Source organism: Trachinotus anak, unplaced genomic scaffold, assembly GCF_046630095.1.
Source record: "Trachinotus anak isolate AG129_WGS33_773 ecotype Australia unplaced genomic scaffold, CSIRO_AGI_Tana_v1 ptg000009l, whole genome shotgun sequence".
NCBI classification, from domain to species: domain Eukaryota; kingdom Metazoa; phylum Chordata; class Actinopteri; order Carangiformes; family Carangidae; genus Trachinotus; species Trachinotus anak.
In genome coordinates, this window is record NW_027273860.1 from 21590917 (window position 1) to 21735095 (window position 144179).

At 44.5% G+C, this 144179-nt stretch overlaps 3 protein-coding genes, 3 long non-coding RNA genes and 1 other non-coding gene across 13 annotated transcripts; 4 read left to right on the forward strand and 3 right to left on the reverse strand.

Moving 5' to 3' along the window:
• Positions 1-1628: 1628 nt before the first annotated feature.
• Positions 1629-6601, forward strand: cunh11orf65 (chromosome unknown C11orf65 homolog). Of its 4 annotated transcripts, XM_071485823.1 has the most exons (9): positions 1630-1774; positions 2837-2951; positions 3032-3124; positions 3199-3252; positions 3327-3536; positions 3686-3816; positions 4761-4931; positions 5090-5145; positions 6131-6601. In XM_071485823.1, exons 1-9 carry the CDS (start codon positions 1761-1763, stop codon positions 6211-6213), a joined length of 927 nt encoding a protein of 308 aa, XP_071341924.1. In that variant the 5' UTR covers positions 1630-1760; the 3' UTR covers positions 6214-6601. The 4 variants fall into 4 exon arrangements, with proteins under 4 accessions (XP_071341926.1, XP_071341924.1, XP_071341925.1 ...); XM_071485825.1 differs by lacking the exon at positions 3032-3124 and having other exon boundaries at positions 1629-1774; XM_071485824.1 differs by lacking the exon at positions 5090-5145.
• A 979-nt stretch (positions 6602-7580) lies between these two features.
• On the reverse strand, positions 7581-7652 carry trnac-gca (transfer RNA cysteine (anticodon GCA)). Its single transcript has one exon. It is a non-coding gene; the product is annotated as a tRNA-Cys (tRNA).
• A 130-nt stretch (positions 7653-7782) lies between these two features.
• pomp (proteasome maturation protein) lies at positions 7783-9941 on the forward strand. Its single transcript, XM_071485827.1, has 6 exons — positions 7783-7932; positions 8215-8312; positions 8752-8812; positions 9307-9408; positions 9507-9600; positions 9685-9941. The coding sequence occupies exons 1-6, from the start codon at positions 7930-7932 to the stop codon at positions 9750-9752; spliced, it is 426 nt and encodes a 141-aa protein (XP_071341928.1). The 5' UTR covers positions 7783-7929; the 3' UTR covers positions 9753-9941.
• Positions 9942-26143: 16202 nt separating this feature from the next.
• On the reverse strand, positions 26144-30591 carry LOC139625724 (uncharacterized). The gene is made up of 3 exons (XR_011691994.1): positions 30454-30591; positions 26687-26902; positions 26144-26606 (listed from the first exon to the last, which is right to left on the reverse strand). It is a non-coding gene; the product is annotated as an uncharacterized lncRNA (long non-coding RNA).
• Positions 30592-31229: 638 nt separating this feature from the next.
• Positions 31230-33608, forward strand: LOC139625725 (uncharacterized). The gene is made up of 3 exons (XR_011691995.1): positions 31230-31365; positions 31474-31564; positions 32640-33608. It is a non-coding gene; the product is annotated as an uncharacterized lncRNA (long non-coding RNA).
• A 22889-nt stretch (positions 33609-56497) lies between these two features.
• Positions 56498-65326, reverse strand: LOC139625652 (uncharacterized). Its single transcript, XR_011691955.1, has 4 exons — positions 63717-65326; positions 61771-61845; positions 60794-60952; positions 56498-57105 (listed from the first exon to the last, which is right to left on the reverse strand). It is a non-coding gene; the product is annotated as an uncharacterized lncRNA (long non-coding RNA).
• A 236-nt stretch (positions 65327-65562) lies between these two features.
• On the forward strand, positions 65563-120741 carry LOC139625651 (matrix metalloproteinase-16-like). Of its 4 annotated transcripts, none has more exons than XM_071485810.1 (11): positions 65573-66051; positions 83132-83280; positions 84284-84298; positions 84750-84872; positions 88720-89024; positions 101958-102119; positions 105623-105840; positions 112141-112279; positions 113947-114097; positions 115318-115433; positions 118594-120741. In XM_071485810.1, exons 1-11 carry the CDS (start codon positions 65926-65928, stop codon positions 118926-118928), a joined length of 1839 nt encoding a protein of 612 aa, XP_071341911.1. In that variant the 5' UTR covers positions 65573-65925; the 3' UTR covers positions 118929-120741. The 4 variants fall into 4 exon arrangements, with proteins under 4 accessions (XP_071341912.1, XP_071341911.1, XP_071341913.1 ...); XM_071485812.1 differs by lacking the exon at positions 65573-66051 and adding an exon at positions 82843-83020; XM_071485811.1 differs by lacking the exon at positions 84284-84298 and having other exon boundaries at positions 65563-66051.
• Positions 120742-144179: the final 23438 nt, after the last annotated feature.

Genomic DNA, 144179 nt, shown 5'->3' on the forward strand with positions numbered 1-144179 from the left:
GGATGGATGGATGAATAAATGATGGATGGATGGATGGATGGATGGATGGATGGATGGATGAATAAATGATGGATGGATCGATGCTACAGCCAGTGTGAACTGGTGAATCCTGGGCTCTATTATCCCGACACACTGTACCACTGTGATCAGTGTTTATCTCTAAACACTGTTGTATCTCCCTCTCGTCTTTACACTGTTGAGCTGTGCATCAGTCTCCTGCTGCCCCCTACTGTTTAAGGCACGTTTTAACCTCCTCTGTTGTGAATGGGACGTGTCCCCCTGCAAAAGCAGGGACCTGCCCCACACCTGCCCGTCCTCAGGGGGGTTGGACTGTTAGAGCTGAGGTTGTGATGTAAATACTGTGATATCTGTGAAAGATATTTCTGTCTGTACATGGGGGGTGGGGCTCTCCTTGTTAGGAGTCAACATGACAGAGCCTCCAGGCTGTGGTGAGGAGCTGCAGCCTGTATCTGTATAATGGACATCTGTCTACTTCATTCATATCAGATGTTGTGGTTGTGACTCTGGAGCAAACAGGACTGTGTCCGGGGTTGTCTCTGCACCACACCTCTGAACATCTGAAGATCCAGCAGCTACTGAGTACAGAGTCTGGTTTACAGAGGGTCCTGGACCTGATAGTGGTTTATATGTCTGACAGTATCACAGCTGAGAAAACTGTGTGTTTCTGCCTTCACCTGCAATGTGTTTCACCTGGACAGGTTTGGCTCAGGTGTTCTGATTAATATAAGCTATTTTGTTTAGGCAGACTCTCTCTCTCTCTCACCATCATCATCATGGTTTTTCCTCTTCACAACATCATTGTGTGATAGACTGACTGAGAGGGTGGAGTGAGTATGGAGGTCAGACCTGTGTAAATTTACCAAGTTCCTCACTGTCTGATGCCCACTTGCATATGAACACTTTGAATTATGTGAGTAGTGAAAAGCCACAGGTAAACAGCTCCATCTACTGGCCAACAGTATGACAGATGTTTTTTGTTTTTTTCTCCTTTTTGTTGACCCTTCTGTGTAAATAACAGAAATGAGGCTTGTTCTGGTTTTTGATTAATTCGTTGTTTGATTCTATTATTGCTGAAGTTTAGTGTTTTATGGTGTATTTAGATTTAAATGCATTCAGAAGTAAAGAAATGAGAATCAGAACACACACACACACACACACACACACACACACACACACACACACACACACACAGATGTTAGATACTATGTGGACTGTGATTGATGTCTACTGATGTGATGATAGAACAGGCTCAGCAGCATCTGGATGGCAGAGTAAACTCACCTGCTCACTCACCTGTTTTACCTGGTGTGTAGACTGATGCACCTGTAGTTTGAACCCCTGCTCTTATTTTATGTAATATGAACCTTTGTTAGCTGTGGAGTGTCACTTTAATTTATTTAAAAGTTTACATTTATTGTAGAGTAATTTTAGTTTTATTGAATTAGAACTGAAAATTGAAATGACTATGCCTTCAAAATAAAAGCACGCATCCTTTTTGGGTGTTTAACATGTGCAGTCTGCTGACGTCAGACAGTGAGACTGCCTTTAAAACAAGGTCTTACTCTAATATCATTTAGTGTGTATCCTGTATTTTGTGAGTTTGTCTCTTGTACAGTTATCTTTACTCGCCTCGAACGCTTCTGATGCGTTTTATTTTGATAGCCTTGTGTTCTCATCCTGGCCACGTTGCTAGGTAACGTAATGAAATAGTTGGAGGACGGAGTTCTTGGCAGAGGGAAATGAGAGACGTGGGGTAATGTGTTGTTTTCTTTTTTGTGAGTTTTTAAACGGCACAGAACTGAAGGTCTTTAATGACAGGCTGACTTTACTTCATTACCCGGGGAGCTTCCCCTGAGTCTGTTTGTTTGTTTGTTTGTTTGTTTGTGTCTTTGTCAGCAGGATTACACTATAAATTTTACTTTTTTTCTCTTAAGTTTGGTGGATGCTGTTTGAGGCCGGTGGACGTCTTTTCTAGTTTTATCTCTTTTTCTACTTATTATTTAAGACACAGTGAACACAGCAACAACATGAGCTCTTCAAGCTTTTCATCTATCGTTAATGAATCAGTCAAGAGTTAAATACCTTTTAAATTATTTATTTAAAGAAGCTTATACCTCCAGTTGGTGAATATCACATGAGTCAGAGGCTGAAATAGCAGTTAGTTACTGCCATGCTAAGCTAAGCTAAGCTAGCCAGAACTTGTGGAGCTGTTTTTATTCTCCATGTTTATGTTAGTGAGCTCAGTGTCTCTCAGCTGGTTTACTGTGAGTGTGGTACACTGCTGAATGTTCACATCATGTGATCATCTCATCTGACCCCGTCATTTGACCCCACACTGGGTCTAGACCCTGGTTCACACAGTCCTGGTCCTGGTCTGAAAGAGACAACCTTTACTTCAGAGGGTTTAATAACAGCTCACTACAAGAAAGGTCCTGCTTTTATGTTATATATGATATTAAACTGTTTCTGATGTAATAATATGAAACCAGCATTTTTTAAAGTGATCATGTGTTTTGCATCTAAAATCTGTCTGTCAAACAGCTCAGAAGTGTTCCTGTTTAATGTAGTGAGGTAAAAACTATAACAATATGTATATAAAATGAAAAGACTTCAATAAAGTACACGTATGTACCTCAACACTGTATTTAAATATAGTACCTGGGTGAATGTGTTTAAGTTCCTCCTCTGACTGTCATGAATTAAGCTCCTGTCACCATTCACAGTACAATCATTAAAAAAAGAGAAAATCTGAGTGCATCTGACTATCTGCCCTCTCCTCTCCTTATCCCCGTCTCTCTCCTCAACACACCTCCAGTTTACAGGAAGAGGGTACCCAGGAGCCCCAGCAGGAACCCCAGCAGGAGCCCCAGCAGGAGGCCCTGCAGCAGATAGCAGCCAGAATAATTCAGAAGGCCTGGAGAGGATATGTGGTGGGTACTCTGCTGCTGCTGTGGACACATACACTCCCACACTGGCACAAATAAAACTCTGTTTCCAAATCAAACTGCAGTGCAAAGAGGTGTTCAGGTACTTCAAAGAGCTGATCAGCCACTGCAACCAGCAGGATCCACAGTCCATCCTTAAAACGGTCAATCCTCGAGAGGTAACAGCAGCAGCTTCTCATTAGATAAAAGTATGATATGAAAGAAAAGGTGAGCTGAGACCTTCCTGTTGCAGGCCGAGCTGCTGGATGCGGCTGCTGGGGTGTTCATCAGGTTTCGACTTGGAGGGGTAAGTGTGTTCAGTCACTGGACAGCTTTGAGTACGTGATGACAGAGACGCACCTGCTCACGTCTTGTCTTCAGATCACCTTTCCTCCAAACATCTACTACAAGATCTTCACCCACCGGCCCATCGCAGACATGTGTGCCAGCAGCCCAAAGAACTACACCCAGACAGGCCTGAGGAAGCCTGGGGACCGGCAGACCAACAACAGCTGGCCCCTGGTGCAGGAGGACCGGTCAGGATGGTACCAGCGTATGGAGAACAACAGCTGGAGGCTGTTCTGCAGCAAGGTGAGAACATGATGTGTCTGTGCAGCGTGATGCTCTGTGTTGTGGTCTTTGACCCACCAACCAGCAGCTGCTCACCCTGGCCTGCAGTGGTCCACACTCTCAGACTCTGGTGGTTCAGTTCAGCGCAGACGAGTGTTTCTCTCTGACAGGTGGTTCCCATCGCTGAGCCCACGGAGATCGGAGCAAACAAAAAGATGGACTTTCACTACTCCAGGTTGCAGCGGCAGCAGGATGTGGACAGGTGGAGGAAGAGGAGGAAGATCGAGTGGCTGAGGCAGATGTGAGTTGTAGTAGCTAAAGGTAGCTAACCTTAGCCCTGTGGTACCAGACCAGAGTGATGCTGCAGCAGAGAGAGTCAAACTGAGCTCACAACAGCAGAACTAACGGTCTGTGCTCCAGGTTCATGGTTCTCAGGGTTGTACTGAGTCTCTTTATCAATCATGGCAGTGTTTTTGTTGTAACATCCAACAAACCAATCAGAGAGCCAGCTCCCATCCCCTTTAAAAGACAGGTGAGCTGCACCTGGTGGATTGTCATTATAATGGTGCAGTGATTCACACAGAAGTAGATTCTGCTTGTGATTGATCAGAGAGTCCTGACCTGTAAGTCCAGTCCTGACCAGAGATTCCAGTCCTGACCTGTAAGTTAAGTCCTGAGCAGAGAGTCCCAACCAGTGAGTCCAGTCCTGATCAGCTCTGTGTCCTGAGGAGAAATGAAGGCATGAGTGAATCTACAAAGAAGCAACGGTACAAATCATCTTCAGTGTTTTATGATGAGAAGGGCAAATACATTTTCAGTTCATAATGAAACTGTGGACACCTGTAGTCGAGGTGCTGAATTAGAAACACTGTGACGCACTCAGTGAAACACACACAGATTATACAGAGAAGCAGCATGAACAGAACAACCATCTGTTTCTGTTTGGATCAGTACCTTTATAGTTACATGAGCTTTACAGAGGGAAGACAGGTGAACAAGCAGGAAGAGCGTTCGGTTCTGTGACCAAGATAATGAAACTGTGTCAGTCAATCAATCAATCAATCAATATAAATTTTACAAATGTTGCCAGAACATGGGACTGGAGGTCATTGTAACTGAAACAGAAAGCCACCTGCTGTGTCCAGATCCTTCCTCCATGGATCAGTTGTGTCACAGTCTTGGTCGTGGTTGTTATGGTGATGTGTTCTGCTGTATGAGGAAACGTGCTCTCTCCCATATGTACAGGTATGACCAGGGTCGTCTTCAGACGGGTACAGAGCATCGACACATGGTGACCCTGGTGGGGAGTTCAGCCTCGGAAGTGATGGACGCCGTTGAAGAGAAGGGGGACGATGAGGTAGAGGAGTGGGAGCTGGATGAGCTCCTGGCCTGGACCGCCACCCTCAGCTTTGATGAGTAAGACCGTCTGTTACTCGTACACACAGACCGTCACAGAGGCTCAGACGCAGTTTGTGGGTCAGAGTGTGTGTGTTGGTGCTGCCTTCCCACTCTGTAAACACCTGACTGTACTGTTCTGTGACTTATGTTCATGTTGTGCTGTTTTACCTGTGCAGGTATATGCAGGAGTGGAGACATCTGGCCTGCAGTCTCTCCTCTGAGCCGAGCAAAGGTCAAAGATTTTCTTATTCACAGAAACCTCTTCCTGTCACATGACCTGTATTTAGGACTTTGTGTGTTACTGTCACTGATACCTGTCACTTATTTAAAGAGGCAGTGGACAGGTTTTACTTATCATTATGAAGTTAGTGTTGACTGCTCAGTGTGATGGCTGCAGGACAGTGACCATCAGTGTTTAGACTGGTTCTCACTTCCTCTGCTACTGGACATGAGAAGGTTTGATTTACAGCTCAAAGGAAGTGTGTCTGTCACTTTCATCCAGGTGTTAGTTTTCCCTGATGGCTGTCAGTGCTGTGGAAACTCCACCGGCTAAAGAAAAGAGCCCTGTTGTCAGTGGAGGCATCGCAGACGAAGACAGACTTTACCACTGCACTGAGATCAGGATTTCTCTTCTGACAGCTGCTTCTTGCTTGACTGTGACAGTGACAGTATATTCTGCTGACTCTGACAGTGACAGTATATTCTGCTGACTCTGACAGTGACAGTATATTCTGCTGACAGTGACAGTGACAGTATATTCTGCTGACTCTGACAGTGACAGTGTATTCTGCTGACTGTGACAGTGACAGTATATTCTGCTGACAGTGACAGTGACAGTATATTCTGCTGACTCTGACAGTGACAGTATATTCTGCTGACAGTGACAGTGACAGTATATTCTGCTGACTCTGACAGTGACAGTGTATTCTGCTGACTGTGACAGTGACAGTATATTCTGCTGACTCTGACAGTGACAGTGTATTCTGCTGACTGTGACAGTGGTGCTGACTCTGATACCACCTGGAGATGCTGGGTTGAAAAGCTGCCCACTGCCACTTTAATGCTGTGTAGTATGTTCTGTGCTGCCCCCTGCTGTTTAGGTCTCGGACTACTAATCCATCACTATGTGTCTGATAGACTGAATGAAAACCTGCTGTCGACCGTGTCTCATTCTGTTTCTTTTCCTCTGCCTTCATCGTCCTCCTCTTCTTCTCCAGATCTTCATCCAGATCCAGCCTGGTCAGGACCATCTGGGTTTGCTGGTGTGGCTGATGAAGACAGTGAGGTGCTGATGTGCTAACAGAGCAGCCACATTCATTTCAGCATCGTCTCCACAGCAGGTCTGAGCAGAGGAGTCATCATTTGTGCCTCAGTCTCATAAATAAACAGTCAATGTGATGTGAGTCTGTTCACTGAGTCTCTGTCCTCAGTGTCTAAAGCTCAACAAACTGATTCACACACTTCAGGCTGTTCCACAGAGATCAGCTGGTGTCAGTGTTCCCACTCAACACATCAACATGCAGCGCACATGTTCAACTAAAATCTGTAACCTTGGATGTTGTGTGTGTTTGTTGTGTCACAGCATGTGTTTGTGCAGGTTTAATGACACTCAGCAGACAAATGTCAAATCACAGTTCAAGACTGTGTCTGTTTCCTGTCTTATATCAATAAAGACACCAAGTTTGAAATAACTATATTCAGACTTTACACACAAACTGAGCACAGCCGTTTACAGTTCATCTCCTCTGATGAATAAAGTGACACAGCACAACACAGATTTGTGATGGACACAAACTTAATTACGAGTGAATGAAACAAAGTCATTTGTGGATGAACAGACTCAGGTACAATCTGTAGTCCTGACAGAGAAGTGGAGCTGATGTGTCTCAGGCTCAGCTTCCCCTGAGAGTTTCATCTTCAAGCTGAATCAATCATTAGAAACGGAGAATAAACAACACAGAGCCAGATAATCTTCAATACATATATTGAGACCTATATCAAATCAAATATGCAGATGGCGATGTACTGTGGTGACCCCTCACAGGAGAGTTTAGAAAGACACTCACCTGTGTATATTCACCTGCAGGTCAGGACAGAGACCATGAAGTCCAGTGAATTCTGTAGACCTCTGTGATCAAACTGTGATGAGACAGATCAGGACTAAAAGCTCTGAGTGTTCCCAGGAGAACCAGGACTAGAGCCCAGAGTCCATACAAGCCAGGAAAGAAGGACCTGGGTCAGGGAGGAGGTCCCTGTAGTCCTCTGCAGAGACAGAGAAGCTGCTGAAGGATGAGGCTCACAGCAGCTCTCCAGGTCTTCATGGTGAGAGAGTGGACAGACACTGAGAGGAAAAGACATGAGACAGTCTGACAGAGAGCAGGAGGATCAGGACTGTGGTCTGATGAGACAAAGCCTGCACCCTGTGGTGGAGGGGCTCTTTGGTGGAGAGGATCTGAATGGGGTGTTACAGCTGCATCAGAGGCTCCATGGGATCCCCCCGATCTCACATGGAGGTTGGGGACAATGCCTATGGATTGGCAGAATGGTTGGTGTGGTCAAACTGTATCACAGAGCTCAGCCTATGACTGGATGCTGGAGAAGCTGAACTGCTGGAATACAAGAGAAAGTAGTTAAACCCTGTTGGTTTAATGGTGCGTGAGGAAAATGAGGGGGCACCCGGATTTGAACCGGGGACCTCTTGATCTGCAGTCAAATGCTCTACCACTGAGCTATACCCCCCTTCGGTTATAAGCCGATACAGCTTCTTATTAAAGATAACTACCTAAGGTGTTTTTATTACTGTAGCAGCAGAGTGTGATAAAACTGTGATATATAGTACTCTTTAGTTGAAAACAAACTAACTACACAAACTTATACGTCAGTATTAATGAACCTTTGTCTCTTCTTCTCCCGGTAAATATTTCCTTCCGGCTCACACCGGATGTGTCGCATTGAAAAGGCGACTTTACCGGAAACTGAAGCAGATCGAAAAGAAAGTGGAACAGACTGAATCACAATGGTACGGTGCAACTTATATCATCCTCATACACCATCATTTTTCTCATCCCCAGCTTGTCTGCGGCGGTGCTGCTGTTTTCTGTAGATATACTGTCTTTATTTCAGGACTTTATCTTCTCCTCTAACCCCTGCGCAGTGTATGGGGCTGGATTTGATTAGTCACCCGGCTAATGCTAGTTAGCTCCGCCATGACTGAGGGAGTTAGAGAAAGTCGGTCTGTGATTGATTTATTGTGGTGTAATGTGAGTAAATGTTCAGGTTGTGTGTCGTCTGTACCTGACAGAACACCCGGGGACTTCGCTCTCAGCTGAAAGACAGCGTACCTGTGGCCGGTCTCTGTCCGCAGGGACAGTATGGAGTCCAGGACTCTCTGCGGAGCGGGTGAGGCTTTAACCTGGGGATGTATAACTCTGTATAACTCTAGTTGATATACAAATAACTATATGTATATCTCTAATGTATATATGAATAACTATATGTATAACTATAATGGTATATATGAATAACTTTATCTATAACTCCAATGTATGACTAATGTTTAGTACCGCCGTTCATACAGTCGTGTCTTTGATTCTAATGCCAGTTAAACTGACACTGCATTGTTAAAACCTGATGGAGGAAAAGTTGCAAATGTACTTCATGTGTCAGTGTTTATATGCCAGCATTTAATATAAATATAAACTTACAGCAGTGCTTCACTTGTGTCAGGTGTGTACCTGATTACACAGCACGAACGTTATAAAGCCTATAAAAGTCGTCTGAAGCACATGAACTGAACAAGCACTGAACATGGTATGTTTGTTGTTCTGTGTCTGAGCAGCTTTACCAGTGTAAAGAATGAACTCCTTCCCAGCCACCCACTGGAGCTGTCAGAGAAGAACGTGAGTAACTCTGAGCTAGAAGAGATGAATGAATCAAATGTTAAAGGTTCCACACACATCAGTGTCAGACCTGTGCAGGTGGCTTTAAAGCACCTGCTGGGGCCATAGCTTCCACCTTTGCAATGCCTGTTTGTGCACTGAGGTTGGTGACCAGAACAAGTGGAAACACCTCATGACATTTTCCAGGGCCTTTAATGAACAGGAGGCTGTTCATTTTAAACCCCAAGAAACACCAAAAAACATTTATTAGTAAAATATTTAGAAAATATGATTTTTTTTTAAATCAATAAACCAGAATTAACTACATGTTCACAGTCACTGATATTTTTTTTTACTCCCAGTTGTACAACAGGTTTGATTTGTGAAAACTGATCAGTGACCCTGATTGTATCATGGAGAACAAAGTAGGAGATGAAATGAAAGTTAAGTGGTGGAGATGATGAATGAATAAGTTCCTCGGTGGCTGATAGCTGTTGTCTCTCTGTGGTGTGCAGTTCCAGCTGAACCAGGACAAGATGAATTTCTCGACTCTCAGAAACATCCAGGGTCTTCATGCTCCACTCAAACTGCAGATGGAGTACAGAGCAGCCAGACAGGTGACTGCATGCCCCCCCCCCCCCCCTTTATTCCTCCTTTTTTTTATGCTTGTTCCTCATTTCAGTCCCAAGTCCTGATTTCTGTCCTCCCTCCCCAGATCCAACGCCTGCCGTTCTTACAGAGTTCAAACTTGGCTCTGGATACGCTGCGAGGCAGCGACGAGTCCATAGGCTTCGAGGACGTCCTCAACGGTGAGATCCTCTACCTGTCTACACCACCTCTGACTGAACTGAACTGTCTGATCACCACCCTGTGTTTGTGTTGTCACCTTTCAGATCCTGCCCAGAGTGAAATGATGGGAGAGCCTCACATGATGGTGGAGTACAAACTGGGACTGTTGTGAAAGAAAATGGACTCAGGTCCTTGGGTTCTGGGAGACTTCAGTCTTCTGGGACAGGGCTTAATTGGTGGGGGGTGGGGGTGTTGTGACCTTGTAAATGACGTGGATCTGGAGTCTTCTGAAACAGGCGTTCAGTGCTGCTTTTGTATGATTCCAGTCCAGCATGTGTTTCTAATAAACTTCATGACCTTCTTCGTGATGTGTGTTCTTTTTGTGTGTAGCCTGCAGCTGTGGTCTGTTGTGTTACAACTGACTTTTCTGATCAGTCATAGAACAAGGGCCAGTTGTTGCCAGCTGCTGTAATAAGGAGACTACTTCAACTCTGTAAATATTAAACAGAGGTAACTGATGTTGGTTTGATTGTAATCAACAGGAGACCATTATCATCGTTGTTGTAGTTTAATTCAGCAGCAATGGGACAGCTGAAGTGGAGGATACAGATTACAGTGTGAACTGAACCAAGTCAGTAAACACTGAGCCTATTTTCACCTTTGACTTTTACCGAGGATTTGGAGGAGACTGATTTTTACCTTTTGGATTAATTAGAGACAGGGGAGCCTGATGAGAAGTCAATGTACTGTTGTAAACTTCTTCACTCAGATGAAGATAGGCACCTGGGATTTTCGAGGTGAGATGTGTCAAGAACAGGTTCTTCATTCTTTCACAATCCTCACAAGCCACATTAAGAAAAGGGGCTGGCTTGACACCAAGACTCATGGTAAATTTCATACCTACTATCAAAATAAAATGTTTAATATTATGGACATTTTTCATATATGAGAAAACAACACAAAACTCTTTTTAAAAAGTAGACAGTTTAATGTTGCCATGTCTTGACCAGTGCACACAGTGGGCTGCGGAGAGCTGAAACAAATGCAAAACAGATTCTTCCAGAAAAAACATCTGGCTGAGAGACAGTGCTGATTTTATAAAGTAATCCTATTAATTTGTTGTTGTAGGAGGTCTATTGTCCTGTCAATCTGAAAGGAAACATTAAATTGACAATTTATTGAATGAAGTCTGGTCTCTGTATCAATAGATGCAGAGTTAGTGCCAGCTGTAACACAAACAGGCTGATCACTTTATAAAACAGTGTGTGTGATGGCTCAGCTGATGCAGCCTACCATGTCTGCAGGCTGCTCTCTGTTACGTGTAGGGGCCGTCATAGTGATTAATGTCAGCTCTGATTGGCTAATTAAAAACGTGCAGAGGATCATGAGACAAAAGGCTAGTCAAGGTCGGCGGTGAGGGAGGGGAGAGAAGAAACGTAGAGGTTCTGTAACTCACTGTAGCAATCAATTGAAATCTCACCGCCATCGGACCAGCCGATAGACCTCATGGTGCTTCCGGGTATTTAAAGCCCTGACAGGAGGTCGGTGTCTCACATATGGTGGTAATCTTAAACGGGACACTCGATGCTGCGTCTGTAGATTATTCAAACATCCACAAACAACATAATGTATATCACAGATAACCATATTACCGCTGTAAAAAAGTAAAAGCCTGAATATGTCCAATAAAAGACAAACACTGGGCCGCAGGGCATTCTGGGAAACACGTCAGGAGGGAGGGGTTAAGTCAAATGGAGCCGAGCCCGGGGAATAAGGCGCGATCACAACACCTCCCGGTCTGAACCTCTTCAAATGCAGTCTCTTTTCTGGACTGGATTCTGCACCTAAAACACGCCGCTTCAACGTGAGACAGTTCAGCCTTTCCAGTGAGAAACACTTTAGATTAAAACACGCCCACTTCCGCATTGGGTAGGTTCGTGATCGGGCTTCAGCTATCTACGTGAGCTTTCGTCATACGGAAGTGGGCGTGGTTTAATCTAAACCGCGGTTAGACCATGGGTATAAATAATAAACTGCAGCCTAATACATCCATGTTAGACCATGGATGTATTAGGCTGCAGTTTATTATTTATTGTACAGAAGGAGAAAAGAGGTTAAATATTAATAAAAAACCAGGGGGAGGATTTAAAACTATTATTTCATTTAAATCCGTTGTCACAGAACAACACTAGGGATTATTTTGAGGTTTTTTTATTTCATCTTCATTTAATAAATCTGACTCCAAACACATGAAGGCACAAGCTGCAGCAGGGGTCAGTGGTGTCTGTGTACTGACAATAAATAAGATACTTCTGATGTATGTATCACTTTTCAAACACAACCTGTTTGAGGAGTATCACATGAAGCAAAGACAGGCATTTAAGGCACTTACTTACAGTAAGTTGTGATTGCAGGAAGAGAGTGTGGTGGAGACAGTAACCTGACAGTGAGCATGAGTCAAACCTTTCTGCTGCCCCTCCGTCCTCTCAGAAGTCAGATGATGGTGATGATGATGATGAACCCGTCACAGGTTTTTAGCTCTCAGGTCAGACAGCTTCATCCTCTGCAGTGTGTTTGTTTCAGGTGAACATGTGAACCTAAGTACAGCATTGGTGTGGTCAGTATTGGCATCCGCAGTTCAGCCACAGGATGGCAGCATGAGTCCACACTGAGATGCTTATGTTGGTTCCCAGTTCCCTGCTTACCCCCTCTGACCCAGCACACCAGTGGACAGGTTCTGTCCTGGTCCAGGCTCAGCTCTGGATGGCTCTCGGCCCCCTTTGATGACAGATTACACCCCCTGTCGGTGAGCTCAGGGGCGGGGGGGCTAATACACACTGGAAAACACAGAACAGCCCTCAGTGACCTGCACACTAATGTTAGACATAGTTGACTGGAGCAAATCCAGATCTCACAGCATGTGAATGTGATACAGTGTCTCAGTGCACAACACGCAGTGCAAGTTTCGAGCATCAGTCTAATGTTTGTATTAATGCATCATGTAGTTATTAAAGAGACAAAAGCTACAATATTAATGCTGGAGCTGAGAGGTCATTAACACCAGGATGTTTTACAAACTGTCAATAGTAACAGGGCTGCATGTTAATGAACAGTCTGTGGAGAGCCAGCTGATCTGACTCCTCTGAACCGGCCACATGTTCACATGTGTTTGTGATGAAGAGAAAGACGTGAATACAATTATCTTTAAACATGTTTATTTTTCTTAGCATCTGTGAATGTTCATCCTGATTTCATCTCCACATGTACGCAACATGTTGCTGTAACATTATGTAGAGACACTAGAGCCCCCTCCCCAACTCTGCTGATCCTGACATTCCTCCTGCAGGACACTGGGTCATCGACTGTCACAGATGAGACTGTTCTGGTCTTGGGTGCTGTGATGCAGTAACACCCCCTCAGCAGGTTTATTTGTTCAGATGCACCTTGTTGCGGTGTTTGGAGATGTGTGTTGTTGAGAACGATCCTACACACTGACACTGACTAAACTGATGCTGCAGGCTGCTGCTCACTGAGCCACAGCACTATTTTTAAATCCCACTTAGTAACTCAGCATGACTCTCACCTCAGACCTGGTCCTCCTCTGTCTTCTACTGCAAGGTGAACCCTCTTACCTCTGTCCAGGTGACAGATAACATGTGAGTTAAAGGTCCATACAATGGTTTCTATGAGTGTTTACCTGATATCTGCTATATTTTTATTAGATCACTTCGAAATAAAATCAGATCCTCCTTCTGATTGGCTGACTGACCTTTTATTACTAGAGCTCCAGAGAGGAGCCTGCGAGAGGAGATGTAAAACTACACTGAGATGGTTTTTGGTTCTTAAAACTACAAATATATCTTCTGATGGAGATCAACACTTCAGATAAAATAGAGGAGAAGATAAAATGTGGAGCTTTAACTCTCACTCCAGACTCAGGTGCTCAGCAGCACAAACACTCACAGACACCATGAGGATGTCACGCATTAGGTGGGAAACCAGCTCATCTCACTGCTGTGTGGTAATTGCTCCACAAATCAGAACAACTGGCGGAGGAAGTGGGGACGGGGACTGATGCACAGACGCTCTTCAGATTTGAGAGAGAATCAGATTAGAGCTAATTAATGACAGCTAATGATCAGCTGTATGTTTCACTGCACACAGACTCACAGCAGGTTTCCTCCATCACCTGTTACATGATTTAGATTTTTATCTGTGGTCAATAATCACACGTTACCTCCCTCTCATTTACCTTGCCATGTCTGTGTAGTAAACAACAAGAAAGCTAAAGCAATGAAAGCTTGTCTCCACTCTGCAGAGCGTCCTCCTGCCTTGAACCCACACTCTCTGCGCTGCAGGCTTTAAATAGCTGCTGTCTGGAGCTCAAATAGCTGCAGATCCTCGGTGGGTGGTGGATGCTGTTCACCATGATGCTCTCCCAGCATCTCTATTGACGGTCTGTGCCCACAGAGGCTGTGCTCCTCTTCTGTCAGGCAGTTTGATGGTGTAGATGCTCCTGGAGGTTTCCATTGTGATGAAGCTTCAGTGTCAACAAGCAGAAAGATGCAGGTCACAGCACGTCACCACGTCATCTGTCCCTCTCAGTCTGACAGTCTGAACCTGCACCCACACCTGGTGGAGGACAGGCCCCCCTCCCATCATCTAAAGCCTGTCTTTGGTTTCCACGCTGCTGCTGAAAACATTTCAAATCCACATCAGTTCATATCATACTGGTCTCATGGTCCACACCTGGTCAAAAGTGGATCAAGACCAAGTCAAACCCACCAGAAGAAGAAGCAGCTTTACTGATGCTGCTGTTACAGTGATGTGATTACTGTCTGCAGTAGTTACAAATATAACCCTAGAAACACTCTGATATGAGGGGTCAGCTGAAACATGAAGCATCAACAGTGAGGAGCTAAAAGCTGCAGTTCCTCTAATGACAGTAGAGACAGTGAGTCAGTCCCCAGAGACTCCCATGTTCAAATGTCCAACTTTACAGCAGAAAGAAACATGTTTACAGCCTGGTACAAAAGCTGTTCTGGTCTCTAGAGACAAATTCCTCCTTCATGACAACTGTACGGGCTGAATTTTATATAGCTCACCTGTTAACATTTTATCATGGTTATGGAGAATTGATGGCGTGGCCGCTTTGAGTGACAGGTGGGTGAGTCTCAGCTCCACACACGCCCTACCTCTATGACCCTTTTTGGATTAGCTGGGAGTTAGGGGCGGAGTCAGGCACTGCCAAGATGGCAATGGTGGAGCAGCTCACTCTGAGCCTCAGAAACCTGTGGTGATGTCACAGAGGCTCCGCCCATCTGTGGTTGGTTCTATCTCTCTGGAAGTCTGATCTCTGTGATGTGACTCCTTCTAATGAGTAATTAGTAAAGTAATGTAATTACTTCATCAATGTTTCAGATTTGAGTCAACATTCAGGAGTACAGTTAATCATTTATTTTCCATGTCAGCATTTTCTTCTGCTGCTGTGAGAACCTTTCAGCTTCTCTGCCATTGTGGTTCTCTGTGGTTTTCTGTGGTTCTAGTTCTTATTGTCACAGTGACCCTCAGACTGTGTCAGGTGGGAACCGTGCTCAGCAGTGCTGTAGAGGTTCATTCACAGTGACAGATATTGTTCTGTTGACTTATCACTGCATCAAGAACATGTGTGTGTGGGTCTCATGTTCCTTTGTATAAAATACAGACAGAAATTGATGTGTGTCTGCAGCAGAGCCCGGCCTCAGTGAGCGACAGTCAGGAGACGAATCAGACGACATAAATCTCTGTGACACTCGAGGAGGTTCCTCTTCTCATCAACTGTTGTCTTTTTAATGAGATGGAAAAGAGCTGCTTTGCTTAATGTGATGTGCTGATCCATCTTTATCAAGCACAACATTAGGAGCCACGCCGCCATCCTCCAACACTGAACCACTGCCAGTAAAACCAATCAGAGCGTGGAGAGGCCCCCCCAGGCAACCAAGGCATGGTGGGAGGAGGAGGGAGAACAGGAGGCAGAGAGAGAGAGAGAGAGAGCAGGATCACATAGACAGGCATGGAGGGATGAGGAGAGCTGAAATTAGGGAGCGGGGAGGAATAAAGTCTTTAAGTCACACTCCATGATGTCTCTGAAGGACACGGGCTCAGAGACCTGCCTCACTGTCAGAGCTCACTGCACCAGGAGAGGTCAAACACGGAGGAGGAAGATATGACAGCGCCAGTCTTAGTTTACTGGAGGAAGTTTAAGGTGAACTGAGCTTTTACACTGATGTGTTCAGAAGCTGTGTGGGTTTTAAAAGGCTGATAAAAACTTTCCCAGTTCAGGGGCCACATCCTCGGAAGACTCACTGTGACAGTCCAGAGACTGTCCCACTTCAATGGCTCCCACAGGTGGATCCTTCATGGTCCTACATATCCCAGGATTCATTGCATGCCAGTAATGAAATCAAACAGCACAGAGTCTGAAGATCACACAGTTAAATGTCAGTACTGTGCTCCAGCTCAGTTTAGCGGTAACGGTACAACTGTTCAAACCACGGGCTGCCTACAAACACATACACACATCACTCTGTATTTGTCAGGATGAAACCACCAGCACACCCAGAGGCTGACCTTCGACACTGAACTGTTTCTGAAATAGATTCTTGTGACTTGACTGGGACCAACACATGTAGATGGCAGCAGGAGATGTGTACCTCATCATAGAAGAAGAAGCCACCACTCAAACCTTTATACAAACCCCTCTAATATCCTGAAGACTCACTGGCTGCTCTGTCAACACATTAATTCTGGGTAATGAAGTTCTTAAATTTCACATGTTTACAATGAGTATATGGCAGATGGTGGAGCCAAAATCTGTTGGCAATATTAAATATTATAAACAGTATTAATATTAATCTCAGTTTGTATAGATGATGTGTTAGCAGTGAGGTTGTCAGTCTCAGCTGCACAGTGTAGGTAACAATCACTGTCAGTGTTTCAGACACACGTGTCTCTGCTTCAGTGATGTCACCTCAGTCACCCGTTATTGTCCTCAGGTAAACAGCTCTGGACAGCTCCAACTCACAGGCCCGAAACCAAAGATGTGTCACACAGAGGCGTGTTTTAATGAGGGGCACAGGTAGGCCACGCCCACTCTTTTCAGTCTGTCACCTGCACCTTGAAAATCAACTGGCTGGTGACAGATGTGATGACTGAAACACCACTGAAGAAGAATGTCACTGTAGGAGGTCCTCCACCCTCCTCCTCCTCCACCCTGTGGACCTGAACTGTTTGAGTTTGTATTTGTTTCTCATTTGTTGTAAAGTTGTGTTTTATTAAATCACTTCTTTTTTTTCTGAGTGTCAGTGATTATCAGATGGAAACCCTCTGAGGTCGATGTTGAAGAAATATTCACAGGTGAAGCTGGAACCAGAAAAGTTTTCAACATTTCTGATTAAAAATGTCAAATGAACCAATAATCAGATTCAGCGTCACTGAATCATTTCAGCTGTAATGTTCCGAGGTTAATGAGTTGCATGGTCTCTTCTTCCTGTGCCTGGATGTTCACTGACCCTCTGCTGATCCTGATGATTCATCAGTACATGATTAACAGACAGTCTGCAGCTCATGAGTCTTACTGCAGTCAGTCCTGCTCACAGATCTGACATCATTTAATCCATATACAAAGTATGAGTGTCTCTTTCTCTCTGTATAATCACCATTTATTTTTCATACTTCACATTAAAATGCAAATAAAATTAAGAAGAGGCAGAATTCTTCATCAAAATGAATCCAGGTAATGTCTTATTTTGAACATTTGTAATGTAAATGAAATCACTCGACCCAGCAAATGTCACTGTGGGGCAGTGTGGGCAGGGCAGACCCACACAAATCCCATGTGGGCCCCATTTGGGTTAGTCCATGTGGGGACCAGAGTTTTGCCCTTTGGGGCCCCATGAGGGTTCACTAAGAAGAACACATAGTTAAAACAATGTTTTAAGATTAGAGATGCTGTAGAGGTAGAGGTACACAAACTTTTTCAATTACAGTCCACATGTTTCTGTTGCTTGAGTGGTGGTTTTAGGATGAAAGTTTGGCTCATTGAGAGAGAAATCCTACGTTAGAGTCTCCTGTAAACTCTGTGCAGACAGATAGAGGAGCAGACACACAGCTGATGTGAACACACATTAATTTCTCACCTGTACCTGGTCCTCATAAATCAACCAGACCTCTGTTCTACATGTTGTTGAGTAGTGTTCTTACATCATCACAAACATTTCCATCTATTCTCAAACAGAGAAATCTGTGACTTAAATCATAGTAACATTCCGTTTGATTGGTTGCCTGTCAGTGATGTCATATCCTCTCTGCTCATGTCTCAGTGTTGTGTTTGTCTGACAGAAGCTCAGATTGACTTTGGTCCAGTTTGAAGTCTCATTTTTTAGATTGTTGCAGTTGAACGTCTGGATCTGAAGTGGCGAGAGCGTGAGCTGCTAGCCTCTGTGCTAACTGATAACTCAGGTCTGTGGCGTCTGTTGTTGCTTCTGTAAAAGAGTCGAAGGCTTCGTGTTTATATTGACTTATATATATAACTTATATTGAGGCTGAATCCGGAATCCGGAAATCCGGATGACCGGTCGTTCACCCTGCATAACTTCCAATTACCTGTGCAATAAAACTGGGCCTAAAGTGCAATAATCGGGTTTCATTCATACCACGTGTAAATATATCTGTACATATCACTTGCCTTTTTATACCTCCTCTATTTTTAATTCTTGTGTTCTCTTTAGGTTCTTATTTATTTTATTTAATTTCGTTGTACTATGTATAATGACAATAAAGGCGATTCTGATTCTGATTCTGATTCTGAACTCTGACCTCATTCACTGATCACCTGTTTCCACCTCTGTGTTTACCTGTGTGTGGTTTGTTTGTCCCCAGTTTGTCCTTCTGTCTTTGTTTTAAAACTTGATTGGCTGGATGTTGGTTCAATTAAAGACAGAATTGATTAGCTTATCCTTGGTATCCTGGATGTTGAATCTGAATTATTAACTCGAACAGTTTGACCTGTTGAATTAGAGCAATCTTAATATATATGATTTGAATTTTTTAAAGCTTGAATTTTTTTCTGACTTTTTTTTCATTCTGAATTTGTGAACATTAAAAAATTAGCTCTTGAAAAAGTTACAAGTTGAATTCACAGTCAAAAAAATTCAGATACATAATTTCAATGCATAAACTGACAGACTGAGGCTGTGATCACCTGATCATTACTCTGATCAGGTGATCACCTGGTTCTTAGAGCAGCCAAGTTAAATATACAGTGAAGTGAAAATAAAGAGGAGACACAGAATTTACCATCAAACTAAACTGCTTCACTGAGCTTCATTCATTATCATCATTATCAGATTTAAACAGTGATGAACAGAAATAATTGTGTTTGTGTTCTCATTGTGTAACATCATATCCTCATTATTTATTGTGAGTTGTTGTGTGAACTGTTTGTATTTGAAGATTCACTGATCACAGTCTGAGCCTGTCTGGGCCTGATGAAGACTCTGGTCTTGACTGATGAAGGTTAGAGTAAAACAGGACTTTACAGTTATTGATCTAAAGTTCACTGATCAGCTCCTGTTTGCGATCCACCAACTATCAGTCCACTTGTGTGTCTTTGTTGTCGTTCTTTTCTGTGTCTGATAACTTGTGGCTCAGACAGTGTTGTTGTCTGCAGACTGATGATGAAGGAGAGTCTTCATCAATCCACTTTAATATTCACACCTGTTCAAGGTGTGATATTAATTGATATTCACACCTTGAACAGATGTAAACATGAAGGATGCAGGTTTTCTTTTACCTACAGACTCACTTTCCTCTGAGTCCTCCAACAGAAATATTGTCCATTCCATATGAACCATCCTGTGCCCTGGTGAGACCTGAAGCACCTTGTCCTCCATTAACTAGGCTGAATGACTGTTTGTCAGTCACCATCGACCCCTCCCTCTGCTCTGTGGGACATTAATGACCTTTCTGTGAGTCGTGGAGAGCGAGGGTTTAATGATTCCTGTCTCCTTTTTGGATCAACGCACAGGTACAGGTTCTGTGTGTGTTTCCCTTTGGTTCGTGGGGGTCGTGATCTGTTTTGTCATATCCTTGCTCTGAGACACCCCCCCCCCCCCCCCCTCCAAAGAAAAATCAATCCCCCATCGTCCTAATCCAATTTTCCTGAGGCCCACGCTGCGAGGAGCTCAGCAGGGTCAACTCTTCTTCTTCTCTGTCAAGTTCATCACAGAGTTCTTCTGGGAGCTTCAATCGCCTTTACCTTCATGTCATCACTAATAAAAGTGAAATGTTGTAAAATGAGTTTGTTGTAGCCACTGATGGTTGAGATGAAATACACCTGGAAAAGCAGGTGGTCAGAATTCTTCTTCATTGTTCATATTTTCAGTTGAGCATATCATGTAGAGAAAATAAAGTCCTGTTGGGCGGAGTCTCACACCTGAACAGCTGTAACACCTGTTCAGTAACATTGTTCACCTTCAGAGACACTGTTCAGCTCCTTGCAGGTTAATGTTTGTATTTTCTGTTGAATCCATCCTCCTCACTACAGCCTGCTTCACACATAAATCAGTATCAGTGTGTCACTAACAACAAAATACAGATTAGGAATCCAGAGACAGGTACTGCACAGTCATACCTATGTGATAATAGACCACAGCCCCACATTTCACAGTCTGTAACTTCTGCTGCTAGGGGTCTCTCAACCAAAATATTAACAAAAGATAACATTGGGTGACATTATGAAATAGCGTGGGATCATGGGAGTTGCTGTCTTCACCACCATTGTCGTAAACTTCTCCCGGTTTGGATTTGTTCTGTGTTAGTGGTTCAGGAGGTTTTTACCTGGAGCTGAATTATCCACTGAGGTCTCCTCCTCTCCACAACAAACAGACCCACTGATTATAACCTTTAAAAGCCCTGAAAGCAGTTTCACATTTAAGGTACACTTTTCATGGATGCTGTACAGTGGACACAGGACACTAGGGAAGGGTTGGGAGGTCAGACTGCTAATCTACCTAACTACGTGCTAATTGATGAAGCAGAAGTTCAGGAAGTTTCTACCAGCAGCTGAATCATCCACAGAGGTGTCCTCCTCTCCATAACAAACGGACCAGGGGATTAAATCTGATAGAGGGGTGATCCCATAGCTGAGTGGTCAGGATACACACCACGTGGGTGCTAATCCACCAAGCTGCATGTCATTCCCCTTCTCTCTGTCAGGTTTTTACTGGCAGCCAATCAGCAGCATTTCCTCCTCTCCATAACAAACGGACCAGGGGATTTTTTCACTTTAGAAATCAGTGATTCTCGAAATGCCCTTCAGTGGACACAGGACATCTCAGAGTTGATGTATGGACATCCATGGGTGATGGGACCTGAGTTGTCGTTTACCTGTTTTCTCTAAGAACTTAAATCCAGACGTCTGATGATTAAAATCCTTTTGAGTGAATCTTAAAATGTGATTTAAAACAGAATACAAGTAAATTTTGAGCTTCTGGCAAACAAACAAAGCTTTTAAAAAAAATCTTTATTGAAAAACAGTCAGGGAAACCTTGACACTGATGCTGACATGTGTGTATAGAGGATATGCCATCACTGACAGGTGACCAATGAAACGGATTGTTACCATGATTAAAATCACTATTTCTCTGGTTTGGGAACTGATGGAAACATTTGGAATAATGTAAGAACACAACTCAAAAAATATATAACATAGGTCGAATCATTTTTAGACATTTGAATGTGGAGAAGTTACAGATTATAACTTCAACCAGAGGTGTAGTGCTTTTTGTTTAAGCAGCTTTGATGTGTACATGTACAGTTAAGTTGCAGCACATGTCGAAGGTTGTGTAACCACTGTTGCTATGGTGACGAGTTTCCATCAGTGAGCTCTGATCACATGATCAGATGTTAGACTGACTCTATGAACAGTTTGATTATATTGAGAATATGACGCAGCATCAGACAGCTCAGTGACGTCAGATGACACCACGATGTAGTAGGTTGTATTCAGCAGCAGGTGAATGAACACAAGTAGTTTGTGTTTGAATGAATCAGTTGCTGACTCCTGTTGAGCAAATGAAGCCACATTGGACACATCCATTCAGAGGAGAAGCTAAGCTAACCGGCTAGGCTATGAAAATGTAGCTAAGCTTACAGGTTAGGCTATGAAAATGTGGCTAAGCTAACATGCTGTCCTATGAAAACATGGCTATGCTAAAAGGCTAGGCTATGAAAACATAGCTAAGCTAACAAGCTAGGCAGTGTGACTCAGTCATGTTTGTGTTTGTTATGTGCTCACATCAGAGGGATTATAGGATGTTTCTTTTAAAAACGTAACATCAGCTGATAACCTGAATCCTTCTCCAAGTTTTTAAATATCTGAATCAGTTGGTGGGTTCTGGAGTCCACACTGTAGTTCTGGTCTTTGTGCTCAGACTAAGAAGAAGACAGCACCCTCAAAACAGCCTGATACACTTGCTGGCTCCACTGAGCAGTGGTTACAGATGTTTTCATTGCTGCAAACAACGAGGCATTATCTGGTTTTGATGCAGCTGATGGAGCGTCACTCGTCCTTTAACAACCTGCTGCGTTGGAGCCGCTCGGCAGTTATTAATGGAGCAGTCTGATTTCTGATGACGTGACGTGTGAAAATAGAGCTGAGCTGACAAGGAGAGGTGTGCACAGGGGATGGGAGGGGGGCGGACCCCCTACTGTACACTTTAGTGATTCACGTCCGCTGTCGCCCTGACCTTTATGCTAATGTGTAATTAACTCATCAAAGACGTCAGCAACAACATTCTGAGTCAGTGTATCAGCACATCTAATCTGACTGAGCTGGAAACAACACCCAGGAGACAGAAGGAGACATGAGAAGACAGAAGGAGACATGAGGAGGCAGAAGGAGACATGAGGAGGCAGAACGAGACAGAAAGAGACAGAAGGAAACATGAGGAGACAGAAAGAGACAGGAGTCGACAGGGGGAGACAGAATGAGACAGAAAGAGACATGAGGGAGACATGAGGAGACAGAGGGAGACAGAAGGAGATATAATGAGACAGAAAGAGACAGAACGAGACAGAAAGAGAGAGGAGGAGATATGAGGAAACAGAATGAGACAGAGGGAGACAGGAGGAGACAGAGGGAGACAGAAATAGACAGAGGGAGATAGAATGAGACAGAATGAGACAGAACAAGAGAGGAGGAGACAGAAAGAGACAGAAAGAGACAGAGAGAGACATAAGGAGACAGAGTGAGATAGAAGGAGACAGAGGGAGACATGAGGAGACAGAGTGAGACAGAGGGAGACAGAAGGAGACAGAAAGAGAGAGGAGAAGACAGAAAGAGACAGAAGGAGACAGAAAGAGACAGAAGAAGACTGAGTGAGACAGAAGGAGACAGAATGAGACAGAGTTAAACAGAAAGAGACAGAATGGGACAGAAAGAGATGGAAGGAGACAGGAGGAGACAGAATGAGACAGGAGTTGACAGGAGGAGACAGAAAAAGAGTTTAACTACAGGCTGATTCAACTGCAGCTGATCATGGTTTATCCACAGGACCAGACTCAGTGCAGCTGTAATAATGATTATTAGCTGTAGTGGTGTTAGCAGTGTAGCAGTATCTTCAGTGGTCATTAGTGATTAGTTTGTTTAGTTTAGTTTATTGATTAATTAAAGCTTGTGTCAGTGTGGTTTGTAGTGGACACACTTCAGAGACCTGTGTGCTAACACATTATACTATCACTAAAACATTAAGGTCTAACTAGTCAAACTAGTTACACTTCCTCAGGCCAACACATTAACTAGTGTGCAACATGTAAATGACGTGGCCGGGATATGACAAAATCCTGAGTCCTGTCACTACTTCAACCAGCTAACTTGTTGATGGTTAAGTCAAAATGTCTCTCACTAGTGGATATTTTGAACATCACTAGGTAGCAAGTGCAGAAAATTGTAGGTCACTATTTAACCAGTGAGGTGAATATAGGTGTTAGCTCACCGACTAGTTAGCTCTCTGGTTAACTAGTAAGATTTTCAGCATTACTACGCTGGTCAAGAGAGGGTTTGTTGGTAGTTTGGATTTTGGTGATATCAGCACGGCGCCTGGTGTTAGTAGCTCAATTTGAACTCTTTATGTCAGACAACCAGGGTTAGGGTTAGGTTGTTTAATCCACCAGCTCATCCTCACGACTGCACTGTCACATTTTACTAGTTTCTATGTGACTGTGTAAAGTCAATGAATCTGCTGGAGCTGATTCTGCTCAGACTCAGACCTCAGTTGTCTTCTACGATGAGGTTCTTCAATCAGAGTCCTGGGTCTTTGGGTTGGGACCCCACCCCCTCTTTCTCTCTCTGGCTGCAAAGTTCAGACCAGTTATGCTGTGGTTGTTTCAATACTTACATTACTTTCATTACTTCAAGTTCAATGTTATCCATGATGCACAGCCTCTACTCTGCAATATCCTCATGAGGGGCAACCAAAATTTCTGACCAGTTTTAAATCCATCCAAATGTCTGATTGCCGGTCAGGAGTGGCTCATGGTCTGTCATTACCCCCTGTACACAACACAAAGACTGATGCACAATAAAGCTGAAATCCAGCCCGAATCCAAAAACAGTCGTACAACTCAGAATTCAGCTCATTACCGGACCAAAATCGTACAGTGTATGCCCAGTCTAACACACCTGAAGACATGTATGACATGACCTTTCAATACACTGAGTATGTGTGAGCCAGTGTAAACAGGAAGCAGATTGTCTCCTCTCAATTGGTTAGTTCCAGTAAATCCTCTGAAGGAGGAACAGCAAAGACAATTTGTGGAGTTCAAATACAGAATAGAACTGAACAACAGCTGCTGCAAAGACAACAAGGTCAGTGACACTTTAATTCATTATCCATGTTGTTTCACCACTGGTAGTCCAGGCTGATAAGAGCCAATCAGGCGCAACTGTGGGCGTCTATGTCATCGTTTCCAAAGGTCTGCGTTTCTGTCTGTCCAGACTACAACACAACCCTGGGTCCAGCAGCGTTTCTGAAAATCTCTGTTTTAGGGGCTGAAGACTCTGGAGGAGAGTGGACGGAGGAGGAAACAGAGAAGAAGAGATGAGTTTAAAACTAAAATATAGAAGAAGAGATGAGTTTTAAACTGAAATGTAGAGGAAGAAGAGTTTAAAAGGTATCAGAGTGGGCAGAGCCTGAGTCTGTCCCCTACTGAGCTCCGGGGCCAAATCAGTCAGAACCCTTCACTTAAATGTCACACACAGCAGCTGGGATTGATGCTGGCAGGTAATTTGTGTTTGTGGGAAGCATTGTGCTGGTGCGTGTGTGTGTGTGTGTGTGTGTGTGTGTATGCTGTGAGCTCTCAGCTCATCAGTCTGTGGGCAGAGAGGCTGCAGAGCTGCATCAGGCCTCTCATCACTCTCTCTGAGCCTCATGTTCTCTCATAAAGTCACACATCTGTCTCCTGCAGTCACACACAAGCCTGTTGAGTTATACATGACATTAATTCAGGTGCCAGTCTCACTGGAGGGGTGAAAGCAGGAACACAAATGATTACCATGTCAGGCCGATTCGACGATGAAAGACAGAGATGATAAAACCTTCTCTCCACCTCTCAAACATCACTTCCTGCTGATGCAAACAGAATCAAACCTGTTGCTCTCTCCTCTTTCTTCTGCCTTACAAGGAGAGAGCTCATTGAGACCTCATCATGGTGGTGGAGCTGGCAGATTGTGAAGGCATCAGGGCTGCTTCCATCTGTGGTCCTGGAGTGAATCACACACATCAAACAGCTCTGAGCACAGACCACCACAGCACAGGACGGATGGTGAGGGCTGAAGCCTGGCTGAGACAAAAGACAGGCTTTTAAAAGGATTGTGGGTGTGCATATGCATGTGTGCATGACTGTGTCTGTCTGCATGTGGGCACATTTGTGTGGGCACACTAACAGCCATAATGAAAGTTTTGGAAGATGTGCGGATGACAACGTCTTGACAGGCTGACAGCCAGCACATTAAACAATCTGACAGGAATTCAATTAGAAGACACGTCTCTTGTCTCTGTGCTGCAAACGGCCGTCAGTCTGGGCGGCAGCAGTGAAGCTCTGCTCTGAGCTGTGAGATTTCCTTTTACCATTTCTGTTTCCGTCAGCTGCAGACGCCTCAGCTGAGCTGCAGGTTAGCCTCTGTGGCAAGATCAAAGGGACCCCTGCTTTGATTCAGGCCTCCCCAGGGCTGACCAAACACATGTGAGTGGTTGTGTGTCTGTGCAGAGAGGCGGGGGGCTCTTTATTCTCATCTGGTTTCACTCCTGTGACATGAACTAACTGTTAAAGTGATGTGTGAATCACATCACTCGACTGGAGAGAAAATCCCAGCTCAGAGATGCCGACATGTCAGACACAAACAACGGAATATGTTCATCCTGAAGCTAATCTGAGTCAGATCAGAGCTGGAGCAGGTCAGGGTGTGTTGAACACAAAATCACAAATCAAACAGAAGTGTGTTACAGGATGTGTAACCTGCTGACAGAGCATCTTTTATTTCCTGCTTTTATCACTGTAAGTCAGAAAACACACAGTCAGATGTTTTGTGAGGTGCCGGGTGTGAGGAGGGAAAATGTGCCGCGCTGAGGTGAAATCAGGTCAGACACTTGATTGTGTTTGTCCTAATGACACAGATTGTGTGCTGCTGTCCACACCACAGGCTGTTCAGGGATCAGCCGTCCACTCCAAAGTGTTACTCTTAATCTCATCCAGAAGTCCTGATGAGATTTAGCTCCTCTCTCCTCAAAATGCCCGTGGCAGCAGCTCAGGGGGAGGACAGCGTCTCCACATGAGGAGATTCAGATCAGACAGGGATTAAAGTCATGGAAACTCTGACTGTGGACGCTAGACCAGAATCCACCAGCAGCAGAACTCTCCTGTTCTTCATCCCTCCTGCTGGAGAGTCGCTTTGTGGTTTCAGTCGTCTGCTGAAGCTGGGCTGTAACTGAGGGAGGTTTGATAGAGTGTCAACTACATTTATACACACCTGTGTTATCAACACATCAACACACAACAGAGATTTACCTGTGATTTAATTTTACTAGTTATTTCATTTCACTGGTCAGTATCTCCTGTTTTAAGTTGTAAATATGTCCATGTATATACTGTATATAATTTATTTTGGTGTAGATGGTTCAGGTGAGACGTGAGGGTTTACATCAGCAGAGCTTTCGGTCAGAGTCATGGTCATCATCCTGGGAGAACAGTCTCATCTGAGTAGCTCTTTGATATTGGTGAAACCTACAAGAGAACAGCCATTCATTAATGAGACAAAACTACAACTCCCATGAAAAATCTACAGTGCAGTAGTTCAGGTCCTGGTCTTCAGGGTCTGGTTTAGTCCATGTCCAGACTGAATGCTCTCTCCTAACACCTAGGGCTTATGGGAAATGGTATATTGACAAAACAGTGATATTAAAGAGTGACAACCTCATGAGTTATTACAGTAAAACATCAGTGTGATGTTCTTACTTGTGGAACTTCACTGTTTCTTTATAGAACAGTGTTGTTCAGCTGATAACCGGTGCCTGTGAGGGTCAAACAGATCAGACTCTCCTGTACTGTGTGTCTGTCCAGCTGCTGCCAGCTGATAACAAAAAGAAGCAATAACCACAAACACATCATAGCTCTACACACACGCTGCAGTCCATCATTTTAAAGTGCGGGGCTCAGTCAGGCACAAACTGATCCTGAGGAGAAACAAAGACCATAAAACCAAAGATAGAAACACAGTGGATGATGGGGGGGGTGGGGGGGTGGGGGGGGGCAAGCACCAGCTTGGCACCAGCTTGGGCCCCCGGGGGATTTAAAAGAAGAAAAATGGTTTTCCCATATGGACCGAAGTGGTGTTCTTTGTAAGATGTTGGATGTCCACTGCAGCAAACTGCCTCATAAAATCAACCCCCATCAAAACAAACAGCCATAAAACAAACAAGGCTAACGAAGCTAACGAAGCTAACTGCTGTGGGCCAAATCACACAGTTACTGTTTGTTTCAGGAAGGTGACTGACTCCGTTCATTATTAAAACATTGTTATTTTAATTTTTCCCTGCAGCTGTTGATGTGATGTGCTCCCTCACATTATCCTGCAGATAAACATGGATTACTGCAGATAATCTGATCAATTATTGATCACTAATGACGATTAATGACTGAATGAAGCTTATAGTTTCTGTAGGTTCTGTCTCTGTCACAGGGAATCAGCCTGTTACGCTTTATACAGAGTCAACATCCTGCACTACTCCTCCTCCTCCACCTCCTCCTCTCCTCCACCTCCTCTCCCCCAACTCCTCCACCACCTCTTCCTCTCCTCCTCTACTCCACCTCCTCCTCATGTCTCTTCTCTGTCAGAGGGAATCAGCCTGTTACACTTTATATTGGGTCAACATCCTCCACCTCCTCCACCTCCTCCTCTCCTCCTCTCCTCTCCTCTCCTCTCCTCTCTGTCAGAGGGAATCAGCCTGTTACACTTTATATTGAGTCAACATCCTCCACCTCCTCCTCTCCTCCACCTCCTCCTTTCATCCTCTCATCTCCTCTCCTCTCTATCACAGGGAATCGGCCTGTTATGCTTTATATAGAGACAAGTTAACATCCTGCACTACACCTCCACCTCCTCCTCTCCTCCTCTCCTCCTCTTCTTCTCTCCTCCACCTCCTCCTCTCCTTCTCTCCTCCTCTTCTTCTCTCCTCCACCTCCTCCTCTCCTGTTGGAGAATGAGCCTGTTACACTTTATATAGAGACGAGTTAACATCCTGCACCACTCCTTCACCTTCTCCACCTCCTCTCCTCCTCTCCTCTCCTCTCTCTTCCTCTCTTCTCCTCCTGTCCCGTTGAGCTGACCTTTTCCTGCTGATGACTCATGCTCTTATTTTGGTGAGTCAGCAGACAATCACAGCTGATCGTTCCAAATATCACTTCCTGTCAGCTGAGACAGAAACAGAAGCGGAGGAGGAGGAAGATGGAGGACGGTCACAGACAGATGAGACAGAAAACATCTGGTCTGAGCTGCAGGTGGATTGAAGCTGACTGACTCCTTACACAGTGTACCTGCTCATTGGTCAGCTGTGTGTGGGGGCGGAGCCTGGGGAGTCTGAATATGTGCATCATGAATAATAATGATAATAATAATAATAATAATAATAATGATAACAGGAGAGGAGGGATCTTATGTGTTGTCACTGTTATATTTCCAGGTCCTTGTTCCTGTGAATGTATATGCGGCAGATTGTGTGATGTGTGTTTTTGTAATCTTTGTCACAGCCTTCCTGAAACAGAGTCGCTCTCCTCCTACTCTCTGTTTTCTTCTTCTTTTCTTTACTTGAGTTCACACCTGTCTTCATGCAGCTTGTACTGACGTCAGTGTGTCTTCTTTCCAAGAATAAATTCAGCTCTTCAGGGACTTGAAAGGCAACATGTCAAAGGCAGAGATCATTTCATCATTTCATCATTTCATCATTTCATCATTTCATCTTTCCCTCCATCATCTGTCTTTTCCTCTCTTTGTGTCGACCAGTTTTTGCCATTGTTCTACTTTTCTTTCTTTGATCCACCGTGTTTTTCTCTCAGCAGCTGACTTTACAGTTTCATTATCACAGTCAAGTTAATTTGATGTTACAGTTTCTCAGTGCTGCTAAAACACATTTGTTGAAACCTTCTGTCTAAATAGTAAAAACAAACTCAGCTCTCAGACTTCATCCACCAACAATCACCTCAGAGCAGTTTTATCTGAACTCAGAATCACTCACACACACACACACACACACACACACACACACATACTTGTACTTCTATCTTTCACTCATTGACATAATGCATTCCCTAGCCCCTTACCCTAATCTTAACCATCACAACTGAGTGCCTGACCCTAACCCTGACCTTAACCTTAACCTAAACCTAATTCTAACCATAACTCTAAAACCAAGTCTTAACCCTCAAAATGTGATTTGAAGGTGTCTCAAAAAGTGTCAAAATGTCCTCACTTTCCCAAAATGTCCTCACTCTGTTAGTAAAATACTTTTTTTGGTCCTTACTATGTAGCAAGTACAAGTACACACACACACTGTTCAGAGCAGGTAGCTCCACAGGTATTTACTCTTTATAATAAAAGCATTTTATGTTTTCTAAAAAATATTCACAACTCAGTAACAGTTTCAGTTTTACCTCATGTACTGTACTGTTTACTGTATATATAATGTTTTATACAAAAACAGTAAATGAGATTTGAACTTGTGTCTATGAGGTGAAAAGTGTTCATAGTTTCACCAACAGATTCAATAAATGAACACAGATTTAGTATTTTAGCAAATGATCAACATGATGTAATCATGTCTAAAATACAACAATTTAAAATGAGCACACACACACACACACACACACACACACACAGAGCGTGGACTGTGTCGATAGAGCTCAGAAATGAGGCACAAATCACCGGAAATCTTGCGGAAATTCAAAGTGAAACAGAAAAAGTAAAGTTGACATTCTTCACTGTCACTGTGACAGTGGACACAGCTTCATTCATCTGTGTCACATGTTTTCTGATTCTTATCAGTTTGTGTTATTTCCTGTTTTATTTTGTTATGTCTAACATCTCATTTCAGATATACACTTCCTGCCTGTGTGTTTCCTGTGTCTGTGATTGTTGACCCTGCTCCCAATGTGTTACACCTGTGTCTAATTGTCTTCCCCTCCTAGCGTGTTTAATCTTTGTTCCCTGTTAGTTCGTCCCTGTTAGTGTCACAAGTGTTCCAGCATTCCTTCATGTAGGTTATGTATAGTGTGTTCCTGACCTGTTTCTCCGGACCTTGAGTTTTACCTAGCCCTCTTGGATCTGGTTGCTTCTCTTGGGCTGATCTTTTTTGTTCTGAACCTGTTTTTTGGAATAAAGACCTCCACCATGAGTCGTACATTTGAGTCCAATCTCTGTGGCTCTGATAACATCATCCTCCAGCCTCAGTCTGCACCAAGAGAAACAACAGAGAAGACCTGACTCACATAGATGTGACTGAAACTGATCTCATGTCAGTGTGAGTCGGTGCTGGTCCTCAGAGAGGTGACGTCCTGCAGGAAGAACCTGACACTGGATCTGATAATCACTGGAACCTGAGAGCTCAGTTGCCTCACAGAGCATGAAGTCACTGTGACAGCGTTAACCCTCTCTATCCCTTTGTGGACCACACAGGGTTGAGTAACAGGTTAGAGCTCATCATTACGTGGGTCCTGAGCCAGAGGAAGTCTGCATCAGAGGAGGGATGAGGACTCTAACAGGTCTGATCTGGACTCACTGCAACTTTAGTACAGTTAGTCCAGATCATTGATGTCTCTGTTGTCATGACAACGGAACAAGTTTGAAACAGTGACTGAACTGTGGTCTTTTAAGGTTGTTATTATTATTATTATTATTATTATTATTATTATTATTATTGAGCTGGGACACAGCTGTGGTGAAGCTGTCACATGGCGTCACTGAGCAGTACAAATGGAGTCATAAGAATACAGGACAACTGAACCACACCGCTGACATCATCTCACCAGCAGCTGCTGATGATCAGTGGGACTGACGGAGGTCAGGCCAGTTTCAGACACTGTGTGAACATTAGAAATGTTGATCACGGGTTAACTGCTGAAGAGAGGCGGAGTCACAGACCAGGTCCAAATCCAGACTCTTTCATATCAACTCTCCTAAATCCTGGGAGGAACAGGTTGACGTTGCTTTAACTTGTTGTCGTCTAACACACTTTCTGTTCAGATTTTGACTTATTGTCCTTCATCCTTTGGTCTTGGTGTTATATTTATCTACCCTGTGACAGCTGCTCCACCTGGGACAGATGAGGAGGAGAGATTCTGAGTGTGTTTCTGTGGACGCTGATCATCTCCTGCTCCTGTAAACCTTCAGCTGAGGTGAGAGACACAGTCATGACACAGACTGAAGGTGTATTTTCCATTCATCACTATAGAGTCCTGCCTCAGTTAAACATGACCTCTTTATTTCAGATGTTATGATGTTTCCCTCCCCGACAGCAGCAGCGCAATGCTCCAGTTAATGAGCGTCAGTCAAACTTCAGTTCACACATTTTCCTCCTGTGATTCATCAGTCTGTGAACCACCTGACACAGACTAAAGACCTTATTATAACATTACCTGAGAGCTCCAACAACAAGTAGTCTACCTGCACTGGTGTGTGTGTGTGTGTGTGTGTGTGTGTGTGTGTGTGTGTGTGTGTGTGTGTGTGTGTGTGTGTGTGTGTGTGTGTGTGTGTCTGTCTCCACCTCCTCATCTGAAACGCAGCTGAAGTTCAAACAGGGAGGACAAACTTTCACTGTGAGCACAGATCTGCTGCTAAGCATCCATATGCCTGACTAACCCTCCGACAGAGGAAACAGAAAAACAGCTTTGATCACATTGTTGTGAGGCACTGTTCTGTGTTTCAGAAATACATCAATAAAAAAGGAGAAGTCTTGTTCCAGTCTTACTCATGAGATCACTGCTCTCTGTTTCTGGGTTCAGGACCTCTGGACCCAAACTCAGACCAGAGCAGAACTGGTGCTGTTCAACGTTCATTACACAAAGAAAAGAGTCTGACTGTGAAAATACAACAATATGAGCTGAGGCGACAGGAAATCAAGGACCAAAAATTGAGTCAGAAATTGAACAGGTGAAAAAACACACGAGGGAGGCAGGTGTGAACAGACACAGGTGAAACACATGAGGGTGTGGCTGACAATCACAGCAGAGGGAAACAAGGACAGGTAGTAAAATCATGAGACACGCAAGTAAAACTGGAAGTCAACTGAAGTCTAAACAGGACAAAATGTTGGGCTGAGTGAACCACAGACACATTCACTGTACAGCTCTCATCTGAAGTCAGTTATCCTGAGGATCTGTAGGCTCCATTGATCAACCTGACATGTTCATGTTGTGGCCACAAATTTTAATTATTTCCACTTTGTTTCTGAAAAATCTGGTTTTATTTCAGAGGACGAGTCTAAACACTACACTACCCATGAGCCTCAGCTACTGCTGCCATGGAGCTGGAGCCAGTGAGAGGAGCAGGAGTGAGTTAACCTCTTTGTGGTTACAGCTGTTACAGTTTTTGGACGTTGAACCATGCTGAGCTGGATGTCCTGACCACTCAGCTTTGATCGACTGCACACACTCCTGTGCGTGTGTGTGTGCTCCTCCTGGCAGAGGTTGCTGTAGCTGATCTTCCTAATGCAGCCTCCTCTGCAGAGGTCATAAATTAGTCTGAGAGATGGAGCTGCTGCTGCCAAACTCATCTGCAAAGTGAGTGAAGTGAAGCAGGAAGCAGCTGAGCTGCAGCGTCAGGCTGTTCTCAGAGCAGAGGGCGGCCATGTCTGCAGCTTGGGCCCTGCTCACACACGCTGTCAGCTCAGAGTCCATCCAGCTCCAGCTGCAGATGCGTTGACTGATTGGCCTCGTTTTACAGACCAGGCATTAATTAGAGTTTCTGTCGCTAATAAAACGTATTGGATTTCCATTATTATGGAGGGAAACAGATAAGGAGCTCTTTTGTCTGAGAGGATTTGCTTGGCTTTGTGCTGCTTAAAGCGTGAGCGACTCTTGAAAGTAGAGATAAGATGTGAAGCAGTCGCTGCTTTTTCTCATTTTCTATTGCAGTTTCATGACCTTTGAACCGTTGTGGAAATTAAAAATCAGGCATTCCAGAGAAAATACTAATTTCATTTTAGCCCAAAAGCAACCTTTTATCTGCGTCTGTCTATTATGTCCCCAAACGGTCTCTTTGTTTGGTTTGATTGGAAGGTAACTGTGCACTGGTCTGTCCAAGTCATTTCACCATCAACTACAATAATTAACAGGAAACTGACTAAATTAATTTTGTATCTACCAACTGCACATATCACTGTTTCAGGACCGGTTTAAAGTAGCTGTTGTTTTGTGATGTGTGTGTGTGTGTGTGTGTGTGTGTGTGTGTGTGTGTGTGTGTGTGTGTGTGTGTGTGTGTGTGTATGTGTTTGCCTCAGGAGAAACAAAGATATGTAAACAAATCTGATCAGCCTCCCTGTTTTGTGCCTGAACCAAACATCAACCTGCAGATCTGAAACATGAAGCATCAACAGTGAAGAGCTATAATCTGCAGTTCCTCGAATGACCACTGGAGTCTGGCTCCAGCAGGGAGTCAGTCCCCATAGACTCCCATGTTCAAATGTCCAACTTTACAGCAGAAAGAAACATGTTTACAGCCTGGTACAAAAACTGTTCTGGTCTCTAGATCTGATTTCCTCCTTCATGACAACTGTACGGGCTGAATTTTATAGAACTCACCTGTTTACATTTTATTGAGGACTAAAGATGGAGAATTGAGGGTCAACAAGTGACAGGTGGGTGAGTGTATGTTTGACACAAACCAGCTCCACACACGCCCCACCTCTTTGACCATTTTTGGATTAGCTGGGAGTTTGGGGCGGAGACAGACACTGCCAAGATGGTGATGGTGGAATAGCTCACTCTGAGCTTCAGAAACCTTTGGTGATGTCACAGAGGCTCCGCCCATCTTTAGTCTGTGGTCAGAATAACAATTGATGTTGATCATGTGTATAAATCAAAGATTGTTAGGGGGTGTGGCTCTCATACACTCATAGAATTTGTTGGACAATAAAACATGTTTGAGTTTTTCTCAGTAGTTGAAAATGTATTTGTTCTGAAGATTAGCTCCTTGAACCTGAATGCTGTATCTCTAAAAATATGAACAGCAAAAAGGTTTGCTTATGAAACTAAGTCTTTGCAGGAAGAAAGTCAAAGTCAATTATAGCTGTTTCTATAACTGAAGCTACAGTTTAAAGTTAGTGGAGAAGGAGTCAGAGAACCAACATTCATAGAAAAACATGAACAAGGTTTATGTTAAAGAGCCTCTGATGAAGATCAGCTGTTTCCCCTGGTTAACATCCACATGATGTTTTATATAATAAAGACATATGATGAGTGAAATATTCAGTCAGCACCATGACTGAGTGTTTCCACCTTGAACTGCAGTGAACCAATGACAGTCTCATAAAAACAGATTCAGACAGTCAGGGATTCATACGTCACAGAACCTAAGGAACCAATCCTGTCAACTTGTGGGGACGGGGGGCGGGGCTAAATACACCTGACACCTTGTCAGTACAGAGAGCCAGAATTAGCATTAGCACAACATCTAACACTGTGTCAGCCACTGACAGTTACAAGCTAACAAACAACATAATCAAATAAAAGATGCTAACTATGCTAACAGTTCTGATCCACCTGTCAGTCTCTGATTCTGGTCTCAACAGACTCTTCATCTGAGTCTGGGTCTGACTGAGGCTCCAACATGAGGCTGAGTCTCTCTGATGTTTCCTCCTCTAACCATCTTCATACACTCTGCTCTTTCACCTGGACACCTGGAGCCAGCAGGTGGTGGGCGGGGCCAAGGCCTGATCCAGGTTTCTTAGTGAGGAAGTCAGAGTAGATGAGCTTCAGACCAGTTTTTATGAAAAATAAATATGAATCATAGCAGAGGATTTTTACAGAGTTTAAAAAGTTTGATGGTCTAAACAGGAACTATAACGTCACCATGGATTCACTGAGTGAACAGCTGTTAGCTACAATTTGATCCATCAAACAGATACATCTCTCAGTCCACACACACACACACACAGACACACACACACACACACACACTCTTCCTGTCTTTTTTAGCAGCAGATGAAGGAAGCTGCTAGATGAGTTTAATCAGCCTCTTCCTGCTCATTACAGCTACGACACCAATGTCTGATTCACATCAAGGTGCACATCAACAGGTGAGGCTCATCATCCTCAGGAAGCTCTTCATCAACTAATCCAGACCTCACCTCAGAGAGAGTCAGCAGGACACCTCACACACACACACACTGCAAATCAAAACAAAGAGGAGACATATAATATTGTGAAGGAAGTGGAGGTGAGGTGACTGCACTGAGAACAGGAGGCAGCTACAGTCATCTGTATTACAGACCACACACAACATATACTTACACTGAATTTCCATATATGAAAAAAAAATTATAATAAATAAAAATATATAAAAATATATATATATATATATATATATATATATATATATATATAAGAGTCTGTAGCTGTGTCCCAGTTCAGGGGCCACATCCTTCAGAGGCCCTGGTCTACAAAGGTGTGGCCCCTCATAGAATAAAGGCTGAACTGAACTGAGACAGTCTGGTCTATGGTGGATTATGTCTTTGTGTCACCAGCTGTTCCCACCCTCACCGTTGCATCACAAAGCATGGCTCCTGTTGCCGAGCAACCTTGAAAACAGGTAACTTCCCTTCACAGTAACTTGAGGTTTTCAGGTCCTTGGTTTTAAGTTAACAGTTTAACAGTTGTACTGTTCCTATTTAACTGAGCTGAAACACAATACTGACATTTAACAGTGTGATCCTCAGACTCTCTGTCTGTGTTTGATGGCAGATTATTGTCATTATCGACGTGCAATGAATGTTGGGATATGTTGGACCATGAAGGATCCACCTGTTGGAGAATATGATTAGACATGTGACCGATGAAATGCACTGTGATTCACTGAAATTCATGTCAGGAAGGTGAAATGCATTTTGGGAATTGTATTTCATTAGGTTTTTTTCTGCTTTTATCCCACAAAAAAGTTGCACTTTGGACAACTGACAATGACTTAAGTGAGGGGATGAAAACAACTAAAATAACCACTTAGAAGATTCAGTCACTGACTTTAACCTGTTAAGCTGCTGACCAGCTAGTCAGGGCTCAGGGTGAGAGCCAGTGTTACTGCCAGCTAGAGATAAAGATTCACCTGATGCAACGCTGTCACTAAAATCTTTATTTCTCAGCCTCTGAAGCAGAAACATGAAATAAAAAGCATCCAAAACATTAAACCTTTGGCTTTTTAAACTCTTGCCTTTAATGTTTAATGTTTAAAAAAAAGAAAAAAAGGATAAATCTTAAAAAAAGTTTAACTGAACTGAAAATGTTGACAAATGTGCTTGTTTTTCCAGCCATATAAAACATCCAAGGTAAAACTAATGAATTATATGAAAAAAAAGGTTTAAGCTTATTTCATGTTTCAACCTGCTTCAGAGGCTGTGGAATAAAGGTTTTAGTGAATATCAAAAACCCCCAGGTTTTAGGAGGTTGTTTTCACACAGGCTGAGGTTGTAGAGCGAGAGGACGCCTCAGGTCTGAAAGGGTTAAAGAATGTTGCGAGTAGCAGCTCTAATTAGTGATGAGACACGTGATGGGTGGTGTCCTGTGAACACAACCTTGTTACAGTATGTGCCTGTTCACCATCCTAATCTGACTCATTAACAGTCTCCAGAGAGCTCTTCCCTTTAGTTTGTTTCAGCAGTCCTTCCCATCATGCATCTGAACACTCCCCGCTTACTGTCTGCTGCAGACACACTTAAGATAATGAATAGCTGGAGGAGGCTGGCGTTCTTTTCTGCAGCCCAGTGAAAGGCCACTCAGTCTGGATCCAGCAGGCACAGAGCAGCCTGACGCTGACTCTCTCTGGATGTTGTGGTCGTGGTTAAAGACGCTCTTGTGACAGCTTTTTGAAAACACTGCCTGAGGGACGACAAAGTGTCTTTATTCACTTCATTCCTCCATCTTCTCCTCTTGGAGGTGAAGGTCTCTGTCTCACAGACCCTCACTGCAGCTGGTTCTGCTCTCTACCAGGAAACAGGTCAAACTGGGAGGAGCTTTAGAGGAGAAAAACAAGGCTTCATAAAGAAATGATGACTGACTGAAACTGTGTTGAGAAAACGTCTATAGTTTTGGTCTCTCAGTTTATTTCATACATTAGCATGTGTTCTCAGCTCTTCAGTTCTTTAGCTGTGTCACATGGAGCAGTATCTCACAGCTGATTGGCTCTCAGTGTACGACCAGTCGATGTGACCTCCTCCCTTCATGTTCTCAGTCAGCAAGGTGTCACAGAGCCGAGTTAAAGCAGCCATAAAAACACACAAGAGGCACAGCTGAAGAAAGTTTCCCTGTGGACACAAGGGCCAACAAAAAACAATCCAACACAACCATTAGCCCACACGAGCACTGCTGTGATATGCTACAGCAATGCTGACAGTTAGCCAACTAGTGATAGCAACATTTGCCAAACACATTGATTATATTGGTAACAGCAGGTTAGCTAACGTTAGCACGCTACTGTAGCTGTCACTAATGAAAACAGACATTAACATTATGTAGCATCATGTTACTGACACATTGAGAAGAAGAAAACCAGTTGTGAGTCCAACTGGAGCCTTTAGCAGCTCGTAGGATTCTCCATCTCAGTAAAGACAGACCAGGACTGGATCCAAGGTCGGACTGGAGAAGAAATTCAGCCTTGGACTTTATCCGCGGTCGCACAAACAAACTTTCTGTATGTTTTGATGGTCCACCTGGATTTGAGCCTGTAGTCCTCAGTCCAGTCCTCCTGTACTGGTCTTATCTGTTCCTTTGTCGGAGCCTTTTCAGATGAAAACATGTTTTTCAAGTGGGGGAAATTCTGAAGGTCACTTTCACCTGAGCAGTGTATACTGTACTGTGTCAGCTCAATTGTGGGCAGTGCCTGTGAGTTTAAACATGGGGAAGGCCAACGGTTTAACACTAGAACAGCCATCGCAGTCTTCAAAATACAGCACTGCTGGTTCCTGACTTTTCCTAAAAGTGTCTGTATTTTCATTTAAAATTGTTTTCATGTAAATTACACAAAAGGCAAAGAAAATATGATAATTTTTACCTATTTTTGGCCATAGATGGTCATATTCACTGCATGGAATTTCACACTATTCTATATATTATGTGCTGTAGGCTTGGAGATGCTTCAGCACTTGGACAGTGATCATTCTGATGCAGGTGGTCTGTCAGAGATGGAAACTGATAGTGACCTTTCCTGGGTGGATGAAAACAATTCATGATTCAAAATCCATATTGATCCACATCCTTTTGTTTATAATGAGAGATCATAGAGTTTGGAGTCTAGTGGTCAAATTGACCATCTACCGCTGTTCCAGTAGTTATGGAATTCTGGGGCTTCTAGTGTTAACAGGAGGGACCCAAATGCATGAACATCTAGACCAGACCAGTTACCAAAACAAAGACCAGAGAAACTCAGATTACAGCACACACAGAGGGGGTGTGGCTTTGTTCTCAGCTCAGGACGCCATGACTCCTCTATATCTTTACATAGAGAATAGTTGTTTACTGCTGTGTTATTGTTAAAAATCTAATTTACAGAACCTTTAATGATATGAAGTCTTATTGATAATTAACAGCAGTGATGATCCACAGAGCTGCAGCTGACAGTCCAGGTCACTAATGAGTTCATGATCAGTCGTTTTTTTTCTAAATGAATCAAACCTCAGTTTATTGTTGTTGAGTTTGTTCATGTTTTTTTTTCTCAGACTGACTCAACCTTTATTTCTAATCAGAAACAGAGTTAGACATGTTTACACTGCAGGCTGCATCTGTGTGACTGTTTACATGTTTGACATGTCTGACACACATCTGTCACAGTTGTCTTGAGTGGATGGTTGTTCATCTGTTGTCAGTGAAAACATTTTAAAAATGTTTTGATGTTATGTTGTGTATTCTGACCATTTTGAATCTGGCTCCTAAAGAATACCACATACTACAAAAAAACTAAAACTAACACTGAAATTAATAAAAACTGAACTAAATCCTGCTCAAAAACTAATTCAAACTAAACTGAAATTGAAAACAAAAAGTCAAAATCAAATAAAGACTAGTGAAAATCCTAAACAATTATGGCCTTGGTCACCACCCCCAGCCAAAGCCCACTTTAACTTTTACACCTGCTTGTGCACCAACTCTGAAAAGTGCTCTCAGAACACTCTCAGACACTGAGGTTTTGTATTGTGAGTGGAGGTTCTGTGTGGTGGCTGGAAGTGAATGTGTAGCCCTGACTCTGAACCACAGAGGGCAGTGACACTCTTTATAAAAAATGATTTGTCATCTTGTTTGTCACTTGTCATCATGGTTTTCCCTGACAGACACCTTATGTTTGGACTTTAGATTTGATTCTCTGTTTGGACTCTTGGTTTAGGCTTTGGGTTATTTCTTGTTTTTTTTATATTGAAATTACTTCCTTGTGTGTCTCATGTCAGTTTACTTCCTGTCTTTGTCCTGATTTCCCTCTGTGATTGTCTGCCCCACTCTAATGTATTCACCTGTGTTCAATTGCCCTCGCCTTCCTCGTGTATTTAAGTCACTGTCTTCCCCTTTGTCTTTGTCAGTTCGTCTGCTCTGCTTCCCCTGTGTCATGCTCCAGTGTGTCCTGCCCCTGTTGTTTTCCAGTTAAGTTTCCGTTCCTAGTGTCCCTGTGTTTTTTGGATTTACTGTTTTTTTGTAAGTTTCTTTTGTTTTCAAAAATTTGAGAGATGAGAGTTGATGAGAGATGATGAACAATGATGAGAGATGATGAGAGATGGGGAGAGATGATGAGAGATGATGAGAGATGGGGAGGTATGTGTTGCATGACTCCTGTATGACAGCTGGTGAACATTCAAGCTAAATTACATTTACCAAAACAGCTCAGGTAAGAGATGAAACACCTAAACTCACATCATTAATAAACCTGCTGGCTTCCTCTGAATCCTCTCCTCTTCTCTGTGCTCAACACTTTTCTTCATCTCTGTAAACACCACTCTGGGAGCTCAGACTGTTGACACTATCACAGCGACGGCCCAGACTGCCTCACAGTCTAAACTGTCTCCAGTGAAAGCCTGAAGTGGGTCAGGGGATATTTGGGGACAAGACGGCGCTTGGGGAGAGAAGGAGGGAGGATTCAGAGGGATTTGAAAAGCTGCTTGTTTCATCACCACTTGTTATTGAAGCAGAGGGGATTATGGTGCTGGGTTTGCTTTTTTATCACTGTTTTCAGCATCATGGAGGGTGGATGCTTCATATCACAAGGCAAATTAGGCCAAAAGGCCAAAGCACTGTAAAATCCAGGAGAGTGGTGGAGGCTGTTTACATAATGAGCTCTGAGGATAGTCAGTGTCCCAGACTCATACATGAGGCTGTGGATGTGACACACTCTCCAAATGTTGTAATGTAGAAGTCCAGTCTGATCTGATGAAGGAGCTCTGGTCTTCTTCATGAAGGACACAATGAGCTGTTGCTCATCACTGTAACTGTCCGTCTGCTCCATCAGATCAAAACCAATGTCTGAGGCTGTTTTCAAATATTATTATATATAACTGAAGCACGGTGTTAATCTCTGTCTGTGGAAACGTGCAGCATGAGTGAGTCTCTGACGAGAGTCAAATTCCTGACATCATGTAGATACAAATTTTGTTTAAATTAGATTATTATTATGTTATTATTAAGTTCTCATTTTCTCATTCTACACAAGGGTTAAATTATTGAGCCTCCAGCTTCTGACATGATTTGTTTAGATGACAAGGTCGAATTTTGTACAGGCAAGGTAAAAATATTAATTTAACAGATCTCCTGTAATTACCTTCCTGAAAGGTTTCAGTCTGTCAAAGCTGCAAATATCCAATCAGATTTTTCATCCTTAAACTTCTTATTGGACATTCACCACCCTGTATAACATCTAACATACTAACTGTCTCTTCAAGTCCTGCTGGTTTATCTTGAACTTGGAAAATGTGTGTCTTTAATCCCTCCTTTGATTTATTTGATAGGGATAATGTATTTAATGATGAATAACTAATAATGAAGCTGATGCCTGGATGTAGTAACTATACAGCAGCTGTCAGATAAATGTAGAGCAGTAAAATGTCTGAAGTGTTGTGAAGCAGAAATAATCTGAATAACATAAATCAGTTTAATCAACAACAGAGTCACTAGAAGCTGTAGAATAAATATGACTCAAAACACATTGATAAAAGCAGCATAAACTGGACAAACTCAAGTACAAGTACCTAAAAGTGTATGTGAGTACAGATACAGTACCGTGTAACACCGTTCTGCTCATCACCTTCCAGCCCTGGGACTGAACAGACTGCCTGCCTTATATAAAGGTGTCTGCTCACCTGATAGGCTGGTGTGTATAACTACTGCATTTCAACACATCCATATTTATCTAACCCCATTACCTACTTTGATTTTTTTACACAATAACCAAATATATATATATATATATATATATATGTGTGTATATATATATATATATATATACACACACATATATACACAAAATCGTAATAAATATTTACATACATTTACATACACTAATAAATAGATTACATAAATAAATATATTTACACAATACAAATACACAAATACGCTCTTTTGATATTACCTGGAATTACCTGGAACTATAGTAGGTGCAGGAGCCCCTGGGGAACTTTTTTGCCTGAACACCCTGGGAGAAGGAGGCAGGCAGAGGTAAGTTTGTGTGTCACAGATGGTTTCAATTCAAGAACTCACAATTTTCATGAAACAGCTGCTTAAACCGTCTCTGTGAGAGGCAGGAAGGTACATGCACCTGAAATTATTCCAAAATTATTAAAGGTCCATCCAGTCTAAAGGTAGATGTTATATTATATATATATAATATATAATATATTCTATATTAATAAGTATCAAAGCCTCAGTCCACAGAGAAATGCACACAGCCTGTATTCAGAAACTGAGCCTTAAAACCAGCCGTCAGGACTTCTGGAACTTTGTGATGTCACAACAAAGCAGATGCTCCTCTCAGCCATGCCCCAAACCCCGCCAAATGGATCCACAACCCAACCTTGCATTCTCTGATTGTTTACCTGAACAGTCAGCCAATCAGAAGAGAGGCTCAGATCCTCTCTTCTGATTGGCTGACTGACCTGTTGTTACTAGATCTCCAGAGAGAAGCCTGAGAGAGGAGATGTAAAACTACACTGAGATGTTTTTTGGTTCTTAAAACCACAAATATATCTTCTGATGGAGATCAACACTTCAGATAAGACACAGGAGACGTTTAAATATGGACCTTTAAAAAGAAATGACTTTCATCATGTTGAGAAACAGGTGAGTTAATTATTCTGTGCTCATCTGGGATGTTCTGTCACAGATGTGTCCCCGCTCACCTCAGTACCTGGACACTGTCCTCACACCCAGAGCAACACTGCATCACACACACTAACACACACACCCTAACTGTGTACATGCATGAACTTGCAGGCAAACACAGAGGAGTAGGTGTGTACTGTCGCTAAAACACACACGTGCAGCCTTGCACACACACATGTACAGGGCCATTCTCTCACTGGCGCTCTTCCACCAACTAACACACACACACACACACGCTGAGTGAGAGGCCAGATGGAGTCACAGCGTGGGCTGTTGGCCTTTCACACTCTCTGTTTCTTCTCCTCACCCTCACCTCACTCTCACCTTCTCCTCTCTCTCTCTCTCTGACCTTTGTATTTGTTCTCTGCGACTGCAGCCTTTTCATTTTGCAAACATTACATGACAATGGTCGATTGTGTCGAGCAGATTGTTCACTTCACAGTGAGGCGAGCGTCTTCTGCAGCCTGCCTCCAGTCGTGCAGTGGAAGGTCAGGATCACTCTGCGGTGGAGGGGAGATCACAGTTATCCTGGGGCTGCAGTGATCAGACTCCTGGCTTTGTTTGACTTCACTGACTGTTGAAGTCAAAACTGTTTTGATAAACAGTTTTTATTCTTTAGTTTGTGAGTAGAACCTGAGCTGGAACCAGGAAGTACTCTCTCACTCCGGCTGCCGTCTTCATTAATCAAACCAGAGGCACAAGAAGAGGGAGAAATGCTTAGTCCTCCAGCCGTCGGGTTTCCTGAGCCGTAAATATTGATTACAGGTTAAAGGCAATTAGAATAATGAAGCACAAACCCTGCAGCCTCTGCCAGATGCTCTGGCTTCAGTGTGCAGTTTGCAGAATAAAGATGGTGGAGAAAGCTGGTGCTTCTGATTTAAAGAGCTGGAGTGTCTTACCGAAATAAGCCCTTAATACGTCTTACGGAGGATAATGCACATTATACACCATCCATCAGCCTCAGAGCCAACTCACAACAGCTGAACCTGAAGGAAACTCAACATCAGAACAGGACGTGAGGAAGGAAACCAACTGAAGCTCTGACTCATCAAAAAAGGTGAAAAAACTGTTTAACGTGCAGTCACCTGTGACAGAGAAGCAGAGACCAGATAAAGACCAACAAGTTCCAGCAGGCCAGAGGTTCTGATGATCCTCCACAGCCCAACATCATCAACCAACCTGGGTCTCAGTCAACAGTTTATCACATGACAGTCAGTGTTTAAGTCTCTGGTGCACTTTGTTTTGTACAGTCCTCTGGTTCTGTGTCACAGTGAGGACTACACAAAGACACAGACACACAAAGACTGTCACTGCTGTTCTGTGTTGTGTGTTGCTAACAGTGGGTTTTTTTTAAATTTAGTTTTATTTAGTCCTCAGTTTCTTTGGTTTCTTTAAAGCTACTGGGGGAAATCATACATATGTACATACAGTATATTAAAAATAAAAACAATAAAAAAACATCCCTGATGGCGTATCATGACAGCGTCTCTCACGGAGGCCTCTTGATGGCGGGCTGCAGATGGCAGACACCCCAGGCCCCTGAGTCAAAGCGAAGCGGTCCAGCTCTGTGCTACAATGTGGTACACAGCTCAGGGCGGAGTGTGTATCACCCCCACACACTCGCTCTCTGTGTGTCCACACAGGCTCGGTGTCTCAGCATCTGATCAGGGGACAGTTCCCACAGGGGCCCAACTCCCATTTCTAGCTCTGAATGGAATCCATTTTCTGTCTCCACACACACACACAAACACACACACGCACACACACACACACACACACACACACACAGGAAGCTGAGCTTGGTCAGATTTTATTTTGTTAAATGGAAACTTCTTCCTTCCTCACTTCCTGGGTCCTCAGGTGTAAAAAACGCATGAGAGATGCGTCCAACTGAGAGGGACTCACTGACCAAATACAGCGTCGTCATGACGATCCTCCATGTCCATAGAGCTCAGCTCACCTTCTGAAAATAAACCTGTCCCTCTTGTCCATTCAGTCGAGATGTAAACAAGGGGAGCCCTGTGGCCCCGTCCCACCCCATGATGGACTGATACATGGCTGCTCTCAGTCTGACAAGGGAGTGTTCAGCCCCCCAATGCCTGGACATGTGCATATTTGCTTACATTAGTGTGTGAACATGTGTAAACATGTGGCAGTGTGCATGTGTGTCCTTCGTGTGTGTGTGTGTTGTACATTCATGAAATCAGTGGTCATCATCATTTATTTAACTGTGTGTTGACATACGTTCCTTTCCTGTTGACACTCTCATGTCTGAGCCAGGCTACAGGCAGGGTATCTTAGCTTAGCATAAAGTTAGCCTGGCTCCCAGCACCTTTACAGTTTAGTCACTATCGGTCCAGGTTAATCACCTGCTTGGAGGGGGGGGTCATTTTACCACCTCCCACCTTTTGAATGTGTTTCTGGTTGATGACTGAAATCACGTCTGTGTTTACCACAAGCACAAGACATTTTCAGGTTTTTTCTCTGACATCAAATCCATCAGTAAATCCCTCAGTCCTGATTCTTGAAGCTTCTCCGTCTGTTAAAAAAGGCCGGTTGCTAACTAGTGTCTGAATAAGACAACAGAGGTTGTTGGGGACATCAAATGTCATCGTTTCTGCTCACTCTCTTTACAAACTGTTACTAACTTTGCCAGAGGAAAGGATTTTGTACAAGAGCTCAGAGCTAAATTAAACTACAGGTTGAAGTTTAGTGGTGGTGACGGTGAAGTCATGTGACAAAGGTGTAGTTGGTTTAGAGCCTAACATGAGCTTTTTACTGCCACTGATTATATTTAGGCTTCAAACATCATAAAGAGTCATTAGTGAAGATGATCCTGCTGAACAAAACCTGTCAGGATCAGAAACTGTTACTGATTTACTCTGATCATCCAAATCATCCTGATGAAGTGTAATAAAAGCAACAATCACACTCCACAGAGAGCTCTGATAGGGGGCGCTGTCATCTTTAATAATGTGTCTGCAGAAGATCACAGTCAAACTTTACTGTCAGTTTCTAACCAAAAAAAAAGAAAAGGTAGAAGAAAAGAAGCTGCATGCAGCATGATTCTGAACGAGTCTGCAGGAATCAGGACGAGTCTGCAGGAATCAGGACGAGTCTGCAGGACTCTGGATGAGTCTGCAGGACTCTGGACGAGTCTGCAGGAGTCAGGACGAGTCTGCAGGACTCTGGATGAGTCTGCAGGACTCTGGACGAGTCTGCAGGAATCAGGACGAGTCTGCAGGACTCTGGATGAGTCTGCAGGAGTCAGGACGAGTCTGCAGGAATCAGGACGAGTCTGCAGGACTCTGGATGAGTCTGCAGGAGTCAGGACGAGTCTGCAGGACTCTGGATGAGTCTGCAGGACTCTGGACGAGTCTGCAGGACTCTGGACGAGTCTGCAGGAATCAGGACGAGTCTGCAGGAGTCAGGACGAGTCTGCAGGACTCTGGACGAGTCTGCAGGAATCAGGACGAGTCTGCAGGACTCTGGACGAGTCTGCAGGAGTCAGGACGAGTCTGCAGGACTCTGGATGAGTCTGCAGGAGTCAGGACGAGTCTGCAGGAGTCAGGACAAGTCTGCAGGACTCTGGACGAGTCTGCAGGAATCAGGACGAGTCTGCAGGACTCTGGACGAGTCTGCAGGAGTCAGGATGAGTTTGCCAGATTCTGGGCGAGTCTGCAGCCCCGTTCACATCTCCACAAACCTTGGACATGTTGTGTTGATTTGTTCAGCTGAGCAGAGATGGATCAGCCTGATGTCCGTGGTTACACATCAGACTGAAGCTATTTCCTGTTGCTGGTACAAGACCAACAGACCAGGTGCAGGTCTCTCTCTCCTGCAGCTGCATGCCAACCACCACCCGACCATTCAGCCTCACCCATGCTCCGCCCAACTGTGGAGGATAACATCATCCAAATGATTGCAGCATTTGCAGCGTGTGGACACAGCACGTGGTCCATGAGGCGTTAGAAGGTGGCTTTGGCGCCAAACAACCTGAACAGTGGTGTAATGAATTGGTACAACCTGTATGGGTGGAGGAGGCTGATTTTTCCTGCACTCTGGAGATGAGGGAATCTGCCAGGAACTTTCAATTCTTCCTGAACCACTTTTCTTGTGTGTTCTGGTAACCGACAGGGCCCTGAACGCACCGTCAAACCCAGCAGAATCTCAGCATAGTGCTGTATGAGGTTTGTGCAGCCTGACAGCATCTAATCTCTGGAAAGGTGTGAGCTGGTCGTCACATAGGAGTGAGACGGGGGGGGGGGGGGGGGGGGGGGGGGGGGGGGGGGGATCAGGACCAGAGTGTGAGCTGTTCTGTACTGTCGACCTCTGAATGAGGTATGAGGTAGTGTGTTTAAATGTCCAGGGTCTGGACATAAAAACACTCTAGAGGGAATAAGCAGCCTGATTTTTATACTGTGACTCTATAAACTCCTGGTGTCCTCTCATAACTGGCTCTCAGCAGTGTATTAGGTTTTTATTGATGATGATTGGGTGTCTCTCTGTCGCGGCTCCTGCCTGCAGCAAACCACACAAACTGTAGGGAGTTAATGTCTTCTCATAACATCCCCTTCTTTTCTCTGCATATTAAGATTAGCTTTATTATTATTGCTCTCACAGGAGCAGTGGCATCGTAAAAGTGAGTTCAGGGTTTCAGCCTAAAGGGAAGATAAACATGATGGAGGAGAAACCTGTGGCTTTATGATCCTCCTCATCTTCCTCTTTGTCCTAACTTTGGATGAGTCTCACTCTGACACATCGTCCACTTAATGCTTCATAACAACTGTATATGGACACTGGCAGCAGTTTGTTGGCTGATTGGTTCTAATGAGCTGATGATCTAGATGAGGTGGAGGTAGCACCCTGCAGCACTGAATCGTCACACTCCCAGAATTCATAGTGTTCATGCAAATATTATATTACTATCATATTAATTAGGTGAAGTACATGTTCAGTCCCTCAGCAGAAAAATACTCATGTTTGAGTTATTAGAGTGTGGTTGTGTTAGTGTTTATAAGCATTGCTCCATTTAAATGAAGAAATCTCATTATTATATCTACTGTATGTCTACGTGTGTCCTCTTCATCTGCAGCTGAGACGCATTAGAAATAATCATCTCCTCTCAGCTTCCTACGAGTTCACTTCTTCTTATCAGCCTGAAATAAAACCTGTAGAACAGGGTGTCAGTGTCAGGTGAAGGTTTGAGGACACCACTGACCATGATGATGATGATGACAACAATGATGATGATGATGCAGCGACCGAACTGGAACGTGGTTCAGTGCAGACATTCGTCAACATGTATAATAAACATATGAACATATTTACAGCAGGTATCACAGGTGCTGGAGGTCAGGTGTAACTTCTAATGTCAGGAACAAACTTCTGTGGTTAAACTCTATCTGCTCTCTACTGGACACAGATCACTGCTCATGTTGGTCATTGATATTTTCTCTGCCCTGCAGCAAATTTAGAGCACACAGCTAAAGCTTTCTTCACCTGCAACAACTCCATCCGGGCCCCGAGGGACAAGTGGGTGGAGAGAGAGAAAGAGAGAGTGCAAAGTGCCCCCCCCAAGTCAGATCTGTAACAGAGACAGATTGCAGTGGGAGGGACGTGTCCCATTTCTGAGTGTGAGTAACACTGAAGCAGATGACAGCATGATCTCAATCAAAGAGACTGTCAGGGATGGAGACACACACACACACATACACACACACACACACACACTCTTAAAAAACACAAACCTATCTGGTGGGATCTGTGTGTTGTGGTTTATTTGAGGATTACTTTGCTGATTGAACATGCTGTTCAGTCCAAAAATAACTTCCAACTGAAATTTGAATTCTCTCACTTGTATAAAAAAATATTAAACTTCCTCCAGACGAGTTTCAAAGTCTGTAAAAATCCTCTGCTATGATTCATATTTACTTCTTATTTAGCTAGTTAGCATGCTAACAGTTGAAGAAAAAAGCTCGAAATAGAAGCAAAACAAGAGTTAACATTACCACTGCTTTCCACCTCTAGTGACACCTCTTGGCGAGTAAAGGAATCAAGTTTTTTGTAGACTGGTATGTAAACAGCTGTTGGCTATTGGAAGGGATTAGGAACTGAGCAAGGGCCAGAATAAACTATATTCAGACAAGTATAGACACAAATATAGCCTATGGAATTTCCTTTATTGTTTCTACATGTATGTGTGTCTGCCGTGGTGTGTCGCTCTAAATTTTGCCACGGCAAGGAATTGTCAGCATATTCTCTTTCCTTTCATAAATGAAAGTCCAGTGTTTCCTTATCATTTGGAAAATTCAACCAGTTCTTATCATGGCTGCCACTTAAATACTAACGGGTTATTTTCAGTTTTCAGTTTTAAACTCTGTTTAAATCCTCTGCTCTGATTATTTTTTTAACATGTTTTCACATAAAAACTGGCCTGAAGCTCATCTACTCTGACTTCCTGACTGAGACCCCTGGATCGTGCCTTGGCCCCGTCCACCACCTGCTGGCTCCAGGTGTCCAGGTGAAAGAGCAGAGAGGATGAAGATGGTTAGAGGAGGAAACATCAGAGAGACTCAGCCTCATGTTGGAGCCTCAGTCAGACCCAGACTCAGATGAGGAGTCTGTTGAGACCAGAATCAGAGACTGACAGATGGATCAGAACCGTTAGCATAGTAAGCTTTTTTTATTTGTTTGTGTTGTTTGTTACCTTGTAACTGGCAGTGGCTGACACAGTGTTTGTGCTAATGCTAACTCTCTATCTCAGTACTGACAAGGTTTAAGGTGTATTTAGACCCACCCCCCCATCCCACAAGTTGACAGGATTGGTTTCTTAGGTTCTATGACGTATGAATCCCTGACTGTCTCAATCTGTTTTTATGAGACTGTCATTGGTTCACTGCAGTTCAAGGTGGAAACACTCAGTCATGGTGCTGACTGATTATTTCACTCATCATATGTCTTTATTATAGAAAACATCATGTGGACGTTAACCAGGGGAAACAGCTGATCTTCATCAGAGGCTCTTTAATCAACGATACTGCAGCTTTTTTAGTCTCTCTAGAGATTCTGATTTCTAGACATATTTGTGGAAATAGTTTCTAGACCTCTGTTTGTCCATCACTGAAAACTTGTGCCCTTCTTCATCCAGTCCACAGTGTCAGCTGTCAACTCACCTTAACTGCACCTGTCTGCAGATCCAGACTCCAGATGTTTTGAGAGTGTGACCCTTTCTGACCTCCCACTAACCCCCCACACCAGGACCCATGTGGTCCAGCGGCACCAGCAGAAAGATTATAATGTTCCTACTTGCACTGTTGGACATGTGCTGCGTGTCATCACTGTGTCTGATGGACACTGATTCAGCAGAGACAGAGTGAGACTGACGGCAGCAGCAGAACACTGGAGCAACTGAGCTCTGTTACTGTCAAATATCACTGTTTGCTTTCGGAATTGGGATTAATGATTACAATTAACTCAGCAGACCTCCACCAAGTGAACAAACACTGACACACAAACACACTGATTACATATTGATTATATTGCATATTGATGAGAGGAGTTCCTGCTCTCAGTGAGAAACTGAAGAGAAAGCAGGATATACTCTACTTCATTTTTTCCATGGTTGACTCCGCTGCTCCAAACCTTCAGCCTTCAGCCTTAATGAGGCTGAACGGGGCCTCAGGCTCACAGCCTGTCAATCTGCTTTATTATTGTGGATCTGTGATGTTTAACCGGGTCATCGATGACCTAATCACATTAGTGAGAAGCAGCATAGCAAAGACAGAAATGATTAAAGGTTTGTTAGTATTAGCATGCTACACATCGTTAGCTCAGATAAATGATCACAGTTTAACCTCTAAGTTCATTTCTCAGTTATAAATGAGCACTAAAGTCTAATTCATTCAGATTCAGCAGCATCATAAACCAGCAGGACAGTGAGGGTGTTGACTGCCGACCTCTGGTGGTGAAGTCCGACTGTCTGTCTGTTCCTCCATTATTTATATTCCCTCAGTCCAAAAGAGTCCACAGATCAGCAATCAGAGGGTTTTAATTAAAGTCCAGGTTATCACTACTGTCATGTGAAGTCTATTACAGACTGCCCAGCTATATTTCTGCCCCTTCCCTCCCTCCTGCCTGACAGTGGGTACACTTGTTTTCTGCTCCAGTCCAGCTCCTGAAGGTGGATCAGGTCTACTCTACACACTGTGGAGGATGTAGTTTGAAAGCCTGTTGACATTCTGGGGTCCACCTGTACTCTACTTTAGGACTGGTGAGACTAGTCAGAGGATCAGCCACGGCAAAAAGATTTCTACAGAAACTGCTATAGTAGCCTGTCATGCCAAGGAAATGCCCAGGTGTACACCGAATGGTGGAACATTTACAGCACTAACTTTTGCCTCAACGGGACAAACTTAACCCTGGTCCTCTTGACTACCTGAGGGTGTTACACTAGCTTTCCTAAACTCACTAGACCAGGGGTCGGCAACTCGCGGCTCTGGAGCTGCATGTGGCTCTTTCATCCCTCTGCTGCGGCTCCCTGTGGCTTTGAAAATAAATAATGAGTATTTAATTTAAATGTATTTTATTTTAGTTCGTTAGTATTTTAAATGTTATTCTAAATTTGAAGATTATGTTGATCTTGTAACATTAAAATAAAACGTGTTTAATTTTTTGTTGCTCACAATATGCGTCACAACCATTGATGTGTGACACCCACCGGCACGTGATTTATTGAGCTTTTCGACCCCCAGTAGGCCAACCATGGATAAATCCAAGAAAAGAAAAGTTTTTGAAGAAAACAAAACGTTTAATGCTATGTGAGCAGATTCATTTGCTTTCACTGCTGACGAGGAGAGCTCAAATAGACACTGAGTATTTCATTTGAAAGTAACCTTCAACCCAACGTCTTTTTTTTTGGAGTTCAAAAGGTTTTTGTTGCATGCAGAAATAAAATTGCGTTTTCTCTGTAGCAGTTCATTGATTTCATAAATGCAACACACTATAGTTTTTTTATACATAGCATAAAGGTCAAAAACAATATATGCAGTGTTATCTTCATTTTAGCTGTCGAAAGGGTTTTGTGGCTCCTGGTGTTTTCTCTTCTGTGGGAAACGGGTCCAAATGGCTCTTTGAGTGTTTAAGGTTGCCGACCCCTGGTCTAGACTGAGGGAGTGAGAGGCACGCACAAAATGAGTGAACACTAAGGCCTTGTAAGAGTTTAACCCAGGAAGCACATTACAAAATCACATCATCTAGGTTAAGTGTTGCAGTTGGTCATTCTGGCAAGAAAGGTTTTTATTGGCTGCTGTAAAGTGTTGCACATAGTGAATTCCAAAACAGGTCCCAAATTGTCCATGAAATCCACCATTCATGGCAATGGATATGAATCTGGTGCTGTAACAGTGTTTAATTTTAGAATATCAGCAATAAATCTTGGAATAAATCTGATTTAGCCTCCAACAGACACAGTGAGAACTAGAGCTGGGGTTAAGCTGAACTGATAGAAACTCTCTGCGCTGCTTTACTCCACATGAACCTGGCCAACAACTCAGACACATTCTGAAACTCATACGAGGTGCGACCAGCCTGGTCTGTAGTCAGGTGGGTCGAGGTGTTCGATCTTCATCCTGTTCAGACTACAGACTAATCTGTGCTGACAGCCGAGCTATTGCTGAGAGTGAAATGGGCTTTTCTAGTCTTATCGATCACTCAAAGTGCCTTACAATGTTCACACACAGTCATAGAGAGCTAACATCTAGACATAGACCATTCACAGTCATACAACTGCAACAGCCATCAGAGGCAGTTTCAGGTTCAGTATCTTGACCGAAGACACTTCAACACCCAGACTGGAGGAGCCTCTGTACCTCCTGAGCTACAGTCACCCCCTCTGGTGTAACGTATCAATGATCCATATGCTAACTGTGACTGGTCTGAGCATCAGTAAGATCTACACGTGACACCATCTATCTGTCTATCTATCTATCTATCTATCTATCTGTCTATCTATCTATCTATCTATCTATCTATCTATCTATCTATCTATCTATCTATCCCACCGTGTTGAAGGCTGGAGAACCTGACAGCTGCTGGATCCCAGCCCCAACTTCCTCCAGTTCATCTCTGTGGGGGAAGCAGATGAGCCTCCTGAAAACACCTTGGATGCCCTTGCTGAGTGGCTGTACCGTGTCTTGACACATGGTGTCAAAGACCTCAGACTCAAGCCTGTAGGATGTGACATAAACCAACCAGTCCACAAACACAAGGACTACACCCTCCCCCTTTAATGGTCAGTGTCCCCCAGGAGATGAATAAGGTTTGCCATCATTGGCCTTGACAAACTGAAGTCCTCAGGTCTCCTCCTTCAAAATAAAGGCACAAGAGGGCAACATGAGGATTTACCCTGCAGTATGGCCCTCTCACACCAACCTGTACAGAATATCAAGGATATATTTCGGACTGACTATTTATCATATATTTATTAAGTTATTTGTCTATTAAATAATTAGCAATTAATATTTATTGTGGTTATTAGTTACTTGTTTGATTATGTATACATGTCTATTGATGATAAATTTCTATGATTACGAAATAATCATTTGCTTTTATAAATGTATAAGATACGTTTCATGTGTGCTGATTAAATGATCACCTTGAAGATGAAGTCATAAGAAATCTCTGTAATATAAATATATATGTCTGTGTGTGTTTATATTACAGAGATTTCGTATGAATTGTAAATACATGAATTGTAAATACAATACAATCATATGAGAGAGATTGTAATTTAAGGTGAATTTCTCACATTCTCCCACCTCAACTTTTTACATCACATCTACATCCTGGGAGCCAGCGAGCCAGTAAAAACTAGACAATGTGCTAATACGTCTGAGGTAAATCCAAAATTCACGTTTCTGAATTATGTCCTGCAGATGATGAGCTCTGTTGTCTCTGCGTTGACACACGGCAGCTGGTAAGAGGCATGAAGCGCTGCTCTGGACCCAGGACGTTTAGGTACAGTACACTGAAATGGTAGCAGCAGATTTACACTGAAGTTGACATGGTTACATTCTCACCTGACAAATATTCAAACTTAAGAAAGTGACTTATTAACAATGTTAATAGTGAATAACAACTTTGAGCCTCCTTTAAAATCACTGTCAGTCATCACTATTGCTGTTGGATCATGAGGAATGCATTCTTGGATAGTAGATGTATTCTTAAGTGTCAACAGTCAAAACAGTTCACTTAGTAGGTAGTAAGCTGTAAATTATATGTAGTAGGCAGTAGGTTAGTAGGTAGTCCAAACACAGCCTGTGTTTTTCAGTTGTGCGTCACCGGTCTGTGAGTCACTTTTTATTAAATTAAATTTTGCACCTATCAACTTTAGTTCCTGTCTCCATCTGGGTCCAGGTTGTGTAAACCACCACTGCCACCAGATGTTGCACTGGTCCACCAGCATCTCAGACCAGAGAAAACTCTTCATCAGCCACACCTCCGGCCTCTGATTGGCTACAACAATTGACAAAAGTAAATGTGAACATGAGAGCCAATAAACAACACAGTCCATTCACAACTATTAGATCATATTAGCATTGCCATGATGTGCTCCACAGCAATGCTGACGGTTAGCACTAGCAACATTTGCTGAACAAATTCATAATAAGGGTAAAGTAAGTTAGCTAGCATTATCATGCTACTGAAGCGGTCACTAATGAAAACAGAGTTAACAATGTTCAGTTACTGACATATGGAGGAGAAGAAGACCAGTTCTGAGTGAAGCTGGACCCTTTAGCAGCTCTCATCCTTTAACCTTGTGATTAAAGGTGAGAGATGGACGTGGCCACTGCCTTCTCCAGTGCTGTAAGTGTCTCCCATTGTAGTTATTAACAGCTATGTTAAGGCATCAGTCTGCTTTACTCCCACCAGCACAGTTTTCAAAAAGAAACTGTTGGTCACACTGAGCCAGAGAGAGGGGGGGTTGGGTTTGGGGGTGGGGGTTAGAGAGAGAGAGAGAGAGAGAGAGAGAGAGATTTTGCCAACGGCTCCAATTGACCTACTTCCAATTTTGCATTGAGGATCAGTTTCAGGTTTTTGGCTGGTGGGTGGCTGCACGGTACAAATGTTTACCCCACACAGGAAGGGTGGAAACATTTCAGAGCTGCTGTAACCACAACCAATCACACGGGAAAATATCCCCAAGGCCGTGTGTGTGTGTGTGTGTGTGTGTGTGTGTGTTTGTGTTGCTGAATCTAACAGTTTCAGTCAGATCCATGTGGAGGTCACTGGAGCTGCAGTGACCTTCTAGAAAACACTGGAGATGATGAGTTTAAACATGATGTGTGAACCAAGTGCAATCATGTTGTGACTTTTCTCTCCACATTGTGTGGACAGACCCATATCATTACCAGGCTCAAACATTTTTGTGTCCCTATGTTATTGATTGGCCCACTATCCCCATAATAAATCTCTTCACATTGGCCTGTTGTGCAGGTTTTGTCTGATCAGATTTGATTGTTCTTGTAATGTGTAACATGCCTACAGCAGCGTTAGCTTTGTGTCCCATCTCAGACCAAGAATCAAATTGTTTTTGTTGTTTTGTTCTTTCCTAAATCAAATTATGCGTTGGCCCTTCAAAGCGAAATGACTTACAGTCCCTGCAATAGTCTAATGGATAATTAACCAATGTTTCCATGAATGTCATTAGAAGACAAAGTGCTGCTTCCAGAAGCTCAGGCAGTCTGATACCTGCTGTGTGTCTTTCTTCAGCTCAGTCTGAGAGCAGGATTTAACATTTCACATTTAGATTTTGTGATGTTTTTCCTCAGAACCGTCCTCGTGTTGACTTGTGCTGACTGATGAAATAAAGAACTCAAACTGAGGGATCCTCCTCTTCAGTACAGACAGGAATAAACCTTCATAGGCCTGTAACGATGGTAGACCCCTGTCCAGTAAACTACAATAGCTGACGTCTGATTGCAACCATACCTCAGCTACCTGTGATGACCTCATCCTCTCCCTAACCTGAACTATACCTGAACCACACCATACACTGATGTAGTCACAAAAAAAACTAATCACTTTCTTCATATGTATCAGAATCGTCCATCACATGACTTCAGTTCAGTCTTGAGGTTATTTTGAATCCTGGGCCGATCCGTACCCGCTGTTTGTCTCAATTTCTGTGTCCAGAGTTAAAGAGGCAGCACCTGGTGGCACCTGGCGGCACCCGGCTGCGCTCCATGGCAGATACGGGCATCATGGCTGGGTTAACAGAGATCACACTTCCTAGAAGGAGGTGCAGTCACATTGCTGATGGAGCCAGAGACCCAGATGTGCTGATTTCCTGTGTTAGAGAGCTCAGCCAAACCATGGTTCAGAGAGGGCTTCTCCTCCATGCAGGCAGTGCTGTGTTGTGTTTGATGAAATGACTTCACGTGTGGGACTGAAACCTGCTGTGGAACCGTCTTTACCTCCGGGCAGCCCTGCATCAGCTTCTGTCAGTGTGACAGGATGCGACATAAGCTGGAAACAAGGAGCCTGAACGTTTCATCTTTAACTGAACTGAAATGTGCTTTGACAGACTTGAAATCCAAACTGCTATAAATCCACAGAGAAGGGAAAAATGAGAGATTTAAAGACACATATCACACAAAAATTTCAGTGTACTGAAAGTCATTTCTACACAACACAACACACATTACTACACAACACAACACAACAAGCAAGAAATGCTTTTAATGAAAATAACTTTATCTACAACCTTGTGAGATCCATTAAACATCTGGGAGTGAAGTAAACAAAATGTCAAACTGTTCATGGTTGGGAAGAATTTCCATGTGAAAGAAAGTAACTGTGTCAGGGTGAAAAACACCCCAAAGTGATTCTGGGTCCAGACCCAACTGAAGTGGTCCAACTGTGAAAAAGGCTCCTGTTGGACCAGAGCAGTTACTGGAGTGGATTTGAGTTGGCTGCAGCAGGACACACGATAACGCAGCAATCAATCTGAGAGCTTGTTGAGAGGGCGGCTTGTCACTGCGCTTCCAGCCCGACCCAGAGCCTCATCTGGACACAGAACCTCGGGCTGTCAAACATGTGAAGGAAATGTCTGAGCAGATACAAACACTTGGAGGAAGTCTCTGTTTGAATTAGCAGTGAGCAGTTCTCCACTGCAGACCTCTCTTCATCAGATCTTTTCTTTATTCCTCTGCTCGGAGAGAGAGCAGACAGACGGGAGGCTTTGGATCTCCGCTGCCAGGAGATCCAGGAGGGAGCAGATGCAGCAGTTATGAGACGGAGTCATGTTTGGAAGGAGGCTTTGAGGATCCTGGCAACACTCTGTGCTGGTGGGAGGACCAGTTGGAAAGGGCCAGAACCTTTCAGAGAGGGTATTCAGGATTATCGAGCAAGAGGAAATAAGAGGAGGGGAGGAAGAGAGAAGTGGAAAAGGAGAGAGGAAGCCAGGATGAGAAAATGATTCAACCAGCCAACAAACTTCTAAATGAGCACAAGGACAGAGACAGGAAGTCAAACTTTCACTCTGGTCACATGACTGTAAACCTTTATAGCAGCAACATGAATCTAGTCCATCAGATACAGAGAAGAGACAGAACCTGTGTCACTGCTGAGGAGGATGCAGATTACACACCATCCTCACTCAGAGGAACACAAATCAACATAGTGACAAAAACTCATCCATCTGCCCTTTTCTGCAGCGTGATTGTGAAACGTGTGTACGTGGTCTGAGATGAACAGTTCCATTTTGACCTGAAACTGCACAAACAGCAAAAGGTGGAAAATGTTAGTGAAGGAAGTCTGAGACGAAGACGCAGCAGTTTACATCCTGACTGTGTGTGAAAACATGGTCAGTGCTGAGCTGATCAGTTTGACGTGTGATAGGAATTTCAGTGTTGTTTCATGTTCTCTTTAATGATACATGACTTAACACTGAGCTGACCTCATTTCCTGTGGCTGAAGTTTTGTCTTTATACACTCATGTCAGCTGATATGAGGCTTCCCTGCACATTTGAAATTTAGAGTCTGGTTCATTTTGATTAGAGTCAGACTGATGAATCATCCAGGCCCACACAGTGGTGCAGAGTAACCAGCTCAGTGTTTCAGTCAGAGATCGACTGATATGGGTTTTTCAGGGCCGATTCGACTGACACCGGAGTGTATATTAGTGATTAACAGTTGATAATCAATGCTCAGGCTGCAAAGGGTGTGGCTGGAATTAACTGGTTGTTCTCAGTTCTGTTCTCACCTGTTAACTGATTCACCTGCAGCCTGAAGATGCTCTTTAATAGTTTTATCATGTATCATTATTATTATCACCATACAACATGTTTGGCCCCTCCCCCCTTTAAAATGTAATGCAGTGACACATTCACTCAGAGACATTTTAACTGACTCAGTTTGACCTGAGAACATGTTTACTGTAGTAAAAGGTCTTTTCAGTAACAGCAGTGGGGTCGTTGACCTGCAGAGGTCAGTGTAGAGTCTCATCTCCAGTTAACGCAGCTGTTTATTACAACTTCAGTGATGTCTGCTGTCTCACCTCTGGGCCTGCCACAGTGGCACTAACCCTAACCCAGAAGCCGGGAGAGGTCAGCCACGCCTACTACAAACTCACACACAAGCCCATTTCCACGGCAGTTTAGAACAAAAAAGTTCCTCGTGACATGTAACCAATCAGATGCTCCAGACTAATGACCATAGACAGTTTATAAAAATGGACGTAGACTCTGGAAAGTGAAGCCAATAGTGAAGGGCCTTAAAACTGCATTCTATCTAATGACCATCAGGGGGCTACAGGATAGAGGACAGAGCAGGTCAGATCCACCCCTCACTCCTCCTCAGCTCCACCTTCTCCTCCAAATATAGTTTCTTCTGGTTTCAAAAAAAAAGATGGGCGACAGACAAATTACAAAACAGCAGCTTCAAAACAGCAGCTCACAAACCAGTGGGTGATGTCACAGTGTGACACTTGGTCCAGACAGGGACAGACAAAAAAATTATGATTTTGATGATCGCATGATCACTAGTTTAGTTATTTAAAATTTAAAAAGGTGTTTTTAAGAAATGATACATCTATGTAAGATGTTGACCTCATATAATTACTGCTCTCTACCTTTGTAGGCCAGTTAACTTTCACACACTGTTCTGAGTGAGATGACACTGGCACACTCTCAGCAGTGAGGAGCTGAGCTGTTGATCTGTTGGAGAGTCTCTGGGTGATTTCAGTGTCTCATCACTTACGAGGTAAACCAGCCGTACCTGTGACTTCCATAAATCTTCCGAACAGGGGCTCAACTGTGGTGGGGATAGATCAGGAGTCTCAGTCTGCTTTGTTACACACAGTGTGAACTAATGTGTGGGCCCTGCTTTGTGCTTACGTCCCCTGATGAACTGTGTCACATGTCAACAGAGTGCGAACTATACAGTGACGATCAGGGGGGTCAACTTTTTCTCCAGGGCAAATGGGAGCCCAGTACAGCACAGGCACTTGCTTCAGTGAACTGAAGTGTTGTATTAAAAATCTGAGCCCAGAAGCAGACACAGCGCTCTGAATCACTGTGAGGAGGGCAGGCTGGAGGTCAGCTGAACAGTGAGGGGAAACTGGTGAGCTGAGGAGTGGCGGTTGGCATGGAGCAGTAGGTAGGGTGATGGTGGAGACTGACTGATGGCTGGAAGTGGATGGTGTGGTGGAGATGGTGACGGAATGGAGTTTAGCTCTGGTACTGGAGTCCTGAGGCAAAGGAGAAGTTATGTTATCAGGAAATACACCAAGAATAACTGGTGATGAGTGGGAGGAAGACCAGAGCACCGCCAGTGATCAGTAGATTGACCACAGGTGAGGAGAACTGCCAGAAGCTGGGAGAGGTCAGCCACGCCTACTACACACACACACACACAAGCCCATTTCCATGGCAGTTTACAGCAAAAAAGAAATGAAATTTTTTTAAGAAAAGTTGACATTACACACTTGTGAATGGTCTGTGTTTTCACTGAGTGATACTCTGTGAATAAAGAGGTTTTCTCCTCTCGTGATATCTTTCCAATTAAACATGGCCATGGGTTTCCAAAATTACTAATTATTGGGATGTTTGCATCCAACACAACAGCCGTTGTAGTATTCAATCAAAAGTGTTGAGGGTGTCTGGTCTCCCTGATCTCTGTCAGCAGCCATATATCAGGGAGTTTTGGGAGATAATAGTCTGCAGTGTTTTTGGATGTCATATGACTACTCATGTCATGTGACTTAAAAGTATTTCCATGTCACTTTTGCGAAATGCTGCTTTGTCTAGTAGTCTGAAACTATAATCACCTCCTTGTGGTTGTAGTCCTCTTCCACTCAGACTAGTTTCATATCACATCCCTGTTTATCCAAAGTCAGATCAAATATTAACCATTTATGTCAAATTCCATCATAATTGCTGTGTGAAGTCTTCAGTAATGGCTAAAAGTGTCACACTGACCTTGACATTTGACCTTCAACTGCCAAAGTCTAATCAGTTTGTCCTTGAGTCCAAGTGGACATTTGTGCCACATTTGAAGAAGTTCTGTCAAGGTGTTACTGAGATACTGTGTCGTTGAGAATGGGACGGACAGATGGATGTGACACTCATTAACAGCCCCAAATAACAGTCCTACAGTATCTTGCTTGTTTAACTAAAGCTGACAGATGTGAAGCTCTGACATGTAGTGGAGCAGAAGTATAAAGTGGCATAACATGGAAATACTCAAGCAAAGTACAAGTTCCCAAAAGTACAATAATTAGAGTACTTGATTACGTTCCACCACTAATACAATCACTGAGCCTTCAGCACATGATTTTAATATTGTTGAAGTTGCGATAGGTACTGATCGTTAGTTCAGCCCAGAAGCTGTCACTCAGCCCTGTATGAAATTAGATGAAAAAAAAAGAGGAAGTTGTCTGTTAGCAGGCATTCTCAGCAAAATTCAATTTAGCCATTAGTTTTCACTCTTTCCCTCTGATGAACAACAATGGAAAAAATGGATCGTAAATATAAGAAGAGACAATTCAACCATATGTCACTCTACCTGTGTATAACTCCTGTGTCAGAAGAGGTCACTGAGACGACTGAGGTAGGAATTAGATGGAGGCTGAACCTGGTGCTGTTCCTAAGTTGTTTCCCTGGAACAGTAACTGCCTTGGAGTGAGAAGGGTTGGGGTTTGGGGACTGAGCCTGAGAGTCTGCCCTGTATGTGTGAACAACCACAACAACTACATAGCTACACAAGACACATTTGTTGACTCCATACTCAGTGAAAATGAAAGTCTTTGTGACAATATTGTCCAGCTGAGGAAACAGCTGGAGCAGTTGTCACTCAAACGGCGTTTTGGCCTGCTGGTGATTTGCAGCCAATGATGGACATCGGTTCTCTAGACATGGTGTTTAATCACCTACGTGATCAAACCCCACTGAAAGGGTAGTCTGTACTGGTATGACACCATACTCCATACTCCATACTCCAGGTTTTTGTCTTATGACCACCTGATGCAGCTCATTGAACCATCGCTGCAATTCATGGTTCAAATTATCAGAACTGCAAATACTGACCCTGCAAACCAAAGTGCTGCCATGGTATAGTATGACAAACTATAGTTGATTTTACCTCACAACCATAACCATTGTAAATTTCACAGTGATAGGTCTATTCTACACTATGTTGTAGAAGTCTACAACTAATGTAAGAAAAAAATTTCACATGTGGTACAGACACAGTCTTTACAGCCAACTGATGAGCTTTTCCTGTTCCTGAACTACCTTGTCCTTGGACTGAAGCAAAGGGAACTGGCTGACCAGTGTGGGGCCCATCAATCTGCTGTCATATCTGTATGCATGTGTGCAATTGGATGATGGTTATATATTGGCCTGACAGTACAGTCAGCTGTAGGTCCTGGTTGCTATCTATTCACTAACCTATATTAAAGTGACAAATCACATTTTAATTCCCAGAAATCAGAGACATTCAACATTGTTACATTGAACCTGCTCTTGTTCGACTACACTCACGTTGTGAAGTCTCTCACTTCCTCCTTGACCTGAAGCAGCTTAAAGACTCCTCTTCTGACTCATTCTTGTCAGAAACTGAGAAAGAGAAGAAGAATTCAGCAACACTAACATAAAAACACACAATTTAATGTCAGTGTGTTTTTCTCTAAAGGAGAGTAGCAGGAGACATATCTATAAATTTTAATAATGCCAACTTAGCATGAATTATATTCTGAATCAGTTTACGCTTTGAAGCTAAGTTAGCTAGCTGTATAATAGCCTAATGACAGAAATACTTTTGCTAACTACACACTGACCTCTGTACTCATATCTTTATATGCACTGCTTAAATCATTTTTCAAGTTTGCTTGATGAAGCCTTTGAGATGGATTGAATCAACATCGTTAATATTGACTCTTGATAAAGGTTGTATGCAGCAACAATAGAACAACATCTTGACTTTGACAGTTTACCAGAAAGGTGTGTGCTGGTTCACCCCGTGGATAGCGCAAATATCGCACCCTACCAGGTAAAACTCTTAAAATTCCTGAGTGAAAACAAAGGGGGTGGCTATTATAAAAAGCTATTGTTAAAAGTAAAAGACACACTAAACCCCCACAGACACACAAAGACAATTAAAATGACATAGTAACCTCTATATTGAGGTCAAAATGTATCTCAACAGCAACTTATCATCCACAACAGGGGTCGGCAACCTTAAACACTCAAAGAGCCATTTGGACCCGTTTCCCACAGAAGAGAAAACACCAGGAGCCACAAAACCCTTTCGACATCTAAAATGAAGATAACACTGCATATATTGTTTTTGACCTTTATGCTATGTATAAAAAAACTATAGTGTGTTGCATTTATGAAATCAATGAACTGCTACAGAGAAAACAATTTTATTTCTGCATGCAACAAAACCTTTTGAACTCTGCAAAAAAAGACGTTGGGTTGAAGGTTACTTTCAAATGAAATACTCAGTGTCTATTTGAGCTCTCCTCGTCAGCAATGAAAGCAAATGAATCTGCCCACATAGCATTAAACGTTTTAAAACGTTTTTCTTCAAAAACTTTTCTTTTCTTGGATTTATCCATGGTTGGCCTACTGGGGGTCGAAAAGCTGAATAAATTGCGTGCCGCACATCGACGGTTGTGACGCATATTGTGAGCAACAAAAAATTAAACACGTTTTATTTTAATGTTACAAGATCACCATAATCTTCAAATTTAGAATAACATTTAAAATACTAACGAACTAAAATAAAATAAATTTAAATTAAATACTCATTATTTATTTTCAAAGCCACAGGGAGCCGCAGCAGAGGGATGAAAGAGCCACATGCGGCTCCAGAGCCGCGAGTTGACGACCCCTGATACACAACATCCTTCAGACCAGAGAAACAGCTACAACTGCAGCCAATGACTCACCTCTCTGCACTGCAGGATTGAGATGTTCATGAAACTGACTCAAATATTAATTGAATACATTAATGTGCTGTTAGACAATTTGAATTTCCCAAAGGGATCAATAAAGTATTTTATCTATCTATCTATCTATCTATTTAGTGTCTCACTGCTCAGAAGCATCAGTGCTAGCTTGGTAACATTACATCATATATGACATTTCATATTGGTAATGAAATGAACACTGGAAATGTAAGGGTGCAACAAGTGTGTAACATCAGTTAGCTAAACTATAACTTAAGGTTAAAGTTAGAAACTGGCTAACATGAGTTAGCTAAACTGTAACTTAAGACTAAAGTGAGAAACTAGCTAACATTAGTTAGCTCAACTAACCTAAGGTTAAAGTTATGAATTTACTAACATTAGTTAGCTAAACTAATTTAAGGCTTAAGCTAGAAACTAGCTAAAATTAGTGTTCATGCGTATACTTGATACTTGACACAATTGTGTACACAAAAGTGTATTAAAGGAGAAAGATAGTTAGTTCCTGCAACTTACATTTACCTACTGTGTCTGAGTGACACACTGAGCCACTGATGGAGTGACATTTGGCCAACGTCAAGTTCCAGAAATGGCACGGTCCACTTTAGTAAGAATGATAATGTTTGTTTTTAAGAATCCAGTGTGACAGTGTGATGTTTTTCAGAGCTTTCAATTAAGTTTCCATTTAGTGTGACCGAGTGATGTCTCACACTTTCAATCAAGTTTTTCTGAGCTCGTAGGGAAGTGTGGAGGGCAGGGGGTCTGTGTGAGAGCTGGGATCAGCAACAGTCCACTCCGGTCTAGAATATGGGTTTGCAGGACTGAATGTCCAGTTTCTCCCCCAGGACTGAGCCAGCCTGTCTGATGATCCTGATGATCTGTTGGTGTCTTTGGCTGTGATGGTGCTGCCCTCTCACACCAAAGAACCTCAGCCTCCTCAACAAGTTGCGTTAGCTTTGGCCCTTTTTGCACAGCCTGTCCACGTTCGCCTCTCATCCCAACTTGTTGCACAGGTGAATACCCAGAACATGTCTCCAAAGCATATCTGAAACCACAGGTGCAGAAAGTGAAAAGGAGCCAGCACAGTCCCCTGTGGAGCACCTTTGGTCTGCTCTGACACACAGGTTTGTAGTCTCATATACTGGGGCCTGTCGGTCAGGTAGTCAGTGATCCAGGAAACCAGGGCAGTGTCCACCTGTGCCACAGTCAGTGTGTCCCCCAGCAGGAGAAGTCAAAGAACATGACTCTCCCAGTGCTCCGAGCCAGGTGTGAGTAGGCTGAGATGACGACAACAAGCCTCCACTCGACTTCATCGGGTGTGACGGTGAGTGTGTGTGTGCAGACTGAAACCTCATCAATGGGCTAATGATGCAGCTCTCTCTCTCTGTCTCTCTCTGTCTCTCTCTGTCTCTCTCTCTCTCTCTCACACACACACACACACACTTCATACCTTGGTGTTAGAAAAAAGCGTGATCCCTCTCATTAGATCAGACTCGTCTCAGATTTAAATTTTTTCATTGCTGTTTTCTTTGTGTCAGTGTGTATTTGTGTTACCAGGCAACAGTAAAGTGTGTGAGCATTTCACACACCACGTGTTTACTGTCAACACATGAGACAGGACCAGTGTGCTTCATGTATGTAAAGAGCACTGGACCTTGATGAGATGTTTTCCTGTAAAGACCTTGAGACCCTGAACACATCAGTTTGTCTACAGTAACCACGGTGACAGTCCTGATGGCATCATCACCGTCATCAGCTACTGGAAGCCAGGCTGAGACTCAGGATTACTCAGAGGGTTGTGGTTATCAGGAGGGCGCTCTGAGCCTATCAGCGCCCTCTGGTGGAGCGGAAGGATTTATAAAACAAATACAGTAAATAACACCCACACACAGACACACAAATGACAACAGGCACCGGAAGACATAAAAATCAATGCATCTAAAAAACCTACCAATATAAAATAAAACATCTTTTTCTCTAAAGAAGCTGCTGCAGTCAGTGCTAATGTCAGCTGATGTGTTTCAGATTATCCTGCTGTAGCTCTAGCTTCCTCTAGATTACAAAACTAAGTCTGTGACTGACTTTACTGTACTTTTCTCATTTTTCATTCATAAATAAGAATAATGATAAAAATGATTCAGGTTCAGCACCGTGCTGAAACCTCTTCCTGCAGCCTCCAGGTAAAGTCAGATATATTCACCCCCTGCTTTTATTTGGAAAATTCTGACCAGAAGCTGTTTTTGTTTTTATTCTGGTAAAAGATCAGGACTTTACAGGATACACTGGTTTCACAGGACACAATGGTTATTGGAGAATTTGGAAGAGGAGTGGGATGGGGGCGCTCGGTGCACGCATGCGCACTCGGTGGGAAAACGATAGAAAACGGGCAGCTATGCCGCGCGGTGCAGAAAACGGGCTTGACGCGTCCGCTTGGAACAACAGCTGGTGTACCGGAGGACCGACCCGGGGTCTGCGGGACCGAAAGGCGGCTGACAGGCGTTAACAGCTCTTATTTCCCGGGGATAACCTCCTCCTGAAACTGCGGAGCAAGCAGCCCACTCCGCTGCGTCTCCCGCTCCCCGCTTCCCGCTCCTCTCCTGCCGAGAGACACCGACACATCAGCGATGTTGCTGCTAAACGTGTAGGATTTATTTCCGTCGTCCGCGAGTGAACCGATTGTAAATCCCCGCGAATAGAGACCGACAGCGACCGCAGCGGCTCCACGATGGTTTTACCGGCGCTCCGCAGCAGGAGCTGTGCTCAGGGCTGCTGTGTGGGGACGCTGTGTGTGCAGCTGCTGCTCTGGATTTTATGCGCCGTGAACGGAGAGGAGCAGCCGTTCAGTGTGGAGGTAAGAACCGGGAACCGTGTGTGTCGGCAGGACCGGGTTCAGAGGCGGAACGGGAGACCGTCAGTGTGCAGGGCTGGTGTGTTGGGTCGAAACAAACGTGTCTCTGACACAGTGTAGCGTCGATTGTGTGTTCAACAACAACAACAACAACAGCAACAGCAACAACAACAGGGTCTTTGTGAGACGTCCAGCTGCTCCTCTGAGTCTCACAGATCTGATCGGCTGGGCTGCTGTCACAGGCAGCTTCACCTCATCAGCTCACCTGGTAGAAAATGTTTCCAGAGCTCTGTAGTCTCACACTGTGTCCTCCACACACATACACCACAACAGCAACAACGACACGTAGTCAAGCACTGAGTCCACAGCAACAAAGATCTCCCCACAGCAGTCACACACTGGGTCAGAGTATTTTCAAGGTCCAGGGATTGAACCCTGTGAGACTGGAGGTGAAGAGCATCCAGGTACACTCACCTGTGTCTTTATGACAAAAACAGCCCATGGTCGGAGGTCACAGAGAACAGTGAGGGCAGATGGATTAGATATCCATCTGAATGGACTGGGAGAAGCCTCTAGGCTCCATGTGTTACACCAATAAACTTAGTGGAGCCTTTAAAAAGAATCATGTTTATTCTTCTGGCCTCTGGATCAGGACTCTGCAGAACAAACACCAGCTTCACTCCCTCAGGAAAACAGTGAAATGTGGGTTTTTATCAGGGGCACATCTGACTCTTCTACTTCCTCCTTTATTTCCAGATTCAGTTGCTGCTTTTTGGCCATAGCTGGCTGCAGAAATTAATGCATTAAGCTATCATAAAGCTGCACCACACGACCCCTTGCTGTCTCTCACACTCGGCTGCACACACACAAACACATGAGCATTGTGGCACATCCACTGACAGTCATACACATCCCACATCCACGTCCCCACATGATTTGCAAGCTTGGCACGCTGCAAGGTTTCCCTTTGGCGGCAGAGGGGCAGCAGATTGAGTCCAGATGCTACAGGTTAGTGAAACTGTCACATGATAGACAGAGGAGGGAGGTCAGAGAAACTCTGAGGTCGCCAGGTGTGTCTTCATTCAAATAACTATAGCAGCTGATCAGTTAGATCCAGCCCTGTTCTCTCAGTAAGACATGATGCACCATGTTAACACAAGTGTATCACCATCGTGCTTCAGAACTTTCTGTTGAGTTCACGTTCACTTCATGTGATCATCCTCCTCTTGTCTTTCTCTCCCAGCTCTTCTCTGTCGCTCACTCAGGGTAAATACGCTCACAGCGCTCCGATCGTTGTTGTTCCTCATTGTCTACTTGTTGTTCAATGATGTTACGGCTGTAGTGCGTTAGTTTGTGTTTTTTTAATTGAGGTGTGTGCTGAGGCTTGTGGGTAAAACACCCGTACACTTCTGCATGTGTTAGAGTGACAGTGTTATGAGCTGAGATATTGGTGGAGTCATGTAAAGAGACGGTGCTCATGTGTCAGCAGAAGGTACGGACTAACGCTGGACTGAGCGAGGTGATAGGAGCTTCAGGTCTGTGGACTCTGTGATCAAGCTCCCTGACCTGACCTCCACTTTCTCCACAGTCTGTGGAGAAAGTGGCTGCTGGCTGTAATGTGAGACATTTATGGCCCCTAATAAAACCATGGTCCTGAGTTTACTGAGGATGAGGAGCGTTCCAGCTGCTGCACACTGTGTGACTGATGTTTACCCACAGCTGTAGAAACATTGACGGTTGAAGCATCAGATTTTCTTTAAACTGAAGCACCAGAGGGAGAATGAGCTGGGACAGGGTCTCTCTCAGTGGCTAAGGGTTTAACAGAGGAGGCTGAGGCAGGTCTCAGACAGTGGGTATGGAGCTGACAGTGCTGCTGTGGATGAGTCCTGCTTCAGTCAGTGGAGTCAGAGCTTCCTGCAGCAGCAGCAGCAGCACTGACGTCTCAGTGTTTGTCTGCCACGTCCCAAACAGCTGCTGGTCTGGAAAACCTGTGGAGACTGGACGGGCTTCCCCATACTGGAGTTGTTATGACTGTGTGTGTGTTTGTGTTTGTGTGTTTGTCTTTCTCTGTGCACTGATAGAGGCTGATAATGAAGAGGGAAGTGAGTCCTCCCTCTAAATTACAGGTGTGCTCTCAGGTGGGCAGTCATCCTAAACCAGCCCAGTACGTGCTGGTCTGACTGTTTTTTTTAGGAAACTCTCCTGGTTCAGTTTATATTGATTCAGTATGAAACAATGTGAAGTCGTTTCTCAGCAGGGCCACGTAGTGTAGGTGGGGCTGTGTGAGCTGTGGGGCTGGTTTTTAAATAACACAGTAATTAAAGAGAGAAAATGTTGAATCTGTGTTTCCTGTCTGCATTTTGATGTCGTCGACAGTCAGGAGGAAAGTTCACCATGTCTCAGAGTTTCAGACACAGACACTGAACTGTCTTCTGCTGCTTCAAGGTGAATCATCACATGTAACATGTTGACAGGTGCTGGTCCAGCATCAGACTGATGCTGCTCCACAGTTCATGGAGTTCATGGAGAGAGCAGGCACCATGTGACTGATGTGTGCTGCATCTGTCCGTCTTGCAGCTGATCCTGTGCTCTGTAGAGAAGCTTGTCTTCATTCTGCTGGAGTTTGAGATCTGCAGGATCGCAGCAGCAGCAGCAGCAGCAGCAGCAGCCTGGTGAACAGGGCTCTGCCTCGGCTCCACTCAGTGTTTCACAGAGAGGCATCAGGTGCAGCGCTGAGCTCCAAGTCACATTAAGTGTTTGAATCATGTCACTGTTCACCAGAGACAAAGACCTGAGATAATCTGCTGTGAAACAGAGAGAGAGTGAGAGAGACATAGAGAGAGACTGAGAGAGAGAGAGAGGGAGCGAGTGTCTGTAGCAAACTCCATCTGTCTTACTGTGTGTGTCTGTATGTCTGTGTATCTGTCTGTCTGTCTGTCTGATGTATGGTAATAGACAGATGGGCCTGAGTCACAAAGTAGGGCTGCACCTATTGATCATTTTCATTATCCATCAGTCTTCTGATTATTAATCTCAGTTAATCGATTAGTTGTTTGGATCCAAACTAATAAAAGTGAATCTGATAGCGTCACAGCGTCCACAGTGAGTGAGACTGGGATATGTGACTCCTCCTGCAGGAGCTGGACCCATCAGAGGTTTGACACCCTGGCTTAAAGATGGACATGAATGGTTAATAAATAATCAAATTAGATGGATTCATTTACTTTTGATTGGTTAAAGGTTTCATCTCCACACAAAATGAGTCGTCAGAGTCGAAAAAGACACAGAGACTTACATCACAAAATCTAGACTGTTATTAATGATTAATAAAACACCTCTGCTGATGTGGATGAAACAGCTGTTACAGATGTTGCTGTCACATCTGCCTGTGTGTGATCATGGTCCTGGCTGATTTCCAGGACGAATTCATGATTTTTGTTGGTACTAAAGTAGAGTAAAGACAGATTATTTCACTGTGTTGTTTGGGAAATGTGAAACTCCAGCCAGCAGTTTAGCATAACAACTGGAGGCAGTGGGGAACAGCTGGCCTGGCTCTGTTCATACCTCAGAACTACATTTCCCAGCAGTTCAGTCCGATCACAAACAGAACTGTAGAGGGGACAGGTCTGTGGGTTCAGGAGGAGCCACAACAGCAGCTTCGTGTGCAGGTTAAACTCAGGTGTCACATGGTCGTTAGTGTGAGGCTTGTTGCTATGCAGATTTTAGTTTAAACTTCACACAGAGCCAGGCTAACTGGTGCCATGTTTATGCAAAGCTGAGCTAATGTGAACTGTTCCTTTAATGATGACAGACCAGATATCGCTGCACTGAAGTGTGTGTGTGTGTGTGTGTGTGTGTGTGTGTGTGTGTGTGTGTGTGTGTGTGTGTGTCTGGTCACCACAGTCCTGCAGGTCTCAGACCACTCTCAGGACTGGGTTACAAACTGAGCTGAAACAAAGTGACGTGATTCTCTCTCTGTGTGTCTATGCTGCTGTTCTCAGAAACAGTTTGGCAGTCAGACAGTCATCATGGTGCTTTGCAGTGTTTTTCCTTCATCTTTGTCTTAATGGAGTTTGAATGTTCTGGTTATCAGTGCTGATGTTAACCACTTCACTGCTCCACAGGAGAAATGTATCACTTCCTTTCTCCTAGCACTGCCTCCTCAGTCCTGTTGCAAGTGGTCAGTCAGAGATGTCTCTGGGATTTTATTTACAGAGTGTTACTCTTTTCTTTTCTCACAGTTACCTTTAACAGAGTTCAAGTGCTGCAGCCACATTTCCTCCTCCATACGCTTTGTATGTATGAGCTCACCTCCTGTGTCTGAGTGCACGCAGGCGTATTTATACTTGTGCGCTTTGCCCACTGAGCAATCATATGGATTGTACACAAACACACAGCTTTCTTGACGTCATTTGGCTTTGGTAAGAGAGCAGATTTCTGAGCCACTGGGGTGTCTGTGTCTGTCTGTTCACCCAATCCTGGAGACATACAACAACACCTGCACTGACCTAAATGATTCATAATCACACACACACACACACACACACACACACACACACACACACACACACACACACACACCTGATTTTCCTCAGCAGCCTCTTGTTATTGTGTTTTTCTTTGGTCATAGTTTACTGAACTGTTAAATGTGACTGTGACTGACACCTGCAGCATTAGAAGAAGAAGATGATGATGATGATGATGATGATGATGATGTTGTGAGGCTGTCAATGAAGCTGTTGACATAAATATAAGTGTGTGTGGTGTTTTTACACGTCACAGTTTTTTGAGTTACAGCACCTGTTGCAACCTATAATTGCAGTCTTGTGTTTTCAGCCGTTTGATCTCACAGCAGCGTTTGAACATGTGATCATCAACATTAACCATCAGTCAACCTGACGGAGGTTTTGTTTTTGAGGGACCGTCAGCCGACGTCAGAGGTCCCGATCCCCACAGAGTCTCCAGTGTTGTGAGCAGCGTGTATGATCAGCTGTGACCTTTCTGCCTGACATTTCTGTGACCTTTGTCCTAATGGTGCCACTGAGATGGAGAACATTGCATGCATAAAGCATTTCTATAGTGTGTGTCCGTGTGTGAGTGTGTTTGCAGGCACTAGGGGCTAAATGTGTAGCAATGCACTGTTCAGCTTCTGCAATAATCCTGTTGCATCATGGGTCCTGAGGTGCAACTGATGGTTCTGGTTTTAAAAGTCCTGTTGAGAGTCTCATGCAAATCCAGAATGACCAGTATGATTTAAGTCCAGCAGTGTAAAGTGTGTGTGTGCCCATGTGTGGGTTTGTGGTTACTGGTGTGGGCAGGAGGGCTGTGGTTGCCTTGACGACCCTGGCACACTTGCCAGTGGTTCAGCGTGTAACCAATGAATAATTCAGGGCGGTCTGACGCCGCAGGCTTTCCCAGGAGACCAGGATCATGTTCCCACAAGTCACCTGGATCTGGACCCTGGACCCAACTCTGTCACCCCCCCCCACCTGCAACCTCCCTGTGCGGACTGGTGGTACTTAGAAACACTGTCACAATGCTCTGAGTATTGCTCTTGTTTTATTACCACAGCTGCAGTGATTACAATGTGCTTCCTTCTCCAGCTTTAAGTTTGCACTAATTAGTTGAGCTGTTGTTTGTGGTCGGAGCAGGACCCGGGGCGAGGTCGCCCTCTGCTGAGCTCCTGTCCCAGCAGGGAGCTAATGGTATTCGCTCAGCCTCCCTGGGTGTGAGGCCGGCACTGATTAGATGAGTGGAGTGGAAGCAGCAGGGTTTTAGTGTGTGTGGTCAGTGCTGACAGGAAGTGGCCTGTACCCTGCAGCACTTCATCTGTCATACAGAGCAACACACCTGTGTCACCTGTGGCAAATGTGTCAGTGTGACCGCAGCTGCTAAACTGCAGGGAAACTGACCGAAGTTTGGTCACATGATCAGACTCTGCACACAGACGTCGACTGTTCTGTACGAGTCAAACATGGTGAGTGATTTTACTACAATAATAATATTTCATTCATGTGTTTAACAGTTTTCAGGACAGAGGAGGCTGAAGCAGCCAGATGCATGATGGGTTCATTCTTTAATTCATTCTCTATGTGTATATAGTGTACAGTATGTATATATGACCCTGACCCTCCAATCCAATGGGCCCCTTCCTCTCTGGATCAAGTCACTCATACCATTTTTACAGCAACATTGGTTGGTGGCTGTAAGCAGGTTGTAAATGTCTAAGAGACATGTTTCATTGACATGTTTAGGTTTCTTGGTAAATTCATGATAATTTAACTTCACACAATCATTAAAGAGGATTAAAAATACAATAAGATGTTAAAAGGGTCATATTGATGAAAGGTTTGCCGAAAGTATACCAGTTTTAAAATGATTTATGGTTGGAAAATGAAATGCCCTTCTTGTAAGGCTGTGTTTTATTTTGTCACATGACCAGAGTTTAGCTAAGGGTGTGACTGTGGCATTGTGGGTCAGAATCAGCATGGTTGCAGAGGAAAGTGATAAGTTATATTCTGCACATGTTTCTAGAGGTTAGGGTTAGAGGTGATTGTCTTTGGTTGTTTGTGTATAGTGTTACTGTGCCTTTATAGGAACAATGTGATTTCCATGTTATGGAGTTAAGTTTCCATGTTTTCATCTGGGCCTGATTATTGATGGACATGTTCAAACCTGCTTATACGGACACTTAAGAGACTTTAAGATGATGGAGAGATGCATGTTTTCAGCTTTTGTGTTTTTACTTTCTTGTATTTTTCACAGTGTCTTCTGATGTTGTTGTCAGACAAGAGAGAGAGAGAAAATAGATCTTCTAAAGACATCTGTATGAAGCGTGGCCATTATTTCTTGTCACTCGCTACACAAGTTGTTGTGTTTACATCACTGCCACTATGGCTCAGTGCATCACTACATTAGGAAGTTTATCATGGATCCAGTTAAGACCCAGCCTTCATGACACCAGGACTGGATCTCTGTGCTTTTGGAGCGCCAGACCAGTTCCAGCTTCCTGTTTACACCTGATCCACTGAGGCGATCTGTTGGGATCAATTTTAAGATGGGGTGCTCTGAGTTGTCTGTGATGTTTGTTATTTATTAGTCCAGAAATCCGGAGACCATCTACCCAAACACCCTCATCGTAAGCCTGTTGAAGGTCCTTTCATATTAGACCTATAATGATAAATCTTTATTCAGTTTGAGACACGTGTGTGTGTGTGTGTGTGTGTCTAACCTCGTGTGATCAGCTCAGACTTGTCAACACTCAACAAACCTGCTCTGATCACAAGTATAATCCAGAGCTGGAGAACAGTCTGAGTCTTTTTCCCTCCAGCATAGCGATGTGTGTGTGTGACAGGACTCGGGGTGTGTGTGTTGTCACGGAAACGGATGTGTGACTTAAGTTGAAAAGTGAGCAGCAGGGCCAGAGGAGGAGCATTTGCATTACTATTTAGCATTTGTTGAACTGTTGTCATCACATGTTGTGTAGAGACGACATGGTGTCAGTGAGGTGTGAGTGTAAACATGTGACAGTCAGTGTCAGGTGAGCAGGAAGTCACCATCAGGTGAGTGATGTCATCTGTCTTCAAATAAACCCTCATTCAACATGTCCCTGTGTCCTGGAGCTGAGAGAACACGACAAACCTGGACCTAATGGAACGTGGAACGTGTTTTTTATGAGGTCAAAGTGATGGTCACAGTTTTCAGGGAAGTGTGACAGCATGAATGTGCTGCTCATCACTCTGCTTCACTGTCTGTGGCTCCTCCTGAAACATCAGCCCCCTTTAAAGTGTCTGTCGTCTCATGATCTGCACCAGTGGATGTGGTCCCTGTTACCTGAGAGGGCCGTGCACCCATCAGCTGATCGACCACAGCACACTGTCAGTACGTTGCCATGCCGACCGGGTTTCCTGACGCACACTTCATCCATAATACAGCGATTCTACTGCCTCGCAGGGCGGCCTTTTGATGGCACCCATCGGCTAATTAGCCCACCTTCTGCTCGTCAGGCTGGCTGGTGCAGAGGTGGTCCAGGGACATGAGTGCTGCCTCTTCACCTCACTTCAGTGGTCATGTGAGGCAGCAGCCAGTCACTGCAGTTCTCAGCCCTCTGTGAGGGGGGGCAGAGAGGAGCCATGTTACCTTCCTCGTGTGGAGTCCAGAGATCACACACACACACACGCGCACACACACACACACACACACACACATATAGTAGAGACGTTGCATCTGAGCTCATTACTGTAAGTGCAATAAAACCATTGAGTGAAAAGCTAATGAGCTAATTAATCAGAGCACCTGTTCAACAAACACATCGGAAGAAAATCGATATCTGCAGCTCCGTCCACAGCCGCTGTGTTTTAGCTGTAATGAGCTTGTTAGGCTAAAAGCAAATTGTTATGACCAAGCTAAAACTAAAGCTGACTGTCTCTATTCCAACTATTTAGCCTAATTAGTTTCGTATATTAAATTCTGGCTGCCCCTCCCCTCCAGTCCTACCTGGCCAACAGTGAGTCCACATCAGCAAGAAGAGGGAGGATAACAGATGTGGCTGTTCTCTCTTTTTAAACATCTGCTCTCCACACAATATGTTGTTGAATAAAACTGAATAAATTCCAGTCCTGTTGTGTCTCTTATGATAAAGACCTGACAGCAGCAGGAGTGTCACATCCTCAGGGAGTTCACCTGACATGACTTCAGGTCATGACACTGTTCTGCTCCTGAAGGTCTGAGATGAAGCTGGATGAGAGCAAGAAGGTAACTTGTGTAAATGCACTGAAGTATCTTTAGAGCAGCTGCGAGGACCAGGACTTTAAACCACAGGCTGGAAAGTGTGGAAAGTGAAAGCGAAATGTACTGAGTGAAGAAGAGTGTGGAGCAGAGAGCTGAGGTGTCAGAAGCAGGAGAGAGATCTACTTAAAGTGCAGAGAAATCAAGTGTGGAGAACCCGGAAATAGGCCTGATGCATGTCAGAGAGTTTAGCCGCTGTGCTGGAGGACTTCTTATCTCTCCAGCTCCTCAGCACATTGATTTCTGGACAACTTTAACCTCATTCTAGTGCTTGACTCTTTCAGGAAATGATCTGTGTTTTTCTGACAACATGACTGTCAGATCCCACACGAGGAGCTGCTGTAAATCAGCTGAGTCTGGTCTGGTTCAGGGTCACAGTCGGGGTGAACACGAGCTCTGTCTGAACTGTCTCTGTTACAGTTTCTGGGATCTGGGAAATTCACATCCTCACCTTCTTAGAAGAGAGGATTGATAAAACTCACACATTGGTCCTTTAAATATGAGCTAGCACCTGATTTTTGTTTTACCTTTTGGACACAGCAAGGCTAGCTGTTCCAGTCTTTATGCTAAGCTAGGCTAAGCTAAGCAGCTGCTGGTTTTAGCTTCCTATTTAAAGGGTCTGTAAACCATTGTCAATACTACTAGATGTTGGACTAAACCAGCATCTCAGACCAAAACTAATGCTTCATCGGCCACACCTCTGATCTCTGTTAGCCTGCTAGCCATAGCAACATTTGCTGAACACATTCATAAATTGGTAATAGCAGGTCAGCTAACACTATCAATGGCTACTAATGAAAACAGTAGCATCAAGTTACTGACACATGGAGGAGAAGAAAACCAGTTGTGAGTCCACCTGGAGCCTTTAGCAGCTCGTAGGGTTCTCCACCTCAGTAAAGGTAGACCAGGACTGGATCCACGGTCGGACTGGGAAAGAAATTCAGCCTTGGACTGATCCACTGGGGACTGTCTGCATGAATGACACTGACGGAGCTCTTAAAGACACTAATTGAGCCGTAAAGACATTGACAGAGCTGTTAAAGACACTGTTGGAGCCATAAAGACATTGACGGATCTGGTAAAAACTTTAAAAACTTTATGATGGAGTCGGTAAGACCTTAAAAGACTTGATGGATGTTTTGACGGTCCAGCGGCTGACCAGGATTTGAGCCTGTAGTCCTCAGTCCAGTCTTCCTTTGCTCTTGTCTCATCTCTTTCTTTGTCGGAGCTTTTTAGATGAAAACCTGATTTCTTCTTCAGTGGAGGAAATTCTGAAGGTCATTTTCACCTGAACTGCACTATGGCTGGCTACCAAAACAAAGCCCAGAGAAACTGAGATGACATCACACACAGAGGGGGTGTGGCTTTGTTCTCATGACTCCACTATATCTTTACATAGAAACAGTGGTTTGCTGCTGTTTTACTGCTGTTTACACAACATTTAACAGATGAGTATTACAGTCATATTAAACTCCTTATCTAACATGTGCAAAGAAAACCAGTTCATCAAAGAATTCCTCAAATGCTGGTCCAATTTGTCTTTGGGTTCCTCCTCAGCCTTCTGGACAGACAGACCTGAATCTTCTTCAGTCTGTGTGTTGGTCAGAGCTAAAATCTCCAGTGATCAGTTTCCTGCTTTGATCCAAGGAGCAGAGCTACAGGTGTGAATGTACTGTGAGCGTCTTGTAACACGGTGTCATTATCATTACACCAACATGGAGTCCACAGAGCTCTGTACTTACTGGGTCGTGGAGAGAGGACTGGTTGATTAAATAAGGAGGCTGTGGAGGCTCCTGCTCCTCATCGGCAGAACACCAGGAGCCAGAGATCACAGAGGGAGAGAGAGGATCAATAAGAGTGAGAGAATACTCCTCTGTCTCTGGGTCTACAAGAAGAAGGTGGGTCACTGTGCTGACAGCAGACACACACCTGAGCCGTCAGCTGTGTGGAGTAAGATCAGCTTTTAGCGTCCGTGCATCGACCCGTCCTCCACTACACAGCACCGACCTCTGCTGTAACTCAGCCTCTCACACTGATAATATATGAGCCTAGATGTGGTCTACACTCTGGTTCAGTCCCTGAGCTTCTGCTGTGTTTTTGCTTCTCTCTAAATCACGTATGTGTTTTGATTGTGTAGCAGCCTTTGTGTCGCTGACAGTTGACGACACTCCTTCATCAGAAAGTCCCAACAGCAGCTGTGTTTCTGAGATGAAGAATATTTGGCTGGAAGGAGTAGTCATGGTGTTCACCTGTTTCTGTCACTGAGCGTTTAATCAGCAGCAGCAGTCGTGATGATGACCATGGTGATGATGGTGATGTTACAGTGGATATGTTGTTTCAGTGAAGTCTCAGGGTAAAGTCTGATGGTATCGTTCACTTCATTGATCCAGTCTTCACAGGTGCTGCGATGGGACCAGTGTGAAAACTACAAGCTTCTAACAGAAAGCTCAGGAAGCTGCTGGGGACATTTAGTCCCCAGACTTCCTCCGAGTGTAATACTGAAACATTAAACTCCTCCTTTATCAATAAATCAAACTTTGTTTGTACAGTTCACATGTAAGCAGTAAAACTGCTTCAGACAGAAACAAAAACAGGTTAAACACTGACAAAAGGAATAAAATAAAAGATTGTGATCCAGGCTGAAGTTTAAAGAGCTGCTCTTAGAACAAAAACTTTTCCTCATCTGTAACATCTCTAACAGCAGAATTTAAAATCAGTACAGAACCAGACATGTCAGTGTGAGGACGGTGGAACAGGTGGAACAAGTTCTCTAACTAACATGTTCTCTAATCTCCCAAACAGTTTATAAGGAGAGAACGTGTGATGTTTTTATTTGAAGGAGGTGAGTGGTCCTGAAGAACCTCAGAAGTTATTTTAGTGTTTGTAGAAATGATCAAGTCAAACCATTTACCATAAGTCAGCTCATTGTATGTGACCCTGTTAGTTGTAGTAGAGTTGTCACGATACCAAAATGAGTAACCACGATACTATACCAGACAAAGTATCATGGTTCCGGGTATTATCGCGGTACTGCAACCTTTTTTTTAGTATTATCATTTTTTTTATCAGCTTGTTGTTATTGTTTGTTTTGAAGCGATTTGTTCACCGAAGCGGAGCTGTCTTCATCGAGTTCGTTCTTGCCAGCAGAAACATGTACAGCCAAACAGACGAGCGGACCCAGCGTGCGGAAACAGCCTATCATATCCCTGGACGTCACCAGTAAGAGGCAAACAGCCAATCATTCAGCAGCTGTGTAGTTCAGTTGCAGTAGTTGCCATGTGGGTTTGTTTACAGGGGAGTAGCATGCAGTGAGAAGCCGGGAGGAGAGTAGAGGCGGCCGCTATGTAGCGGAAACTGGCACCGGGAGCATAGTAATCCACGGTAGTACCGTCGTGTAGAATTTCTAGTGTAGTAGGAACCGTTACGATTTGGCACTGCGGGGTAGCGTGGGTACCGTGGGTATCGTGCAACTCTAGACGCTGTGGTAGCTTCATGTAGGCAGCATCTTCTCTTCAGAGAGATGAAAGCAGCTCTGCAGTATCTCCCTGTGACCCCCTGACACTAAAATATACTCAACTTATTTAAACACATTTCCAGTTTCCTGATGTTTCAATGTCTTAGTCGGAGCTGCAGCTGTGACATTTCAGAAAATAGTGTCACATTCAGTCATGTGATGAAGAGGAGCATCACATCCTCACGTCTGAGCAGCTGGTACCAGCCAAGGCTTCAGAGACGCCCTAAACATTGATTATTGATGAATGGATTATCAGAGTAGTTCCTGTTGATCAGCTGATAGATGTAGCTGTAATCTCAGCTCTGTGGTGAAGAACCAGTGGATCCACAGCCTCCTCCACACTCAGTGAATCACTCCAAACACTGCAGGGAAAACAGCCTCACTGCATTTGGGTTTCTGTTTGGATAAATGTCCATTGCCACGTCTGAACACTTTCTCATCAATATCTTTTTTTTTTTCCCAGCAGGCAGTTCACCGAGGCAGTGGTTACAGGACAGAGCCAAACGTGGTTTACAATAAAAAGCTCCTGTGTCAGAGGAGACGTGAGGGAGGGACGGATGATTACAGGACAGGGAGAGCTGTGTGTGTGTGTGCGTGCGTGCGTGCGCGTGCGCTTGTGCGCGCAAGGGATGTAAAGGTTGGTTGATGTTTTATCAGATCTAGAGACTCAGAAGTTTGAATGGATTAAAAACAAGATTTAAATGTCAGTAACAGCTTCAGTGTTTGCAGATTTAATATAAGTTTGTGTTCACCCCCCCCCCCCCCCCCACACACACACACACACACACACACACACACACACACACACACACACACACACACACACACAAAATTAGATTAAAATGCCCTCTCTGCTTTGCATGCTGGGAATTATGAGACTGTTGGAACAGCAGAGCTGAACCAGGTCAGTGGGCCCTGAATCACACAGATCAGTAAACCGCAGCTCGTCACAGCAGCTCACACTGAGCAGTTTCACTGTCACTTCATTTATTATGGTTTATACTGGTTTATACTGGTCAATGCTGGTTTATACTGGTTTATACTTGTTTATACTGGTGATGCTGTGTTTCATGGTCTGCGGTTTATTTAATCTTTTGAAGGAATACAATAGAATAGAATTAATCTTTAACGTCCACCAGAGTGGAAAATTGTCTTTGGCTCACCAACACAGAGACAGACAGACCACTAGAAATACAGATGGCTCCATACAAATGCACAACGTTTGAAAAAACACAATAAGGATGTAATAAAAACAAGTAAGTTAGAAATGTATACAAGCATAAGTTTCCTGAACATTAGAATTTGCTGTTCAGAGAACCAGACGAAGCTTTGAGAGAACATTTGGTTTGTGTTGAGGCAATGTCGATGGTTTCATTGAATAAATCCAACTCAACACTGTTTCACTGATATTCACTTTGTATTGAGAAGCTTTGGTGGACGCTGAGCTGGATGCTATTTCAGCAGGGTGGTGTTGTCCCAGATCCAACACTGCTGTTGTGAACTCACCTGAGGTGTGGATCATATATCCTGTGTCATGTATGGAAATTAATGTGCCATTGGTGCAGTCTCCTCCTCCTCCCTCGATTGTCGTTTTCACAAGTTTAAAAATATGTTGGTGGCCCCTCCCCCATCTGCTATGTAGCCAAGACGGCGATGGTTGAGGATAGGAAGTGTCCAACCACCCAGGTACCTGTGGTCTACATGTTATCATACCTGTCAATGTAGACACACTAACACACTCAAAACAGCAACTGAATTGAACTGAGACACAGCACCAGTCCTATGCTAAGCTAGGCTAACCACCTCCTGACTTTATGTTTATTGGACACTGTATTTTCCAGGTGACAGTTGACAGGTGTATTCATATTCTCTCATGTCCCACATTACGTCCACTGTCAGTTTATTTATCAGTGAGGGTTTCTCAGGCCTGAGTGTTTGGATCTGTGTCCTCTCACTGTGTGACCACAGGTCACAGTATAGAGCCCCACAGCTCCACAGCTCCCACAGCTCCCAGTCTCATAGAGCTGCAGCAGGCCTCCTCTCTGCACGGGAGGCTCCGTCACTGTCACAGAGGATCCAGACATTTTTTCACTGCTGGTCATGGTTTGTTGCACCATGCTTCCCTCTATGTTTAGTGAACTTCACTCTGTGTGTATGTGTGTGCGTGCGCGCGCACATGCGTGTGTGTGTCACTGGAGCAGCTGTGTGCACTCGGAGCTCATTGGCTCTTTGAGATTGTCCTCTGCATTTGAAACAATAGAGCTGAGCTCTGTGGTTTTTAATGGTTAGCTTTGTTGCTAAATGCAGCCGATGGTGAACGTGTTTACTGTCTTCATGACGCAGACTGAGGACACAGAGAGGTCGGGACTTTATGAATCCCTAAATCCTCTGGTGTGGGAAAGCCTGGCTGATCGTTCTCCTCCTGCCTGGTCCAGAGACCTGGGACTCTGAAAGCTCTATTACACCAAAGTAGGGATGCACCAAAAATTCGGCCACCGAAAATTTTCGCCCGAAAATGACCCATAAATGACCCAAAAGAAAGACCTAAATCGCCGAAACTTGTGATCACGCGGCAGACAGCGTGTCCAGCACGTGGGAAACGTGATCGCGAGCAAACAGCGCAGCCAGCAGGATTCTTCTCATATTCAGAATGGTGATGGGGATGTTTGGATTTCAGGTGATAAATTAAACCCGACGTGGAGAAACTCTTTGCAGATGCACCCCCTCTCGAAATTTCAGCATTGCATGTTTTGCAAATCGCTATTCGTGGGTCTTTCTCTGAGACAGTGAAATAAGTCCACACCGCAGATATGCTGGCTCTTATCCCATTTCCCGTGTGTAGTAGTCCTACAGAGAAAAATTTAAAAAGCACTTGACACTTTGTGTTTTTATGAGAGAACATATTTAATTTTTACAGTCTTTCAGCAGGCCAGTCAGTTATAAGTCTGTACATTGCTATGTAATGTACACATGAGTGGGGTCAAGTTAAACATTTTATTTTGAATTTTAATTTATATTGTGCATTGTTGTAATGTCAGTGCTAAATAAATGTTTTCATACTTTTGTAATTGATTTATTGCAATGCCTTGATTTTAGTGAGGTTAGTACACATCGTAGCCAAAAATGCTATGGTTCTAATAATTGACAATCATTTCTTTCTGTGTTTCTGTTTGCGGTTTTCGGCCTTGGTTTCCTCATTTTTCGTTTTCGGTTTCGGCCAAGAATTTTCATTTCGGTGCATCCCTACACCAAAGCCTTTACCCTGACATGATAACAGCTGACACTCTGCTGCTGACATCTCTCCTCCTTTTCCTGGAGGAAATACATCTGTTACTTCTTCTTCATGTGTATCACATATCAAGTTGTTTCTTGGTGAAGTTTAAATGGTGGTACACATTAGAGGAAGTCGTTTTCACCCTTCATCTTCTTCTCATGCTCAAATACTGAACTATAAATTCACACCTGCCGACCTGTGACCTCACATTCTGGATCAGTGCCTTGCTCTCGGGCCCTTTAGCAGCAGGTGTTGAAGAAAAGTAAATCAAACTGGTGACTGATTTCTCACCTCACACTCCTTTCTTTAAAGGAGTAGTTTGGGTGTCATTGCACCTGCAGCTGGATAGCTTAGTTTAGCATAACAGCCTGGCTATGTCCAAAGGTAAAATGTAAAACTCACTTATTAACATTTCAAATCTTGTTTAATTAGAATAAAACCCAATAGAAATGACAAGTTGTATGTTTCTGTGTGTTTTGTGGTTGTTGAGAATCAGTCGAGGCTGTTAACAGCTGTGAAGTGTGAGGGCTTTGTCCAGATGCTCCTGCTCCCCACAGACAATGTTGAGTCAGAGTCTGGATCAACATGAAACTCTCCTGCTACAAAGGATCGGTGACTGCAGGACAAAACATCTGCTGCTTTCATAGAAAGTAGGGATCGACCGATACGGGTGTTTTGGGGCCGATGCCGATACCGATTTTTTTCCGTCACCCTTAGCCGATAACCGATTATGGGGGAAAAAAAACGCCGCCGCCGCTGGATTGATAATGGCAGCAAACGGCTCTAAAGATGTTTTCACTAAACACTGACACAAGTTAGTACTACATATAAAACATTTCTCTCATCATTAAAGTTCTTCTAGGACACGCTAAAGACCTCTGATAGCCCCGCAGCTGCTGCTGCTCCGCTCCGCTCTGCTCTGCTGCAGGAGAGCGTACACACGCGCGCGTGCATTTCAGCGTTCAGTAAACTCCTACAAACACCATGGAACTGAATTGACAACTTTGAAATCACAACTAATATTACTTCATTACTAATATTTCAACTAAGTTTAACAGTTAGAGGCTATTTGAAAGTTTAAAACTTACTGTTGTTCAAAAGCAGCCTCCTCAGTGATTCTTCGACTTTCACCACTCTTCCAGTGGGGGAGGGGTAGCGCGTCTGCATGTGCTGCAGGGTCTTCCGGCAACACAGAGCTGCCTGCGTGGATGCCTGTCTGTAAATCATGCTGCGAATAAAACATCGGCAAACACACGTGCAAATCGACCGATACCGATTCGCGTAAAAAACGCAAATATCGGCCCAATATATCGGCCGGCCGATGAATCGGTCGATCCTGAATAGAAAGTCAAAGAAACAAACTCTTAGACATAAAAACTTTGTCTAAAACTCCCAAGGTGCATCTCGGCAAGAAACATCCAGTCACAATCTGGAGCTGCTTCTTGTGTCTCTGAGCTGAAACCCTGTGCTGTAACGTCTCCTCTCTGTCTTCCTGTTTCTGTTTGCAGGCGTGGCTCCAGAGGTACGGCTACCTCCCAGCTGCAGACCCCAGAATGTCAGTGCTGCGTTCTGCCCGAGTCATGCAGTCCGCTATCGCTGCCATGCAGCGCCGCTACGGCCTCAACGTCACAGGGACCCTGGACAGCCACACAATAGAGTGAGTCACACCTTCAAAGAGGCCTCAGTTTGAGCTGTGTTCACCTCATGATGAGTCCGCTCACACAGTAAGAAAGTGATGAGTCAGTTTATCAAAGCTAAATGAATCCAGATCAATGCACATATATGTACAAGTTCACTTCCTGTTAGCTTGCAGGTCAATCATTAGTGTGATAGAGTAACAATAGTTCATAGACTCTGTGTCATCAATTTGATGATTATAGAAATGCAGGCTGAGGTAGGCTCCTCAGATACTGGTGTTGATGTTGATTTCCATCAGCTGATGAAGATGAGGAGAGGTGTGGAGTCACTCAGGTGCAGATACAGGAGGAGTGAGCAGCAGCCAGCAGGTAACAGGCTCAGTAAAAGGAGGAGCAGTGGTAAAGGAACAGACTGGATGTTGTTGAGATAGTTGTTCATTACTTTTGTTATTCAGATGTGTAAAAGTGGAGCTAAGTGGAGTGGAGAGTGTCGTTCAGCCCTGCTCAGCCTCTGAAGGCAGACTTACCCTGACATGGTTTAAGTGAGGCGTTTTTAATTTGATCAAAGGGGTCTTTTACCCAGAGTGCACCTCTGCTGTCAGAACAAAGGCTTCAAATGCCAAAGTGCTGATACTCAGTGGAGGAGAAAGTGGAGCAGGGATGAGGTCTGGTTTCTCCTGACTCCATCCATAAAGGGAGGATGAAACCACCTGAACGTGGAGGTGGATCTGCAGATGATACATCATCATGATGAGGTAATGACACCTGCTGAGACGACAGTCACATGATGTTTTGAAACCCAGCTGTCTGTCACCTGTGGATCACTGTCACACTGTCCCAGCTCCACACAGCACTGACTTTAAAGTGGCCACTGAAGTGTTACATGGCAGAGTGGTGTCCAGAGGTGTGACAGGTGTGACAGGTGTGACAGGACAGACTCACATCTGTCCAACCACTGGGCTGAGTGGGAGTGATGAGCTAACTGTCTGTTTGTTTCCCCTCTGCTGCTGCTGGTTGATGTAGTGATAACACGATAAGGTGAGGAGTCTGTACTACACCTGTATACACCTGTGTACTGTTATCAGTGTGTATACCTGTGTACTATTATCAGTGCATACACCTGTGTACTGTAATCATTGTATACACCTGTGTACTGTTATCATTGTATACACCTGTGTACTGTTATCAGTGCATACACCTGTGTACTGTAATCATTGTATACACCTGTGTACTGTTATCAGTGTATACACCTGTGTACTTTTATCATTGTATACACCTGTGTACAGTTATCAGTGTGTACACCTGTGTACTGTGTAGAGTTGTGAGACATTGCATGTTCTGTGTTACTTCATGTGAATGTTGTGTATCTGATCCAGAGAGCTTTAAATGAATGCGTCATGGTTACAGTCTGTCATCATGTCCTGCTGCAGCAGGATGATGATGATGATGATGATGATGATGATGATGATACACCTCCACTCTCCTGTAGGTGGATGAAGAAGCCCAGATGTGGGGTTCCTGACCAGATAGGGGGTGCGTCCAAATTCAGTGTGAGGAAACGGCGGTATGCCCTCACAGGACAGAGGTGGCAGCACAAACATATCACCTACAGGTGGGTGGACTCAGTCAGTACAGCATCTTCCAACACACACACACACACACACACACACACACACACACACACACACACACACACACACACACAGCTTCAGGACTAAACCAGTGTCACTGACCTTTTCATTCAGATCCACATTGTTTCCAGAGACAGAAACATGCTGCTTCTTCTCCGTATTTAAAACTCTTCCTCGTCCTGCTGGAACGTCTCCCACCTGTGGAGCAGAAGAGCAGCAACTCAGCAGTCAATATTTGATCTGATATAATGGAAAGAAAACTGCAACCAAAGTTCAGCTCCTCTGAAACCTTTACCCACTGCACAGACTCTTTACACCTCAGACTGATGGAGAACCAGTGGATATGTTAGAGCCACACAGGCACCAGAGGCCTCATCACCAGATTCATAATTCACAAGCACATTTTCTGACATGCAGCTCCATGAGTAATAATGTATAGGACAGCATGCTCTGGTTATGTAATATTCCTCTGATGATGTAGTTTCTGTCATATTTTATAGCTGCTGTACCATGTTCAGGATAATCCTGAAGAAGTGGCGCTGGTTTTACTCCTGCGCTGCACTCTGGATAAATGTCTCAGCGCAGCTACATGCTGAACATAATCTAGTGGATCAGTGACCTACAGCTGAAGGAGGACTGTGCATCACCAGGGGCACAGCCGTCCACGTTCCTGCCTGTGCATGTTTCTTTTTAAAATATGACGCTGGGATACGCAGATGGAGGTAGTTTCAAGAGCTCGTGGTTCATCTGTAAGGAAAAGAGGAAGATGAACAGGCGTGATGAAGAGAGGAGTGTGAGGAATGAAGAGATGAGCTGAGAGGAGGAAACCCCAGTGGAGGGCAGAGGGTGCTCTTTGACAGATTAGGGTTATGTAATAGGATGGGAGCATTTTCAGAGTGTGTGTGTGTGTTGTACATGGACGTGTGCCCGGCCTCCAGTCAGATGTGCCTGCAGCTGCTCCTTTTATCTGTGCTCTCTGCAGTGGAGGTCGTTAGAGAGCGGAGAACATCTTGGTCATGATTGATTTTACGGGTCTTGTATTTTTCAGTTAATTTGCTGGAAACTTTCCTCATGATTTCCAAAGAATTGGCTCCAATGTATCTGTAAATTACTGGGATGTTTCCCAGAACAGCCCACATGCTCTGGTGCTAATTATAAAGGAGAGTGTTGGAAGCTACAGTTATGAAGCACCTGCTCGTTATCTGTCAGGAGCCGAAAGTCACCAAGACACCAGTGAAGAATTTCTGTATGTCAGATGGATACTGACGTCTGTTTATTTTCATTTCTCTACCTCATCATCATCATCATCATCATCATCATCATCATCATCATCATCATCGTCATAGTCTGGATATAACCACCAGGTACTTAAATAACTGTGGCAGTGAACACTTCTCCATCTTATTATTAATTAGTGCCAAAGTGGAAATGTCCTTAATTAACAGATGCTTTGTCAGTCATGAGGAAACGAGCTGAGAAATATGGGACTGTAAAATCAAACTCAAATCATCTCACAGTCTCCTTAAAGATGCGTTATTGATGAATCATCACTGTATCTTCTCTGTTTCTGGAAACTTTGACAGAACATATGAATGGGCTAATGGGTTTCAGGGACCCAGGGACAGAACCTGATCAGATGGGGGTCTGTGGTCTGGCTGTGTCAGTGTTGGGGTCTTAATGTGAACCAGTTTGAGAACCAGCTCATGTGGAGCTGATGGACTCAGGACAGATGGGTCAGAGCTGGTTTCTGTGAATGTGTGTGTGTGTGTGTGTGTGTGTGTGTGTGTGTGTGTGTGTGTGTGTGTGTGTTGTGGGTTTGAATCCAGGCTGGAGCTGTGTCGTGTCCTCACATCTCAACTAAAACTTCCCTCTTTCTTCTTCAAACACTAAGGCCGAGAAAATCATCTCAGGAAAACAATGCTGGCATTTGGAACGTATAACAAATGCACGTTTCCCCAGGCGTGTGCTAGTTTCCATGTAGCCACATGCAGTACTTGCTGTAGGGGAGGCACTAATTAGCTTTGGCATGCCTACTGTTCTCCCTGCATGCAGGTACTATTATAGCACATGAGCTGCATCCGGAATCATTAACACCTCTCAGCATGGAGTTTAATATTTGATATGTCCTCAGAGCAGCTCAGGTTCTCTCCTTTGTGGTCTTCTCCCTGCATGTGCTCTCCTCTCTTTATCCATCTTACCTTTAAAACAAGACACACACACACACACACACACACACACACACACACAGTCAATCTGTGGCTCAGCTGATGTTGAAGAGAAAACAGGACTGTTTCCTGTGTTGTGTGTCTGATCGACATGAGCACAGTTAGGTTCACACCACACTGCTCCAGGTGATGTTCGGGGTTGTTGCAGTAATTTGAGGGTTTGCTGCTGCTCATCCTGAGATGTGAACAATTACTGACTGAGGACACACTTTGTTCTTCAGTTTAAATCACCAATCTCCAACTATCTGATCACAAATATAAAACAAGCTGCGTCGTGACATGGTTGTTGCTTCTGCCAGCTGGTGACGACTGAAACACGTGTGTGCACACACACACACACACACACACACACACACACACACACAGATGGAGGGATTTACAGTATCTTTGTCTGAAACAATGTAGACTTTATGTCGGGATAATGGATGCTGCTCTGCACCACTGTGACCTAGCAGCTGTCTAAACCTCCACACTGAATATTTGTCACCTGAAGGTTTAATTAAAGCTGCAACAAACAACTACATGTTCATGAGCCGTAAGAATGACCTGTTAATGTGAAGGAGAAGAGGGAGGAGGAGGAGGAGGAACTGTTAAAGAACATCCTCAGACCACAGGTGTGTATTCAGTGGTGTGTATACTGTATATACAGGTCCTCAGGTGAGAACTGCACTGAAACCAATTAATTCCAGTCCAGCTCTGCACAGTCTGTAGACGGATTAATACTAATATACAGTCAGCTGTCAGTTTATTAGGAACACCCATCTGAAACCGATGCAGTCTGATACAACAGTTTGATGTTATTGGTTGTTGTAGAGAGTTGTAGAGCGCAGAGGGAGGAGGAAGAGCAGTTTGTGAACAGAAGATCTTCAACAGATGCTGCACTGTGTTTATATCTTCATCTTCTCACCGAGCTCACACACAGTGTAAATATGCAGCGTGTGAATGTGCAGCAGCAATACTCTGAGACAAGACACTCTAATATTTATTCCTGTTATGGAAAATGACAGAGAGGCTGTTAACAGGGGGGGGGGGGGGTTCTTGAATCAACATCTGAGAGAGAAGAGGGAAAATCAGAACTTGGCTCTGGGCTGTTTGTTCTTTATCACCTGAGCATCAGTGGACCAGCAGGTCAGCCTGAGCCACAGTGACGGTGAAGTCAGCCGCTCTCTGTCCCAGGAGACAACCAGAGCCTGACACTGAGCAAATAAAGTGGAGAGAATGTGGGGCTGTCGGCGCGCACTGGGCCGTTGATAATCCTTAATTAGAAAATAAATTCCAGAGGCGGATTCCTCACCACACCTGCGGCCGGTCGGAGAGGACTCAGCTGTTTCCTCTCACAAATCGCTCCATTTAGCTCTCTGTTGGCGAGCAGGAAGAGCGTGAAATGGCAGCTTGTGGAGAAAACAGCAATAGTAAATTTTTTTTTCTGCGGCATAGTGTGATCTCCGAGATTGAGATCCTGCACCTCCCTCCTTTCTCAGCTGTTGTGTACTGGACTGAGAAGCTGCTTCAAGAACCCGAGTCTGATCAGACCAGTTCACATCCTGATAGGTGAAGCTCTGAGACCTCTAACTTTCCCTCCTTCCCTCTCATGTCCCCTCAGCATAAAGAACGTGACGCCCAAGGTGGGATCTGAGGAAACCCACGATGCCATTCGGCGAGCCTTTGACGTTTGGCAGAACGTGACGCCGCTGCGTTTTGAGGCCGTGCCCTACAGCGAGCTGGAGAGGACCAAGAAAGATGTGGACATTACCATCATCTTCGCTTCAGGTTTCCATGGTGACAGCTCACCCTTTGACGGCGAGGGTGGCTTCCTGGCTCACGCCTACTTCCCAGGGCCAGGAATCGGAGGTGACACACACTTTGACTCAGATGAGCCGTGGACGCTGGGAAACCCCAACCACGACGGTAAGACCTGAGGGTGTTTATTACACAGGAGGGTGGCGGCAATGTTTATAGACAAAGGTCATAGATAGGTCAGCCAACCCACCTGGATCACATCATACACATAACATAACACAGAACATGTACAGCGTTGATATGTAGCACCAAGGCCTGAGTAGAGATCTGGACCAATCAGAAACAGACCTGCTTGGACCTGACCTGAACCCCACCTGAACCTGAACTGAACCTCACCTGAACTCAGATTGAACCTGACCTGATCCTGACCTGAACCCCACTTATACCTGATCTGAACCCAACCTGAGCCTGACTTAAACCTGACTGGAACCCAATCTGAACTTGATAACCTCACAAAAGCCAGACCTGATCTGAGGGAGACCTGAGCACAGCCAGACCTGAATAGACCACATTCGATTTTTTTCTGAAAGTTGATGAACGCCGCCATGGTTGTGAAGTTGCTCACAGGCGTTAGTGATATTAGGTGTGGAGCAGCAGCCTGCTGGATACTGGCTTATATACTGGAAGGTCTCAGTCTGCCGTGTTGATGGATTAAAAGAGTTAAAGTTGGATTAAAACAGTTAATGTTGGATTAAAACAGTTACAGCTGAGTGGATGTCACATTCATTTCTTTAACTGGACGTCTGTTGTAGCTGGAGCAAAGATGTGTCAGACTGTAAGAGGTGGATGTTTTCAGCATCCCTCTTTGAATTGCTCATTAAATGTGAGGGGCAGTCTGCCCTGTGGTCCACACAGACAACTCATCAGGACTCAGGAGTCAGAACAGTGACAGAGAAGAAGAAATAAGGACATAAATGAGAGGGAAAAAGACAAGTTCCCAGCATGGAGAGAGAGGATGAGAGAGAATGACAGAGTATCTGTAGACAAATATTGGAGGTTGAAGCACTCACCAGAGATGGAGCAGAAAGACTGAGAGAGAAGCACAGAGAAAACATTTGAAGAGGAAAGTGGAGGAGAGGAGAGGAGAGGAGAGGAGAGGAGAAGCTCTGAGTCAGAAGGAGCAGCTCAGATAATGTGAACAACTCTATTCAAGAATCACTGCAACAACACATTACACTGACCTCCATCTGCTGCTGCAGTCACACACAGCAAACACACATCTACACGTGCACGAGAAGAGGTGCACGCGCGCACACACACACACACACACACACACACACACACACACACACACACACACACACACACACACAATCTGTGCTGATGGAGAAGCAGCTGTCATTGAACGCTCTGATTCAGCCCCTGCACACACACACACACACACACACATTCCTCTCCCCTCCATGCAGTATTAATACAGCCCTGCTGCGGCCCATACCACTGTGAAAACATCCCATAATGCTGCAGGCAGTCCTGTTACACACTCTCCAGCTGGCTCCTTCACCAAATATGAACATGCACTGGCTGAATCTCGCCTGCTCGCCGGGGCAGAGCGTGCTCCTATTCCTGCACATTGACGAGCGTTACACTGAGATACAGACACAGCTCAACGCCGCCTGGAGTCAGGATACTGGATGTCTTGACGTTTCACAACCTACTACAGATATCAGTGCTCTGTCCTCCTGCCAGACTGTTGTGGTGTTGGCTCGACAGCAGAGCCTCTGAGGAGGTGTTTGTAGAGCTGCAACTAAAAACCTGGAGGACAGCAGTGCACTCAGTGTTACTAATGTTACTGCTAATAATGAAACATGGTCCTGTGTCAGTGTGCACAGCTGGACCTGTGTGATCCTCTGGTTCTGTCTGTTACTGAAGCTCAACTGATTTCAGTATCTGACATAATATAAATCTAATACAGTGTTGATTTTTATACATGTTAACTTAAAGACTGTAACAGAGAGCAGGCTGTAAAGCACCAAGAGACATCCTGAGAGCTGAGACCCTTCCCTCACTTCCTGTCTGTCTCACTGAGTGGACACGTTGCTCCAGGTTCTGGTGAGATGATAAAATCTGGTCAAGGAGGTCCACCTGGACTGACTGGTCCATGAGCCTGAAGGATCATCAGGCACTGAAGCACAAGTGTAAGACCAGGGGAAAAATACTACACTCTAATTAATAAAGAGTTCAGGCTGAGGAGGTCTAATAAGCAAAACATGTTGACACCTATTATTCTACATTCCCTCGGTGCTGAGGTGCGGTGGGGGGTGGGGGGTGGCTACAGCTCTTGGAAAGAAGCTGAGTCAGTGATGTTGTGTAGCTCCTGCAGAGTGTAGAGGGACAAACAGGGTCTGCTGGGTCTGTGACATCAGACGGCTGCTGTAGACACTGTCCACATTAGGTAGTTGTGTCCTGATCACTCCCAGTGCTGTGCAGGTCTCTGTAGGTCTCTGTAGGTCTCTGCAGGTCTCTGCAGGTCTCTGTTAGTCTCTGTTAGTCTCTGTTAGTCTCTGCTGGTCTCTGCTGGTCTCTTTAATGTAGACTCAGTCTCAGAATCTCTGCCACCGGAGGACTTCCTGTTTCTGGAATTTAATGTCGTCTCTGTGTCCATGGATCTCTGAACAGCTGGAGTGATGTCAATCAGCCCAGAACTGAACACCTTGTCTGAGTCGCCTTCCTCTAGGGTCCTCTCCCTCCTTTTATTGTTCGTCAAAGTTACCACTACACACACACACACACACACACACACACGGGAGAAGAGCTCCTGTCCAGTAAGCTGCCTGTGCCTGTCATACCTAATCCCCTGATGCTGTTGTTGGGAAGGATCAGTCGTCACGGTGACCGTTGCCAGCATCACTTCATAGATGTTATTGTTGTTGTTGTGGATGGTGACGCCACTGATACACTGAGGATTAATCTCTGACTGCATGGACATAAACATGCATGCACATGTTGAAGTACCCCCCCCCCCCCTCTCTCTCTCTCTCACTCACTCACACTTTTGTCTGCACGTTCTCAGACATTTGAGGACAGAGGATTACTCAGTTCCATTGAGTGGGGTTTTTAGCACACGCAGCAGAATGCGGTTCATTAGGATTATCTAATGGCACTTGAAGACAGACTTTCTGTGTGTGTGTGTGTGTGTGTGTGTGTGTGTGTTCGTGTATGTTTTGATGTTGTTGTCATGTACAGGAGAAAGTGGTTTGATGTCTGTAGAGTCAAACACAATTCACCACACGAACACCATAAAAGAGGCTTCTCATCTGAGGAGATTTTAGCAAATTGTTGATGTAAGCAGGTAAAACTGTTTCAGAGCTGGAGTTTAAACGCCTCTTGGAGCCTGAACACCTCTCCGAGCCTGAACGCCTCTCAGCTGCTTTCTAATAACTTGTCATCTTTTTTACTTCCAGCCTCATTAAATCAGTAATTTTAACAGTAGACATGATCATTGTGGCCGAGTGATGAAGATCAGAATCCCAGTCAATATAAGAGCCTTCATGTGATCTCGTGGTGACGCAGGGATTTGATGAAATAATTGTCAGGTCTCTCTCTGTCTTTGAGACACACACTGACTGTCCTGGTCTGTCCTCGGATCGGACAGTGTTCCCTCAGTCTATCTCATCTGATCTGATCTTACTATGAGAAGTCACACATTATTGTGTTGAGGATTGCACAATGATAGCTGCTAGCATTATTTTAGCCTTGATGCAGCACGGTGAGGGAGGACAGGGAGAGGGACTGTTAGGGGGTTGGCGATCAGCTAGTATCCCCACTAAGAGCACAACATCCCTGGGGGCAAAACAGAGACAAGTGGTCCTGGAACTCCTACAGATGCCCTACATTCCCCGACCTCTCGGCTTCACATGCGGATGGAAGAATGAAATGTGGCTGCAGAGCGCAGGAGGACAGAGAGACAGGATCAGGAAGAAAGAAGCTGGAAGTGGAGATAGAAATGATTAGATCGTCTTTTCATCAGAAGAAGGAGTTCTTTTGTTAAACAGTTTTCAGTTTCTGCACAACAAAGAGGTGAACAAGCAGACGGTCGACAGTGCTTCATCACAAGGTCGTCTTCATGGGCTGAACTGCTGCGTTTGTCTTTGTGAAGAATCAAAGCGATGCTCGCAGGAGTAGATAAAACAGGTTCCTTTCTGACTTTCACACACACTGAGGCTGATTGGATTTTACAAAAAAACATCCCACCACTGCATACCATGACTGTACACAAATACCCCGTCTCACCCGAGGGTGACTTATAAGGCCTGGAATGCCTTCGAGGACCTCCAGCCTCCAGTAGTATCAGTGAAAACTATGTAACATAACACAGCAGGCAAGCTAGACCTACACACAGGAAATGAGAGATTCCAGGGCGTTATTATTTTCCTCACCTTTGGCCCCAGAATGAACCAAAGAGGTTAGAAAAACACGCCGTCACCAGGAGGAAAAATACACCAAGAATTTCTGTTTCCAGGGATCAGGATTAGATGATGGGGGCTGGGTGGATGGGCCGCTCAATAACAGAAGGATGATTGGCTGAGGGAGGGGATGTCAGGGCAGGCTCCACATTGATCAGCTGATTGATTGATGGTCGTAGAAGAAAGCTGGGTTCCCTGGCGTCAATCGGCAGAGCGGTTTATCATTAAGGTTCAGTCTTGTAACTTGACTGAATATTGAAAGCCGCTGTCATTTTGGCCGTTTTTACCAGAGGACAGAGGAAGGAGATCAATCTCCAGCTTCTCAGCAGCTGACAGTGCATACATCGTCACCTGGATTCACCTCTGTCACCGAAAGAGAAATTAGAAGAATGGAAAAAGAGAGAAGAGAATATGAGAGATGTTAGAGCAGGTAGAGTACAAGGGAGAAAGAGAGCCTGAGGAGGAGAAGAGCATATGGTGTCCTTGCAGGTTTATTTTTAGGTTACTACTCCTACTGGGTGATGAGGAGGAAGCAGTGGACTCTGTTCCACCCTGTTTCTCTCTCTGTTTTGTTCCTCCCTGGTCACTCTCACACTCTCTCTCTCGGTTAAGTTCAGTGGGTTTAGTTGGCGTGACGATTGATGTGTTTCCAGAGCGCTGTGGCTGCACTGTGAAGATATAAAAATAAGATAAAACATAAATAAAGAAACAGAAAAACATAACAGATTCAGATATGTGGGAGAAAGTTTACCTACAGAACAGTAAAAGAAGCTTGATGATATTTCCTGCTGGCTGTCTTTTTTCTGTGACAGACAGTAACATATTTAAGAGGCCAGGCCTAAGAGTCATTTCTCCTTGTTGTCCAGACATTGAAATTACAGTGTATATTTGTCCAAATGTTGGAAAGAATGTCTCTGTATGTTGTTTGGTTTAATTGTTGAGTTTGTCTGGAGAGTGAGGTCTATCTGTCAGACTATGGTCACTCAGTCTGGACATTGTCTCTGCCTTTTTTAGTTTCTTATCAGGTATTTTGGTCAGCTGGTCCGCCGTTGCGTGTTATTCCACTCTGTTTGGATTTGTTATTCCAGTCCAGCCTCTGATGGATTTGGTCTGATTTTTTTAAAGTGACGTGTCCTCTGTGTCCTGCGGCTGACTCAGGTTTGGGATGTCGGTGGGGGACATTGTGAGCTTGGTAATGCTATGGAAGTATAGTGACCTCCTACCTTTAGTGAGTGAGAGTGTTAACTTCACTTTGGACCTTTTGTCCTGATGACTTCGTGTGAGAGCCAAGTATCTCACTGCAGCTTTATACAGTAGACTGTGATAGACTGGAGGTGGCTCTAGTGGCCCCGCAGTGTGTTTTCTGGTGCCCAGCAGTGTGCTTTTATGTGGCTTGTTTTCTGTCCTGAGACCAGATGAGACTGATATTCTAGGAAACCATCTGTGGTTTCTCAGTAAGTGGTTTTGATGAAAAACCTATTAATTACTCTAAAGCGAATTTGGATTTGAATTTAATGCTCAGTTGAGTTTCTGCTCAAATTCTCAGTAAACTTGAAGTGTGCTGAGAGCTTTTCTATTTGATTCCCATCTGTGTGACATTATACATCATTTCTGTTTAACCAGGACAGTGAGTATGTGTTATTAAGTTGGTGGTCAGGGTCTGATGACTGAGGAAGTCCAGGTGTTGTTGAAGCCCTTCTTTAGAGAAACAGAAGTGTGTCATCTGCATAAAGGAGGATTTGAATTAGATTCGGTCTTCGTATAATGTTACAACCCATTGCCTGGAACATTAACAAAGATAAAAACTGACTGTGGGTCTTTGTCTCCAAGTTCTTGCTCAGTGGAAGGGTGACCCAGCAAAGTTAAATAATTCCTCCCTCCGTCTCCCAGAGGAAATAAACGGGCAGAGTCAGATGTTTTTTTGTTACCTCAAGAGCAGATCTTTATCTTTCACAGGAAGGACGTCCAGCATGGCTATAGCTGATGGTTGGCTTACTGCAAGTGGAAGAATTTGTGGGAGGACACAGGCAATAAAACAGCACAGAAAACCTACACACACACACACACACACAAACACACACACACACACACACACACACACTCCAAGGGTACTGGAAGACCTCACTACCTTGTAGGCAGCTTATCTCGGGGATGCAGAGGGACAGTTGACACTACATGATGTAACACTATGATATGATTTAGTGCAACACAATAGATCAGTACATGATATTACGTGATCCAGTCCACGAACACGATAAATATACCCTGATGCAATGATATACAAACTGACGGGAATACATGAATATATTGTACTTTACAATGTCAGTGAGATATGATATAATACATACAGCTCAGTCTGTTTAAGGAGCAGCAGCCAGTGTGCTGTGCAGATTTGTTTGCCCTTGGCTTTGGCAGCATACAGGCTGCATAACCAGGGATTGGTAGAGGTTGGTTGGAGAAGCTGCAGATACAATTCAGGGATGAAACTTCACGGCAAACTCTGAAACTGAACCTGCACAACTGAGAGCATAAGTAGCATTAAAGACCATCAATGAAAAGATTCATCACCCTGGAAGATCTGATGGATTTCTTTACAGCTCGCAAGAGCTGGAGTGGACTCTGAAGCTGAAGATGGCAGGACCAGCGGTGAGGTGCAGGAATCCACATTGTTTTTATGGCAGGAAGCTGCAGAGTTTATTGGAAATGTAATTTTAAATTTCTGTGTTGGATAGGCTACTACGTGTCCTGATCATCTGTACACTGGTGTTTGCTACAGCTCCTTTAACTCTCTGTGTTTTGTAAGTTAAAATCATTTGATGGTGATGTAACCATTTCATCCATGAACACCTCTGTCGATTTAAACCACTGCTCTCACAGCCTCACAGAGAACATGACATGAAGAGAGAGAAAGCAGAGATGCTCACGCGCTCCTGCCCACCAGGCTGCCACTAGAAATAGACGGCTGCCTACCGACAGCAGCATCAACTTCCACGTGGGCGACAGCACTCTCTTCCGCCCCCACACATGAACACACACAAATCATGCACCTGGGGAGGCTTGGCCTCCCACCGGTCAGTCAGATGCTCTCATAACATCGTACCCATAATCCTCAGCCGAGGGTACACATCGTCCTGAGAACACACACATTTTATCACTTGTGAGTCTCTGCCCACTGTGTGTTTAAAGTTGGCATCAGTGTTGGTTCACATGTTTGAATCTTCTCGGATGCTCCAGCACATCGAGCAGCTCGTTCCTCAGTGAGGCCTCAGTCTGCATCATTAAAGGAAATGTGCTGCAAACCCAGACGGTTGTAACGGGCTGACACTCAGACCTGAGGATGGAAACTGACACACACCACTGTCTGTAAAGATCTGATTTGTAGTTCTGCATCCTGGAAGAAAGTCTCATAAAGCTTCGGTGGATCCAGTCATAAACGCAGGATGAGTTTTCTAGACTGAATTTACTGAGGAAAGTTTGTCTCTGCTCTGCTGAAATGTAGCTGTTGAAACATTTGAAATAGTGAAACAGAAACAGAAATAGTGAGGGAAGCTGAAATACAGGTTAAAGTACAAGTTTCACAGAAGCGGAAGTGGAAATGTTTAAAGAAATTAGTGTTAGTTCAGATGTGTAAACAAAGAGACAGTTGTGCTTTTAAAGAAACAGAGAGAGCTCAGGTGCTGCTGAGATCATCACTGTTCAGGTGAAGACCTGAGGTCTGACAGTCTGAAGTGTCCAACGTAGGATCAGCATTAAAGGGAGAAAGTTGAAACCAGAGCTGATTAGTCGCCACTGAAAGCAGTTGAAGTGTCAGTTGATGTGGAGGAAATGCTCCTCTTCACTTTGAGCTTCTCTCAGGATTCATCTTCAGCTTCAGTGTGTGTAAAGGTTCAAGATGTTTCCTCATCAGTGTCTCATCTTCATGCTGGGTGTGTCTGCCCAAACCATGTTTAAAGAGTAGAAGAAGAGTTTTCAGCTCTCTAGTCTTTTGGTCCAGTTTCCTGTTCGAGGCTGTGTGTAGAAAGTTTTTTCCGGCGTCTCTGTGGCAACGTGACATCACTGTTTGCGTGTCCATGGACACAGCTGCAGGAGTGTGTGTGAACTTGTGAATGCACACGTGGACACACCAACGCCTGCGAATGCATTATTAATGATAATAATAATAATAATCACAATGAAAATGTGCACATATCCCCATCTCGCTCACAGGTGCAGCACAGAGATAAACATGACGAGAATAAAGGACTCCACAGGAACCCACAATATTTGGATCCCTGGCAGCGTTCCACACAGCACCTCAGTCTCTGTAAATTAATAATTACTCCTGTGTACATGTGTTGTTCCCATCAGCTGCAGCTTTGTTCCCTGACAAGCTTGTGAGAATTTACTGGGAGTGTAGAGGGGGGAGGAGGGTGAGTGGAACCACGGGCTTCAGAAGATGAAGAACCTCGGCTCATCGTTCTGACTCCAAATGCAGGGTTAACTTGGATCAACACTGGTCATAACCAAGGTAACAGTGACTTAGTCAAAGTTTCCTCTGGTCATCACCGACCATCCTTTCAGCTCTAGGGTACCTGTTGGTCTAAGGGTCCCATGTGGGGGTCACGAGGGCCCCAGGGCCCCTCTGGATGTTAATCCAGCCATGACTGTATGATGAACTGAGTTTTATCATCGTCCCAGTGGAGCTAAAGGCTGTAGTTGTTGTTTTATTGGCTGATAGTGAAGTTTTGAAGCAGCTCCATTTCCTCTCAGCTCCTGGACTCTGACCTCTGACCTCTGACCCCTGACCCCTCAGGGTTTGTTCTTTGCTGCTTGATGAAACTGATTTGGTGAAATGTGCCAAAGTGTGTGAGGGTGTGTTTGGAAGCAGAGTGAGCAGAAATCAGTCATGTAGTTTGGCTGCTTTCTGCACAATGGTCACTCTGTTGACAGCCAGCAGAGGTCTGTGTGCCCGGGGCCCTCTGAGCCAGGCACTGAACCACAGGGCTGAGATCCAGCACAGCTCTCAGTGACTCACTCTCTGTCTCTGGACTCTCACTTCACATACTGAATCTCCAGTCCTGCAGGGTCCAGTTGGTCTGTGTCGGTCCTGCTTCTCCTCAGCTTGAGGATAACAGCTGATTGTTTCCACTGTGGAGCTCTCAGTGTCAGCCACAGTAGAACACCCTATGCTAACTATGCTAACTGTTCTGATCCGTCTGCTAGTCTCTGATTCTGGTCTCAACAGACTCCTCATCTGAGTGTGGGTCTGACTGAGGCTGACGTCAGAGTAGATGAGCTTCAGACCAGTTTTTATGTGTGAAAACATGTTAAATATGAATGAGCCGAGGATTTTAAAACACGTCTGGAGAAAGTTTATTGTCACTGAAAGCTGCTGTAACATACAGATGCACATCCAGCACAAACATGTGTGCAGTGAGCACGTCTGTGGATCAGCTCAACTGATGTGGGAAGAAAAATAGAACTTCTCTAGAACTCACAGTAATAAATCTCAGCATTTAAATACCCTCCAGTGTCTGTGTTAGTGAGCAGTTGCGCAGCTGTGTGGGTACAAACCACAGTTAGCACCTTTACTGTACAGCAGACTGTCTTCCTGAAAGTGCAGTTTCAGCCACTGTGGGAGCTGAACAGTGAGAAACACTGGACAAAGATACGCTCATGTTAACTAACAGCAGTAAGAGCTGCAGCTGTGTCTGCTGGGGGGGGGGGGGGGGGGGGGGGGGGGTCAGAGCCTAGTTATCTGTCTGTGGGCTTTTGACAGCAGAAGATGTTGATGTGTGCTAATGTCACAGGGGATGTTGAGCTGTGAAGATTCTCTGACAGAGAGAACACACTGTGATGATGAGCGTCTGAGGGAAAACTGGCAGAGGTCTAAAGGATCTTGAATGAAGCCAACAAGTGGACAAACGCCTGCAGGTCACCGGGCCTGCAGCACAGTGAGGCAGTAGTTACACACTGAGGAAGCAGAGAAGGTTACGGACCCCCGGAGGCCTGCGCTGACAACCTGAGCTATTACTGCAATTGAACTGCCGTGTCCCAGGCCCCATATCTGATTTGTGGGCTTGTGTGTGTGTGTGTGTGTGTGTGTGTGTGTGTGTGTGTGTGTGTGTGTGTGTGTGTGTGTGTGTGTGTGCGTGCGTGCGTGTGCGCGCGCGTGCATGCATGTGCGTGTGTAGCCCAGTGTTCCCAGGTCAAGTGAGGGGCTGCAGCAGCAGCAGTGTGTGCAGGAGCCGGTAAATCATGGAGAAAGAGCAGGTACATCTGATTTTAGATCTCCTCCTCCACTCCATCTTTCCTCTCTTGTTTCCCTGTTTCTCCTTTTCGGGCACACTATCTCATTAGCTGCAACCTTGACCTATCCTGAGGGGAGTGGCCCCCAGCTGCTGCTGCTGTGATCTCCACCCACTCCACGTGGAGGAAAACTTCTCAGGAATGTAACAATGCTGGAGGCCCCCCCCCCCCAATCTCTTTGGGGCGGAGATAAGACCACTGACAGGAGGCTAACATTACAAACACCAAGGTCAAAGGTTGCACTTGTATAATTCATCAGCTCGGTCCTGTGCAGCTGCAGCAGTGGAACCTGTTGGAAGATAATAAATGGTCCTGAGTCTTATCATCCTCCTTGCCTCAGTTTTTCCTCTTCTCTTTATCATCCTGTACTTTTTCCACTTTTCCTGGTGCAACCATCGCTCCAGACACCCTCTCTCCTCACCTCACCTTACCTCCTCTTATCTCTGTATTTACCTTCTCTCTCCCACTCATCTTTCCCTCCCTCCTGTAACTTTGTCTCTCCTTCATCTCTCCTCTTTCCTCCTCCTCTACACTGTTCCCTCACATCACTTCTTTGTCTCTTTCATCCTTCGCTGTCTGCCTCACACCTTCCCCCCTCCCCCTCCACTCTTCACTATCTCACGTGGACCCTCCCTGTACCTTCCAGCTGATAATTAGCCAGACAGTGCGCACCACCTCGGCTTTGTTTGTGGCCCCAGGGCCGAGAGGATGTCCCCGTCTACCAGGGCAACTGAAACAAAGTGACAACACTGACCTGATATGGCCGCAGGAGGCAGAAAGGCTGACTCAAGATTGAAGGAAAGAGAGAGACTGAGGCGTTTTTTCCTCTTACTCATACTGGACCAGGACCTGGACCAGTTCAGCTCTCATGTACTTTGTGTATTTGTAACTTGGAGGTTACAGTTAGATCAAGGTCATAAATAGTTTCCCGTATTTTTATAGAACACACAGGACATATTTACATTTGAAATATCACACATTTAACGAGCTGCTCATACAAACCACGATCACATTTGTGGCTTTTGCAGAACATTTAATATGAAAATGAAAGGTGGATGTTTAAAATGTGATGGAGCTCCTCTGGCTCCTGAACCACTGAGCTGCTCCTCTCCTCTCTTTATAAACTCCATCTCCAGACACTTGTTCAGGATTACAGGCTTGCATAAATTGTGTCTCAAGTTTCTGTATCTCTCCCAACTTTTACAAGCCGTCTGTTTTCATTGGAAGAATTTAGCTAAAACGTGAATCTTTTTCCACAAGCCAAGGTTATTAATACTATCTGTCTGTGTGTGTTTTTACACAGACTTTACATCAGCCCTGTAAAGACTCACTGACATTTATACAGTCAGATATTCTCCACCAGGTCCCAATTAGCCCATTTCTCTGTGGCAGGCTGGTCGCTAAACTCTAAAGCAGAGCAGCCTACCTGCTAAGACTGGATCTGAATCAGTGTCTGTATCTACTGATGTGTTATTCATGTGACAGATTTGCAGCAGATAAGTGCCTCCCTTTAGTAGGAACCATGATGAATAAGTGATGCTCTTTTTCATTCCTGTTGTCTCTCACTGTGATAAGAACAACAGTAAAACTGAAGAGAGGCGGCAGCAGGAACGACACTGAATACACAATCTTAATCCTATTTTTAGCCTTTGACCAAAACTATTCCAAACTCCTATTGAAAAAGCCCAATTTTTGTGTCTTCATACTTGTTCTCCTGCAGTGGAGGGAGGTAATGACATTTTGAGGCAGTAGATGTCTCGTTGGCTTCTCACAGACCAACAACATGACACACAACAGTCCAACCATACATGTAACGATGATGAGCTTCTTCTGGAGGGAGATCAGAGGACGAGTTTTCTCTGTCGGTGTTTTGGTTGCTGGTGATGCAAGTTGAGAAAGTTGAATGTGAAGCTTTAAATCCCAAATATCTGAGGCTACAGTTGGGGAAGGGAGGGGCTTGGCTGTCAGCCACAGGTCAAAGGTCATCAGCAGTTCACCACGACTTTAGGCTAATTACAGAGAGCAGTGTTTTCTGTGTTGAGTGTGTATGTGTTCTACATAATCCACTCATTAGGAGCATAACTGGTGGATTATCTGTGCTCTTACACACACTCACATATGTTTGGATACACACCAAACATGAGCTGAAACTTTAAAAAGCTGCTGTTTATTTAAATCATACAGGACTTTATTTTGAAGGAACCACTGTGGTGCCGCCAACCAGAGCACGTGTGACCTGACAGGCTGAGAGGCAACAGAACATGACCTCATCTTTGTGTGACTGTGAGAGGCATAAAATGCTGCAAACTAATTTCCTTCTCTCTCTTTTCTCTCTGTCTGTTTCTAGGTAACGACTTGTTCCTGGTGGCGGTCCACGAGCTCGGCCACGCTCTGGGCCTCGAGCACTCCAATGATCCCACAGCCATCATGGCTCCGTTCTACCAGTACATGGACACCGACAACTTCAAACTGCCCATGGACGACCTGCTGGGCATCCAGAAGATTTACGGTACGGCCTCCGGACTTCATTCACACGCGTCCAGTTAAGGTCTTCTTCAGTGTAATCTGTGTTTTTAACCTGACAATTCCACATGTGTGAAATCTTAAAGATCCCAGTGTTTTATCCTAAGTGTTGATATCCATCAGAACATATATATGTGGTGGGAGTCCTGCTCGATCACACCAGAGAGTCCTGCAGGTAAATGTGATCTGGTCTTGGAGACGTGGTGTCCACTCACAGGCTGGTTGGTGATCTGCTGTAGCTGGCGAGCTAACTGTTAACACACTAGCACTAGTCAGTGACAGAGGCTGTGTCCGAGATTACACTTTTTGCTTCATGTCCTCTCCCGTCGGTGTGAAACTTATTTATAGATGTGAGAATATTCAAGTTGTGTAATTTCCCTGATGCAGTGAATCAGGTATGATGGACGCTAACAGTTAGCTTGATTACTAACAAGACATGGAGATATTCTTCCTGACAGAGCAGTGAGTGAACACAGTTTGACTCTGTCCCATAATGCATCTGTGGAGCAATGACTGGATGATGTGACAGCTGTGGTCCTCCGCTCCCTCCAGAGTCAGCTCTTTCCAGACAGATGCTGCTCATCCACGGCACCAACCTGAGGGTCAAAGTTCACCGCAGCTGAACTGACACTGACTGTCATGAAGTGATTCAGCTGTATTAAATGCTGGTGAGACCTGGTCTGAGGTCAGCCATCAGTACTGGTTTAAAACTGGATCCCACTGACCAACACACTCCTCAGTGACAGACGCTAAGTGCTTCGTAGTCCCATGGAGCTGGTGCAGCTCTGGGCCGGGTCAGTCTGACCGGACAGATTCAGACAGATCTGAGCTCAGTCCACGCACAGCTGCAGTTATACTCTTCTTTGCTGTAGCTTCATGTTGATCCAAACTGTGACTCACTGACTGAGAATGAATGATTGAGTCTGGAGTAACTCCTCTGAGGGCGGGAGCTGCAGTGTGTAGATGAATGAATGAGAAGCTGGTGGAGTTCAGGTAGAACAGGACAGGTGTGAACAGGTGTGTGTTACAGGTGGAGAGGGTGGTGAAGAGAGATGTGTGGTGAACTGAGAGGCAGGATGGAGCAGCTCAGTGAAGGTCACTGTACAGTGGAGAGGAAATACCTGCTGTTTCTGTTCATTTAACATGAATATGAGAAATGAAGTGAGACGTCACTGGATGATTAGGAACTCCAGGGTTCAGCAGGTCTAAATAATAAAGACACAAACACAGACATACAGTCTGTAGCTTATTTGTCTTTTAATTTCCTCAGCTTTGAACTGAACGACTTCCCACCCTTGGAGAGAATTGGCCACTTCCTGTTTGCAAAAGCAATGTGTAAACACATTAGTGATCACAGTGACATTAGAGTGAAGTGAAAACCAGCATGAAGCCGTTGACATCGAACACTCATTACTGCTCTGAACCTCATCCTGAGCCTCCACACCACCACCGCTCCTGGGAGGAGTAAAAAGAAATGAGGAAAAAACAAATCGATGGAGTTTGTTTGAGGATGGTGACATTTACAGGAGTAATCTGTGCATTCATACTGCACCTCCAGACAGCTGAGAGGAGATGGATCAAAACAAGAGCTGGTCAGAACCTGGTATCTAGGGAGACCCAGTAGCTAAATGGTTAGGGCTCATACCATGTGGATGCAGGTTATCTGTTCCTGTCCCATTTCCTGTCCCACTCCTCTGTCCTATAAATAAAAGAACCTGGTATCTGTGTGGACCACATGGTCAATGTGTGAAACTGAGGACATTTATGAAAACTGCTGTGGAACCAGTCAGTCAGTCAGTCAGTCAGTCAGTCAGACAGACAGACAGACAGACAGACAGACAGACAGACAGACAGACAGACAGACAGACAGACAGACAGACAGACAGACAGACAGACTCTGAGACATCCTGACTCTAAATCTAAAAATGTTGGATCCTACATATCCACTCATGCAACTCAGTTAAATGATACCATAAGGGTCAATGTTTAATGTAACAAAATTTTGAAACCAACATAAAGAGGAAACATTTAATAAACTGTGTGCAGTTTTCCTACAGTGTTACAGGTTTAGGGACTTGTTGCTCTGATCTTAAACAGTCCAGACTCCAGTCACATCACCAGTGTTATAATTGCGATCACTGGATATGAGAATCAGGTGTCAGTGATGGACAGGAACTGTGGGAAATCAAAACACCATGAGACTGAAACACCAGGAGGTAGTCTAAAGCCTGGATGTGTTGTCATGGGTTTAACATGTTGTTGTTTCTTTGTGTGTGTGTGTGTGTGTGTGTGTGTGTGTGTGTGTGTGTGTGTGTGTGTGTGTGTGTGTGTGTGTGTGTGTGTGTGTGTGCAGGGGCATGTTTGTCTACATGTCGAGCTGACTGTGAGTCTTCTCAGCGCTTATGTAACTGCTGAGTGGTTGATCTGCTCTAATCCAGGATGAATTTCAGAGGAGGCTGACTGTGGCTTGTCTTCCTTCACACACTCTTAAATCATTTGTAGTTGTCAGTAGCTCTCAAGGTTTTATGTGTGTGTGTGTGTGTGTGTGGGTATGTGTGTGTGTGTGTCTGTGTCTGTGTCTGTGTCTGTGTGTATCCCTTCATATTGCAGTCTTGTATTCATACGTCTGTTGCCCTGATCAACACATGGCAGCTCACCTCCTGGTTTTCACAGTTACACTCTGTGTTATTCAGGTGTCATCATGTGCACAATTATTCACACACACAACCCACTCGCTCGCCCAGCCTCTTCCTCTCCTTCTCTCATGTAATCCATGAATGTTAAATAACACCAAGGAGGTCATTGTATTTTTGTCTCTACAAAGTCTTTTTTTAAATTTTCTTTTTCATTCATCTGAAGATATTATATTTGTATATATGTCATATTAAACTGGGCTGAGCTGCATCAATCACAAGAGAGGATTTGAGCCTCTCTCCTGATTGGCTGACTGTTTTCTAAGGTATCCAATAAATATATAGAAATTTTCAAGTAAACACTCAAAGAAACCGAATCCTGCATGGTTGGATGGTGGGTGGGGCTTGGGGCGTGGCTGAAGGCACTGACTGCTTTGTTGTGACATCACAAAGTCACAGAAGTCCTGACGGCTGGTTTTAAGGCTCAGTTTCTGAATACAGGCTGTGTGCATTTCTCTCTGGACTGAGGCTTTGATACTTTCACAGTATTAATATAGAACCTAGACCTGCTTTATAATCACAAACACATGGACATCTACCTTTAGACTGTATGGAGCTTTAAAGTGTGTAAAAAGTTATTTGTCCTCCAGCATGTGTAGTAGCGTTCACATGAAGAGGACAATGTATTTCTGGCTGACAGATGTAGTGACTCTGCTGTTAAGAGACAAACCTGAGCGTTTACACTTGTCACTTCCTCAGACACACATTCAGTGTCTTGACGTGTTGTTGTGTAGACAGTTGTGTGTTGTGAGGTGTGGTCTGATTCTCTGAGATGTTTCTCTCTTACTCCCTCCAGGGCCTCCTGATAAGATTCCCCAGCCCACCAAGCCTCTGCCAACGGCACCCCCTCCTCGCTCCCATCCTCCTTCAGACCCCCGTAAACCAGACAGGCAGACGCGACCTCCAAGGCTGCCCCCAGGGGACAGACCGTCCCACCCCAACGCTAAACCCAACATCTGTGATGGAGGCTTCAACACCCTGGCCATACTGAGGAGAGAGATGTTCGTCTTCAAGGTGAGAAAGATTCAGAACTGCATCTCTCAGCAATCAAAAGTAGCAGCTGTGTATTTTATGACATAATTAAAGAAGCTATTATTTCTAAAAGGAGCTGGTTGCAGGTGACTTTCAGGCTGATGTAGAAAGAATGTGGACAAACTGGGTATTTAACTGAGGGGGAACACACCAGGGTGCACAGTCTTCTCTCTCCAACACACTGGGCCTGGTTTTCATTCCAGCACAGAGCACACATGTCCCTTCATGCATCTTTATCCTCGGTCTGAGCTTGTGAGCACAAGACCTTGGCAACATGCAGTAAGAAGAGAGGAAAACCTTGAGGCAGCACAAAGCTGAGCTGTGTTCTCACAGAGAGCCTCTGATGCCTTCTGTGAGTGTGACTGTATTTGTGAGGATATAAATAGACAGTGTTCATTGGTTAAATAAGAGGCTTGTGGAGCCGGGGGAAAACCCCTGTCTGCCCCCCCCCAGTGTGTATTCTAGACTTGGAACCAGAGCTGCTACCTGTGGAGGTCTTTAACCGAAATTAGACTCAGTTCACACTGTGCTGGTTTAATGGGGGAATAATATGTCTGTTACGCTGGTGTAAATACACAACATGTGTGCAGGAGCTTCCCTCCCCCCTTCAGTCCTGCTGTGATGGACTGATGAGGATCATGAGATTGGTGAGGTAGTGATGACACAAAAAGGACATTTGTAAGAGTTCAGGAAGTGGAGAAGACCAGGACAATCGGCTCCACACTGGCTCTGTTGGAACTGAATTGTGTTGACACTACTGTTGAAATGAAGATCCCTGTACTTTTATTTGTCACAACTAATCCAGCATCAGTCTGATGTTGTTTACCTCGAACCTGTTTAACTGACTGAAATCAAATCATCTCCCCACTGATACAGATCTGTCTCTGTGAAGGTTCCTCTGGAGGAATCAGGATGAATCTGATCACTGTCTGACTCCCTCAGCTTCTCTGTGTTCTTCCTCATCCAGTCTGACAAATCCCCACTGAGAAAGTAAAATCTACAGTGTGTGGTTCCATCCATGCTGCCTCCTTGTATTTGTGATGTGCTGACAAGACAAACCAACGGATAATAAGAATGAACTAGAACTTCTCACTCAGGAACCATGCAAAACAAACTTCATATGAAACACTCCTCGTAAACATGCTTCACATTTCAGCTTTGGAACCATGTTTCTAGCTTCAAGCATGTAGGGCGAGTAGAAAACACAGCAGTTGCACACCGACACCATGAAGCAGCAACAGAAAACAGAGGGTGAAGTTTCCGACCTGTGAACGTTCTCTGCTGATGTGGAGCTGCTCTCTGGCTCCGTCCTTCTCAAGCTTTGATGAATGTTTGTCTCTGCTGGCCTCACATTTTTCCAGAGGTGGAGCTGGATGGAGGAGAGGCCTGATTCCTTCCAGAACATGTGTAAGTGCAGTTGTAAATCCAGTTCACATCATCAGGACCACCAGTAACATGACTCCTGACGCTTTGCTCCGCCCTCAGCATGATGCACGTCTCAGCCGTTGGAACCAGTACGGTCTGTGAAGGGATCACAGGTTGGACCTGGACTCAGGAGGAGCAGGTGGTCCTAATATTTCTTGCCTCACAGTGAGAGCTGGGCCAGTTTTCTCCAGGAGGTCTGAGGTATCATGCTGATCCTGATCTGGAATCATAATTAGTGATGTCTGTGTTACTTGATTTATTCACTCTGGTCACGCCAAGGTGTGCGTGATTTTGAGGATGGTTAAGACGCTGGCTGACACACTGATTTACAGCTGCTGCTTCGTCGTGTGTCAGGTTGATGTGAAGTTTGCCTCGTTTTACTGTCATTTATGAGGCTGATTTCCTCAGCCTCATAAATGATAGTCCTGTGCTCGATGGCAGGGCTGATGGTCGCTCTGGTTTCTTCGTGCTGTAGGTCCGTTTGGCCAGCACAGCTTGGCCATACTCACCGAGCCCAACTGATTGTTTTGAAGGAGTGGAGTCCAGTCAGTGCCAGCTCATTATAGCAGCCTCATTGCCCGGAGGCCCACAGGTGGGCGCCCGATGTGAAGACAGGGCGTCACTGAGGCCAGGTTTGTTGGACCTGTCTCAGTGAGATCTGGCACCAAAGTCTTAGACCTACATGGTCAATGTTACTCAGAGAGAAGAATATGATGGTCAGGTCCAGTGGTTTACAGCAGAGCCTCGTCTCTCCTTCAGTTCTGTCGTCTGCAGGTGTGCACGTTTCCGCCACAGCCATTTACATGGAAACAGGTTGTCCGCGGGGTTTTAAAAAGTATTAAAAGTTAGTAAATAAAATTAGCAAAAATTAAGGCCATTAAAAGTTATTAAAATGTATTAAACGCCATTTTATGAGGCATTATATTTTACTTTTTTTTTTTCAAACTATGAGTTGTCCATTTGTGTTTAAAAGTTTATCTGCTAAGGCTTGCGTAAGTTTATTTAAATGTGGGATTAGGCTCATTCATTCTAGTTAGTTATCTATGATACTGACATTACATTCTGTGGTCGTTCGACGTCTCAAACTTTTTGCGCGCTGAAGTGGATACTGGCTGGCTTGTCAAACTCCTCAGGTTTATTTGCTTAGACCTATCTTAAACGCTCGGACAACCAAATGTATCGTCGTCATGGGCAATTCTCAGACAACTGGCTAGAGGACCAGGCGTTTAAAGACTGGCTCAGGCCTGTAGTAGGGAATAACCAGCAGGCTTACTGTTCGGTTTGTTAAAAAAAAAAAAACATCAATATCAGCTGGATGGGGGTTAACGCTCTCCGCATATGCTAAGCACTAGCCATAAATCTGGAATACACGGAGAGCAGTTCAAGTCCATTCACTGGTTGTAATGGCATAACCAGTTCATGTAGTGAATGCCAGTTTGTAGGAACTTTTATCCTTTTAATGAACATTTTATATAATCTATTTTTTTTTTATTCAAGAAGTTAAAAAAATGCAAGATGTGTTCAAAATCACTGAGTCTCTAAATCTATTCTGTTGACCCATGTTCCCTATTTAAATTCTGTTGTATTTGCCCAGAGTAGTTTTATAAATCTCAAAATCAGTGTAAAAGTTAGAAAAGTTGTCAATTAAAACAGTTGCAACTCAATGTTGTGTTGGTTTTAAAAAATATTGAGAAAGTATTAAAAAAGGTATTAAAATGTAAAATTTAACTTCAGGATTTCTGTATATATCCAGGGAAATCAAAAATGTCTGTATCTACTGGTTTATCAGTCTGTAAGTCTGAGAACCTTCCTCCTGTGTCGGACTCTCTGAACCTTTTCTAAGCTGGAGTCAGTAACGTTAATGATGTCCTCATGTTCCTGGTGAATCCAGGGATCTCATGCTGATCTCATGTTGATTTCAAGTTGATCTCAAGTCAATATCACATTGATCTTGCGTTGATCTCACGTTGATCTCACGTTGATCTCATGTTGATCTCACATTGATCTCACATTGATCTCATGTTGATCTCATGTTGATCTCATGTTGATCTCACATTGATCTCATGTTGATCTCACATTGATCTCACATTGATCCTCCTCGAAGGATCCACTTCCTGTGGACAGAGGAACCACAGATGTTGGTGTAAGAAGCTGAAACAGTGATTCCACGGAGGCATGCTGGGAGTCAGGCTTGTTAAGGTGCTGGTTTTACAGCTGCTCGTTTTTCTCTGCACCGAGGTGACAGAGGGTCAGCTCCAGTGTCACAGTAAACGTCACAGCTGCCACTTTAATAACTGCAGTCACCTCAGTTCAACTTCCTGTGAACCCACCAACCACAGGGAGAAGAGACACAGTCATACTGTACATGCATGTGCACTAAAGCAGTTTTCAGTGACCAGACAGGAAGTCACAGAGAAGCCGCTCATTTCCCATCAGGCTTTCAGTGCAGTGACATATGAAGGTAGAGCTGGAGGTTTGTTACAGGACGTTTCCTCTCTCCTCCTCTCCACCAGTCCTAAAGTCAGTGAGAGACACATCCATCCATGGTGTGGACAGATTTAGAGCAGGGGATTCTGGGAGGCTGCAGAAGATCAACTACGTGGATGCTGATGTCAGAGCCACGTTTTGATTTCAACAACTCCTAATGAGAACACAGTGGTCAAGGGAGCGGTGAGCTGTCCCCCCTCCTCAGTGTCTCTGTTCCTGGGACACAGAGGACAGGGTGTCTGTTGATGGACCCAGTTTAAACAGTTTGGACACAACGACACACTCACAGGTTGATCTTCACTTTGACTCAAGACATCAGAACTGTGAAACCACACATGGAATTATGTAACATGAAGTGTTATATAATTGATTCTTCACTTGCCTCCATTCACCTCGATGAAGCTCTGTACAGTGATGTCATCATCTTCATCGTCTTCATCAGGTCGTCTCCTGGTTTTAGTTAAGAGCTGGTCAAAGGTTAATCAGTGGAATTTAGTGTCTTTAATGTGTCTGACCATCTGATGTGTTGCGTTGTGTCGTATCGTGTTTTGTGTTGTGTTGTGTTGTGTCGTATTGTGTGTTGTGTTGTGTTGTGTTGTGTTGTGTTGTGGCGTGGCGTGGCGTGGCGTGTCATGTCGCGTCGCATCGTGTTGTGTTGGTGTACAGTAAACAGACTGTTGGACAACTGTACTGATCCATAAAGAAGAACAGCTCAGCTGAGGAATGACGTCGGTCTTTAAGCTCTTTGAATGTATCTTCACGTGCAGTTGTAAAAACCATCAAACATTCTGATGGCTCTGATCTCATGAGGACTGTCCCAGGACAAAGACCAGGACTGACCTCTGACCTCTGCTACAGAGGAGAAGGTCATCAGAGTCACCAGCCTCAGAGTCTGCATGAAGCAGCAAACACGTCAACATCAGCTGTCCGGAGGAGACTGTGTGAATCAGGTCTTCACGAGAAACCAGGTCATCTGACCTGAACCCAGCTCAGATGGTTTGGGATGAGTTGGAGCACAGAGCGAAAGAAAAGCAGCCAACGAGTGACCCCCAGTGCCTGGTACATTAGCGCATCCATGGCCTTTATACTGTATCTGTTTAATGTTTCCTAATGATCTCATGTTGGTCTCTGACCTCTGCCCAATCACCTGCTGATGTTGCTGCTGTCAGTGAAAGGTGAAAGGTCATCATCAGTGCAGTGATGTGTTGTTCAGCAGCGGCTCAGAGGTGGAGACAGGTTGGTGCCGTCCACATTTCTGCAGAGGGAGAACAGTTATTCAGCCTCACTGCTCTGAGCACAGTTCCTGCACCATGAGAATGTGACAAAGCCCACACTGTCCATCCTCTCAGAGCAGAGAACAGGAGCAAGGTTTAAGATGATTCCAGACGCTGCTGCCGTTGCAGGAAATGTTCGTGAAGTGAAGTGTGTTCTTTATTTTCAGAGAGGGAGGGGGGACAGCACAGCAGCGGAAAGAACAGTCTCTCTTTTCTAAAGTCAGAAGGATTCAAACGGGTCAGATTTCAGTTTGATCTGTTTTCAATTACTGGACTGGGTTGTGTGCAGAGGAAACTGCTGAACAGCTGAAATCTATGGAGGGAGTAGGTATGGAGTGAGCGAGGGAGAGGAGGAGTTGGACTGAGAGACGAGGGGAAATGAGTAGAGGAGGAAGAGTCCAGGGGGAGGGGGGAGTCCCAGAGAAACACCAGGATCAGACAGAGGGAGGAGAGTGTTGGCTAATGGGCTGTTTATGTAGCTTTCACTGAGGATGAGGCAGCGTGTGATGATGTGTCCTCTCTCTCTCTCTCTCGCCACGAGGTCGGGCGTTCCGGCCCCGGCACTCAGTGCGTTCACCAGGCGCAATTGGCCGTTCATTGCCAAAGGGTGGGTCATCTCAGAGTCCTAATGGCTTTCACAGCTGGGCTTTCCCCCGGCTGCCTCTGTCATCAAGTTTCATCCAACATCAAAAAGACACACCTTCCACTTGGCTGCCCCCCTCCTCCCAAAGAAGACATCTGAGCCTCTTGGCCCACGTCATGTGATCGCTTTTCCCACCATATATGTTGTCGTGGACCTGTGTGTGTAGCGACGGTCTCAAAGGCATCACACCTGTCGCAGCAGCTGGTTCAGGTTCAGGTGAACCCGCTGGTGTCAGGTGTTGTGATCCACCTGCTCTGGTACCACACAGAGTCAGGACAGTGTGTGTGGGGGGAGTCAATGAACTCTGAACTAATTAAAACATTTCCCACTGTGTCATTAACACATGAACACACTCACCCTGTGTCTCTGTGTTAATTGCGGCGACATCTATAAGCATGTGGTTTCTGCACATGCTCACCTCTGTCCTCACCTGTGTCCTCTGTTCTCCTCCAGGACCACTGGTTTTGGCGGGTCAGAGATAACTCGGTCATGCCGGGGTACCCCATGCTCATCAGTGTTTTCTGGAGGGGCCTGCCACCCAAGATAGACGCCGTCTACGAGAACAGCGAGGGAAAGTTTGTCTTTTTCAAAGGTAAGGGCACCTGCTGGACCACCACGCTGTGAAGCTTCATCATCCTCATATAGCCATATGTCCTGTGTACTTCTGCTCACACATTCTCTGTGTGTCCCAGACACAGACACAGGCTCTTCTCTGTAGTAACTGCTGTGTGTTGTTGTGCCTCGATTGTGTGTGTGTGTGTGTGTGTGTGTGTGTGTGTGTGTGTGAGAGAGCCCAGTGTCAGTCTGTGGAAGATTAAGCTTTAACAACACTGGTGTTAACGTTGTGCTGCTGCTGGTAGTGAAATGTTTTCAGCTGCATTTGATCATAATTAACACAAAGAGCTGTTGTTAATGACTGATGGTTAGTGACTCTGATTCCTCCACCTTCCTGAAACACATCCAACCTGGACCCAGCTGCCTCTGAAACACAGACTTAAAGCTCATTATGTCTGAGGCCAAAGAACTCTGGTGTGTGTGTGTGTGTGTGTGTGTTTGTGAGGAGGTGGAGAAGGAGGGGTCTCTTTTTGGAAAAAATCTTTATCCCATACAACAGTCTCTGTCAGGGCCAGAGGAATTGTGACCCAGAAAGAGTGGAGCTTTGTCAGAGAAGGAGGTGAAATGACAGGAATTTCCTTTCCACTACAGGTCTGCCCCCCCTTCACACAAACACCCGACCTGTACCCAGTCCTGCTGCTCCTCCACCCTCCTTTCACTTCTTTAGTGTGAGCTGATCTGTATCACTTCACATCCACTTTCTCTGTGTTAAAGAAAAGTGTTCCTCAGTTTCCTGACTGACTGAGTCCAGGTGCTCAGACCCTGATACTGATCCAACTGTTTGAGCAGAGAAAAACTGATCTTTGTGTTGTCATTGCTGGAGTTTAAATGGGGTCAGCCAGAACAGGTCTGTCCTCTCATGGACCTGCTCTCCTGCCCTCAGCCCGCTCTTCTTCTTCTCTGATTTATTTCAGTCCTGAGATCAATGAGTAGAAAACTGTAGAAAAGTATTTCTACGTCACACACAGGATGGTTTTCACAGAATCATCACAGCCTCAGTCCAACGACTGTGACATCAGACAGACCAAATATTTGACATCCTTTGTTTCCCACTCTACCTTTGTCATTCCTCCTCATTCTTTTCCTTTTTTTCTGTAACGCTCCCCTCCCCCACTTCCTGCCAGTCCACCCTGCCCCTCCTCTTCGTCACCAGTGACGAAGACGAGCACTTCCTAGGGTCACTGTGTCAGACACGTGCTGCGTCACCAGTCAGTGCACAGGAAGAAGAGATAGAGGTTTACCGAGAAAAAGGTGGAGTGGAGGCACAGACGGAGAAAGTGACAGAGATGGTTTTAAATATTTTCCACTCTGCTCCCTGAACGTCCCACAGTCAGGTCTGACTTCACTTCCTGCAGTGAGGACACTTTCAAACTAAAGTTTTAATGTGGCTCTTTGTCACTGGTTTTCCACTTTGTTTGGTTTGATCTCAGCGGGTTCTGAAAGGTTCCCAGAGTTCCTCTTGGCAAGGACAAGGAGAAACGTGTCACTGCGTCTGTCTCCTGTTTTAACAGAGGGAAGCATCAACATCAGATACTGTAATACAAGACAACAGGTCATCGCCTGCTGTTTGTTAGCAGGCTCCTGGAGGGGCGTCCCTGGTGTCACTCGTCCTTTTAATTTATTGTCCCATCCCTCTCTGTGCAGGGAAGCAGTTCTGGGTGTTTAAGGACACCGTGTTGCAGCCTGGATACCCCAAGGACATCACCCAGTTCGGACACGGCATGCCGGCCCAGAGCATCGAGACCGCCGTGTGGTGGGAGGACGTGGCCAAGACCTACTTCTTTAAAGGGGACAGGTGGGTGCAGATGGAGGAGGAGAACAGATGCCTTCAGGACACGTGACCATGTGTTTACTGTGTCTCTACAGTCATACAGCAGGTTCAGGTCCCTGGATCATGTCAGGACTTAATGTAGCTCACTGAGTCTGTGCAGGTCTAGTGGTGGGTCCTCTGATCTTATATCATGGACCATCTGACTGTGTCATATGACCTATGTTTCAGATGAATCATCATTGAAAGTTTTATATTTAGATATTTAATTCTGACAGTTCAGTTTCTGCTAACAGACCTTCTTAGCTGTTAAACAATCAGCTGCTAAAGGACCGTGTTAACTGTTAAACAGCCAGCTGCTAACAGACCATCTTGACTGTTAAACAGTTAGCCCGCTAACAGCAGCTGGAGACCAGTCCTTGTTCTTGTCTCAGTGAGTTTGTTGTAGCTCCTCATGAACCAGTTCTCCACCTGAGCAGAGCCAGAACCACCGTCACCAGCTGCAGTCCAGGACAGTGGAGTTAAAGTCAGTCTGCAGGACCAGAGACCTGACTGCAGGCAGGAACCTGATGCAGGATGAGATGGAGCAGAGCCTAAACTTTCAAAATAAAACACTTCCAAACAGCAGCTGATAAATAAATAATAATAAACATGAACGTGACAATAATAAACATGAAAGATAACAGAGTGATTGGCTGTGACAGCGTTTGTAACCAGAGACAGCAGAGAAGCATCAAAGTGGTGGAAATATATCAATCACAACTTCCAGTCGGGACTTTCAGAATAAAACCAGACTGTGATTCTACTCAGAAAGAATAGTCACATGATGTTTTAGCCAGGTCGCCCACCTCTACCATGAACACACACCATCCTGTTTCTGGAGCTACGTCTCCAACAGGAACCAACAGGCGAACATCCACTACCAGAGAATTGTTAACATCACATCTCTGTTCCACACATGATGGTGAAGGTCAGACTGAACTTTGACCTCAGGCTGAGAGGAGCTGAGGTCAGGTGGTGGTTCAGTGACCCCTCCTCTGAGACTGTATAAAAGGCTAAGCTCCTCCTGTTAGAAGAGACTTCATTCACATTAATGCAGACACTCCCGTCTGTGGGAGCCCTTCATCTGACACAAGATATGAACACAAACAACCATCTGTTGTCAGTTTCCACTCATTGACTCCAGCCTTCACACACATACAGAACCTGCTTTATCTTCCTGCGGCTCATCATTTGTTCCTGTTTAGGTACTGGCGCTACAACGAGGAAATGAGGACCATGGACCCTGGCTACCCGAAGCCCATCACTGTGTGGAGAGGTGTGCCCGACTCGCCACAGGGGGCCTTCGTGGACAAAGCCAACGGTACGATTTGTCCTGCCCAACACTCAGCTTTGGCAATAACAGCACGGTTCATGTGCCAGGCTGCATTGATTTCAGCTGGTCATTGGCACGCGCTGTGGGGGGGTAAACCAGGGTGGCATCGACTGAAATTTGCCCCAGTTACCACAGTGAGTCTCAGTGCGTGGCACGGGTCCATGCAGGCAGCACCAGGGGCCAGGCTGATGTAGAGAGAAACCAGAGATGAAAAGAGGTCAGTTTATCCAAAGATGCCTCTGTTTGTTTCTCCTCACTCGTCCGTCCTGCTCGCTGAGCCGTGAGACCCAGTTGGAGCAGGACTGTGGAAAGCAGAGAGGACAGGATCACTGCTGGGCACTCATTCCGGTTTGAGCCAGTTGGGCCTCACCAAGGGTGGGGGGGTGGGATGTATGCCTCGCTAAGAGCTCAGCCATTGGCCACTCAGATAGTGTGAAGGGGAGAACAGCTTCTCCCATTGGATGTAAATGCCAGGTGGGTCTGGACCTGGTCTTGGCAACTCCAGGGTTGGAAAAGCAGGGCAGGTGGTGCTGAACGCTCAGACCATCTGTGTCCTGGATTCACTGCCAGAGCCGTAGCCGGGCGTGTCTGCCGGTGAGGCCAGGTGGAGCGGGCATCAGTCAGAGCATGAAGGGTGGGTTGATGTCCAAGGGTTGATGTGTTTGTGTGTGTGGGTGTGTGTGTGGGTGGGTGGGTGTGTGTGTGTGTGTGTGTGTGTTTGGCTGTTTGCAGAGACACTGTGTCAAGTGGGCACACTCATAACGCTGACCCAGATAAGCAGACACACTGCTGATGACTGTGTGTGAGGGAACCTGTTTCAGAGGGGGGCCTCAGGGCTGTGGTGACCTGCCTCTAACCCACAGCAGCCCCGCCTGTCTCACCCCCCCCCCCCCCCCCCTTTCATACTCTGTCAGTGTGAGTTTTCAGACTGCCTCCAAATAAACACAGTTTCTCTCCTGTTTCTTCAGCTAATCACAGTCCTCCTCATCCTCACCCTGAGAGGATGAAGGGCGTTGTGTAGAGGCTTGTGTTCATCAGTTTGTGAGCATCGATCTTTATGGTGGAAGAGCTGCCGGTCGTCTGTTTTAGTTCCTCCATCAGAAGATATATTTGTGGTTTTAAGAACCAAAAAACATCTCAGTGTAGTTTTACATCTCCTCTCTCAGGCTTCTCTCTGGAGCTCTAGTAACAACAGGTCAGTCAGCCAATCAGAGGAGAGACTCTCTTCTGATTGGGGTTAGACTGGGTTAGACTGGGGACTAGGGTTACTGACTGTTTTCTGAGTAAACCAATAAAAATAAAGGAGATTTCAGTCAACCAAACCAAATCCTGCAAAGTCGGATGGTGGGTCCAGGTGGGCGGGGCTTGGGGCAGTAACTGCTTAGTTGTGACATCACAAAGTTCCAGAGGTCCTGACGGCTGGTTTTAAGGCTCAGTGTCTGAATACAGGCTGTGTGCATTTCTCTGTGGACTGAGGCTTTGATACTTTCACAGTATTAATATAGAACCTAGACCTGCTTTATGATCACAAACACATGGACATCTACCTTTAGACTGGATGGACCTGTAAAGATCTCTGACATATGTTAGTTGTAGGACGTCGGCTGCAGAGACACAGTCTGCAGGACACCAGGACATCACATCCTCATCATTACATCTCTCCTCAATGGTTTAAGAAGCTCTGGTCCTGATTCTCTTCAGCTGTCAGTTTCCTTGAGAAGAGCATGCATGAATAATACAACCCAGGAGACGAGTTGTAATTGGGGTCAGTGAAGAAGAGGAGGAAGAGGAGAGCCTGAGGTTTCAGCCAGGCTGTTGGGCTCAGTTTTACACAATGTGCTGTGTGTTTCCCAGCAGGCATTGCAGGAACAGTGACATGCAGAGTTTAGTGTCAGCACTAATGGACACAACCAGTTATTTTCACAGCACCAGAAGAAATGTCATCACAGTGTTTTTATTATTTTAACCATTTATTCTCTGTCGGATTGATCTATAGATTATTATCCAGTCATTGTTCTGTCTGTAAAGTGTTAAATTCATGTTGTTTCCCTGCAGCACAAGTTTATCATCACATGACTGAAAAACATCACGTTCACATGTGAGAAGCTGAAAACAAAAATTCAGATGCAGAAATATTTGTTGCCTCTGTGGCTGCTCTCTTCAGTCACACACAGAGCACACAGGGACAAATGTGTGTGTGTGTTTGGAGGGGTGGGGTTGGGGGTGGTGATTCACTTAGATGTATTAACATGTGTGACTCTGACACACATTCCTGTTTAACAGCCGTTCACAGAGCAGCTTGTGTGTCGATGACATGTGCTGTGTGTTGTGTATTGTGTGTGTGTTGTGGGGCTGGGCTCCTGGTCCTGTGTGTTTGTGATGAGCAGGTTTAATTATTCCTGAGGGAGGTGGCGCCGTGTGTGACCCAGTTCTTCCTGTGAGGAGGAAAAGTTTGTTGAGTATTTTAATTTGACAGAAAATGAATCTGAAGTGAGCTGAACTCAGACATGTGAACAACTTCCAACACAAAGAACTGCTGTCAGAAACAGTCAATCAACACATTTCACTGAGCTGTTCATCAGAAATGATGGGACAGCTTGTCTCATTCATGAAGGAAAACCACCAAGTGGCTCCAGAACAAAGATCAGTACTGAAACTGTACTAAAGTACGGTACAGTGTCAATCTGAGCTACTGGTACTTTGTGAGCTATTTACATTATTTCTGTGTTACACCTCAACCTGTTATTAGATATTGGTTACCTCAGATTTTACATTAGATTCAATGACCAAACTGTATAAAGTAATTACAATTAAAATGCTGATTACACATTAATGTAACAGTAATAATAATAATAATAATAATAATAATAATAATAATAAACTCAGATGGCACTCACTCAGCTGATAATGAGTACTGATGAGTATTATTAAAGCAAGTGTTTTATCCAGTGTATGTTAAAGGGACAGTAGACTCTGTTTTTAATTTTTAACATCAGCGGATCTTGTTTTTGTTCAGCTCAGTGTGGTCACCTGGCTGCAGTGCTGTAGAGGTGTACTTTGTGACAGCACTGTGGGGTGGGGTTACAGGTGACACAGAGCAAACCTCTGCCCACAATCACAGCTTCCTGTCTCTGTTCCTCTGCCTCAGGTTTCACCTACTTCTACAAGGGGAAGGAGTACTGGAAGTTCAACAACCAGTTCCTCCGGGTGGAGCCGGGCTACCCGCGCTCCATCCTCAAGGACTTCATGGGCTGCGAGCTGACGCCCATCGACCCTGCACGCCCGCCGGCCGACGACGGCAACTCGGACGTGGTGATCGAGCTGGACAACGAGGCCAACACGGTGAAGGCCGTCGCCATTGTCATCCCCTGCGTGCTCGCGCTGTGCCTGCTGGTGCTGGTCTACACTGTGGTGCAGTTCAAGAGGAAGGGCACGCCCCGCCACATACTGTACTGTAAACGCTCCATGCAGGAGTGGGTCTGAAACGCCGCAAAGAGACAAGAGGGCGGGGCGAGGGTGGGAGCGGAGACACCTTCACAGCGAGGAGGACGGTGGACTTTGGACATCTTTAGTACCACTCGCAGCCACGCCTCCTCGGTTTGGGTGACCTTGCTCAGACCTTCAGAAACAGCCCTCAGGCCTACAGCTGACTCCACTAACCCCTCCGGCCTTTTTAACAAACGAGGGGGGGGGTGGGGGAGGGGCAGAGGGACAGTTTGAGGGCAATGTTTGCCTGAAATGACCTGTCCCAGTCAAAGAAAAAAAAAAAAAAAAAAAAAAAAAGAACCAGGAGGGTCGGCCTCACTTTGTATCTCAGACACTTCCTTTCTCCTCCCTCCTTCAGGGGACGCGCTCTCTTCCCACAGGGCACTGCTTTCATCCGTCATATCAGGTTGTTGACTGAGCAACACTTTTCTATTCTCTGATCTCGGCGCCCTGCTTCGTTTTGCGCTCAGAAGATAAGCCCCGGGTCGTGACATCACAGTCCTTGATTCAGTATCTCTTAGTTTGTCCTTTTTTTAAATGTCTCATTTTTTATGTGGTTGTTAGAGAGAGGAGGTCCTCACTGTTCCCTTTAACACACTCCTGAGGAAGAGGCCGAACCAAACCAAATAAAATCTACTTCTCTCCAAAGAGGATCACATTTTATTTTCTTTCTTCTCCTTCTCGTTTCAGTTCATCCTTCCTTCCCTTCTCTGGATCCGTGTGTGATTAAGAGTCGGGAGCTCTGACTGTTGTGGCAGTCTGTTCGAGACAGGGGCCAAATTATTCTGCAATATTTTAACTCGCCTTAATTATAGATCATACTACATTTGCTTGGTTTTCTTGTTCTTACTGTTGTTGTTTTTTTTTTGTATACGACTGTTTGTTTGTTTGTTTGTTTGTTTGTTTGTTTATAAAAGAAGCTGAGTGAGAGCTTCTTGTGATTGGTGTATCTGGATTTTACTACGTTACCCAGAGATCTCAGCACTGGCTTGCTGAGCTGTTCTGGACCGTGGGGTCAGCCTGTTTCACACTAATGTTGTGTTGAAGGTTCTGGAGTAAAGCCACTATTTTTGTGTGTTAAGATTTTTGTTACTTTTCTAATTTCCATACGACGCAGGCTCATGAAGAACTTTACAGTCTTTTCTTTTTGTCCGTGGCCCATGTTCCCCTCAGTTTGAAGACATCCAGACAGTCGCTCTTTGAACGGACAGACCGTTTGTTTTTTATGAAATCCTGTTGACTGCCTTGTTTGAGAGAGCTCACAGTTCCCAGAATGCTCTTGTCTCCTGACTGAGGACCCACTAAGTGAGACACCAAGTCAACATCAGTGCCTGTGTCAACATGCATGCAAGCATTTACTGTACAGCCGGTTCTGCTCAACGTGGCTTTGGATCCCCTCAGAAACTGAGGAGGAAGTTTTCTCTTGAAAATACTGTTTTCATTTATTTTTGTACATTTTAAGCATAAACAACCCCCCCCACCCCACCCATCCCCAACTCTCCTCCCACCCCCACCCCTCCCTCCACACCCCTCCCTCCAGGTACAACTAACTGTAAGAGAAGGGTCTGGTGGTAAATTTTTGGGAGAACACAAACCGACCATGAACAAACGTGTGGTGTCATCGCCATGGTGACGAGCCTCTGAGTCTCTGAATGTGTGTCTGTTCTCATGATCAAATGCTGGTTTTTATTTCTTTCCTGTTTTCTGGTTAAAACAAATTGGACATCTCACAGTGACTTCTTTGTGTAAGACTCTGGGACAACGGAGAAATGACCTGACAGAATGAATAAACTGATCAATATATGATGAACAGCTGCCGTCCAACTCTTCTTTTCACTGGTGTGTAGAACACGTGTGTGCTGTGTGACATACGTGTTGCCTGTCTCCCACTCCCGCTCTGTGGTCCTGAGTCTGGTTTGAACACACTGAACACTCTGAGCCTCTGCAGGTAACAGCGTCAGCGGCAGGTGATGTCACACTTTACACCTGAAGATGCAGAGAGAAGTGATACAGTATGAGCATCCGTCACATCACAAAAACTCTCAGTCTCACTTTATAGTTTTATGTCAGAGAAGTAAAAGAGTTAAAGTTTCTTTCAGCAACTTTAAATTTCCTGTAAAGAAATAATTTGACATCTTGGAAAATAAGTTTATTCTCTCTAACAGAGTAACATCAGAAGTCTGGCTCCACTCATCTCTCCCTAGATATAATATCAATCTGACAAAATAAATGTTAAGCTACTGTCAGCAGCTGATTAGCTTAGCATAAAGAGTGGAAATGGGGAAACTGCTAGCCTTGCTCTAACCTGTTTGTTTGAGTCGTTAAAAACCAAAGTGAAAAAATTCACGTTTCCTGGTTTCAGTGATGTTGCCGAGCAACCGGCCAAGACACGAAGAAGACACCTGGGCCAAGACCGACTGGTGACTTGAGCTGTAGAAATGCTGGCCTTTAACAATAGAAAGAGCCAGGGTAGCTGTATGCTAAGCAGTTGGTTGTCGTTTAATGTTAAGAATACAGACATATATTACCCTCATATGAATCTAATCTGTCCTACGTCCAGAGCAAACTGCAGACAGATCAGACATTAAAGCAGCCTGTATGTGTGTGTGTGTGAGTGTGAGAGAGTGATGAAATGACCCTCTTAGGATACCTCTTGGTTGGTTCTGGTGGTGAGACTGCTTCTCTGCAGTATGTGCTCAGCTATGTTTAGCCTGGTTGTTTTTCCTGAGGCTCTTACTCATTGTCTCTTCTCCATCCCTGTAAATAGACTGTGAGTGTGTGGGACTGCGTTCTCGCTCACACCTCCCAGGGTTGTGTGTACTGTATTTCTCCAGTGATGTTAAAATGTCAGTTACCACTCTTTCTTCAGTTTGTGTGTGTGAGCGTGCACGGAGCAGAGTGCATTGTGGGTGTTAAAGAAAACAAGTTATAAGTTGATCCACAAACCCCACAATGCTGCGCCTGCCACAGTCTGTCTGGTTTATAATAAGTAAATTTCTTTCTGCCTCTTGACCATGTGTGTGTGTGTGTGTGTGTGTGTGTGTGTGTGTGTGTGTGTGTGTGTGTGTGTGTGTGTGTGTGTGAGCATGTCAACATCACAACTGGAACCTGGACAAACCCTGTGGGCCCAGCAGCCTCCTCTGTGGCTGCCAGGCTAAAACACTGACCAGGTGCTATTTTTATCAGCCCCGCCCCTTCCTCCCCCCTCCTCCTGCTGTCATTGGCTCAAAACATGAGTAATTACAATGTGAACCACAGTAATACATTTTCATTGAAGCTTGTCTGGCATTATGTGCAGCCTAATGGCCTCTCTTAGGTTTAGTGCTGGTTATTACCTTGACACAGTGAAGCAGCTGAACAGAGCGTGGTAGGGTCGGGGGGGGGGTCGGTCAAGCTGTAGCCTTGACCTGGATGAAAAAGGTTAAAAGACATAAAGGAGACACTCAGAAATTAATGGTTGTTTGCTTGTAGTGTGTTCTGCAGCAGGAGTCCAGTTGATCCTTCACATTTTCTGTTGTGTTGCTGAGCTTGAGAACATCTGATGTAAATGCTGCTGTGACCGACATCTCTGCACCTTCTCTTCAACTCAGCTTAGCTAAACCCCCTCCCCAGATTGAGTTTGGTACAGCAGGTCAGTGGAGCTTTGCACTTCTCCACATGTTGCTGCTGTGTGCATGGGGCTGTAGAGCTGTGGAGGGTGGAGTGTTGGATTCAGCAGTGAGTTTATCTGCACTAGTTGTAGCAGCAGACATTCCCATGTCTGACCAACCAGCTTACAAGAGTCACTCCCTGCCCACAGCCAGCTCATCCCGTGTTATATTTCCTGTCTGTGTGGGAGCCAGTCCTGGGTTAACGTTAGGCTAATGTTAGCAGAGGTTAACTCTGCAGAGACGACAGTCAGCAGTCCTCACAGAAGTCTCCATGTCTTCATGCATGGTCCTGACCCACTGCCCCTCCCTGCAGGGATACCCCAGCTCACTCAGTCACACGACAGGGTGACGGGAACAAGTTACAGGTGATCAAGAAAAGCTGGGTTTAAATGTGCAGGTGTTTGAAGATGAAACAGGCATACCTGCCACTGATCTGTGTCAGCCTTTAACGTCACTCCCCCCACCTCCACTCACAGATTCTCCATCATCAGGATTTTACTGTCACTGTGTAGAGAGTGACAGATGAACCCATCACCCAATCTCCGTCAGGTCCACTCAGAGCAGCCTTAAACCACGTCTGAGAGGACAGGACGGTTAAGTCTCTAACACAGCACCATGCAGAATGAAAGTGAATGAATGAATCAATGACACTTCTCTGCTGCACCGGGCTCCACGTCTGCAGAGACAAACCCATTTCTGTCTGCTGGCTCTGAACGAGCTGCTCAGACCAGATGCTCTCATAATCTGTTTCCAATTTCTATCATTTCCATCACTGCTTCCAGATGGTTTTTCGGCCGTGGTGCACCTTCTGCTGAAATCTGCTTAGAACAACACCTCCATGCATAAGAAAACATACCAGGGCACACTGTACATTCCAGACACTCAAATCAGACACATTGTGCTTTTCCTGAAAGTATTTCTGCTGTGCTGTAACACTGTTACTGACATTTTGTGAGTTTTCCCACCATGTTTGACTGAAAGCCTTTTAGTTCCTGGTTCTGCAGCAGCCTCATTGCTGTGTCCACATCATTACTCTCAGTGGTTTGTGGCTGATGGACTGAGACACAGAGGTTGGAACAGAGGTTTAATACAGAGCACAGCTGAGTGAGGACTTCACTTTCCCCTGCTCCCTGACATTTAGTTTCCCTCCCAGTCAATGATACTAAAGTCGTGTATGTAGATTAAGGTAATATAGACACTTAACCACCCTCTGCTCGTCCATTAAACAGTGACGCTGACTCTACCTGTAACAGCTCCTCCTCTTTAAGGACTCTATTATCACACAAACCTCTGTGAACCACAACCACAACTAATAATAGACAATAATGTCACGTCTCTGTGAAGAAGGGTGACGCTCTCACACTGGTCTCACTTCACTCTGCAGCTCCTTTCTACACACAACCTGGCTCCTGCTCTTTAAATAGGAAAGAAAAAACAGAAGTGTGTTCTCATTCAGCTTCAGTCTGGTTGATTCTGACCCAGAAACAGTAATATCTGTAACAAACAATGAACCAATCCATCGAGCAGATGTTGACTCCACAGTGACCTGCTGGTGAAGCCAGATGAAAAGTCAAGTGTTAGACTCAGCAGGATTCACCATCCATGTCTGTGCCAGGTTTCACTCAACAATAAGAACGTCGACCTCGTGGTGGCACTGGAGGAAATATCAGGTGATCAGCTGAGGTCAGCAGGGTTCATTCTCTGGAGATCATCATCATCTTCATCTTCATCTCAGTGTCCAATCATTGTTGAGATATTTTAGTTTGACTCAAAGAGGTGGACAGAAGGAGTGACACCGTCACAGCCATGATACTAGAGACTAAACATAACTTGTATTTAACACAAACATGTGGCCCCATCCCTTGATAATTCTGTTGTCATAGAAACCACCTCTTCACCACAGAGCTTCAATGGAAACTGTGACAAACTGTGAACAGTGAAAGACGCACATTTTTTTAAACCCACGGTCTGTAACTTCTGCTTCTCAACAAAACAGTAACAACAGATGGTGTTGTGTGACATCATGAAGCAGTGTGGGATCATGGGAGTTGTAGTTTCCTCCTGGTCTGGAGCCTTCAGTGTCAGTGGTTCAGGAGGTTTTGACCTGGAGCTGGATTCTCCACAGTCTCCTCCTCTCCACAACAAACAGAGCAGCGGTTTAGAGCCAAGAAAAAACACTGAATCAAACTGTTTCACATTTAAAGTCAGTGATTAGCCGACGCTCTTCAGTGACACAGGACATCACTGATTGGCTGGAGCTGAGCTGTCTAACATTTCCTGAGCTAATTTCTCTGATAACTTCAGATCCAGATGTCAGACGACTAAAATCCATCATCTGGTTCAAACATAGAGCTGAAAACCACCAAGATGGAAAAAGAGGATCTGAAACATGAGACTTCAAACTGGACAATGTCCTGAATGTCCCTCACCCTCACAGACTCACATGCTGTAAGGCGAGTTCCCTATCCATGAGTCCAGGAGGGTTCAGGGCTGTCCCACTGTAAAACCATCAGGACTCTCTGTAGACATTTTGGGTCATTTATGCAAAGTTCATAGCGTTGTGACATTAAACCACTGGTTACTGTTTTTTTAACCCTTGCAGCTTCTCACTCAGTCACCTATCAGTTGACATCAATCAAGTTTGTGAGGGTTCAGGGTTCAGGTCTGAGGAGGGACAACACTGACACATGAGCAGAGAGGATGACATCACTGACAGGCAACCAATGAAACAGAGTGTTACCATGATTGAAATCACAGATTTCTCTGTTTGAGAATTGACGGGAACATTAGTGATGATGTAAGAACACAACTCAACAACATGTAGAACAGAGGTCTGGTTGATTTATGAGGACCAGGTACAGGTGAGAACTTTAAATCTCTTTTTTTATTGATTGAAGCTGCTCAGATTTTTTCACCCTCACTGAATCGTTTGTGTCTCAGACATTTCACAGCCTAAACTGATAATATCTCTCTGATTGGCTGGACGCCACAGAGGTCCTGTATATGAGAAGGTTGTGACGTAGACAAAGATAAAAAAGTTATAAATCTCTTACAGTACTCTTCATGAGGGGACAGTCTATTAGTGCAGTAGTTCATGGAGTCGTGCAGCTCAGCTGACTCATGTTTCCGGCCTCACACATCCACTGGACGAGTTCCTGTGGGCCTATTTCTTCTCTTCTCTTGCACAGGTCACAAGTTCATACTATGTAGGAGTCATAGAGAGAAAACCATCCCTGGGGAGGTTCCCTGCTTTCAGCTGTATTTCAAAGCGCAGTCTCAGGAAACTGAGCTCAAGGTGAAGGTCAACACAAGATGCCTTACTTATTGATGCTCTGCCATGAAAATCCCCAAAATGTCAAGTTCACAGTGGCTCGGGAAAACCAGCCATGACATTAAACACAATGCTCTCTGCTCTAAGAGAGCTTCACCAGCTCCAAGGTCTGAGGATCTCTCAGCCCACAGAGAAACATGATCTACCTCAAGCAGACTGACAACATTAAAATAGTTTTTATATTTCTCTGCAGGTCAAAGTGGTGGGTGTGTAAGAGCAACTTAATCAATGAAGGTGGAGGGTGGAGCATTTTTTAGCCTTTCCAAAACCAACAACATGAGTCAGTGAGGGGATTTAACATGTCTGCTCTAACATCATAGTTTACTACTAATGGTAATAACTGACCCACTGTTACAGCCCCAGACCAAGACATTTCATGCTACTTTATTTTGTGGGTTGACAGGTTACAATAAAACAAACACACTTCAGTGTGAGGGGTTATTCCAGATGATCCTGGTGACTCAGAGTCTGGATCAACATGAAACTCTCCTGCTGCAAACGATCATCGACTGCAGGACAAAACATCTGCTGCTTTCATAGAAAGTCAAAGATACAGAACTTCAGTGGAGAAGTTTACTACAACTCCCAGTGTGCATTTAGCCAAAGAAACATCCAATCAGCTTAAATGTTTGTCAGGTGAGCGGCTAACTGAGGGAGAGTTAAAGATTGAACTGTTTACAGAATCTGCAGCTGATTCAGTTCAGTTCAGCAGCTGGAGACACATAAGTGAACAGCTGTAACAACAACGACTCCATCTCAACTTTCTTCATGGAGCTAATGTTAGCCACTTGTAGCTACGGCTGTGAGTGGAAAGCTTGGCAGTTCATCAAGAGGAGCTGGTGGTCACTTCCTCTAGAGAAGAGACAAAGAGAAAACATGCAGAACAAACATCATTAAATCATTGTTAGTTACATCTAAGTTCATATGTTAATGTGCTGTTAACCCTCAGATTTAGAGAGCCAGGCTAACAGGAGGTGAACACTGTCAGTGGTGACGCTGTGGAGCAGTATGGTGGTGCTTTCAGGTACCAGCTCTGTGTGCTGGGCTGCAGCTCCAGATGACCTGTCGTCCGTGGCTTTACCCTCCACTGTCCTCAGAGTCTCATTAGTGAAGCAAACACATTATCCATGCTGACTTCCATATAGACAGGATGGAGGAGGAGACAGAGAGCAGGGAGTAATGATCCACAGTGTCCAGGTAAAATGAGCTCCATTAATCACACCATTGATTGGTCAGCTGCAGCAGCAGTGACGGAGAGTGGAGCCTGGCTCAGCTGTAAGGTTAACTATAAATGATATGTTTTGACTGTGGAGGAATAGTCTTCATAGAAACAACTCTTTTCTCAGTCTGTTTGTGTTTTTTGGTCTTTGGAGGGGTAGTTGATACCTGTATCCTGGTAGATGAAGAAGAACTGAACTTCCTCCATCCTTAGCTCAAGAATTTCCTGCAAACTTTTAAATCTCACTCTCTCCACATTGCCACCTCAGTTCCTCCTTCTTCCTCCCTGATGGATTTGCTGCAGCTCCTGGAACCAGAACTTTTCATTTGTTAGTGGCCTGTCCAGAGAGGAGCAAGAAAGCTCTCACTGTGATATCCAACCAAAGATATAAACATACAAGATATTAAACATGAAAGAAACCACGTTGTTCTTTTCTGTGAGAGACTGAAGGAGGACGGTCAAAAACATGCAGGTGTGTTATCACAGTAAAATGCACAGTGAACAAAACAGCACTGTTTTCACCTCACACATAAACCTGGCTCATTTTCATGTGCAGGACCAACAATGAGCTCTTGAGTGAAAACCTTCACTGGAGAATTCAACTTGGTCTTTATTTCTAATTCACAGCCCAACATCTAAAGGAGCTGTATTAGTATTTTACCCACCCAACTGACGTCACACCACTGAACATTAAGTCATGAAACAAACACACCCGCAGTTTGTTCATCTTTGTTCTCACTGAATTGCCACAGGTTTGAAACTGTTTGTCTTTTTGCTTACTTGAATGAGTGTTTCCTTTTTAAACACCAATGTGGTGGTTCTGAGAACCAGTCATGGGTTATTCACCGGGCTGATTGGACTGCTGGCCGAGGGCCTCCAATGTCTGAAGGGCTTCCAGCTCAGGGCATAATCAGCTGGATGTGATCACTCCTGATGAGTGAAGAGTTGTGTTAAGCTCGTGCTGTTTCAGTAGAGGCTATCGCTGAATTGGAAGCTGAAGCACCAGCCTTGTGTGCAGCCCTCCTCATGTGAAGACCTGGTAAAGACCAGTCTACCTATGTGAGACCACCGACAGGGTAAACAGTCATATTTACCCTAAACACTTAACTCCGTCCATACTTAGCAATGTAGCTAACTGCCTCCAACCCCATCCCTGTTGTCTTCTGTGTTCGTAACGAGCAATTGCAAGTTGCAGTTGCAGTTGCAGTTGCAGTTGCAATTGCCGGATAACCTCCGGCATTTGCAACAATCCTCACCCACATCTGCCTCCTTTTCTGTTGGAGTATGAAATATCCAGTCTGCAGTTAACGAAGCTAATTTAATTCCTGGATATGCTAACCATTTATCCCTCGAGCCTCTGGCTCTCACAGAGACTTGGGTCAAACCTGAAAACGGCTGCGCTCTCCATTCACTGCACATTCTCTCATACTTCCTGTGTGTCCAGCTGAGAAGGCAGGACTGGTCTCATTATTTTTCCAATAATGCAGTGACTGCTCTGATAAAAGTCTCTGTGGTTGTCATTTACCGTCCAGCGGGACACCTGGGTGATCATGTGGATGAGGAAGACACAGCATTATCCTTCATTCCTGAGCACGGCTGTCCACTACTCATCCTTGGTGATATGAACATCCACTTAGACAATCCAAGCTCTGCAGACTGCCTGTCCCTGATATACTCATTTGACCTGAAATGTGTCTACAGCCCTGTCTCACTTGACCGCATTCTCAACCAAGGTTGTACCTAGCAGTCACACCACTGCACCTCTCTGACCACTGTTTCCTTCGCTTCAGTTTACCTCCCAGAACTTCTGTTCATCCCACCACCTCTAGTTTCATTCAGCCACAACCTCTGCTCTTGTCTCCCACCAACTTTTCATCTTTGCATATTTTCCTCATTAGAACTCAGTGCCACAGAGTCTCTCTGTTCTGCACTGACCTAATGTCTGGATAGTCTATGTCCTCTCTCTACCAAACCTGGCCACCCGTGGCTGAGTGACACCATCTGAAAGCTATGCCCAGACCTCAGAGCTGCTGAGAGAAAATGATGTAAAATCAGTGACCCCACTGACCTCAAGTGCATCAATCACTGCTATCTTCTTTCTCATCCAACATCAGTGCTGCCAAAACTGCTTTTTACAATGATAAGATCAGCAGCACCACAGACACTTGGAAACTATTTTCCAGCCCCACAGACACAAATCTCTCAGCCAATATCTTTGTCTTCTTTATTGAAAAAGTGGCAGCCATCAGTTGCCAATTCTCTGGACCTCCAAGAGACAACCAGTCTCTGCTGGTGAGGGCACACCACCCTCCACATTGCTCCTCCTCCTCTAGTCAGTACCTCGCCACCTCCCTCACTCAGCCCTCTACCTGAGTGAAGGCTCTAAAAAGTGTGGTAGTCCTAGCACACGTCACAATCGCATTCCAACAGGCTCAGGTAACTCCTCTGTTCAAAATTCCCTCACACTCAAGTGGAGAACCTTCGACCGGTCTCATTACTTCCATTCTTCTGTAAGTCTATCAAACAGTCTGGCTTTCAGAACAACCACTCCACTGAAACAGTTCTGTTGTGACTGAAGCCTTAAGGGCAGAAAGAGCTGCAGCTCAGTCCTCGGTTCTGATCTTGTTGGATCAGCAGCCTTTGATACAGTGAACCACAACATCCTGCTCTCTGTCCACTGACATGGGCATCTCTGGTAAAGCTTTTTCCTGGTTTGAATCCTATCTCACTGGGTGCTCCTTCAGTCTGTCAGGGCGAGGACAAACATCCTTATCTCATCCCTCCACCACAGGGGTACCCCAAGGATTGGTACTCGGACTCCTACTCTTTGCAATCTACACCACCTCCTTGGGTCTAATTAACCATGTGAATGACTTCTTAAATCCCTGCTATGCAGATGACACCCAACTATACCTGTTGCATCCACCAGACTCCCAGGGTCTCCCTGACATATCCACATGAAAGCAGGAACATCTCCTGCAACTAAACTTGTCTAACACTGAACTCCTATTCATGACCAATCGGTCTGTCCATCATGATATCACCATCAAAATCACCTCTTATCTCATGCAGGGAGGTGAGAAACCTGGTGTCATGTTTGATGACCAGCTCTCCTTCTCTGACCCTGTTGCAATTGTCTCCAGGTCTTTGTTCTATACAACATCAGAAAAAATCTGATCTTACCTGACTGAGTCCTCCACTCAACTCTTGGTCCAGGCTCTGGTTATCTCTCACTTCAACTACTGCCTTTCTGGCAGGAATCCCTTCACTCACAGTGAAACCCTTACAGATGAGTGTGATGAGGCATCTGGTCTTTGATCAGCCAAAAAAGGCAAATGTCTTTCTGCTACTCATCAACCTCCACTGACTACTCATGGTCGCAGAGAGACTTCTGGGTTTGAACTCAGTCATCCAGCCTGATGCTCCTTCTCCTCCACTGCATTCCTCTGATGAATGTGGTCTGTCATCACCATCCCTGCACACAGACAATCTGAGTCCAGACTGTTCTGCTCTGTGGTTCCCTGATGGTGGAACCAGCTCCTGAAATCTATCAGAGCAGGGGCGTCCTTGTCTATCTTCAAGACCCTGTTGAAGACTCCTCCCTACAGAGAGCACCTCCTCTCCTAACACCTCTAACACCCTAACATGTCTAACTACCTCTGACTCTGACTCTCACTTCACTTCTTTACCTGATCTCCTTCACTGATTTAACAGATGTAGAACTGAGTCCTGACACCAAGGTCTCTACTGACCTGAAGCTTCACTGATCAACCTCATTTGAAGCTTACTTTGGATAGAAGCATGTGTTAAATGAGTAAATGTAAATGAAAGTGTGTGTGTGTGTGTGTGTGTGTGTGTGTGTGTGTGTGTGTGTGTGTGTGTGTGTGTGTGTGTGTGTGTGTGAAATATGGACCAATGAATGTAGAGTTATTTATTTGCCAATAAGAAAATATTGATTGGTTGCTACTGGCTAAATACCTGGGTCTCCTCATGCATCAGTCTGAACTGAAGAAGCCTCTTGGATCAGAGGTGAAATGTCTCTACAGCCAAGTCCAGTTGCCCTTGATTCAGTTTTTTCTTGGATAACCATGACCACTGAGAATATTCACAGACATCACAGATAGATTGTCAAGATGATCCTGGCCATTCAAGAGATGAACAAATCCAGAATCACATCACTGTGCCAACAGTTTTTCAGACAGCCTGATCCTTACAGTGACGCCCTCAAGAGTTAAGTCCACTACACTGCTGTGCCTCTTGGTCCACTGTGAAAGGGGTTAAAGCATGGTAGCCATGCTAACTAGCCGCTTGCTGCTGTGCAACATCACAGATTTACTGACAGAAGTGTCCCACGGATGAGGGCCGATGGATCTGTTTCACCAGCCTGCACAGAGACTAGCAGCTCACTCTCAATCCAAATGCAGAGGAGCCAGACACAGAGAAGCAGTAGAATGTGGATGGATGACAAGCGATGGTTTATCACAGTAAATTCATACATTTTATAATATTTTATGTGCAGTGGTGGAATGTGTAAAAGAAATCACAGAGAAACAGGATTAAAACAGTCAGTTTTGTCCTCGTATCCAGATACCATTGGCTTCACCATCATGCCAACAACGTCTTGTTTTGACATCTCGTGTGGTTCTCTGTGATTTGGACAACTTCATGACCCTACTTAAAGTCTGCAGACAGGCCCCTCTCCACTGACGTCTACTGAGGCGGACCGGAGGTCAAGGAGGAGTAAAATGGATTACAGTCTGCAGATAAGAAGTGATTGGTGACCTTGACCAGAGCAGCCTCAGTGCTGTGCAGAGAATCAAAACCAGGTTGATATTTTATTTAAGTTGTGTTTTTCCTGAAGTTCTGAATAGGAATAGGCTGCTGAGATGGGTCGACAATGAACAACTACTGCAGTAAGGGGGGGTGGGGATGTGCAATGCCAGAAACCAGAGAGCAGTTCATAATGCTTTTAAAAACCATGTCTGAATAAAGTCAAGATGAAGCATTAGTCAGCAATTGAAAATGTTAGCGTGCTTCCATGTTTCAGACAGGGTCAGTGTTTCTGGTTCATTGCTGCATTTTGACCTTTACAAAAGTGGATTCATGAGCGTGAGAACAAAACATAAATATATGAGTTTATTTTTTCACTGCTTCCTTTGACAGTGATAAAGTTTTATCAGCAGGAGACATGGGATACGATCTCTTCATGTCGAGCACGGCCATTTCTGAGGACCTCAGCAACAAATCTGCTAAATCAACAAAGTCCAGACATGTTCCCTTTTCACTCTCTCTCTTTTTGGTTATTATTTTCAGTGAGTGGAAACCCAGGCTCAGGAAGTGTTACACATTTCAAACAGTCCAGAGAGGCTGGCTGCACAGCTACCCACTGGCAACACGCCTTATTTGCTTTCCCTCCCTTTGTCTCAAGCCTGGATGTGAGGGTAATACGAGGGGCCTGGTCTGGACTTTACTTTGGTGCTGCAGCCACGGTGGACCCCTGTTAGTTTCCACAGACAAGTTTTCTTTCCTGTGCTCAGCAGAATTTTACTCAAATCTCAGGCAATTATGATAAGATCTGTGGGATTTCATTAGCTTCAGTCAAACACGTCATTAATATCAAACACAAACATGTTACTCTCGTATGCGGACTTCCACAGGGAGCAGACCCCTCAGGAATATGTGCAGAGGACGTAACGGTTAAAATAAGATGACAGCTGGATGTATGAGACAAATGACTGTGGGAAAGACAGGGAGCTCCATCAGCCTGATGTAAAGGGCTCTTTACGGAGGAGCTGTGGGCTGTGGCCTTGTAAAGCAAAGTGCATGTTATGTATGTTGTGTTGTATGATCACAAAAGAACTGACTAAGGGCAATGAAGGGAAAAACCACAGGGTGTTCTCCCTCCAGGATGTACGGTCAGTGGCCTGAGAGATGCTTCAGTGAGCGCACAGCTTTCACGGAGACGCATGTTCATGTGTGTGCTTCTGTTGTTTATCTAGGTTCACACACAGGACACACTGAAACACACACATACACACACAACACACACACACATATACAGTATGCAAGATGTATGGCTCACAGCTTTAAATCAGGTCAGCTCACAGACTCACAGCAGTTCACATTATCTACTATGTTATATTATCTACAGTAACATGAATGTGTTGTGTGTGCATGTGTGTGTGTGCTCGTGGGTTAATCTGAGGAAACATGATGTATGACTGGACCTCTGAAGCTGCTATTTATTATTCATACACAATCACATTTTCAAGTGTTTAAACATAATGAGAGAGAACTTCTGAAATCTAATGAAGACATAAATATGACAAATACTAATACTAATACTGGTATACAACCCTGTTTCCAAAAAAGTTGTGACACTGTAAAATGTAAATAATAAAAATGTGTAAATCATGTAAACCCATATTTAATTGAAAATTGAACAAAGACAACATAACAACTGAGAAATGTTATTGTTTTATGAACAATATTTGCTCAATTTGAATTTGATGCAACAAATTTCAAAGTTGGAACAGAAGCAACAAAAGACAGGAAAAGTTGTGTAATGCTAAAAAAAAAACACCTAGTTGAATATCTCACAACTAATGAGGTCGATTGGCAACAGAAAACAGATCCATTAGATACATTACAAACAGATACAATTCTATAGTGGAAGTCACTGCATGGGCTCAGGAACACTTTTGTAAACCATTGTCTGTGAACACAGAGGTGAAATGGAAAACTGTCCTGTGGTCTGACCAATCAAAATGTCAAATACTTTTTGGAAATCATGGACGCCGCGTCCTCCAGGCTACAGAGGAGAGGGAGCATCCAGCTTGTTATCAGCGCACAGTTCAAAAGCCAGCATCCATGATGGTATGGGGGGGCATTAGCACCCATGGCTTGGGCAGCTTGCACATCTGGGAAGGCTCCGTTAATGCTGAACAGTATATACAGGTTTCGGAACAACATATGCTGCCATCCAGACAAAGTCTTCTTCAGGGAAGGCCTTGCATATTTCAGCAAGACAACACCAGACCACATTCTGCACATATTACAACAGCACTGACCTGTCTGCAGTCCAGACCTGTCACCCACTGAAAACATCTGAGACTGTTGAGCAGTTGAAATTCTATATCAGACATGAATGGAACATTTCACTTTTAAAACTCAAGCAACTGATTTCCTCAGCTCCCAAACGTTTACAGAGTGTTGTTAAAGGAAGAGGTGATGAACACAGTGGTAATCATGACCCTGTCCCAACTTTATGAAACGTGTTGCTGCATCAAATTCAAATTGAGCAGATATTTTTCATAGAAAAATAAAATTTCTCAGTTTCAACATTTGATATGTTGATTTTGTGAATTTTCAGTTAAATTTTAGTTTACATGATTTATACATCATCACATTCTGTTCTTATTTACATTTTATACAGTGTCACAACTTTTTGAGAAACAGGGTTGTAGTATAACAGTAGTAGATAGTAGCCTATTAAACCGAACCTTTGGCCTTTAGATACATTGTTCCAACCACATTTAGATATTTTAGAGAACAGATCTTGGTTCATGCAGGAGTGGAGGGAACAACACGATGTTCTCCTCCTGTGGAAACTGTACATGTTCACCTGACTCACACACGCTGTGTCCTCACATCAACCTTCTAATCTCTACAGTTTGCATTCATACAACAACCAGATCCCCTGATTGCTGTATTTGGTATTTGAAATGAGAACAGAGCCACTTAACAGGAGCCAGATGTCCAGTCACCATGTAGGTTACTATCCCCCTCTCACGCCGTGCCTGAGCTCAGGTTTGTGTTTCATCTGACAAAATAAGACAGAACATTGGGATCAAATCTGTTGGAGGTAAATAGAGCTGTGTGTCTGTGTGTGAACTCATCACAGGACTGTGTGTGTCCTGTAGAGAAGCTGCATTCACTAAACTAAACTCTGGTTTATGGTTGTGTATCTGTTTTTGTTTGCTTGTTTGTTTTTTGTTCATCATATCTGCCTCTGTGTGTTGTCTGTGTGAGTTAAGACATACAAACAGGTTACACCCCACCAGCTACTTCAGGTGACTGAGATCTTTTAATTGCAAACTTTGAACAGAGCAGCATTAAAAATGGTTTTACATGTATCAAGATGAAAATGAAAACAATGAGAATAACAAACAATAAAGACAGTGAGAGGAAAAGGCCAAGGTTCATACAGATAACACGTGATGATAAAAAAACATTAATAAATGATGAGTCCTGCAATTTGATGGTTTGATTCTTCCGGAGCAGTGAGGAGAAACATTTTGTAACACCACACCTGCCCTCACCTGTGACCCACTCTACATGTAACAAATATAAAACACACCCCATGTCTCAGCTCAGCGTCTTTGAAGCCGTTGTGTCTGTGCAGTCTTTTCTGAGCAGCTCACCTGTGAACAGTGTGATCATGCGACAGTGATGTAGGTGTCAGTAGACACAGACACTGTCCTCACAGTGGAGACCAGGACCAGGACCAGGACCACTGCTTCACTTCAACAAGATATGTGTGTGTTGCTTGTGCAAACTTTGCAGTTGATGTTTCACATGCTTGTTTGCTTAGAAATGAGTGTGCAATCATATTCCTGTCATCTTAGCACCATGTTACATCATGTTACGTCATGTTACTGTCATGTTACCGTCATGTTATATCATGTTACCATCATGTTACCATCATGTAACTGTCATCTTACCGCATGTTACATCACATTACGTCATCTTACTGTCATGTTACATCATGTTACTGACATGTTACTGTCATGTTATATCATGTTACCGTCCTGTTACTGTTGTGTTACTGTCATCTTACTGTTTTGTTACCATCATGTGACTGTCATCTTACCATCATGTTAAGTCATGTTACCATCATGTGACTGTCATGTTACCATCACGTGACTGTCATGTTACCTACTGTCATGTTACTGTCAGCTTACCATCATGTTACATCATATTACCATCAAGTTACAGTCATGTTACAGTCATGTTACTGTTATGTTACTTTCATGTTACATCAACGTTACTGTCATGTTACATCATAACATGGTCATGTTACTGTCATCTTACCATCATGTTACATCATGTTACATCATGTTACCATCATGTTACTGTCATCTTACCATCATGTTACCATCATGTTACTGTCATGTTCTCTGAACCTCCCAGAGACAACCTGCCTCCGCTGATGAAGGGCGCGGAGTGTATGACTCAACAAAGTCCATTGTGCGGTGATCCTACCACAGGTGAAAGACACAACCTTCTCCCCATTCAGCCCCCTCACTGAGAACGTGTGTGAACAATGTGTCAGAACTTCTAACAAGTAGTCGTCCTACTATGTTTTACGATCCTGCAAGCCATATCTCCCTCCATTGTTTTAGCAGTCACATGTGATAAATGCTTCACTGGCTTCAGAAGCATTCCCAACTGCTTTAAAACTGGCTCAGGTAAATTCTCCTCTAAAAAAACCCTCACTTGACCCTGCTCATGTGGAGAACTATTAATCTGTCTGGCTTCTCTCATTCTTGTCTAAGTGTATAGAAAGGGTGGTTTTTAAGCAGATCTCTGAATTCCTATCACGCAACAACCTCCTTGATCCAGACCAGTCTGGCTTTAAGAGTGGCCACTCCATTGGAACGGCCTTGTTGTCTGTGACAGAAGCCCTAAGGGCAGCCAGAGCTGCAGGTCTGTCCTCAGTTCTTATTTTGCTGGACCTCTCAGCAGCCTTTGATACAGTGGACCACTGCATCATGCTATCCATACCCAAACTCGTACCCAAACCCTTTCTTGGTTTGAATCCTATCTTACTGAGCGTTCCCTCACTGTGTCATGGCAAGGGAAAATGTCCTTAGCCCATCCCCTGCCAGCTGGAGTACCCTAAGGATTGGTTCTGGGACCCCTCCTCTTTGCTATATACACCACCTCCTTGGGTCCAGTTATCTGCTCACATGACTTCTCATATCACTGCTACACTGACGACAACCAGCTATAACTGTCATTCCCACCAGACGACCCCACAGTCTCTGCGTGATCTCAACTTGTCTCTCTGACATATGGATGAAGGATGGATGAAGGAATGCCACCTTCAACTAAACCTCTTGAAGACTGAACTCCTAGTGATCCCAGCCAATCAGTCTCTTCATCATGATATTGATATCAAAATCGCCTCTTCATTCCTTACCCCATCTAAGGTTGCAAGAAACCAGAGCATCCTATTTGATGACCAGTCATCCTTTTTCGACCGTGTTGCATGCGTCTCTCGGTCGTGCCACTTAACTCTATACAACACCAATAAAATCGGCCTTACCTGACTCAGTACGCCACCCAGCTCTTGGTCCAGGCCACTTCTCTCACTTCGACTACTGCAGTGCTTTTATAGCAGGCCTTACAGATTGTCCAGAACACAGCAACCTGCCTGGTCTTCAATCAGCCCAAAAGGGCATATGTCACTCCACTACTCATCAACTTGCACTGGCTACCCATTACCCCCCGAATCAGATTCAAGTCACTAACACTTGCCTTCAGAGTGACTTCTGGGGCTGTGCCATCTACTTGAACTCAATCATTCAGCCTTATGCTCCTTCTTGGCCACTGCATTCCTCCAGGGAATGTTGTCTGACATTGCCATCCCTGCACACAAGACAATCTCAGTCCAAACTGTTCTCATCAGTGGTTCCTCGATGATGGAACGAGCTACCAAATTCTGTCAGAGAATCTCTTGAAAACTCATCTCTTCCGGGAGCAAATTTCCTTCCTTTTCTAAAACCTTGACATGTCTAACTAGCACTTACTATGCACTTTTTGACTCACTTCCTTACACAATCTCCCAGCACTTATTAAACAGATGTATTACCTAATACTTACACAAAGGTTCCCCACTGTACTGTAGCGTTACCATTGTCCTTCACTTGTAAGTTGCTTTAGATAAAAGCATTTGATAGATGAGAAAATGTAAATGTTACCTTTATGTTACCGATATGTTACTATCATGTTACTGTCATGTTACCGTCTTGTTACTGTCATGCTATCGTCACATTACTGACATGTAACTGTCATGTTACTGTTATGTTACTGTTATGTTACTGTACTAACTGTGCAAAGTAGCTGCAGCTGGGATGCTGCTGACAAGAGCATTACTTGAAGAAGTTTCCATGTTGGATTGTTACAGTGTGACTGTCTGGGCCTGGTTTAACAGAGATGTCACCTCGTGGTTGAGGTTATTTAATAGCTGTATTGAAACAGAATTCATTATTCTGCCAATTGATGTAAACTCAAAAGACAAAAAACACTAAATAAATTACAATTCTTGTGTTTCTCAGACCATAACTTAATTAAGTTGATTTAAGTATTGTCATGTTATGTAGCTGAGCTCTGCTGTTTTTGGCTGGACCACAAAACGGGGCCATCTGGAATGTCCCTGACTGACTGACTGACTGACTGACTGACTGATCATATTTCATATATCATTGTTCAGCCTTGGCAACAGTTGGAGTTTCTCTATCAGGGGGTGTTTACAGCTGCAGTGTTGCGAACTCAGCTCATTGTCTCTAGATCTAGAGACTTTTTTTTTCCAAACAGACTGGGTATAAACCTGGTCCAGATGCTGACCAGGAACTCAGGGCTGCACCTCTTGTTACAGACAGTCTACTGAGCCACTCTGGAATTGAAGAGGAGGAGCTTCACTACACTGATTACTAAAGGAGGCAGAGAAAGAACTAAGCATAAGACACACCGAACAGAGAGAGAAAGTCATCAGTAACAAGGCTTCATACTAAAATCCAGCTGTGACCAGTTCTACAGATCAAACAGAGTAGTGAGCTATAAAGAGCTGCCTCTGATAAAGGTCTGTGAGGTTCTGGAGTCGAGGTCAATAAAGACTAAACTGTTGTGGATCCAGACTGAGGCTGAGCTCTGAGAGAGACACATTAATAAAGATCTTCTGTCTCTTTAACCTTATCTTTGATCATTTTAGAGTAAATCTCAGCCAAGTCTTTGTGTTTAACTGATGTGTTTGGTGATTTTGTCAGATGACATCGTGGTTATAAATCAGGACTTGACCAGAGGCGGTCCAGACATATGCAAGGTTCTGATCTTGTCACTGTTAAAGGCTTTCACCTCTTCTTCCTCTTCCTCACCATCATCTTGACTGACAGCTGACAGTAGCCTCCTCCGAGTCAATATCGGTGTCATCCTATAAATCATATTTTCTTTACAAATCATATCTTGTCACTCTTATTTATAACAGGAGCAAACGAGAGCTTTGTTATTTGGGTTGTAGGTTGTTTGGGCTCTTCTGGAAGTTGAAGTGTAGCACGTCAGCTGTGCTGAACCTAATTTAACGTAACACACCACCTGTTGTGATTTAACGCCAGATTAAAATGAGGGTAGTTAACAAGCAGCAGCTCTCTGGTGGTTCTTGTTAACTGCACTTGTTAGAGCTCATTTTAATTTATCTGATCTGAATAAACTCAACATGACTTCACTGACAGCAGAAAACAAGGGAAAATTAGCCCTTCTTTCTCATCACATCTCAACTTGTGAATGTATTGAAGACTCCATAATACAATTTTCATTGTTAACGATTCAGTGGCAGGCATGATGAACCTGACAGTGGCTCTCTGACAGATGGCCCGGTGTAGGGACACATTAGAGTATTGAGTCAGCCTCCACTGTAAGCCAGCTGCAGCTCAGTGTCGTCACCTGTACAGCAGGACAGAGACATGTCTGTTGGGTTTGCAGTAGAGCTGTGGAGACTGTGTATTTATAGTAAGCAGCTGTATTAGTGGTTGGTAGCGGTGGCTCTCTGACAGACTTACTTAGCAAACCCCTACGGGCTCAGACTATCTTTCCCTTTTACAGGGAAGTCATTATAAGAAGTGGATTATACGCGACAGCAGAATCTCATTTCCAAACCTCTCAGGAACGCAGGCTGAAATGTTTGGATTAAAATACTCGGGTAGAGCTTATTCCAAATATAAAACATAAATTTGCACTCAATCTGAAATGCTCTGTACAGTTTAATTTTTAACTCTGAGACTCTGTTTATCAATAAGTAAGATGTATTTCTCAGTGGAGGCACTCGGCTGGTGAATGCGGCCTGAAGCCAAAGCCTCTGTCCTGACTTCTTGTTTGATCACTGAGAGCATCTCAGATTCTGATCTGATCTAATCTCTGCTCCAATCCCACAGCACACAGACACTGGTCTCCCAAATCTATGAGACAATGATCCAGCCAAGACAGTGGATCACAGTGAATTCAATCTCAGAGCTGAACGTGTTTAGATTATATTTATGTTGATGTAAAGATGGTGGTTTGACAAAGTACCAGGTTTTTGTTATAAATCCGCCACCAGAAGGTGAACTGGAGGTCACCTGAAATAGAAAGAATCACTTCTCAATGATGTCACTTCTCTAACAAACTAAACATTTTTAAACATGATGGCGTTTTTGAAGCAATTCATTGTCAGAGGATTCTGTACAAGAGTCATGAAACAGCTGAGACACAACCAGGGCTGACGTGAAACCATGGCAATTAAATTAAATTAAATATTGATTTATTACTGCTACAAATAGTAATAAATTAATAGATTAATGGGAAAAGGTCTTGACATTGGAAAAGGTAGAAGCAATCAGCAATCGCTCTGAAGATGGTTGATCAGCAACACAATGACCTTGATGGTGTGTCTCTCACTCCCGCTCCTCACTGCAGCTCGCTGGTTCCTCAGGGAAAGTTCAATTAAGTTAACGTTACATTACATATATATTAACCTGGAGGCTTGCTCACCAGCCATTTTCTATTACATGGTTGAACATGGTAATAAAGAAGCTGCCTTTATCTGAATCAGGTTGTTCTGTCAGTGGAGTGCTCCCTGAAGCTACACACCGTCACAAAAAGTTCCGGTCTCTGTGAAAGAGGCTAATTAAAAATGATACTAATTCTAACACTGACTTATCTTTGACGATCTGTGCACTGCGTCAAAAGCAATTAAGGAAACTGGATGTGCTAAGTTGGCTTTTGTTCCCCAATCAGTTTAATAAGTGCGATGAATAGTGTAAGAACCAGGATCTAAATGCCAGAACTTGTTGCACGAGTCAGAGAAAAACGCTTTGTCCTTTATTTTAAACTTTGGTAATAATTTGCTTTGCCCGCCGCCCCAGTCATAAAACCCCCATTAACAGAAATGAAGAGATAGTTTTGTTCCTCAAGTAATGAAGATGCAGACAGAATACAACCTTCTGTGATTATCCCAGATTTCATCTGTAATGTGCCAGGCTGAGCATGGTCACTCTCCCTGAGGCCTGGATAATCCAGACTCACTGACTCCTGAGGTTCTGTGGTAACTCTGGACCTGAACTGGATTCATGAGTTACTCTGTTGCATCATGGCTTTTATAACTGCCACTCTGCTACAATGGGCACGAACTCTGAATACATCAGTGTTCATTCCAGTGAGAGAGAGGAAGAGGACGTCTCGTTCACTCATTTCTCCAGAAACACTGATCGACCCGACCATTGGAGCGGTTTCTATGATGGACTAATTGTTCTGTAATGGGCTAATTTCTGAGGAATACTCTCCTCATGTTTCAGTGATTCCCTCAGTGATATCTGTAAATCTGTGTAATGTGAACATGGTGTCTCCCATTTATCGTGCAGCATGGTCATGGGGTGGTGTATTGAGACTGTGGTGTCAAACACTCACATTAACATCATGTTGCTTCTCTTCAGGAGATCAAGACAAACAGGTAAGAGGATAAAACCTGATGTATGTGTGATTATATTCACTCTGAATGTACTGGCAGGATGCACCACTGTCCCAAAGGGACTATTCGTATTTGACTAAGTTTTGCTATTGCTACATAGCTAATGTTAGCATCTACTTACCAGTCTTGTCAAGGGCTTCAGACATCACTGTGTTTACAAAATTACGTCCTCTGATCAGCTATGTCTTTAGGACAGACTAGACGCAGTGACTCAGTATCAGTGACGAGGTGGGCCGACTGAGCCAATTACAGTTCAATCAAGAAAGACAAGTGAATGAAGTGAAAGTACATATTTTAATTAGACAAGACATGTGATGAATAGTGCTGAAATTGTAGACTTTGGCGCTTGGTCTCATGGGGGAGATGTTTAGGTTTAGGATGAGTGGCAGCAAAATACATGTACGTACATGAATATAATCCCCCCGAGACCAGACACTGGTGGTGGTGGTGGCTGACTATCCCTCTGATGCTGATGATGGCTGAAGAACCTCTGATGCTGAAGATGGCTGAGAATTCTCTGAAACTGGTAAGGTTAAAGATCCCTCGCCGATGGGATGGCTGAGAGACCTCTGACGTTGAGATGCCAAAGAACCCTCTGACGCCGAGAAGACTGAAGATCCATCTGAGACAGATTATGGCAGATGATCCCTGTGAGGATGGATGAGATAACTGGAATTGGAGAACTCTGGAACCTCATGGAGATTGGGGAGGAGGAGGGGCGCACGTCAGCAGAGCAGGAAATTAATACTGAGAAGGAACATCTTTAAAAAGGGAGCGTCAGCAGATGATAGGCTAATGAGAAAGTTGTGTCGCCCTGCTATTGGTTAGTTGTCAACAGCTGTCTGAACAGCTGATAGGACGATGACAGCCATGGGTCAGAAGAATGAGGGAATAATGAGTGAATGTGTGAGAAGAGGTGTGTTGCAATCAGGATTATATACAGCATATGCAAGCAAAAGGATAGGTCTTCCTGATTGAACTTATGCTAGAGCTTCATTTAAAATATTCTTCTTCTTGAAGTTGGCTTCTTGTCCAAAAACTCACTAAAACTCACAAAGTCACATGTGCTCTGTTTTAAGAGTTTCCAGCCTCGATCTCCATGCAAATAAACTTCTCTGATTCCAAGTACCATTATTACTAAAGGAGGCAGAGGAATAACTAAACATAATACACACCAGCAGGGAGTGGCCACTCTGACATGTGCTTATACACCAAAATAACAAAAATGTCAAGGGTAACAATATTGTAGCCTAATACTGATTTATAATTAAATATTTGATGTCATTAGGAGTCATTAGATTTAGATTAGACTGATATTGAATATGACATGTGTAAACTATGTTTAGGAATTATACAGGACAGATTGGTATGGTTCTATATGTAGATGTTTTAAAATGTGCGTTGTCATATTAATAATCATATTTATTAATTCTAAATAAATAACTATCTTAACCTTCAGCCCCACACTGTGCAGTCTGATCTTTAGCTGCTCAGACATGTGTAACACAGCTGCTGTTTAACATCAGACAGAGAGGACGAGGTGCAGCAAAGGGCCATAGGTCAGACTCCACCCCTGATGCTGCAATTAAGCCTTTATGGTATGAGCTCCACCAGGTGAGCTACCAGAGCTCTGTACTGCTGTCTTTACCTGTAGAAGACAAACATACATGTATTTTCTCACCCTGTTAGTCTAATGCTAAATGATAAACTTCTCTAATCCACTTGTAGACCATAACTGGTTTGGTTTCACTAAACATTACATCATTCACAGCACTTTGAGGACGTAGTTTATAAATGAAATGGCGCGTCCAAAAGCGTGGGACAAATTGCACAGCATTTCATTCTCAAATATGGGACAATAAACGTACTATATATGACGAGAGAGAGAGAGAGAGAGAGAGAGAGAGAGAGAGAGAGAGAGAAGTCATTGCTAACAGCTAAAGCAACTAGCAGATCTGAATAACAAGTAAACATCAGAACAACACCAGCAACAGGAAATGAGACAATACACTTCTCATACCAAAGCTGCACTTTAATGATGACACACTTCCTGTCCCTCTTCAGTGCAGTCACGTTCACAGAGAATCAACAAAATATTATAAGGTACAGAAATCACTTTGTCCATGTAAAGCCCCATGATGATGGAGACAGAGCTGTTAACTCACAGCAACATGAAACCACTGCAGATAGTTTGACCAGTTTAAAGTCAGTACAACAGTACAGTCACCAGCCCTTACCTGGAGATTAAAACTTTGAAATACTAAAC

Bases quoted from the DNA above. Each gene is read 5' to 3' on its own strand.
- LOC139625651 (XM_071485810.1), top strand. From the start codon at position 65,926: ATGGTTTTACCGGCGCTCCGCAGCAGGAGCTGTGCTCAGGGCTGCTGT. The intron at 112,280-113,946 runs GTAAGGGCACCT...CTCTCTGTGCAG, and splicing joins AAAGTTTGTCTTTTTCAAAG to GGAAGCAGTTCTGGGTGTTT. The intron at 115,434-118,593 runs GTACGATTTGTC...CCTCTGCCTCAG, and splicing joins CTTCGTGGACAAAGCCAACG to GTTTCACCTACTTCTACAAG.
- pomp (XM_071485827.1), top strand. The intron at 8,313-8,751 runs GTGAGGCTTTAA...GTGTCTGAGCAG, and splicing joins CAGGACTCTCTGCGGAGCGG to CTTTACCAGTGTAAAGAATG. The intron at 9,601-9,684 runs GTGAGATCCTCT...GTCACCTTTCAG, and splicing joins CTTCGAGGACGTCCTCAACG to ATCCTGCCCAGAGTGAAATG.
- cunh11orf65 (XM_071485823.1), top strand. The intron at 3,817-4,760 runs GTGAGTTGTAGT...CCATATGTACAG, and splicing joins ATCGAGTGGCTGAGGCAGAT to GTATGACCAGGGTCGTCTTC. The intron at 5,146-6,130 runs GTCAAAGATTTT...CTTCTTCTCCAG, and splicing joins CTCCTCTGAGCCGAGCAAAG to ATCTTCATCCAGATCCAGCC.